The following is a 144,179-nucleotide window of genomic DNA, read 5'->3' as shown; positions in this document are numbered from 1 at the left end:
CTGGTTAAACACTGGGATGATCTCATCATAATCAATTGTCTCTGTTATTGTGCATTGTGGGAATTACATGGTTTCATTGCTTGGTTTCTTGCAGTAGTACATGTCCATATCAACTGATTGATATTTGCTCCACAGTTTTCAAATTCAACTCCACATTCCACAAACATGCAAATATACCATTGCATCCAGGGCGGGACTAACAGACACTGACAAATAAAACTTTCCATTTTGACAAGCATGTGAAATGCACCTATAGGGTGAGGGGAACTACGAAACCGCCTGCAACTGACCATGGAAAACTACATTTAATCATTCTTTTAACTAAATAAATAAAGTTATAGTGTAATAAGACATTTCTTATCATTATTATCGCTTATTAAATTATTTCATACATCTTTTTGGAAAATGACCAACTATTTATTGGGTGGGCCACAATTCAAAGTGGGTGGGCCCAGGCCCACCCGGGCCTACTTGTAGCTTCGCCACTGGTTCACGGTAGTCATGAATGTTGCACATGAAGGCATTCCCTAGGCATTTGAGACCACCTCTGAGACCCCCAGGCTTGATACTACCACAGAGATGCCAGCTGCTCGCACCGAAATTAGCTGTGTGTTCTCCAGACTCGAAGCAGCTGTTGATTGCACTCCCTGTTACAGTGAAGGCCATTGTGAGTGTTTGGGCCGCATACTGCTCTCCAGCCTGCGAGCCCACTCCAGAACCTCACCTCAGAACCCATGCATCCACTCCAGAGTCTGTTTCAGTCCATGAGTCTGCTCTTGCCCCACTTTTGCCCCTTAGTTTCCTGTCTACCCTAATGCTACCTTAGAGGTCATCCATGAATTTCCTGTCTGCCTTGATGCGACCATAGAGGTCGTCCCTGGGTATCCTGTCTACCTCGATGCAATCGCAGAGGTTGTATCTGAACTTCTTGTCTGTATCGACACAATCGCAGAGGTCGTACGTGAACTTCCTGTCAACCTGAAACACCTTGCTGATCCAGTTATATCCATGGAGGACCCCCACAAGCTACCTGCCTGTTTTGACACTGCCCTTGTGGCCAGTGCTAACCTCTCTGTGCTTTGTGTTTCAGTCTTGCCTGATCAGACGTGTTGGCTTCTAGTTCTGCCAGATCTGCCCTGGGGGTCCTCGGCTCTACCGTGGTTGACATCAGCTCCACCTGCTCCACCTTGGTGGTCCTCAGTAACGCTTTGGTGGACTTCAGCCCCGTCTGCTCCGCCGTGTGGGTCTTCAAGCCTGTCTACTCTGCGGTGGTGGTCTTGGGTTCCTGCTCTGCCTTTTGTCTTCAGTTCCTCTTCTATTCCATGGAACTGGACCCCCACCCCACCCCACCCCACCCCACCCCCTGGTCCGCCTCCCTCCTGGACTTCTCTGACCATATTAGGAGTGCCTGGAAGCTGCTCCTTAGAAGGGGGCTATGTCACGTTCAGCTGGAGTGCCCTTGAGAGTCACCAGGGGGCACTCCATCACAGACTTTTGTCGTTCCATCAAAGACTACATTCCCCGTAATCCTCTGCCCTGTTTCATCATCACTGATTGTCTACAGCTGTTACTCATTAGCTCTGTCTATAAAAGCCTGATTCACTCTGTCTTTTTCTCGTGAGGTTTCCTTCATGTACCAGGTTTTTGGATTCTCTGCCTATCTCTTGGATTAACATTTTGCCTGTGTTTCCTGCCTTGTTGTTTATTTGGATTGTTTGCCTGTGTTTTTCGACCCAATGCCTGCTGTTTGATTACGATTCTGGAATAATAAATGCTGCATTTGGATCTTCACTCAAGTCTCAGAGCAGTTCGTAACAGCCATAATTGGTCAAAAACAGAAAATGCAACATGTAGGCTACTGTCATCATGTACCGTCACATACCAGGAAACAAAGCTATTATTTTGATACTGTTGTTTTTCAAGTTTTCTTCCTCAAACTCCCAACTGAACTCTCATTGGTCCATTCTTCAGAAGAAGAATGCCTTTAAATGCCAGCTCACCTGTTGACAAAGTATTTTATCTATCCTGAAGAAAACAGTTGTAGAATTTGTTTGCTTACTATAAAAACCAGAAGTGTTTTGAGGCCTCTTGGCCTGCAGTATAGTTAATGAAGTGACTGTGGTGAAAATGTTGGGGAGTACTCCAGGAAAAGAAAGGGAGGAGAGCACCTGTAAATGAGATCATGGAAAAGAACTGTAGGGGTGGATCTTATACTGTTTTAACAGATAAGAAAAATGTATAAAAACTGTGCCCTGGCTAGAGAGATGCAGATGTGGAGCTGGCATCTCACTTTGTTGCTTGTCAATAAAGTTAAACTCCTGGGACCTGGAGATTCGACTCTGAGAGTTTTGTTTGAGACCAGAACTGAAGGAACATCGAATTTGCCACAACACTGTCTGCTGTACTCTGTAAGAGGTGACCATTTAATGGATGACAGGAACTTTCTTTGAAAAGCTTGCTATATGGATTAACCTGGATTGCCTTTTTATGATGCAATAATTAAAGTATAGTAAGTAGAAACAATGTTTTCAGTTGTTCTCTGTATCCATGTGATTTAAAATTGCATAAAAATACAAAAAAAAATGTGTGTGTGCTTTTTTTGTAAATATTAATGCACCCTTGAAAGGTGTGTGATGATTTAATGTCTGTTTTAAAGGTGTGTTTGATTTAATAAAACATATATTATGTTTTATTAAATAAAAAAAAAAAAACGTGGTAAATATAACTGCATTGTTTGTTGCTTATGCAGCTCTTTGTTTTTTTTTTTTTTTGGTGATATCAAGATCACCAGCCCTGTGGGGGTTTTCTATCTATTTTATGTTGCATGAAGAAATGTGTTTAATTTTGAAGTTTGCTACATCATACTTGTATTCTTCTTCTTTTTTTTTTTTCTTTTTTTTTTTTTTAGGCATATTGCTAAAAGAAGATCACAACGGAGTGGAGGATTATTGTTCTGTGTCTAATTGGTAAGGACCTAGTAGTGATACTTGTTCTGCATCATTCTGTATCATTGCACTTGAATTACAAAAGACAGGGCCTATCAGAAACCATAATGTTAAATAAAATCATTATTACAAGAAAGGTTTGTGAAAAAGAAAGTGACATACATAATATAATATATTTACTCTCAAAATGGAATGTACTGCAGTCAAATATGCTTTGTTGGTGATGGATAGTGATCCAGCAGTTCATCATTTATATCCAAAATTAAAGTTATAACTTTGATTTTGGATATAAATGATGAACTGCTAGATCATCTTTTGTTTTGAAAGAGAGAGAAAAAAAAAATCATGTAGCCTATTTTTTATTTATTTTTTTATTTGTAATTTATTTTTTATTTTTATATTTTATATATGGATTACCTAACCAGGGGCACGTTCAAGCTCAAACCGGTGCGCAACGTTTTGCTACGGTTTCCAGGTTGGACATGTTTCCTGGAAACGGTGTGCAACAGGCTTTGAGATACGTTTTCTCTTGTTTGGTGGGTGTGTCAGAAATGTTAGCCCAATCAGCAGCAACATGTATATAAACCACGCGGTATTAAAGAAACAGCTTGCACAATGGGTCCAAGTAAAGTGATTAATGTAACATAAAAATACTATACATATTTATATATTTTGCTATTGTATTGGGGAGTGATACTTTCATAAACTTTTCTATACTCCTCTGATTATATAATGGTAAATATTGCAATGTCATAGCACAACAACAGTGATCAGCAATAATGATAAGCCTAATACTCACAATAAAAATAATAAGGTCATATCTCATAACACAGTGTCGGAGAAGTCTTTTCATCATGAAATGCAAGGCAAATGTTGGATCACAATAATTAGGAACCACAGTTTCCACAAATCCCTTCACTCGATTGGGATGTTTTTTCTCTTTTATTCTGGACGGCAAGGGCAGTGACTGTAACATCAAGCGAATTTTGCAGTATTATAAACACGTATTCCAATTTCAAAATTATATTTGTTTAGTTTAACATAACAATGAACTTTAATATTTAAAACTGTTTATTTAGACTTACATGATATCCTACCATGTATGTCATCTTTCATTTTAATGTGTAACATATCTGAGCGAGGGGATCAGCGCTGCGGTGCACTGATGGCATGAGATTAACCAGCAGCGCGCAGCTCAAGTTACTGCCAGAGGAATCATCAGACTGATTTCAGTTAGATGCTGAAGCTAGATGCCTTTTTTTTTTTTTTTTGGTAATAAAGGTACACACGTGCAATCTATGTATTTAATCTTTGGCCTGGTATCACAGACAGGGCTTAGCCTAAGCCAGGATTGGACCTTAGTTCATTTGGGGCATTTAAGTGGCTTTTATAAATGTACACTAGAAAAAAATATTACTGGTGTGCATCTTGAGACAAAACAATGGCATTGACATATTTTAAGATATGTCAGTCCAAGTTGCTTTTAGTAAAAACAGCTCAAACATGCATTTTAGTCTAGGAGCTTATGCCTTGTCTGTGAAACCGGGGGTTTGAGTAATAGAACTGAAAAAATGTTCTGATAAATTATATGTATTTTGTTTTATGAAGTACTTACGTTTAATAAAATTAGGGCAGAATCCTGTTACTATTTTGTAACATCAATGCTTCAATTATACTTCAAAGTACAAATACTCTAGGATATTCAGCTTAAATTTTGACTTGTGCCGATATAAGCTGGGATCCAGCCTGTTCTCATATCTTCTAAATTACTTTTAGAAAACATCAGATCACCAACAATATTGTATAACAAATACATATAAAAGACTTACAGGGCAGTAAATGTTGGGTTTTATTTATACACAAAGACTTAAATCTGATTACAAAGACTTAAATCTCCCCTATTTTAATTACTGCTGTAGCACAAGCCCTAATACAGTCCTGATCGGTTGTCCAAAGATAAAATACACAAAAACAGAAGACAAAACAAGATAGATGTCAGAATGGATTAACTTTACTAACAAAGAATATACAAATTCAGTACTCAAAATATCTGAAATATCAACAAAATAATGTTAACAAAACATAAGTATTCAAAAAGAATAAAGTGAAGCATCTTATTTTCCAAACCAACAAATAAATGTTTTATATGACAAACTATTGAATTGCACAAATCCCTGATGACTCCTTCTCAGATGAAGGACTGACCATAACTAATTACTTTTTTTTTTAGCTAATATGGTAACACTTTACAATAAGGTTTCATTTGTTAAAAGTGCAATAGGTAATAAAAGTGACATTCTAACCGGGGCTGTTCAATCACCCAGTCTTGGAATTAAGCATTTCCATGTCAACAGTATCAACACCGAAATGAATCTGCAGCAGTCAGGTACAAGCTCTCTAAGTTGTTTATGGTTGATTAGGGGTGGGGATAGGATTAGGCAATCAGGTAGCAACTTCAACGAGGGGGTTAATAATTTAGCAGGTAGTCGAAATTCGGCACAACACCATCTTGAGTGACGCTTTGCCGAGAGCAGCTGTGTGTATGCTTTTGAGTTTTGAAGGAGGCATGGATTTGGAGAGCACTCTGAAGTGAGGGTGGGATGTTATGAATTTGAAAGCTGGTTTGCTATTGCTAGCCTCTCCAAAAATGTCCTTGCACCTTTAACAGATAACTGTAACTATGATCCACTGAGGCAAGTTGCTTTGAACCCAAGTGCAGTTTATTTATTTTACATTAGTGGTTTCTCAAACTTTTTTGGTCCCCCCCCCCTAAAAAAACTAGATGTGACATTAACTATGTTAGTTAACATGAACTCACAATGAAAAATACTTCTACAGCATTAATTAGTCTAAGCGAATGATAATCTCAACATTTTTAAATAGATTTTGAAGATCAAAAGCTGCATCTGTTAACATTACTTAATGCATGAACAAGAACATTTTTATTATCTAACATTAATAAATGCTGTAAACAATATATTGCTTAATTTTAATGCAATAATTTCTACATTTGTCTATATTCACTAATCAAATCAGCATAAATATTATATTAAACATGGTGTCTTTCTATAGTGTTTTATCTCTTTTTTGAACTTTACTAGTGCACTATACAATTACAAAAACATCACAGTTTGAACTAATAAAACAGTGATGGATGGAGATATAGCCATTAGTGAACAGCAAACCATCCATGAAAAGGCACCAGAGGTGGAGTTTGTGTTCTCTGAAAAGATAAGAAGTACAGATATATATATAAAGAATATGGCAATCAGTTTTCAGGGGTCATCAATACACTTCACACTACTTAGTATATTCTAAATAGTGTATATTATGTATTTAAAAGTATTAAATAAAATACTATTTGAGAGTGAAACATAGTATTCAATACCATTTGTACTTGCTGTGGCAGTAATTTGTATGGTTCCAATTGTGACAGGCGCAGGTGTAGAAGTAACTGTTTCCCCTGTAATATACAACGAGCAGAGCGCATTAAACTTCATTTTAAAGGTTTCGTCATTATGCTAATTTGCGTATTGTACTTCACACACTCACCTGCTTTGATAGTATCCAGTATGATGTTAAGAGGTATGGTGCCATTCATAGTGTTTCTATTAAGAATAGCTTCTACCTCAACTGAGCTTGGAACAATAGAAGAATTGTCAAAGACAAGAGTCATTTCAACTTTAATGGAGCCACTCCTGTAAAACACACACACAGAATCATTATAACCCCCAATGTCCTATAACAATGTGCTCCCATTATTATAATCATCCTGGACATCTTTATGATGAATGTGAAAGACCACAGTGTCATGCTTACGAGAAGGATTCAACTCTGCATCGCCTGAATCCTTGGAGATTGCTTGCCATGTAAATTAAGTTTACCTGTATGCAATGAAAAATATTGTAATTTTATTATAAATAGAGTTCAGTATGGGATTTATCTTTTCCCATTTTTTTATATTAACAAACATTACACATTGAAATGTGAAATAAGGATATATACTGCAATCTTGGCCCATTCCTCGCTTGAAAAAGCTTCCAGATCTGATAGTCTTTGGTTTCCATGTTACCACTGCTTTCTACAAATTCCACCAAATATTTTCAATGAGATTTCAATCTGAAGACTGTATAGGCCACTCAAGAACATTCTATGACTGATCCCTGAACCAAGCATAAGTAGATTTGGATGTATAAAAAAGTCCATTGGCCATCAAGCTTCTGTTTCTTTCTCCGAAGGCATCAACATCTTTGCCAAAATGGCTTGATACTTCAAAGAATTCACGATGTACTTCATACAGTCAAGATTTCTACTGGGCCAAGATTGCAGTAGAAAGGTGACAGAAGCTTCTAAGCACTTACAGGCAGTGTTTATTGGAGGTTATAAAGAATAAATTATTCTGCACAAAATTTGACTTTTGGGGGTTGAATAATTTTGTGCACGTATGTTTAGAGCCAGTTTGATTTTTTAACTTCATTCTCAGAATCGCTCAAATGTGTATTAATAACCTTTGTATAATACTTCACTGATGCATTTGATGAATTGTTTTCATAAAATGTTGTTCTCAGCAGCAAAATGTCTTGCACAATTTTGATTGCAACTGTAAGTCATTTAAATTGCTTACTCTATATAACATTTGAAATATCTTTCCAACTTGGTTTGAGTAGGCTCAAACACTCACCACCATACTACAAACCCGATTCCAAAAAAGTTGGGACACTGTACAAATTGTGAATAAAAAAGGAATGCAATCATTTACAAATCTCATAAACTTATATTTTATTCACAATAGAATATAGATAACATATCAAATGTTGAAAGTGAGACATTTTGAAATGTCATGCCAAATATTGGCTCATTTTTGGATTTCATGAGAGCTACACATTCCAAAAAAGTTGGGACAGGTAGCAATAAGAGGCCGGAAAAGTTAAATGTACATATAAGGAACAGCTGGAGGACCAATTTGCAACTTATTAGGTCAATTGGCAACATGATTGGGTATAAAAAGAGCCTCTCAGAGTGGCAGTGTCTCTCAGAAGTCAAGATGGGCAGAGGATCACCAATTCCCCCAGTGCTGCGGCAAAAAATAGTGGAGCATTATCAGAAAGAAGTTTCTCAGAGAAAAATTGCAAAGAGTTTGAAGTTATCATCATCTACAGTGCATAATATCATCCAAAGATTCAGAGAATCTGGAACAATCTCTGTGCGTAAGGGTCTAGGCCGGAAAACCATACTGGATGCCCGTGATCTTCGGGCCCTTAGACGGCACTGCATCACATACAGGAATGCTACTGTAATGGAAATCACAACATGGGCTCAGGAATACTTCCAGAAAACATTGTCGGTGAACACAATCCACCGTGCCATTCGCCGTTGCCGGCTAAAACTCTATAGGTCAAAAAAGAAGCCATATCTAAACATGATCCAGAAGCGCAGGTGTTTTCTCTGGGCCAAGGCTCATTTAAAATGGACTGTGGCAAAGTGGAAAACTGTTCTGTGGTCAGACGAATCAAAATTTGAAGTTCTTTTTGGAAAACTGGGACGCCATGTCATCCGGACTAAAGAGGACAAGGACAACCCAAGTTGTTATCAGTGCTCAGTTTAGAAGCCTGCATCTCTGATGGTATGGGGTTGCATGAGTGCGTGTGGCATGGGCAGCTTACACATCTGGAAAGGCACCATCAATGCTGAAAGGTATATCCAAGTTCTAGAACAACATATGCTCCCATCCAGACGTCGTCTCTTTCAGGGAAGACCTTGCATTTTCCAACATGACAATGCCAGACCACATACTGCATCAATTACAACATCATGGCTGCGTAGAAGGATCCGGGTACTGAAATGGCCAGCCTGCAGTCCAGATCTTTCACCCATAGAAAACATTTGGCGCATCATAAAGAGAGGAAGATGTGACAAAGAAGACCTAAGACAGTTGAGCAACTAGAAGCCTGTATTAGACAAGAATGGGACAACATTCCTATTCCTAAACTTGAGCAACTTGTCTCCTCAGTCCCCAGACGTTTGCAGACTGTTATAAAAAGAAGAGGGGATGCCACACAGTGGTAAACATGGCCTTGTCTCAACTTTTTTGAGATGTGTTGATGCCATGAAATTTAAAATCAACTTATTTTTCCCTTAAAATGATACATTTTCTCAGTTTAAACATTTGATATGTCATCTATGTTGTATTCTGAATAAAATATTGAAATTTGAAACTTCCACATCATTGCATTCCTTTTTTATTCACAATTTGTACAGTGTCCCAACTTTTTTGGAATCGGGTTTGTACATAGGACAAGCATTTTGGAGAATTGATTGATGAGGAGTAGGCCTATGTAATTTTTCAAACTTAGTGGTGATATGACATTTTGTAGTCATGTGACATCAAGCAGGCTAGCAGCCATCATTACTCTTCTTCCGGATTGCAGTGTTGCCAATTTAGTGACTTTATCACTAGATTAGCAACTTTTCAGATATAGGCAGTGCAACTAGTATGCTTACATAAATCTCTAAGGTTGGTTCAATATTAGAACATTACATACATCCTGTAAATAAGCTGCTGCATCCATTTATTGTGCAGACTTGTTTCAGTTTCACTGTTTACACAGCATTTTAATTGGTGTCAATCTACTCTTTAGTTCACCCTTACTGTAAACTTCCTACTACTTGTTAAAATAATAAGTGATAAACATTTCAAACAGTAGCATGATACATTGTTGTCACATGACCTCATTATTTTGCTTGTTTTATTCTGCCTTTAGAATTAGAGTAAATGTGAGTAGCCATCTTGGAAATTTCAAATGAACCACTACTCAAAACGCTATGATTGGGAACTTCTGTTTGGGAACCAAGTTATCAGTTTGGGGAGACCCATAACCTTTATGGACAAGAGAACCATTTCAATAGTAAATGGTAGGCAATATTATTTATTTATTTATTTATTTATTTTATGCTACCACTTATTTTCTTATTTTTTATTTATTTATGGCCACACATGTTTTGTTTGTTCAAAATTTTAATTAGTTCTAATATTGCTATTGCTTGTTCTGGTGTTGTTATACAAACCTAAATTAATTGTGTGGGAAAAAAAATCTCAATTTAATTAAGTTCATTTAACAAATATTTTTTGAGTGCTCCCCTGTGGTCTCATCTAACTGACTAGTAAACTAGATTTCAAACCAGCTTGAAATTTATTGCGAATGATGGTTACGGCAGTGATCTCAGGCTCTTAGTTGCAGACTTTAATGTGAAAACTTGTGTAGTAGTGTGCACTAGTCTTAAGTAACTATGAATGATAAAAAGCTTTACATCAACAAGCTATTTTAACAAATGCCATCTTAAAAGTAAGCATTGATGTTCTTAACTGGATGTATGAAACAAGTTATACTTACCACAGATACCACTCTGGATGTCAATGTAAGGAAAGCAGGGGATGATCTGTTCCTATATGATTCTTGGAAAGTTTCATTTAGACTGAATCTTAACATTATGCTTCCCTCATCACGGGTAGGAGGATCAGTATTTGTGGTCATTGGTGCTGCTGTAGTTGGAGTAATTGTTGATTTTGTTGTACCAGATGCTCTTAACATAGTTTGTCCTGCTGATGAAGAACCCATATCAGCTTGTGTTGTACGCTCTTCTGTCACTTTTTTGACAGTGGTGAAGACCTCTGAGGACTCCTTTTTGGTGATGGTTTCTGTAGTTGAACCAGTTGTCACTGTCGTCTCTGTTGCTGGTTCCTGTGTTGTTTTTGTTTGTACTGTTCTGACAGTGTCTGTGGAGAAAAAAAATCAAGTTAGTCTAGTCTGATGTTGTATTTTTATGGTATTACAATGACTTTGGATTTTGGTATTAAGTAGTACAAAGCAAAAAGAAGCATTTTCACTAGTGGTCTATATTATGTAAGTCACACATTGTCATCATGTATGCCAAAATATAAATATGGTACCATATTATACATTTTCTTTCTGAAGTTTCAATGACTCACTATCTATTTATATGGATTTTAAACTATATAATGCTTTTATTGTATTTTTTACATTTCTGTAACTGTCTTATTAACTATTGATACAAATAGTTAATTGCTCTGGGAATTACAACTGGTTGAACTTTTTTTTAAAGATTTATTAATTTATTGGCGTTTTTGTCTTTAATTTAATAGTGCAGTTGGAGAGAGGACAAAAAGCATAGTTGAGGGGGATGGCGAGATCCGGAAAGATACATGAGCCTAGACTTGAACTCAGGTTGCCCAAAGCACAACCGCGTAACATGTTGCAATACTGCCCACGAGGCCATTGGCTCCAACACAGCTGTACTGGAAAAGAATATATTATGTATTATGTGTCTTACCTGTGGTTATATGCTGTATGTCAACTGATGTTGTTGGCATTATCATAGTAGTTTTAGACTCTTTGGATGTTACTGCAGCCACTGACTCCCCTGTAGCTACTGAAGTTTCAGATGTTGTAGCACTCATGGCTGTTACACTGATTGTGCTCTGTGCCACTGTTGGCATTAACAATGTTTGGGCTTCTGTAGTCGATTCTGTAGTAGTCTTGATTGTTTCTGGTTCATTTCTGATAGTTGATGCTGTGTTTGTCTCTGATGCAGTTGCTGGCAATGCTGATGTCACTTCTGCTGATGCTGGAGTAGTTGCACTTGTTGTTGACACTAACAATGTTGGGGCTTCTGCAGATGATTCTGAAGTTCTGGATGTTCTTGCAGCTGTTGTCTTTCCTTCAACTGCTTCAGTTAGAGGTGATGATTCCTCTGTTATTGGTGAACCAATTGTCACTGTCGTTGAACCAATTGTCACTGTCGTCTCTGCTGTTGGTTCCTGTGTTGTTGTTGTTGTTGTTTGTACTGTTCTGACAGTGTCTGTGGAGAAAAAAATTAAGATAGTCTAGTGTGATGTTGTATTTTTATGGTATTACAGTGACTTTGGATTTTGGTATTAAGTAGTACAAAGCAAAAAAAAACCGTTTTCATTAGTGGTCTATATTATGTAAGCCACACGTTGTCATCATGTATGCCAAAATATAAATATGGTACCATATTATACATTTTCTTTCTGAAGTTTCAATGACTCACGATCTATTTATATGGCTTTTAAACTATTTAATGCTTTTATGGCTCGTATGTAGCATATTATTTATTGTATTTTTTACATTTCTGTAACTGTCTTATTAACTATTGGTACAAATAGTTAATTGCTTTGAGAATTACAACTGGTTGAAGTTTTTTTTAAAGATTTATTTATTTATTGGCATTTTTGTCTTTAATTTAATAGTGCAGTTGGAGAGAGGGCAAGAAGCATAGTTGAGGGGGATGGTGAGATCCGGAAAGGTACATGAGCCTAGACTTGAACTCAGTTTGCCCAAAGCACAACCACGCAACATGTTGGAATACTGCCCACGAGGCCATGGCTCCAACACAGCTGTACTGAAAAAAAATGTATTAGCATTATGTGTCTTACCTGTGGCTATATGCTGTATGTCAACTGATGTTGTTGGCATTATCATAGTAGTTTTAGACTCTTTGGATGTTACTGCAGCCACTGACTCCCCTGTAGCTACTGAAGTTTCAGATGTTGTAGCACTCATGGCTGTTACACTGATTGTGCTCTGTGCCACTGTTGGCACTAACAATGTTTGGGCTTCTGTAGTCAATTCTGTAGTAGTCTTGATTGTTTCTGGTTCATTTCTGATAGTTGATGCTGTGTTTGTCTCTGATGCAGTTGCTGGCAATGCTGATGTCACTTCTGCTGATGCTGGAGTAGTTGCACTTGTTGACACTAACAATGTTGGGGCTTCTGCAGATGATTCTGAAGTTCTGGATGTTCTTGCAGCTGTTGTCTTTCCTTCAACTGCTTCAGTTAGAGGTGATGATTCCTCCGTTATTGGTGAAACAATTGTCACTGTCGTTGAACCAATTGTCACTGTCGTCTCTGTTGCTGGTTCCTGTGTTGTTGTTGTTTGTACTGTTCTGACAGTGTCTGTGGAGAAAAAAATTAAGTTAGTCTAGTCTGGTGTTGTATCTTTATTACAGTGACTTGGATTTTGGTATTAAGTAGTTTAAAGCAAAAAGAAGCATTTTCACTAGTGGTCTATATTATGTAAGTCACACATTGTCATCATGTATGCCAAAATATAAATATGGTACCATATTATACATTTTCTTTCTGAAGTTTCAATGACTCACTATCTATTTATATGGCTTTTAAACTATGCTTTTATGGCTCGTATGTAGCATATTATTTATTGTTTTTTTTTACATTTCTGTAACTGTTTTATTAACTATTTATACAAATAGTTAATTGCTCTGGGAATTACAATTTCTTGAACTTTTTTAAAAAGATTTATTTATTTATTGGCGTTTTTGTCTTTAATTTAATAGTGCAGTTTTAGAGAGGACAAGTAGCTGTCATGATCACCAGTTTGGAGTGCCCTGGTTAGCCACTAGAGGGCACTCCACCCAGGAGTATTGTATCACTCTTAGAACTTCATTTCCCATGATCTTTTGTCCTGGCCTCATCATCTCTTCATTGCACCCAGTTGTCATCACTTATGTTGTTAGTGTCTGTCTATTTATACCCAGTTTGTTTCTGTCTGTGTCATTGAGGTTTAGCTATTGTTACATGCATGTCTGAGCATTCGTTCTTGTTTTGGTTTCTTGCTTTTTCTGTGGACTGAATTATGGTTTTTGACTCTTGTCTGGCTATACAACAATTCTGGATAACAAAATAAAGCTGCACTTGGATCTTAACCTGCAAGTCTCAGAGCATCTGTGACATAAAACTCAATCATCTATAGTTCCAGCAGCATGGTTATCCAGATCGTTCCCCCAATTTCTAAGATGAAGCGGAGGGCACGACTTGAAAACTTGACGGCCCTATGCCAGCAGGGCATGGAGGTGGGTGGATTGGCTCAATCTTATTGGACCTTAGCGGTGGGGTTGAAGCTGAAGGACTCTAGGCTTATTGAGAAGTTTAATGACTGTTTGGACAACCCTTTGCCTTCATGGGAGATGAAGGAACTTAAGACTCTGGGATTTTGGGAGTTCATCGACATTCTCCAATACTGAACTCGGATTGTTCCTCCTGGTGAAGTGATACCTATTTACAGCATTGCCACCGCCCCAGTCCGTGAGTCCGCCCCAGCCGGTGAGTCTGCTCCACAGTCCATTCTAACTAAATCTGCTTCTGTCCAAGACTCTACTTCAGAGCCCATTCTAGCCATTGAGTCCGCTCCAGAACCCTCAGCCGAGATGGCTGCCACGCCTGGGCAACCCTCAGCCGAGAGATGGCTGCCATGCTTGGGCAACCATCAGCCGAGACAGCTGCCACGCCTAGGCAACCCTTAGCCGAGATGGCTGCCAGGCCTGGGCCCTCAGAGATTGCAGTACTGGCCATTATGGCCACAGCCATTTGGTGTGTGTGGGCTGCGCACACATCGGCTTCAGCCCATGAGCCCGCTCCAGAGCCTGCTCCAGTCCATGAGTCCCCTGTCAGCCCTGATATGACCATGAGGGTGGTTCCTGAGTTTCCTGTCTGTCTCGACATGACTGTAGAGGTCGTTCCTGAACTGTCTGCCTGCCTCAATATGACCAGGTCACTGGAGGTCACTCTGGGCAATGCCTTGGAGAGCGTTCCTGAGCTCCCTGCCTGTCCTGTTATGGCCTTCGTGGCCACCCCTAACTTCTCTGTGCCTTATGTTTCAGTTTTGCCTAGTCAGCTGTGTTGGCCTCTAGATCCACCTGATCCGCCATGGGGGTCTTCAAGTCTGTCTACACTGCTGTGGTGGTCATCTGCTCTGCCTTGGGGGTCTTCAAGCATGTCTACACTGCAGTGGTGGTTGCCTGCTCCACCGTGGAGGTCTACAAGACCATCTGCACGACTTTGGTGGTCATCTGCTCCACCGTGGGAATCTTCAAGCCCGTCTGCACTGCTGTGGTGGTCATCTGCTTCGCCGTGGGGGCCTTCAAGCCCGTTTGCGCTGCTGTGGTGGCAGCCTTCCCCGCACTGGCCACCTGATTGGCCTGTTCCGCCCTGGCCGCCTGCAAAACCTTCGTCCCTAGTTCCCCTGCCCCTCCACGGACCTGGCCCACCATCCCTCCCCCTGGTCCTCCTCCAGTCCCTCCTCCAGTCCACCTCCCTCCTGAAATTTTTTGTTTTGTGGTTTTGCCATGTTGGAGCGTCTGGTATCCGCTCCTTAGAGGGAGGGTAATGTCATGATCACCAGTTTGGAGTGCCCTGGTTAGCCACTTTGAGGGCACTCCACCCCGGACTATTTAAATCAAAATTTAAATTTAAATCATAATGAGCGCAGGTTTTGACCGTGACGGTCACTGCTGAGAATGAAGATGAAGATTGCCAGATAAAGGGCTGAATTTGGATCTGTTCCTTACAAACATATGGATTCTAAAGATCTGGAGTACAGCGAACAAATAAAATTGATGTGATTTGTGAAATTATGTTGTGTTTTGGTGTATCTTATGGTTGTATTGTCAGTTGCTGCATAGGAGAAGACACCTTTTGTGTCTCACAGCAAACAAACTAAATATTACAAAATGGTTAAACAATTACAGAAATGTTGTTCATTTTAAGTTTTTAAAGTGTAGTCTTGTTTTACATTGTGTAATCCTCCGAAACGAGTTTGCAGCACAAGCCATGAACAGAAATGTTATTTCATATTAAGTAGTTGAGTAAACTGCTTTTAATAAATGCGACATGAACATTAATGCCACGATTTTAATTTAATGCCACTGTTTAGTGCCACAATTAATGCCACAATACACATTCACACTTGGATACATAAATAATTTACGTTTTACTGCTGTCAAATCAATAAATACGTTAATATTGTACGTTTTTGTGTGTATGAAAACGTAAGAAAATGTACGTGTGGTAGAACCACACTTTACATAAAAATACACACGTATTCTCATGAGATCACGTTGCCTTGAACTCAGGTTGCCCAAAGCACAATCGCGTAACATGATGGAATACTGCCCAAAAGGCCATTTGCTCTAACACAGCTGTACTGGAAAAAAAAAAAAGTATTGGTATTATGTGTCTTACCTGTGGTTATATGCTGTATGTCAACTGATGTTGTTGGCATTATCATAGTAGTTTTAGACTCTTTGGATGTTACTGCAGCCACTGACTCCCCTGTAGCTACTGAAGTTTCAGATGTTGTAGCACTCATGGCTGTTACACTGATTGTGCTCTGTGCCACTGTTGGCATTAACAATGTTTGGGCTTCTGTAGTCGATTCTGTAGTAGTCTTGATTGTTTCTGGTTCATTTCTGATAGTTGATGCTGTGTTTGTCTCTGATGCAGTTGCTGGCAATGCTGATGTCACTTCTGCTGATGCTGGAGTAGTTGCACTTGTTGTTGACACTAACAATGTTGGGGCTTCTGCAGATGATTCTGAAGTTCTGGATGTTCTTGCAGCTGTTGTCTTTCCTTCAACTGCTTCAGTTAGAGGTGATGATTCCTCGGTTATTGTTGAACCAATTGTCACTGTCGTCTCTGTTGCTGGTTCCTGTGTTGTTGTTGTTTGTACTGTTCTGAAAGTGTCTGTGGAGAAAACAAAAAATTAAGTTAGTCTAGTCTGATGTTGTATTTTTATGGTATTACAATGACCTGGGATTTGGTATTAAGTAGTACAAAGCAAAAAGAAGCATTTTCACTAGTGGTCTATATTATGTAAGTCACACATTGTCATCATGTATGCCAAAATATAAATATGGTACCATATTATACATTTTCTTTCTTAAGTTTCAATGACTCACTATCTATTTATATGGCTTTTATATAATGCTTTTATGGCTCGTATGTAGCATATTATTTATTGTATTCTTTACATTTCTGTAACTGTCTAATCAACTATTGATACAAAATTACAAATAGTTTTGTTTTGTTTTTTTTACTTTTTTTTAAAAAGATTTATTTATTTATTTATTGCCATTTTTGTCTTTAATTTAATAGTGCAGTTGGAGAGAGGGCAAGAAGCATAATCGAGGGAGATGGTGAGATCTGGAAAGATACATGAGCCTAGACTTGAACTCAGGTTGCCCAAAGCACAACCACGCAACATGTTGGAATACTGCTCACGAGGCCATGGCTCCAACACAGCTGTACTGGAAAAATTTTTTATTAGTATTACGTGTCTTACCTGTGGTTATATGCTGTATGTCAACTGATGTTGTTGGCATTATCATAGTAGTTTTAGACTCTTTGGATGTTACTGCAGCCACTGACTCCCCTGTAGCTACTGAAGTTTCAGATGTTGTAGCACTCATGGCTGTTACACTGATTGTGCTCTGTGCCACTGTTGGCATTAACAATGTTTGGGCTTCTGTAGTCGATTCTGTAGTAGTCTTGATTGTTTCTGGTTCATTTCTGATAGTTGATGCTGTGTTTGTCTCTGATGCAGTTGCTGGCAATGCTGATGTCACTTCTGCTGATGCTGGAGTAGTTGCACTTGTTGTTGACACTAACAATGTTGGGGCTTCTGCAGATGATTCTGAAGTTCTGGATGTTCTTGCAGCTGTTGTCTTTCCTTCAACTGCTTCAGTTAGAGGTGATGATTCCTCTGTTATTGGTGAACCAATTGTCACTGTCGTTGAACCAATTGTCACTGTCGTCTCTGCTGTTGGTTCCTGTGTTGTTGTTGTTGTTGTTTGTACTGTTCTGACAGTGTCTGTGGAGAAAAAAATTAAGATAGTCTAGTGTGATGTTGTATTTTTATGGTATTACAGTGACTTTGGATTTTGGTATTAAGTAGTACAAAGCAAAAAAAAACCGTTTTCATTAGTGGTCTATATTATGTAAGCCACACGTTGTCATCATGTATGCCAAAATATAAATATGGTACCATATTATACATTTTCTTTCTGAAGTTTCAATGACTCACGATCTATTTATATGGCTTTTAAACTATTTAATGCTTTTATGGCTCGTATGTAGCATATTATTTATTGTATTTTTTACATTTCTGTAACTGTCTTATTAACTATTGGTACAAATAGTTAATTGCTTTGAGAATTACAACTGGTTGAAGTTTTTTTTAAAGATTTATTTATTTATTGGCATTTTTGTCTTTAATTTAATAGTGCAGTTGGAGAGAGGGCAAGAAGCATAGTTGAGGGGGATGGTGAGATCCGGAAAGGTACATGAGCCTAGACTTGAACTCAGTTTGCCCAAAGCACAACCACGCAACATGTTGGAATACTGCCCACGAGGCCATGGCTCCAACACAGCTGTACTGAAAAAAAATGTATTAGCATTATGTGTCTTACCTGTGGCTATATGCTGTATGTCAACTGATGTTGTTGGCATTATCATAGTAGTTTTAGACTCTTTGGATGTTACTGCAGCCACTGACTCCCCTGTAGCTACTGAAGTTTCAGATGTTGTAGCACTCATGGCTGTTACACTGATTGTGCTCTGTGCCACTGTTGGCACTAACAATGTTTGGGCTTCTGTAGTCAATTCTGTAGTAGTCTTGATTGTTTCTGGTTCATTTCTGATAGTTGATGCTGTGTTTGTCTCTGATGCAGTTGCTGGCAATGCTGATGTCACTTCTGCTGATGCTGGAGTAGTTGCACTTGTTGACACTAACAATGTTGGGGCTTCTGCAGATGATTCTGAAGTTCTGGATGTTCTTGCAGCTGTTGTCTTTCCTTCAACTGCTTTGGTTAGAGGTGATGATTCCTCGGTTATTGGTGAACCAATTGTCACTGTCGTCTCTGTTGCTGGTTCCTGTGTTGTTGTTGTTTGTACTGTTCTGACAGTGTCTGTGGAGAAAAAAATTAAGTTAGTCTAGTCTGATGTTGTATTTTTATGGTATTACAATGACTTTGGATTTTGGTATTAAGTAGTACAAAGCAAAAAGAAGCATTTTCACTAGTGGTCTATATTATGTAAGTCACACATTGTCATAATTTATGCCAAAATATAAATATGGTACCATATTATACATTTTCTTTCTGAAATGTCAGTGACTCACTATCTATTTATATGGCTTTTAAACTATATAATGCTTTTATGGCTCGTATGTAGCATATTATTTATTGTATTTTTTACAATTCTGTAACTGTCTTATTAACTATTAATACAAATAGTTAATTGCTCTGAGAATTACAACTGGTTGAACTTTTTTTTTTTTAACATTTATTTATTTATTTATTGGCATTTTTGTCTTTAATTTAATAGTGTAGTTGGAGAGAGGGCAAGAAGCATAGTTGAGGGGGATGGCGAGATCCAGAAAGGTACATGAGCCTAGACTTGAACTCAGGTTGCCCAAAGCACAACCGCGCAACATGTTGGAATACTGCCCACGAGGCCATTGGCTCCAACACAGCTGTACTGGAAAAAAAATTGTATTAGTATTATGTGTCTTACCTGTGGTTATATGCTGTATGTCAACTGATGTTGTTGGCATTATCATAGTAGTTTTAGACTCTTTGGATGTTACTGCAGCCACTGACTCCCCTGTAGCTACTGAAGTTTCAGATGTTGTAGCACTCATGGCTGTTATAATGATTGTGCTCTGTGCCACTGTTGGCACTAACAATGTTTGGGCTTCTGTAGTCGATTCTGTAGTAGTCTTGATTGTTTCTGGTTCATTTCTGATAGTTGATGCTGTGTTTGTCTCTGATGCAGTTGCTGGCAATGCTGATGTCACTTCTGCTGATGCTGGAGTAGTTGCACTTGTTGTTGACACTAACAATGTTGGGGCTTCTGCAGATGATTCTGAAGTTCTGGATGTTCTTGCAGCTGTTGTCTTTCCTTCAACTGCTTCAGTTAGAGGTGATGATTCCTCTGTTATTGTTGAACCAATTGTCACTGTCGTTGAACCAATTGTCACTGTCGTCTCTGTTGCTGGTTCCTGTGTTGTTGTTGTTTGTACTGTTCTGAAAGTGTCTGTGGAGAAAACAAAAAATTAAGTTAGTCTAGTCTGATGTTGTATTTTTATGGTATTACAATGACCTGGGATTTGGTATTAAGTAGTACAAAGCAAAAAGAAGCATTTTCACTAGTGGTCTATATTATGTAAGTCACACATTGTCATCATGTATGCCAAAATATAAATATGGTACCATATTATACATTTTCTTTCTTAAGTTTCAATGACTCACTATCTATTTATATGGCTTTTATATAATGCTTTTATGGCTCGTATGTAGCATATTATTTATTGTATTCTTTACATTTCTGTAACTGTCTAATCAACTATTGATACAAAATTACAAATAGTTTTTTTTTTTTTTTTACTTTTTTTTTAAAAGATTTATTTATTTATTTATTGCCATTTTTGTCTTTAATTTAATAGTGCAGTTGGAGAGAGGGCAAGAAGCATAGTTGAGGGGGATGGTGAGATCTGGAAAGATACATGAGCCTAGACTTGAACTCAGGTTGCCCAAAGCACAACCACGCAACATGTTGGAATACTGCTCACGAGGCCATGGCTCCAACACAGCTGTACTGAAATTTTTTTTTATTAGTATTATGTGTCTTACCTGTGGTTATATGCTGTATGTCAACTGATGTTGTTGGCATTATCATAGTAGTTTTAGACTCTTTGGATTTTACTGCAGCCACTGACTCCCCTGTAGCTACTGAAGTTTCAGATGTTGTAGCACTCATGGCTGTTACACTGATTGTGCTCTGTGCCACTGTTGGCACGAACAATGTTTGGGCATCTGTAGTCGATTCTGTAGTAGTCTTGATTGTTTCTGGTTCATTTCTGATAGTTGATGCTGTGTTTGTCTCTGATGCAGTTGCTGGCAATGCTGATGTCACTTCTGCTGATGCTGGAGTAGTTGCACTTGTTGACACTAACAATGTTGGGGCTTCTGCAGATGATTCTGAAGTTCTGGATGTTCTTGCAGCTGTTGTCTTTCCTTCAACTGCTTCAGTTAGAGGTGATGATTCCTCCGTTATTGGTGAAACAATTGTCACTGTCGTTGAACCAATTGTCACTGTCGTCTCTGTTGCTGGTTCCTGTGTTGTTGTTGTTTGTACTGTTCTGACAGTGTCTGTGGAGAAAAAAATTAAGTTAGTCTAGTCTGGTGTTGTATTTTTATGGTATTACAATGACTTTGGATTTTGGTATTAAGTAGTACAAAGCAAAAAGAAGCATTTTCACTAGTGGTCTATATTATGTAAGTCACACATTGTCATAATTTATGCCAAAATATAAATATGGTACCATATTATACATTTTCTTTCTGAAATGTCAGTGACTCACTATTTATATGGCTTTTAAACTATATAATGCTTTTATGGCTCGTATGTAGCATATTATTTATTGTATTTTTTACAATTCTGTAACTGTCTTATTAACTATTAATACAAATAGTTAATTGCTTTGAGAATTACAACTGGTTGAACTTTTTTTTTTTTTAAGATTTATTTATTTATTTATTGCCATTTTTGTCTTTAATTTAATAGTGTAGTTGGAGAGAGGGCAAGAAGCATAGTTGAGGGGGATGGTGAGATCCGGAAAGGTACATGAGCCTAGACTTGAACTCAGGTTGCCCAAAGCACAACCGCGCAACATGTTGCAATACTGCCCACGAGGCCATTGGCTCCAACACAGCTGTACTGGAAAAAAAATTGTATTAGTATTATGTGTCTTACCTGTGGTTATATGCTGTATGTCAACTGATGTTGTTGGCATTATCATAGTAGTTTTAGACTCTTTGGATGTTACTGCAGCCACTGACTCCCCTGTAGCTACTGAAGTTTCAGATGTTGTAGCACTCATGGCTGTTACACTGATTGTGCTCTGTGCCACTGTTGGCATTAACAATGTTTGGGCTTCTGTAGTCGATTCTGTAGTAGTCTTGATTGTTTCTGGTTCATTTCTGATAGTTGATGCTGTGTTTGTCTCTGATGCAGTTGCTGGCAATGCTGATGTCACTTCTGCTGATGCTGGAGTAGTTGCACTTGTTGACACTAACAATGTTGGGGCTTCTGCAGATGATTCTGAAGTTCTGGATGTTCTTGCAGCTGTTGTCTTTCCTTCAACTGCTTCAGTTAGAGGTGATGATTCCTCCGTTATTGGTGAACCAATTGTCACTGTCGTTGAACCAATTGTCACTGTCGTCTCTGTTGCTGGTTCCTGTGTTGTTGTTGTTGTTGTTTGTACTGTTCTGACAGTGTCTGTGGAGAAAAAAATTAAGATAGTCTAGTGTGATGTTGTATTTTTATGGTATTACAGTGACTTTGGATTTTGGTATTAAGTAGTACAAAGCAAAAAAAAACCGTTTTCATTAGTGGTCTATATTATGTAAGCCACACGTTGTCATCATAAATCATAAATATGGTACCATATTATACATTTTCTTTCTGAAGTTTCAATGACTCACGATCTATTTATATGGCTTTTAAACTATTTAATGCTTTTATGGCTCGTATGTAGCATATTATTTATTGTATTTTTTACATTTCTGTAACTGTCTTATTAACTATTGGTACAAATAGTTAATTACTCTGAGAATTACAACTGGTTGAAGTTTTTTTTAAAGATTTATTTATTTATTGGCATTTTTGTCTTTAATTTAATAGTGCAGTTGGAGAGAGGGCAAGAAGCATAGTTGAGGGGGATGGTGAGATCCGGAAAGGTACATGAGCCTAGACTTGAACTCAGTTTGCCCAAAGCACAACCGCGCAACATTTTGGAATACTGCCCACAAGGCCATGGCTCCAACACAGCTGTACTGGAAAAAAAATTGTATTAGTATTATGTGTCTTACCTGTGGCTATATGCTGTATGTCAACTGATGTTGTTGGCATTATCATAGTAGTTTTAGACTCTTTGGATGTTACTGCAGCCACTGACTCCCCTGTAGCTACTGAAGTTTCAGATGTTGTAGCACTCATGGCTGTTACACTGATTGTGCTCTGTGCCACTGTTGGCATTAACAATGTTTGGGCTTCTGTAGTCGATTCTGTAGTAGTCTTGATTGTTTCTGGTTCATTTCTGATAGTTGATGCTGTGTTTGTCTCTGATGCAGTTGCTGGCAATGCTGATGTCACTTCTGCTGATGCTGGAGTAGTTGCACTTGTTGTTGACACTAACAATGTTGGGGCTTCTGCAGATGATTCTGAAGTTCTGGATGTTCTTGCAGCTGTTGTCTTTCCTTCAACTGCTTCAGTTAGAGGTGATGATTCCTCGGTTATTGGTGAAACAATTGTCACTGTCGTTGAACCAGTTGTCACTGTCGTCTCTGTTGCTGGTTCCTGTGTTGTTGTTGTTTGTACTGTTCTGACAGTGTCTGTGGAGAAAAAATTTTAAGTTAGTCTAGTCTGGTGTTGTATTTTTATGGTATTACAATGACTTTGGATTTTGGTATTAAGTAGTACAAAGCAAAAAGAAGCATTTTCACTAGTGGTCTATATTATGTAAGTCACACATTGTCATAATTTATGCCAAAATATAAATATGGTACCATATTATACATTTTCTTTCTGAAATGTCAATGACTCTCTATCTATTTATATGGCTTTTATATAATGCTTTTATGGCTCGTATGTAGAATATTATTTATTGTATTTTTTACAATTCTGTAACTGTCTTATTAACTATTAATACAAATAGTTAATTGCTCTGAGAATTACAACTGGTTGAACTTTTTTTTTTTTAAAGATTTATTTATTTATTTATTTATTTATTGGCATTTTTGTCTTTAATTTAATAGTGCAGTTGGAGAGAGGGCAAGAAGCATAGTTGAGGGGGATGGCGAGATCCGGAAAGGTACATGACCCTAGATTTGAACTCAGGTTGCCCAAAGCACAACCGCGCAACATGTTGGAATACTGCTCATAAGGCCATTGGCTCCAACACAGCTGTACTGGGAGAAAAAAAAAAAAAAAAATTATTAGTATTATGTGTCTTACCTGTGGTTATATGCTGTATGTCAACTGATGTTGTTGGCATTATCATAGTAGTTTTAGACTCTTTGGATGTTACTGCAGCCACTGACTCCCCTGTAGCTACTGAAGTTTCAGATGTTGTAGCACTCATGGCTGTTACACTGATTGTGCTCTGTGCCACTGTTGGCATTAACAATGTTTGGGCTTCTGTAGTCGATTCTGTAGTAGTCTTGATTGTTTCTGGTTCATTTCTGATAGTTGATGCTGTGTTTGTCTCTGATGCAGTTGCTGGCAATGCTGATGTCACTTCTGCTGATGCTGGAGTAGTTGCACTTGTTGTTGACACTAACAATGTTGGGGCTTCTGCAGATGATTCTGAAGTTCTGGATGTTCTTGCAGCTGTTGTCTTTCCTTCACCTGCTTCAGTTAGAGGTGATGATTCCTCTGTTATTGGTGCTGCTGTAGTTGGAGTAATTGTTGATTCTGTTGTACCAGATGCTCTTAATGTAGTTTGTCCTGCTGATGAAGAACCCATATCAGCTTGTGTTGTACGCTCTTCTGTCACTTTTTTGACAGTGGTGAAGACCTCTGAGGTATGATCCACTGTTACTGGCTTCATTGACATTAACATTGTGGTTTTGTTTTGTATTGGTGTAGGTTCCATTGTGACTTGAGATGTTTCTGGTACCGATGTTGCAGCTTTGGCTGAAGTAGCAGACTCTGCTTGGCCTGTTGTTGTCACTGTGTCTACTGCCATTGAATGTAATCCAGTAGATGAAACCTCAGCTAGAGTAGTCTTGGTTGTTTCTGGTTCATTTCTAACAGTTTCTGCTGTGGTTGTGTCCAGTGTAGCTGCTGATGTCGCTCCTGTTAAGGTTGAAGCTGAAGCTGTAAAAATAGCACTAGAAGCTGGTATTTTTGTTGTTGGTGGTGCCGTTTCTGATGCAGACACTGTTGTTTCACTTGGTGTTATTGAATATGTTTTGGCTGGTAATGGTTCTGTTGTGACTTCAGACTGCGTTGTTGATTTTATTGCAAATTGTACTGTATTTGTCACTGCCTCTGTTGTAGCTACTGCTTGTGTAGGCTGAAGTGTTGCCATGACCTCTATAGGTAAATCAAATGAGCATCAGGTTAGAGTACAATAATAACATTCAAATCATTTAGTGTAACAATATTGGTAGTGAAGAGTGAAGATTTTTGTTTGTTAAAATATGTTCTTTTATCAATGTTCTTCTAAACATTACTTTGCTTCATCTCGCTTTTGTTTTCCAGCACCACATATATTCATGAATAACTTCCCCGTTACAAAAAAATAATGCAAAAATGGCAAACCCAAAACTTCATGTTATCTAAAACATTGTCTGCTCTTCCTGCAGCTCACTGTAATACATAATTATCTCACTGGCTTGACTAGTTCCTGAAGTCCAGACATTGTGTTCTTAATATGGCATGTCAAATTGGGGGGAAAAAAAAGTTATTTTAATGACCTGTCTTGCAGTTGCAGTTTTTCAACTCTGTTTGTTGCCGCTAGCGGTAATGGAATAACATGCTTAACCTTTTAAATCTGATTCAAAAACATATAGTCATTGTTACAAAAAAAAAAAAAAAAAAAAAAATCTATGTCAAATAAATGCTGTTGTTTTTTTGATCTTTCTATTCACAAGAGAATACTGGGGGGAAAATAAGAAAAGATAACCCATGTAGTCACCTGATATTGCCCAGTACTTTCTTAGGTAAGTACACTGTAAGTACATGTAAGTGCACGTACTGTAAAATAAAGTGCAACCGAAAAGTTTCTTGAGCAGTAAATCAGCATATTAGAATGATTTCTTAAGGATCATGTGACACTGGAGTAAGGATCATGTGACAATGGAGAAATGATGGTGAAAATTCAGCTTTAACGTCACAGGAATGAATGGCATTTAAAAATATATTACAATAAAAAAGTTATTTTAAATTGTAATAGTATTTCACAATATTACTGTTGCTGTATTTTTGAACAAATGTTGCCTTGGAGGCCATAAGAGACCATTTTTTCAAAAACATTTAAAAAAAAAAAAAAATCTTACAACCCCAAACTTTTGAACAGAAATGTATAGTCATAAAATATTTTGTCAAACCTGTTTTAGGTAGTAGAACTGTTGTTGCTGCCTTTGTTGTTCCAGGTGCCACTGTAGACCATAAAGCTGTAGTGGAAGCCAGTTCTGGTTCTGCAGTTCTGGTTGTTCTTTCAGCAATTGTAGTTTTAAAGCTTTCAACACTAACTCCTGCTTCTGATGTAGCTGGCAGATTTGCAGATGGATTGGCAGTTAGCGGTATTGAAGTAGTTGCTGGTGTTGTTGATGGAGTGATCGTTTCTGGAAATACAGACAGCTCTGATGTGATGGCTGTTAGTTGCCTTGAGGTGTCTAATGGTATATTGTTTGAAGTTGTAGTTTCTGGTAGCACTGATCTTGTAGAACTTGTGAAGGATGTTGATTGTCTTGAGTAGGCAGTTGGTAAGATTGTTGTTGTTGGATTGGTGATTGTTGTCGGTAGTTTTGAAATTTGTGACTCTGTTGTTTCTGATATTTGTCTTGAGGTTGTTGTCTGTTTGCTTGTATGTGCTTGAATGATGGTTGTTAGGGGCTCTATTGAAATTGTAGACTTTGTTGTTTTGGTTGTTGATGGCCCTAAAGTGGTTGTATGTGCGGTTGCTGGGAAAGATGAAGTAGGCAGCATACTTGAAGTTGGTGACGACACCGAGCTGAATAGCTGCGTTGTATATGATGGTGTTGTGGCCGAGGTGATCGCAGGGGATATGGGTTTTTTAATGACTGCAAAAAATGAAATGTATTTCATAAACATGCAGATGAAAACATATTGACATACCTTACAAGAACAGAGAACTTTCATTGTATGAATTTAGAAAATATAGAGAATATCTGTCATCCTGCTTTACTCAGGGTTTAATAAAGTACTGATTTTATTTTGAATACTGTTATCGATTCCTTACCTATTTCTAAAAAGGGGTACCAATATTGCCTGGAAATAACAAGTGATCCTTTCCTGAAACATTAAATTATTAGCATATATTATTTTGCATGAAGAAAACACATTTTGTTCAAAAGAAATACATTGAGTCTAGGCAAAAAATAAACTTAAATGTAAAATTCAAATCAGTCACTATATCAACTCCTGATTATCTGTTGTTCTGTCATACCATTTCAGACTAAACCAAATGTATTATTTTTCCTACTCCTGTATCCTGACATTGTAAGATCTAAGGGCAAATGTTTTGCTATGATCATGACCACAGAGCTGCTCAAGGAAATTTGAGATGAAGCTGGAAAAAAGCTAGAGAAGACTATGCATTTGTATTTTTAAGATTTTGTTACCTATTTGGCCTCTGTTACATGTGTATATATAAGGCATTTTCTCACTTACCTAAAAATTTTAACATCTGTACGTGTGGCCACAGGCCAATATTCCAGTGCACTGTTCTATAGAAATATAGAAACATGCCGCTGTTAAAATGTGTTAAATGAATATTGAAAAACTGTGACTGTGCAATGACCTTACATTTGATTGGTTCCTGTCGTTAACACTTTGGTCTGATGAGGCTGTATGATGTGAAACTGCTGATGATGTGAGAGAGAAAAAAAGAATATGTATATGTATGTATGTATGTGTGTGTGTGTGTGCGTTGTTTATTTGCTGGTGTTATTTCCCCACTGTAGACAAGGACAGATCATTTGTTTTTACCTGAATCAGACACATTATTTACATTTTCGCACACTGGCCCCAACAATCCTGATGGAAGAGATATTTGCCATTAGTTTAACACTTTTTGCAGTGTTTCTGAATGTAAACATATGTCCGAAAGCTATGTTTCCATATGTATGCTATATTTTGCACACACATTAAAATCTTGAATAGATATTTACCTATAAAAATCAATAGAACCACTAAGGGGGACACTGTCCTTGGGGACATTGTCCTTTTTATTTGACCCCGTGTTCCTGCAAATACATTAAAAGTTATTGCACCAATTCATCAACAAAACAAAGCATCGCTTTTAGCAAGGGGACTTTGGGACACTGGATAGACCGTAGTATTACATTAGTCAGTATTACATTACATTACATACTGATGCTGGTTACGTTATCAGATTTCTTTTCCAGAATTTGAGCTCAGATGTATTTCATGTTACCAATCATAAAAATGTCTGATGAAAATAATGTTAATAAAATACTTATTGTTTTCTCTCTGCTTGCAAACATTTTTTCATGTCATTTTAATCAGAAGCCAACATTATAGATGTATTAATAAAATCAGTGTTAGGTTCTTTCAATTTTCGATGTCCATATTCTCATTGCGCTTTTGTTCTGAAGAGAGTTTAAAGGAGTAATGAACTGCGTTGTTTTATTGTTTTATAATGTTTCCTGAGGTGTACTTATAATGTAAGTATGCTTTTTTACATTAAAAATTTTAATAATTTAGAAATAAAAGGCATTTTTCCTACCTTGATTTTAGCCCTCTTATTTGAACGTTCTGTTTTAAGGGGCGTGTCTGCTGTGAGACTTCAGTGTAAACGCCCACTGCTGTGATTGGCTAACATCTTTGCATAAGAAATAGCTAAGTATTACATGTGGAACAGTGAAACTCTCTTGAAAACTTTTAGCACGTTTTTACTATTACAGCTCTCAAGGTTAACTAATCGTGAAAAGTTTTGATTATAGCATTGCATTTAGATCTATGATTATTGAGATTGTAGCATGAAAGGTTACAGTGATTAACATTGTAGCTGATCACAGACATATTGTTGCTAATTTGACACACAATCTTTTGTGTCGAATCAGCGGTTCGGAGTGCCAAAGTCACGTGATTTCAGCAGTTTGGCGGTTTGACACGCGATCCGAATCATGATTCGACACAAAAGATTCATAATGCTCCGAAGCTTAATGAAGCAGTGTTTTGAAATTGGTCATTACTATATAAGTCGTTATTTTGTTTTTTTGGTGCACCAAAAATATTCTAATCGCTTTATAGTAGTAATATTGAACCACTGTGCTCACATGAACCGATTTAAATATGTTTTTAGTACATTAATGGATCTTGAGAGAGGAAATGTCATTGCTGGCTATGCAGGCCTCACTGAGCCATCGGATTTCAACAAAAATATCTTAATTTGTGTTCTGAAGATGAACGAAGGTCTTGAGGGTGAGTAATTAATGACATTATTTTCATTTTTGGGTGAACTAACCCTTTAAGTCAGTTGCTTACATATTTGCAATTTTTTTTTTTATAGTACATCATACATCATGCTGCTATAAACAGATATTTGCTGGTCCAGTAATTTTCCAAAAAAATAAATAAATAAATATATATATATATATATATATATATATATATATATATATATATATATATTTATAGAATATATTTGAATTTAGAATATATTTGATCTATCCAACAAAATAGTGCTGGGCTTAACCAGAGGGGGAAAAAAAATAATTAATATAAAAATGTCAGTGGAGGTTTATGATTTTCAGGTCTAGAAAATTACATTTTTAAAATTAAGCTACCTCATATATTCAGGTTTTTAACGACCCTGGTTTTTCAAAAAAAGAAAAAAGTTGAGAGGTTAAATTAAATTTTTTAGTTGTTTTAGCTTTAGCTTTTAGCTTTTTTTTTTTTTTTTTGCCGTTTTGTCTTATTTTAATTCATTTATTTCGATATAAAACAATTATCTTGAGGCACCTGAGATGTTTGCTGCTCCAAGATAATGTTGCAGGACATTCACTCTCAAAAAGACAATGCAACATCATGTAATGAGTCCTTACAGAGTTCTCAGTATAAAATAGTTTTGAAAAAACACAGTTTTCAACTTAAAAACAGAAAGCTTTTTATGCATTTTGGGCATTCATTTACCCTACAACAGCATTTTGGGGGCCTGAAAACCAAACTTTTGAAAAGGGGTTTCAATTCGTTCTGTTTATTGTTCGGTGTCGCCAATGTTAAGCGGACTCGATTTGCCTGCATCAAGCATCTTGGATTTATTGAATTGTATTGTGTGTTACACAAGCAAGTGGCAACATTCTTAACATTTCTGTGTCAATTTGAGGGAGATTGGAATGTTTCTTGACTTTGCCAGAAATAATAGTCTGGTTTCAGAGACTGGCTACACCCTAAGGGAGGAACTGTCACAGCTGGGTTTGCACGCAAACACACATGAACAAGACGTCGGAGTAAATTTAGTCTTTATTTAGAATCCATAACACTCAGGGGAACTCAAGAGAAGCTTAAATGAAAAACAAAACCCCTATACCGACAAAGTACTGAACTGATCAGGGAGTAATGAGCATAAAAACAAACAGACATAATCACTAACCAATGAAACTGAGGGTGCGTCTCAATCAGCTCTGTCACAAATCCATATATTGTGTACATGAATTCCGGACTTGGTAAAGACCTGGCTCACTGCATTGGTACACTGATGATGACTCTATTTCCGGTGACATGACAACGTCCTCACTGTACAACATCACTACTGGTATTTATGAACAACAGCAGAACAGCATTAATGGTATTTAAAGTACATTATGATAAATACTTTGCTTGTTACATATGTGCAATGTTTCAGCTGTTAATCAATTATAAATGTTAGCTAGATTATGTTCATTACCTTTCTAGTGATGTATGTTTATGCTGAAATATAATTAAATAATGGTTTGTATTTTCATTATGAGTGAGTTGGCTCACGTGATTTATGTTTTGTGCTTCAGAACTTCTGTTAAGTGAACATAATGAGCATCAAAGCTCCCTGGTTTTGACAAGGATTGTGTAATACAAGGATTTCAAATAAACTGACAATCCCAAGATATTGAGCTGAGAGATACCGGAGATCACCCATTCCCTATATGTGCAGACTTCTAAATGATTGTGGATTTTAGAAAACACCTTTGTAATATGGGATGTTTGATGTTAAGATTTGTAATCTACAACCCCAATTCCAGAAAAGTTGTAAAATGTAATAAAGAATCTGTGATTTAATTCTCTTGAACCTTTATTTAACTGACAAAAAAACTAAGAAAAAAATTCCAATGTTTTCGCTAGCCAAATGAATTATATTTTCTAAATATAAACAAATTTATATTTTGATGATTTCAACACGCTCCAAAAAAGTAGGGACAGAGGCAAAATAAAAGTGAAAAGATTACAGAATATCCAAGTTAAACTGTTTTGAAACAGTCCTCAATTAGCAGGTGAATTGGTAAAAGGTGAGGGTATCGTGTTTGGGTAAAGGAGCATCCACCAAAGACTCAGTCTTTGCAAGCCAAATTTCATGAGAGAATCATCATACAATTCAAAAATTACATTTCTCAATCCAAGATTGCAAAGTATTTAGATCTTTCAGCATTTGGTTTACATACATACACTAAGATTTTTAAAAGTTTTTAAAGAAGTCACCAAGGCTTTATTTATTTGATCCAAAATACAGCAAAAACAGTAATATTGTGAAAAGTTTTTACAATTTAAAATAACTGTTTTCTATTTGAATATATTTTAAAATGCAATTTATTTATGTGTTGGCAAAGCTGAATTTTCAGCATCATTACTCCAGTCTTCAGTGTCACATGATCCTTCAGAAATCATTCTAATATGCCGATTTGCTGCTCAAGAAACATTTCTTATTATCAATGTTGAAAACAGTTGTGTACAATTTTTTTCAAGATTATTTGATGAATCGAAAGCTCAAAAGAACAGCATTTATCTGAAATAGAAAGTTTTGTAACATTATCACTATGGTTCAAAAGTTTGGGGTCAGGTTTTTTTTTTTTTTTTTTTTGGAAAGAAATTAAAGAAATTAATACTTTTATTCAGCAAGGATGCATTAAGTTGATCAAAAGTGACAGTATAGACATTTATAATGTTGCAAAAGCTTTATATTTATATATGAAAAGATTCAAGGAATACAGAGAAATCTTAGTCTGTGTAGGGTAAGACAGGAAACTTCTGCTGAATGTGCTTGACCTTAGAGTTTTCAGACCACATTACATGAGAAACTGTTATGCTACTGTGTTAAATATAGCCACATGTGCTCAGGAATACTTTGGAAAACCGTCTGCCTTAACATAGTCTGCCGCTGCGTCAAGAAATTCAGCTCGAATCTCTGTTACGCAAGGAGGAAGCTATACATCAATTCTATGCAGAGATGCCGCTGAGTTCTCTGAGCCCGAGCTCATCTCAGATGGTCCAAAAGAAAGTCGAAATGTGTGCTGTGGTCAGTGCACATTTCAGCTTGTTTTTGGGAAAAACTTACTTCAAGGTCTCAGTCCCAAAGACGACCAACCAGACTTTTATCAGCGACAGGTGCAGAAGCATCATGGTATGGAAATGAATCTTCCCTGGAAAGCGAGACAATGCCAAGCCTCATTCTGCACATTCTACAACAGAGTGATTTCGGAAACACTTTACACTGTAGAAGGGATGTTATTGACTGGCTTGCCTGCAGTCCTGATCTGTCTCTTACTGAAAATGTATGGCCATCATGAAAAGGAGAATCAGACAATGACGACCACAGACTGTTGAGCAGTTGTCTTGTATCAGGGAAGATTAGGCAAAAATTCCATATGCAAAACTGCAACGAGTATCCTCAATTCGCAAACATTTAAGTGAAAAGTGACATGACATGTAGCTAAGTATGGTATCCCATAATCAGAATTTTCACCCATACAAGTGCACACACACAGCAGTGAGTATTGAACACACACACACACCATGGACACACACCCGAAGCAGCTGTGGCGCCCGGGGAGCGATTGGGGGTTAGGTGCCTTGCTCAAGGGCACCTCAGTTGTGGGTAATGAGTGTGGAAGAGAGCGCTATTCATTCACTCCCCCACCCACATTTCTGCTGGTACTGAGACTCAGACCCGTGACCTTTGGGTTACAAGTCCGACTCTCTAACCATCTCAACTCTCTAACTAGACTGCTCTTTAAAAAGTGTAATTAAAAGGAAAGGTGATGTGACACCGTGGGAAATATGCCTCCGACTTTTTTGGAGTATGTTGCAGCCATCAAAATTAATGTTTGTTTATATTTACAAAATACAATTAATTTTGTAAGTGAAAACCTTTGAAAATCTTTTCTTTGTACTTTTGACAGTTAAATAAAGGTTAAAGAGAATTAGCAAATCACAGATTCTTTATTTTATTACATTTTACAAAATGTTCCAAATTTTCTGGAATTGGGGTTGTATTTTAATACTGTAATTTTTTTAAAAAATCTTGTTTATCCTAAATTGTGGTTAATTAACAGCAAAACAATTCAGAGTTATTCAATGACAAACGTCTTTAAGAACCTGCAATAATGCTGAAAAAGTCGGTAAACAATAATAGTGTTTGCAGTTTTGAGACTACACTAATGGTTCTGTTTGGAGATTTGATTCTGCAGTCAAACTCTGAATCCACTTTTAGAAATGTCTACATTTAACCAAAAAATTTTTAAAGCATTCCCCTATTTTTTCAGTTGTTCATATTAATGAGTTGCTGCTTGTGTTTTATTCAGCAGTGGAAATGGCCAAGATTCACTTGGGGGACCCCAGATGGGAACATATTTTATATTTTTTAAACCATACATGCAGAAAACCCCACTTTAATTCTGTATGAAATTTGCATAGTGTTTTGAGGCTATGTCGTGGATAAAATATGGAAATCCATTTCATCTGGCAATTGATAAAACAGCAGTATTTGAAAAATCAGAAGAAATTGGACCTTAAAATTAAACTTATTCTACAGTGTCTCAATTCTAAGTTGTCCACAATTAACAAATACATGTTGTGATCATTTATAAGCTTTAGATCCTTACCTATTATTAGTGTCTTGTCCAGTTCTCTTGGTTACCCTAAAGGTAATAAAATCCAGATCATATTTTGAAAAACAAGTGTTACAGACAAAGCTTGTCCTCCTCTTTCATTTCTGAATGAAGACTAAACCAGTCAGGTTTTTCTTTCACAATTAATGCTTTTTCTTGGTTGCACTTTACTGCTGTCCCAGGTGGAGCAGAACATAGCAAATACTTTTGAAATGTCAAGCACGTTCCTGAATTCAAACATATACCTGAATTTCAGCATTGCATCTTATTATAGCATTCTTGATTGTTGCCTTAAGGCAACTAAGCTGATGTTATCTGTGCCTGTTTTATTTTTCAGACTTTTTTCTATCTTAGTCTGCTTTTGAGGATTTAATATTGTGTCTAACAAAGAATAATACTGTTTGAAGAAAACCTTCAGATATTTTCATTTCAGTCAATATTTTGTTTCTCATTGTTAGTTTATATCAGATAAATCATTATCTATCAGTGAATGAGATCTTATTGTAAACAAAAAAAAAAAAAAAAAGTGTCACATTTCTTTTATATAGACTACTTCCTTTTCAAATAAAAAATCCTGACACCAGACAGAATTACTTTAAAAATTATTAAAATATATCAAATGTCTTGAGACTTATGAACATGATATTGTTATTTGTATTAAATAAACAAAAACAGCTCAACTCAACAGTTCCTGTTAAATAGCTTGACTTGAAGTGTAGGAATTTGCTTTTTAAATATTGTTATTTCCTTCAGAGAAAAATTGCAATGTCCTTTTTGCAGAGCTGTGACACTGTCAGCTGCAAAACATGCAAAACCTGTTTTTGAAGACTAAGCTGATTGAGTGTGGGAAGAAGGCTGTGACTATGTCTTTTAACAGTCTAGTCATTCAAACAATAACATATCAACACAACCCACTAAAAGGATTAGTTCACTTCAGATTTAAATTTTCCTGATAATTTACTGAGCCTCATGTCATCCAAGATGATTGTCTTTCTTTCTTCAGCCGAAAAGAAATTAAAGATCTTGAGGAATACATTCCAGGATTTTTCTCCATATAGTGGACTTCAATGGCTACCAATGGGTTGAAGGTCCAAATTGCAGTTTAAATGCAGCTTCAAAGGACACTACACAGTCCCAGCTGAGGAATAAGGGTCTTGTATAGCGAAATGATCGGTCATTTTCTAAAAAAAAATAAAAAAATTAAATACTTTTTAACCACAAATGCTCGTCTTGCACTAGTTCTGTGATGCACCACGCATTATGTAATCACGTTGGAAAGGTCACGCGTGACGTAGGCGGAAGTACACTATATGAAAAATCCTGGAATGTTTTCCTCAAAAACCATAATATCTCTTTGCGACTGAAGAAAGAAAGACATAAACGTCTTGGATGACATGGGGGAATTATCAGTAAATTTTAATTCTGGAGTGAACTAATCCTTTAATATAATCAGATCAGTTGTATATTTTGCTCTGAGGTGCAAATAGCTATGATAATTTGCTTATATTAGCTTGAGTTCATTAGAATGAATGCGTTTGTGTTTTGAATGAGAACATAGTTAAATCTGTTTTTGTATAGCCATTTGCGGAAACCTTTAACCAAAGTAACAGAAGTGATGTTTGGACTGACAGAATCAGTCGTGTAAGCATATTAGTGCACTTTATATAGTACTCTTGCTATGTGGAAAGAACATTCTTGATAAGAAAGTATGTAATATATCATTCATAGGTCCATTTAAAATAAAGACTGGCAAAGTGAAAACAGTCTGCTGAACTACTTTTCTAATGTGCAGGTCTGCAGCTTTAACTCTCTTGCTTAACCTTTACTGAAGCAACAGGCAAGCTGGTTTATTTACATAGTACATTTTTAGTCAATAGACTTTATTTTGTGAAGACAGACGTCTTTGCATTTTATGTAATGTAATCTTCAAGATTCACACCCTCTGTATAACATTGCGCAACTGAACCACTGCTGTCACCTTTTCCTCTTCACTTACTGGATTTAGTGAGTAGGCGGTTGCTCAAGTTTTTTGACAAGTCAGAATGCTTGTCAAAAACTAAGGTAAAAAATCAAGTTTAACTAAAAACTGGTCTGATTGGTTTGTCTGTAGAGTCTACAGAGATCGAAATTAAAAGTTAGAAAAACCCCTGTGAAGAAAATCAAGTTTATAATGTTGATGTCTGTGTGGTGTTTAACCCTAAAAAGGTTTTTGTATCCTGGGGGATACAAACATTTGAGAGGCTGTGGGAAGAGGCAGTGAAAGTGTAGGTCTCAATGATCTCCTGTTGAAAGGGTGTTTGTTGTGAATATTTAGATTTTCTTTGTTCATACATTCTTTGTTTAACTTACAGGCAGCATTTAAAAACAACATGGCCACCTGTAGTGGGAAATCTACTCGCCTTTAGCTAAAAGTATTTTTCACATATTTACAATATTTGGAGGGAACTTGCATGTTTAAAAAGTTGTTGTTAAGCATTAGCTTATTAAGTTTATGTTGAAATATTATGAATTTAATTTTGACATTTTTCATAATCTGCCTGTAAATGTTTATCTCAGGGGATAAGTTGCCCTTTTACTCTGTGGTCTATGGACTCTGTGGTCCATAGACTTTATACTTTGTGGTCAGTTCAAAACGTAATACTCTTAAAATGAAAAAAATATTTAATCATTTAGTCATTAATCATTTAGTTATCTATATTGAATTCGGTTTTAGGTCAAGAATACATAGATATTTTTTCAGGCATTTCCTGTCAACACTTTCTATGGCAGAAGGAAGGGACAGTGTCAGGGAGTAGTTTTTCCACCTTGGGCTTTGGGCCCCCTCCAATGAAGCTACGAGCCATCCAACTTAAAAAAAACAACAACAAATATGATGTGTGTGTATATATATATATATATATATATATATATATATATATATATATATATATATACGTGTGTGTGTGTGTGTGTGTGTGTGTGTGTGTGTGTGTGTGTGTGTGTATGTTTTTGTGACATATCAGGACACAAATTTGTATAATGACATGGTATGACATAGGTATTACAAGGAGACGGTGACTTATGAGGACATTACCCCATGTCCCCATTTTTCAAAAGGCTTATAAATCATACAGAATGAGTTTTTTTGATAAAGTAAAAATGCAGACAGTTTTCTGTGATGTGTAGGTTTAGGGGTAGGGGTAGTGTAGGGCGATAGAAAATACGGTTTGTACAGTATAAAAACAATTACGCCTATGGAATGTCCCCACAATTCACAAAAAACAAACGTGTGTGTGTGTGTGTGTGTGTGTGTGTGTGTGTGTGTGTGTGTGTGTGTGTGTGTGTGTATCATATTTCATACATAAGCTTTTATGGCTCATATATGAAATTCAATGATAATGGAGAGATGGACAAATAAATGTTCATATTTGACATTAACATGAAAAAAATGTAAATAATAATAATAGTATGAACTATAGTATGAACATTCAATCAGAGGGCAGAAGACATAGATGGTGTAGAACAACTTTTTCAGCAAAATTTTGATAATTTATAGGCCCTAGAAATGTGCGTATTAAATATGATACAGTAGGCTAATACATTTATAAATAGGCATTATACTTATTGTTGAACAATTTTACAAAGAATGTTTATTTTAAGTTATTAGAGAATAAATGTTTTAAAAATGTGGCTAAAATGTCGATTAACACGCATTGCCAAACAAGCATTTTTTTCAGTGAATTTAAATCCCCAAAAAGGGCAACGTATGGGGGATTCAAACATTTAAATAAAAAATAAAAGTCATGAAATTGTATTACTTGTGTCCTAATAAGATGGAAAATAGCAATGAATTAATTTTCTGATGTCTCTTTATGGTCTTGCCCTCTTTAGGGTTAATGTTTTAAATTCAAATTCTTCAGTCAACGCCATTGCTGAGTATTTTCCCCTTAAAATTGCAGTGTACTCAAAAAAGCATTTTGAAACTGACCCTCTCTCCTACATCACAAACTTGTAACCAAAGGTGCATTCATGCCGTGTTGTAATTAGGGATGCAACGATATGAAAATTTCATGTCACGATTATAGTGACCAAAATTAGCACGATTATCAATACTATCATGGTTTTGCTAAAATGAGATGAACTTATGCACTTTTTTTTAAGCATAAACATTAAATTAAATGACCGTCGCCAATAGCAATGCATTATAACACGGAACACGTCTATCATGTCTCTTGTATCACAGCGAACGCACTCTCATTTCATTCAAATGCAACTTGTCTTCTTGAGTGTCAGTTTGTGGTTGTATTGAAAATGAAATCAGGGAACTTTAGCTCTTTGGCTCCGAGCTCAGAATTTTGGCCCCGAACCCAGAATACTCCCCCCAGTTGTGGTAAGAATAGTTAGAACTAGAAGTGAGGAGATGGGGTGGTGGATGGATGCTGATAAACTGTCAAATGAACAGAGGTAAGTCTGCTGTATATATACCTCTTGTCGTTAATTGAGTTGATTAACTGAATTCTCTCTACTTGTGTTAATTAGGTTAATTATCTGAACATGCTCCTCCTGAACATTGTTAATAAAACATAATTTAAGTGGAAAAAAGAGCACTTCTCATAATTATTTATTTAAAAATGTAATAAACAAAACATTAAATAAATCTAAAATCTAAATCTGACTTCCTTACCAATTTATTTTAATTCCCTCACACTCGCGCACTTGTTTCATACTCCACAGATTTCTACAAAATAATCAGTTCACACAGAGACCATGGTCTTCTTTAGTATTCACTAGGTTTATCACAAGAGCAAAGGAAACTATGCCTAAATGAGCATGTTTTCTACACTACTATTTTCAAGTAGCTATATACAGGTGCTGGTCATATAATTAGAATATCATCAAAAAGTTGATTTATTTCACTAATTCCATTCCAAAAGTGAAACTTGTATATTATATTCATTCATTACACACAGACTGATATATTTCAAATGTTTATTTCTTTTAATTTTGATGATTATAACTGACAACTAAGGAAAATCCCAAATACAGTATCTCAGAAAATTTGAATATTACTTAAGACCAATACAAAGAAAGGATTTTTAGAAATCTTGGCCAACTGAAAAGTATGAACATGAAAAGTATGAGCATGTACAGCACTCAATACTTAGTTGGGGCTCCTTTTGCCTGAATTACTGCAGCAATGCGGCGTGGCATGGAGTCGATCAGTCTGTGGCACTGCTCAGGTGTTATAAGAGCCCAGGTTGCTCTGATAGTGGCCTTCAGCTCTTCTGCATTGTTGGGTCTGGCATATCGCATCTTCCTCTTCACAATACCCCATAGATTTTCTATGCGGTTAAGGTCAGGCGAGTTTGCTGGCCAATTAAGAATAGGGATACCATGGTCCTTAAACCAGGTACTGGTAGCTTTGGCACTGTGTGCAGGTGCCAAGTCCTGTTGGAAAGTGAAATCTGCATCTCCATAAATTTGGTCAGCAGAAGGAAGCACGAAGTGCTCTAAAACTTCCTGGTATATGGCTGCATTGACCTTGGACCTCAGAAAACACAGTGGACCAACACCAGCAGATGACATGGCACCCCAAACCATCACTGACTGTGGAAACTTTACACTGGACCTCAAGCAACGTGGATTGTGTGCCTCTCCTCTCTTCCTCCAGACTCTGGGACCCTGATTTCCAAAGGAAATGCAAAATTTACTTTCATCAGAGAACATAACTTTGGACCACTCAGCAGCTGTCCAGTCCTTTTTGTCTTTAGCCCAGGCGAGGCGCTTCTGACGCTCTCTGTTGTTCAAGAGTGGCTTGACACAAGGAATGCGACAGCTGAAACCCATGTCTTGCATACGTCTGTGCGTAGTGGTTCTTGAAGCACTGACTCCAGCTGCAGTCCACTCTTTGTGAATCTCCCCCACATTTTTGAATGGGTTTTGTTTCACAATCCTCTCCAGGGTGTGGTTATCCCTATTGCTTGTACACTTTTTTCTACCACATCTTTTCCTTCCCTTCACCTCTCTATTAATGTGCTTGGACACAGAGCTCTGTGAACAGCCAGCCTCTTTTGCAATGACCTTTTGTGTCTTGCCCTCCTTGTGCAAGGTGTCAATGGTCGTCTTTTGGACAACTGTCAAGTCAGCAGTCTTCCCCATGATTGTGTAGCCTACAGAACTAGACTGAGAGACCATTTAAAGGCCTTTGCAGGTGTTTTGAGTTAATTAGCTGATTAGAGTGTGGCACCAGGTGTCTTCAATATTGAACCTTTTCACAATATTCTAATTTTCTGAGATACTGAATTTGGGATTTTCCTTAGTTGTCAGTTATAATCATCAAAATTAAAAGAAATAAACATTTGAAATATATCAGTCTGTGTGTAATGAATGAATATAATATACAAGTTTCACTTTTTGAATGGAATTATTGAAATAAATCAACTTTTTGATGATATTCTAATTATATGACCAGCACCTGTATTTAGAATAAATGACTGCACCAAGGAGAGGGACATAGTTTCACTAATAATTTGTTTATTTTGCACAAATCAATAAATCGTTTTAATTATTTTGGTGTTACTGGAATACTTCTAGTTCTTTCATGTAGTGGACAATTTTGTAATCTATTAAATACAATTAGAAAATCATCTAATACCATTAAATATGAAGTGTCTGTAGTGTTCTATATGGTGGTTGATTGTTCGGTTATCACTATGCATATCTAGAATATCAAAATCAACCTCAGGCGGTACATCCTTTTCCTTTTTAGCACCTAAACTTTGGAACAGTCTTCATGGCATTGTTTGGGAAGCAGACACACTCTGTCAGATAAAATCTGGACTAAATAATTCTGTATTATGTGGGCCAGACAAGTAATTTGGCAATGTCACTTTGTAAAAAAGACTAAGCATCTGCACACATACACATTCAAATGCGCATACCTATAGACTAAACATGTAAATGAACGGCAATAATGCATTAAATGTCTTCTGTTTTCAGTTAAAAAGGTGTCATTTAAGCAGCCCCTAAGTTAATAATTAACTATTTTTACAACGAAAGTGATTCAATCAAAAACTTACTTTAGCTTAACTTTTTCCTAGAGCTGCTGTAAAGCCAAAATAATCTCTGTCCATTCATTTTCCTATTATCACTTGTGAAGCTGCTTTGAAACAATCTGTATTGTAAAACGCACTATATAAATGAAGATGACTTGACTTGACTTGACTTGTTTTGATTGGTGAACTCAGGGGGGACTGCTATTCTGGCGGTGACTACAACGTGGCAGCAACATTGGCCAGCACTGTTCAAAGGACTGGGCTGCTTCACCACGTTTAACCACCAACCTCTCCTCAATCCCACCTTCACCCTCATTATTTAACCACTACGCTGCAATCTCCTGGCCTTTCGTGATAGGGTGACAGCTGAACTGCAGCGGCTGCAGGATGCAGGTATCATTGAGCCTGTGGACTCTTCACACTGGGTTTCAAATCTGGTGGTGGCTACTAAAAAATCTGGTGCCTTATGTACCTGCGTGGATTTGCGGCAAGTGAACAAGGCAATAATCCCTGACAAGTACCCTTTGCTGACTGCAGAGAAACTCACAGCCCAAATTCTATGGCTTTACAGTGTTCTCCAAATTGGACCTTAGAGATAGGTATCTGGAGGTGACCTTACACCCAAGCAGCAGGAACCTGACAGCTGTTGTGACACTCAAGGGGGTCTTTCATTATACCAGGATGCCTTTTGGCCTTAGCTCTTAGCTCCGCTTACAGAAGATAATGACTTCGGTGCTTGCTGGGATACTGTGCTTGGTCATTTATTTGGTTGTGCATGGGGCGACTAGGCAGATCCATGGCGAGTGCCTAAGTAAGGTGTTCGATGCACTAGCCAAGCAGCACTTGAATCTCAATGGTGACAAATGTCTCTTTGCTGTGCCCAAAATTTGTGGGATTCAGCTTGTCGGCGAGAGGCATTTCTTCACTTCATTCCAATGTGGAGGCTATTCACAAGTAGCTTCCTTTTTAGGAATGATTGGCTATTACTTGTAGTTCCTTCCCCAGTATTTGGCCACTACAGCCCCTCTGCGGCAATTATTGTGGAAAGATAAACCCTGGGTATGGACTCAAGCATGTACGGAGGCTGTGCGCACTCTCAAGGCCCAGCTTACATCGGCACGAGTGCTTGCACATTTCAGCACCTCTGGTCACTTGCGATGCATCTGCCACAGCCATCGGTGCCGTGCTGTCACAAGTAGAGAGTGGTGTCGAAAGGCCCATAGACTTTGCCTCCTGTGCCCTTAACCCAACGATGCAACAGTACTCAGTGGGGGAGCAGGAAGCGCCTAGCGTGGTCTGGGCATGTGAAAGATGGCACCTGAGGATGGACAGTCACGCCCTGGTGACATTGCTTGCGACATTAGAAACAAGCCACAAACCACTGAGACTGCATTGCTGGTACAGTCGTCTTCACCGGTCGTTTGCAATTTACCCTGGGCCATGACAATGTAGTAGCTGACCTTTTGTCCTGATCCATCCCTGTTGAAAACACATCCACAGTAGTGATGTTAAAACTGATTATCCAGATGCTACATACATCCCTGCAGGATATAGTGTCACTACAGGAGCTCAAGACAGCCTCTGACCAGGACCCTATCCTCTCACAGCTACATCCAGGGTGGCTGGCCATCAATTATATCTGGGGTACAAGCTGCTTTTCCTAATGTCAAAGTTGAGCTGTCCTGCTGGAGTGATGTTTGCATGGCTCGTGGGCTTTGCACTGTGGTCCTAGGGCCTCTTTGTGCGTGTGTGTTAGCATTGGCACATGAGGGCCACCTGGGCATAGTGAAGCTCAAACAGCACTGCCAAGACCTGGTATGGTGTTCAGGAATAGATAGGGAGATTAAAGCACTGGTTAAGGACTGTTCAGCCAGCCTTGTGAGCGGTAAGACAGGCCACTCACCTCCTCCACCTCTCTGGCCCTTAGCCTGGCCTTCTCGACCCTGGCAGCACCAATTGGATATTTGCAGTGAGATTCACAGGGTTTCCCACAACCAGAGCTACCTCGTGGTAGTTTACGACTTGCACTCCAAATGGCCTGAACTGACTACTACTGGTTCTGTCACCTCCCAGGTCATTGTGGATTTTTTGGAATCTTTTTTCTCATGCTGGGGCCTTCCGCAAATAATCACAACAGACAATGGCCCTCAGCTTGTCTCAGGCGACTTCACGTTCTACCTGGAGAGCAAGTGTATTCAACACAGTCCTTTATCACCCCCAGGCCAATGGTGGCATGGAGCAGTTTTATCGGTCCCTTAAAAAATGTTTATGAGAGCACATCTGTCCCAAGGGTAAAGTCATTGCGTCACTGCAGCAGCCGTTAGAAGCTCCGGTTCCTGTAGAAACAGTCAGACGCGCGCCTCCGAAATGAGGCACAAGAGAAGCGCAGTTAGGACTTCGCATGCGCATTAGCTTGATTCAGCCTGAAAAAGACTTTTTTTTTTTTTTGGCATGATTCGAGCGTTTCAAGCTTTGGAGAATTTGATGTTTCCCCATTCAAAGAGATAGGAGTTGCACTTGAATTCCCAAGAGACGTTTTAAAGATGGCCGCCGAGTGAAATGACTTGTCTTAAAGGGACTTTGTAGAAATGGGAAGAGAAGACTCAGGTGGTGCTCCGGCGAAAAAATATACATGTCAATTTAACAACAACTACACGGAAGAATTTCATTTCATATCTCGAAGCCATATCAACAATGTCCATACCTTTTGCAAAGTTTGTCACACTGATTTTAATATCGGACACGGTGGGAAAAAATGACATTACTCAGCACAACGGACTAATCACACAGCATAGGCACAGAAGGGCATTTCGACCTTCATGTAACTAACACTAAGCCATACTTATACAACACATACTGTAAACACACCATGTTAATGTAATGTACAATGTAATGTTAATGTACAGTGCAGCCGCGGCTCATCTGTATGGGCTGCAAAATATTCATCCACAACGTTAAATAGGTCTACATGAAATAGCCTACATGTTCTACAGTGCTACATACACAACAGTGTTTCTGTTTATGTAATCAAATTTGTTATAATAATAAAAACAAATAAAACATGAGTAATGTTATTATCACATATCATCACATATTACCCCTCCCCCTCCAATTTGGTTTCCAAATGTTGACAGGTATGGTCTGAACAATCAACGGAATGCCAATAATGGGAGGCATTTTGTGTGCGTGTACCTGTTCAAGCATATTTTGAACAGAAGTGAGCTACCAAAACCTCCTTTTGGGATATATAAATAGTTTTTTTTTTTTTTTTTTTTTTTTAAACTGTTAAGGGTTGTGTATATAATTTTATAGCTGTAGCCAATATAAAACAACAACAACAGAAGAGTATGGAATGTCCCCATTTAAGTGCGTGTATGTGTGTGCGTTCGTTCTTGTTTATCCTACACTGTGTGGACCAAATGTGACCCTGGACCACAAAACCAGTCATAAGGGTCTTTTTTTTTTTTTTTTATTGAAATTGAGATCTGAAAGCTGAATTAATAAGCTTTTCATTAATGTATGGTTTGTTAGTATAGGACAATATTTGGCAGAGATACTGATATTGAAAATCTGGAATCTGTAAGTGCAAACAAAATCTAAAATTTTGATATATGTACTGTAGAAAATGTACAAAATATCTTCATGGAACATGATCTTTACTCAATATCCTAATGATTTTTGGCATAAAAGCCAAAAATTTTGACCCATTCAATGTATTGTTGGCTATTGCTACAAATATACCCGTGCGACTTATGACTGGTTTTGTGGGTCACAAATGTCCCCACAAAGAAACTGAAATCTATGTCTATGGAAAGTCCCCATAAAACATAAAAAACCAAACGTGTGGTGTGTGTGTGCTTAAAAGAAGAGAAATTAAAATGGTTGATGAATGATTTGCAAGCTGCAGCTCGATGTTTTCTTATCAGTCATGTTTATCAGCTACCTTTTACGTAATATGCATTGGAAATACCAATGAGCATGTAGTGCGAGCATGAACAGCAGCAGCACAGCCAATGAGAGTGATCCTCTATAGTTCATGCATTCTTTCCAGTAAAGAAAAACAAAAAAACAAAACACCAGAACAGGTTCATCAAGGAAGTCTTAATGCCGATCAAAAAAGTGACTCACAAACAATAGATTATATATTATATATTATTATAAAAAAATATTATGCACAATAAGGATACCCAAATATGTGGTCACACTTAACTAAGTGACATTTGAGTGGAAGAATGATAATACAAGCACACAAAGGTTTGCAAATGCCACTTGTCACTGTATTCCCAATACATTGAAGTACTGAATACTTTATTTAAAATAAATAAAATTATTATTTTTAATACATTTAGAGTAATTAATAAAATTATACATCTAAAGTAATTACTTCATCAATGTAATACTTATATGCTTTAAAATTCATAAGTCAGACTAAGATTGAAGCTGATATATTTTGTAAAAAAAAAAAAAAAAAAAAACCTTCCTTTATGAGTTTTCTAACATGCTGCCCTGAAGCTCTCTGGCATGAATCATACCACTCCTAGACTTACAGAATGGGGATTTAGTAGTGACGCAGGACTTTAAAAATATTTACCTTCATAGAAGATGTACAATACAGTGCTCAAATAACTTTACTGGCAAATAGAGAAAGAGGAAGCTGAGAGTACATTAAACTGTTAAACTAGACTGGACCTTAGTCACAAAGAAGTAGCTCCTAAAAACTGTACATTTACAATTTGAAGACATGTGATTTTAAATTAGCAAGGGCATTTTGTTATTACTAAGACAAGCTAGAATACTGTAAAGTTTGGGAATTTTCTTTTATTTGGTTTGGCAAGATATATAATTCATGAATGGCTTTTATTGGTCAATTAAAACCATTTTAAGTGATTTTCACATATGTATATACAGAACACACACCATAATACAAACACCTTCTATTAGTATTCCAAACCCCTGATTTTCCCTGTTGTGTGAACACAGGCAGCAACACCATCTAGTGTTTCTAGAAGGTGCTACTTCCCTGGCCCAAGCCAAGATTAGTTGAGAATATAGTTTTGCACAAGACATTTCTTGTTACTGCCCTCAACAAAAACTATATAGAGCAATCACCCTATTAAAATATACATAAAATATTTTGGAAGCTTATTAGTCAAATTAAAATACCAGATCTCTCAAATATAAAAGCTGAGAATTTGCAATATTACATCTCGACTGGCATTTAAAAAGTGTTGCCTCACTTCATATTTGTCAACTTCATAGTCAAATTTGCAATTTTAAGCTGCAGCGTCAGAGAAAATGTCACTAATACTCATAAATACACTGTGACTTTTGTGTGTCTTGGTCCAAAGAGCATCTATGTCTGCAAAAAAATTAGCAGTAAGTGTTTTCTACAGAAGTTAAAGTGGACCTATATGCTTTATTACATTGTCAATTTTCTTTTGTGTGTAATGTTGCTGTTTGAGCATGAAAAATGTCTGCAGTTTAAAGAGCACAATGTCCACTCCAAAGGGAGTTATTCTCTATATCAGTAAGCATTGTTTGTAGTCTTGATTAGTTTTCTTTCGGGAGCGTACACATCACTATATCTCTCATTTAAATAACTCCCACCCAAGACATATGCAAAATAATAGGGCCAGGTCTGGTTGAGTTACATTAGTAGTTGTTGAAAGGGGCGTGGCATTTCCGAAACACACTCAAAGCGGTTGACCAATCACAACGCACTGGTCCAGCCAATCAGAGCACACTGAGCTTTTCGGAAGAAGAAACTAAACAGGGGTGTTTTCCCAAAAGCATCGTTAGCCAACTAACATTGCAAGTTCTGTCGTTACTAACATATTTCAATGATTTTGTGTTTCCCGAAACCATAGTTTAAACAAACATTCACAAACTGCATCGCAAACTTCTCTCGAGCTGTGGTTGCAAGCATTGTTTCTTGTTTTTATGACATGTGGACTTAATAAATCCTTATCTTGAGCAAAATAAGCAAGCTGACATTAAGTACAATGTATATCTTTTATTTTGAATATATACAAATATCATTTACATATTTTAGTTTGTCAGGAGATTTTAAGCACCGTTTTTGAAGAGCACGCATGTGCGTATGTGCTCTAGAACGAGCCTATGATTGAATCTGGAAATAAAGCAAAATAACTGAGAAAAATGAGAAATAGTCATCAGATGCCATGTATGTAATTTATAGTAAAAAAAAATCTAGCATTGATTCGATCTCCAATAAGTTATTACTCCACCACCTGCGTGACATCATTCACCAACGTAGCTGAACGACAGGTTTGCGACAATACGGTTTCAGGAAACAGCCGTGATTAGCTAGTTGATTTGCTCAACGATGCATCGTACTATGGTAGCGAAGCATCGAGTTACGTCATTGTAAAACGCGGGAAACGCACTCCATAGCGTTACTGACAGACTGAGAAGAGAGGTGCTGCAACAATATCAAATATGTGAAAAATAGTGCTTTTTTTTTTTTTTTTTGAAAACCTAAAGCATGAAAACCAATTTTAACAGACTCCAAAAACAAAATCAAGACTTTGTAAAAGAGCATAATAGGTCCTCTTTAAAATTACCTCCTGTGGGAGTCCAGTGTCTTGGTCTAATATATTTCCATATATGTGACAAGAAGATAAAAAATAATGACTTTTTCTAGAATAAAAATATGATTATATATAATTATTAATTATGTATACACACTGTATATGATGCACATGATTATGCATACATTCTTTTCTTCAGGCAATACTATGATGAGGTTCAGTTAGCACTTGCAAAATAACTAGAGCAGGTTGAGTGTTCTTGAATCACACTTTAAATTCAATACAGTAACAAGCTGAACCAAATTAGAAGCTTCATGTAAAATTCTAGCGTGAATGTTAGTGAATTAATAACTACTCATACTCAGGCTACCAAACAGCACATAGCTGAACTAAGTTGAACTTCTGACATATGTTATCCTTGACCAGGTGCATTGGTATTGCTTTTCTCTTTAAATTGCTTTTTAATTAAATTCTGCTGTAATAAAAACCCATGACTTTTACAACTCTCTTAAAAACTTAAGTCAAATTTGTGATTCCATTAGCATACGTGATAAGCAGCCTCTAAAATAGAGGCTCTATTTTTGCGTTATTGCAGAAACAAATCAGCTGAACCTGTGATCTTCCAGGATAGGGGTGACATGGTTTGTTCACATTCTCATGTGCATTCTTTTCAGTTTATTACCATCATTTACACAAACTGGTTTAGCCACATCTTTGTGTCATTATTTTGTGTGTTTTTCTTCACCAACACACCGCACTCCATCAAGTAACATTGGTGTCCCGTGGTGGCGCTCTGTGAAAGACAATAGGTAGATTCTTATTTTAGTGATTCTAATTTAAAGGGTTAGTTCACCCAAAAATGACTACAGTGGTTCAACCTTAATGTTATGAAGCGACGAGAATACTTTTTGTATTCCAAAAAAACATATTAACGACTTTATGACTATATCTAATGATGGGATTTTCAAAACACTGCTTTCATGAAGCTTTACGAATCTTTTGTTTCAAATCAGTGGTTCGGAGCGCCAAAGTCACATGATTTCAGTAAACAAGGCTTCGTTATGTTATAAGTGTTTTGAAATTTCAATAGTTCACGTGACTTTGGCAGTTTGATACGTGCTCCGAACCACTGATTCGAAACAAAAGATTCATAAAGCTTTGAAACTTCATGAAACGCCCATCACTAGATATTGTCATAAAGTCGTTATTTTTTTAAATTTTTTTGGAGCACAAAAAGTATTCTCGTCGCTTCATAACATTAAGGTTGAACCACTGTAGTCACATAAACTGTATTAAATATGTCTTTAGTAGCTTTCTGGGCATTGAAAGTGTTCATTATTTTGCTGGCAATGCAGGCCTCACTGAGCCATCAGATTTTATGAAAAATATCTTAATTTGTGTTTTGAAGATGAACGAAAGTCTTACGGGTGTGGAACGACATGAGGGTGAGTAATTAATGACAGAATTTTCATTTTTGGGTGAACTAACCCTTCAATGTTTCTTAACAATTCTAAGCATCAAACTGAGAACATTTTGGCATTTTTATATATATATAAAAATCTAATTCAGTATCCTTACTACAAAATATTACCAAAAATAGTAATATTACAAATTCTGGTATTGTTTCCCAGGCAGATTAGAAAGTTTAGAGTTGTGGATTACTATTGTGACAAAATTAATTATGTGTTATGTGTATAATAATTTGGTAACAATTTATAACAAGGTTTCATTTGTTAACAAGCTAAATATAATAGTTTAAATAAACTAACAATGAACAATACTCCTACAGCATTATTAATCTTATTTATTAAAAAATTGCTCGTTATTAGGTCATGTTAATTAAACTGCTTTTTCGGATATCACCTTTCATGTAGTGTAATATAGCTGTTTGTGAATGTAAAAGGTCTGCAGAGTTTTAAAGTTTGTGACAATCAGCCTGAAAGGATTAGTCAGTAATTCCAGTCTTACTTCCTGCAACCTATATAGGTTTGTAACAAATTTGCATAATGCCAGCCTATGGTCTTCATTGGCTGCCCGCAAACAACGTCTACTTTGACCTGCCCTCAAACACTAGTTGTAGCTTTACGGACTGGAAGAGTTTGGTTCGTGTTGTCAAAATGTCGACAAGACGCTGTTTTCTCTACTGTAAAAGCAAATCCACTTTGCAGGTAGACCAATCACAAATGTCTGGGCCATCTAACCAATCAGAGCAAAGTAGGCTGATGGAAAGGAGGGGTTTAGAGAGTTTATTATTTACAATAATAAACCTTATTGTAAAGTGTTACCAACTTTATTTTCATTTAATTTATTTTTTAAATAATGTCTGCTATCCCAGCTTAATATTCAGAGACAACTACTGGCCCAAAAACAACACACTTCACCTCACACTTCACGCTCCGTTATGAATGTCTAGAGATCTGTTGGCAGTGCGTGTGTAGAGAGTGTATCTCACCCATAACTCTGGCCTGTAATCTAACTTTAATGCTGCTGTCCCTTCTGCTTCTGTTGACCAGGGTGAGTTCCTCCTGTACCACTCCCTCCTGATGAGCGATATACTCACAAACCACCTTCACTCCCCCTTAAAAAGACAGGTAAAAGTAAAAGCATCAGTGACCAGCATAAGATTGAAGATCAAAATCATCATAGAGAAACAATCATCTAACTGAGTGCAGAGTGCTAGCATCTTCTTTTAGAATGTAAATTGTATTCTCGGATACGGCAAACCTACTTAGATTTCCCAAGAGATTCAACTGTGGGAAAAATGACACCACTATAAATGCACTAAATGTGTTTCAGCTAATGGAGAGATCGATGACGGATTGAAATAGGAGTGTGACTATTGATCGTAACATGACGTCTAGCATTTGGCTTGATGTTTTATTAGCCATCAGGGGTACAGACAATCTTATATCCACATTAACTGCTCTGATAGTGCTTACACTACTGGTCAAAAGTTTGGAATAATTATTTTTCTTTAAGTCTCTTATGCTCACCAAAGTAGTAATAAATGATAATAATTAAGCACCAAATCATCATATTAAAATGATTTCTGAAGGATCATGTGACACTGAGGACTGGAGTAATGATGCTGAAAATTCAGTTTGCCATCACAGGAAAACATTTTAAAATATATTCAAATAGAAAACAACTTTTAAATTGTAGTACTATTATTGTTTTTACTGTATTTTGAGCAAATAAATGCAGCCTTGGTGAAAATTAGTCTTTCAAAACCATGAAAAGTAATGTTAATTATTCCAAACTTTTGACTGGTAATGTATGTTTTATAACCTTTTCAAATTATTTACAGTATGTTATTGCTTAGTTTTAGCTATCTAGTGGCGCATGTGCATGAGGCAAGACGAGATGTTTTCTGTAATTTCACATCCTTCATTGAGTCAAGGAAGCCTGAAGTTGTGGTCACATTTACTGCTGCTCTGCGAAATTTCGCAGGCAACTTCCAATTTATTTCAATAGCAATCCAAGCAAAGGCGAAAACGTTCCCCGTGCAGATTTTTTGCTATTGACAATGGAAAATTGACCTTTTTTTGCTGAATGTGAACGAACCTAAAAGTCAGCAGGAAACGGAAGTTGTGATCGTTTTTCTTCCCTATAATTGTGACATATATCCAAGTGAAATGGCTTCTTGAACAACCAAAATGTAGGGCGGTACTTGATTTTGTCCACCAGGAATGGATTGACGCACGTGAAATGTGAATTGTTGTCCATCATTTTGCAAGCAATTGTTGATAAAGAAAAATGTCACATTGAGCCAGTAAAAGTGAAAGTAAAAAGATCTGAATTTACTTCAACATGTTCTGATAACTGTATATAACGGTCTTCTTAATATTTTTCTTGTGGCCCATACATAGTAAAAAAAAGGGAAGAGAAGTATTTTGTGTTAATCGAAAGTTGTTTTTTAATGGGGAGTAAGCTAATCTAACATCTTTTATTATCATCGCAGCGCGTCGGATATGTGATGCGCTATGAAATTATTGCGGGGCAAATTAATTGTATTGCTAATTTAATAATACAAGTATCAGCCCCCCTTGACGCTGGGCCTGTGTGACTGACAGGTTGTCCTGCGCCGGGAAAACAATTCATCAGAGAACAGAAGTGTGGCAAGCAGGGCAGGGCCAAGAGCCATGGGAATGGAGCGAGGCCAGTGGAGCCAGTGCTAATAAGCGTCACTTGCATGCCACGCCGGACTCGAGTCCCACGGAGGAGCTCCGGAAGGATAAAAGGACAGTGTAGGACAAGAGCGGACCAGGCCTGGACTTTGTTGTGTTTTATTATGTTTATATGCGGCAGTCGTCCATGAGGGGCTACCGCTTTACTTTCGTTTTGTTTGTTTATTTTTGAGATTAAAGTTTATGTTGAACGTTCGGTGGTTTCCACCTCTTTCTTCCCTGAACACAAACCTTGCTACAATAAGAGATGTCGCTGCAAGAGGAAGGGGAAGTTACTTTGATTAAAGATTATGAGGGCACATGACAAATCACAAATAAATCATTTACGGCAATATTCCATAAATAAATAAGAATTGTCAATTTTGATTGCATTGTGAATGGTTAGGAATAACAAATGTTGCTTGTTCAATCCCAAGCAAGACTGAAGCACTTTCAAAATCACAAGTATTGTTCATTACTCCTAAGTAGGGCACTTGACCCAGGTTGCTCCAGTGGGACTCTGTCTGTAATAAGTCTTCTGTAAGTAGCTTCAGGTGAGAAGCCCCTGTTTAACAGCTCAACACCTCTCAATAGTGTTTATACGAATATATAAACATTCAAGGGTGGTAAGACTATCTGTATAGTAAAAGCTGGTTTAAGACCACCACAAAAACGCATACCCTCAGGGCGTGGAGTGATGCGTGTTGCACGTAGCCGTGGTTTTGCCGTAGTACGAAGCGCAGGGGAAAGGGTGACATCTTTGCCCATTGTTGGGACTTGGGGCAAAGAAAAGATGATTTCATATTTGTGATGGCTCCTTAAAAATCCCACCTGAATAAAGAGTTAAGCAGACAGTGATTTCAGCATGCAACACATCTTATACTGGAAATGGTTTTTTTAGACTATTAAATGTTTTTTTTTTCTCTTTTTCTTTTTTGCTTATTTTTTAAGGTTTTTTAACTCAAGACAGGAGAAAACGCTTTCTTTCACCTTAACAAGATATGCACCATCAGGCTCTGGTAGAGCAGTAATGAGTTTATCCTGAAGCTTTTCATCACAGCTATTGTTAATGGGAGCATCTTCGTCATCATCAGGGAAACGTACTCCACCTTTTGAAGTGGAGCCTGGTGAAGAGAAAGCGTGGAGTTAATATCACAGAGATGGATACTGGACCAGAAGATACATGCTGAGATGATTAATGCAGGCTGCACCCAGTGTGGGAGAGCTGCTAGAACAAACACACTCTGAAAGTGTTAAGAGACATCAGGATCTATAAATATATAGGCCTAAAGTACATTTAGATTTAATCATAATGTCAATGCATTTTTTTTACTATTATGTAAAAAATGTATACACACACATACACATTCTGACAGACATTAGGAACACAGAAAAGACACTGACTTTTCCTTCCTGTTGCCATGTCGACATAAGGCCAGGAAAATCAAGGGATGATTATTGCCGTCAATGTGATTTCATCTCCAAATAACAGATATTGAGTCACAGAGAATAAACCCTGCAGAGCACAGAAGAGGCCTGTGAATTGTGATCTATGATCATTTTGTCCTATAATGTCCTATATATATATATATATATATATATATATATATATATACAAATACATATACAGTGCTTTGCATATACATATACAGTAATGACTACAGAAATTGTAGTCATTACTGATTTGAAATTACATGACAAAAATTGTAGTCGGTAATGTAATCAATTTCAATGCACATTTAAGGTAATATAATCAGACTACTTTTTGATTATTTTTAGATTACTTTTGACCCAACTTGTTTATTGTATTTTCTTGACTCATTAATTTGAATAGGATAATATTGTACATATTGTCATATTGATATAAAAATACAAAGAGACAGAAAATATATTCTATTCTTTGTTATCAACAACATGAAGTGCATTACATATTACATTACTTCAGGGTTTCCCAGAATAGGGTTCGTGTTGGAACTGCAGTGGTTTGTGAATTTAATGAAAAGCTATTAATTAAAAAAAATAAAATAAATAAATAAATAAATATTTATATGTATTATTATTATTATTGTTATTATTATTGACTTCATTTTATATTGACCTAACTTATTGAAGAATACGGAAAGCAGAAGCATGTGCAAGGCGATCATTTGTGTTTATAAAGCATATACAGTTGTATTTTTTTAGAAAATGACCAATCGTTTCGCTAGATAAGACCCTTATTCCTTGTCTGGTATCATTTAAAGCCCTTTGAAGCTGCACTGAAACTGTAATTTTGATCTTCAACTGTTTGGAGAGACCGTTGAAGTCCACTATAAGGAGAATAATCCTGGAATCCTTTTCAACCAAAGAAAGAAAGACATGAACATCTTGGATAACATGGGGGTGAGTAAATTATCAGGAAAATTTTATTTGAAAGTGGACTAATCCTTTAAACTACGCCAGAGCACGTACACACCTCACGCACCGGATGCCATGCGTGCGCTCAAGGCAGTTGGACATAGTGGTGTATTAGAGGTAAAAAAATGATATAAATACTGTTCGGCTTACCGATCGTTTAGTGTCTTAGGACATCAATGTGTCGTCACGAGCCGCAGGGTTTAATTCGGATTTGTCTGTGCATGTTTTTTTGACTCTTATAGATGGTGTTCCCATTGACATGCATCATACAACTGACAGACCGCAACGGTTGGAGTTAAAATTCATCATTTGTGTTCTACTGAAGAAACAAAGTCACCTACATCTTGGATTCCCTGGGGGTAAGCAGATAAACATCAAATTTTCATTTTTGGGTGAACTATCCCTTTAACTTAAAATCTCTTGGGGTGCTTCAAGCTAATATATTAGGTCAAAGAGGATCAGCTGACAAAAAAGTTGGGAAACCCTGCATTGCATGTAAATATAAAATGACGTGAATTTGTTCATATTAATGTGTTTAAAAAACAAAAGCCTTCCAGAGACAGTAATACATGGTTAAATGACTTGCTGAGTGATAATTTAAATAATAATGAATGCGTTCATCAGGAGTTGATTAGATATGCAATGTTGAGAAATGATTCCTGTAAGTGATCATGCTGTGGGTCTCAGTTTTCAGTGGCTGGTCTGTGTGTGCAATTCACAAACCTGGAAGAGCTTCTGAACGTATATAAGTAGTAGACTTTTTTTAGAAAGGAAAATGTACAAAATAAAGTAGTAGTAGGGAGAATCAATGGATTATGAATAATTTACTGCCATTGTGAGAATAACATGTAATCATGTAATCAATAAAAATGTAACTGTAGTCTGATTACGAGTATTTTAATACGTAACATTATCTAATTACAAGCACTTAATTTTTAGAATCTTATTTCCTTGCAGTTTTATTTTCATGTTTGGCTCGATTTTGACATTCCAGGAAACAAATTGGTTCTATATTCTGAATTGGAGGATAAGGATAATAATTGGCATGCCTAATAACAGGTCTCATGAAAGATTACTCAGATGATTCGCCATATTAACCTCAGTTGCTACTGAGAACTAATGATGATGATAAAGCATTACAGTTGTGGGGGACCTCCATCCTGTGGTGTTTAACCCAGTGGGACTTTGCTGCAAAGTCAATGAAATGCAAATCTTGTGGGACACGCAATTAATAATTAATAGGTTGGGGAAATAACCTGCATGTATGTTAAAGACCATAAAATTTGCATTGCACCTAATGGAGGGAGTATGTTAAAAATACCATATATATATACACACACAAACCAACCAGGCATAACATTATGACCACTGACGGGTGAAGCGAATAACACTGATTATCTCGTGATGCTTTGGGCAGTGTTCTCCTGGGAAACCTTGGGTCCTGCCATCAATGTGAATCTTACTTAGACACGTACAATCTACCTAAGCATTGTTGCAGACCATGTACACCCTTTCATGGAAACGGTATTCCCTGGTGGCTGTGGCCTCTTTCAGCAGGATAATGCGCCCTGCCACAAAGCACAAATGGTTCAGGAATGGTTTAAGGAGCACAACGAGTTTGAGGTGTTGACTCTTAATCCAATGGAGCATCCGTGGGATGTGCTGAACAAACAAGTCCGATCCATGGAGGCCCCACCCCGCAACTTACAGGACTTAAAGGATCTGCTGCTAACATCTTCGTGCCAGATACCACAGCACACCTTCAGGGGTCTAGTGGAGTCCATGCCTCAACGGGTCAGGGCTGTTTTGGTAGCAAAAGGGGGACCAACACAACATTAGGAAGGTGGTCATAATGTTATGCCTGATCGGTGCATATGGCATGGCCACGCCCATGATTAATATAAAAAAACATAAAACATACATTATTTTACAAAACTGCTGTTCGTATGTTTAAGTGTAAAACTTTTAATAGTGTGTGCACCCTCACAAAAATGTTTTGGCAAATTTATTCAATCAATCCTAATTGCTAATTTGAAGCTGTTGTAATCACATCATTGCACACTGTAATCTTTGTTTTGTGCCATAAATGATGTACTTGGGTGTAGAACTCTGTGTACAAACCTGCAGAGAGGTAAAGCTGTCCCTGATTGTTTCCCTGCAGATCATGCACGCAGATGGGATTCCAGACCCATCCTGATTAGTAGTGACCCAAACGGCAATTTCACATGAAAATCTTAGGCTTAATCGGGGTCATTACACCAGTTCAGTCAAGGTTATTTCAGAGAATGACACTCACATTCAAACTAAAGAGGCTTATAAAACCGCTCTCATCCCGACTGACCTATACCCAGCCATTCTTCCAAACCACCCCTGCAAAATCACGTCAAATATGACGGTAAGAAAAAAGCGGCTTATGCAATAATAATCGCTCTGAAATCGGTGAGATGGGCGACGCAAGTTATAGAGATGTCGATTTTTAATATGGGGCGTCCCCGAGGAACCCGGCTTTAGTGGATAAACAAAACCTGCGATAGCAGCGCCTGACGACAATGCATCTCTCGTTCATAATTTATTAAAGTACAGCATTCTGTGTAAAAATGGGACAACACTGGGCGTCGCGTGCCAGTGTCCCGTACGGCACCACTGACAGTATAAAAAACAACTTGACGTTAAAAGAGTAACTGGTTTAGCGAAAATGTTTTGTCTACTAATCATATCAGCTTATGTTAGGTTTGAACAGAATTATAAATACACCCGGGGAAACGTCTTCTAAAGATTGCAAGGCAGTTTATTGCAGAATTATTCAATAACAGACCGACTTTGGGATGGAATTTTGAGTCTTCTATTAATAGATCCCACTTTAAAAAAAAAAAAAAAAAAAAAAAAAAAACCTTAAATTCTGCAATGAGGCTTTAAACTGTGTGCGCGTGCACGTGGACTATACACACACAGCCTAGTTTAATATCAAAATACTAAGAGGAAATACAATGGAAATCAAACTTACCTATCTTGAATGTACTGTACAGTAGGTGCAGGTTTGTGGCGTTGCCTGAAGCGCTGTGCCATCAGTCTCCTCGAACGCAGCGTGCAGCAGGTCTGACGCTGCGCGCGGTCACAAGAAAGGAGCTGCAGCTATTGGTTACTGATGGTTACTTAACGTCTATCTCTTTTTCTTCCTCTCTCATTATATATACACTAAATGTGCCAACAAGAAGAGCGGAACAACGATGGATTTAAGTCCAGACCAGTGCCCCAGAGCCCCTGGCTATCAGTGTCCTGATACCCAGCACTGCAAATTCAATATGTATATAAATGAAGTGCTTGAATATCTGGCAATAATAGAATGAAATACATCACCCAAAATCAAAGATGCAATACATAAAAAAAATCATGCCTGTTGCTGCTTTAAAGGGGGTTAGTTCACCCCAAAATGAAAATTCTTCAATAATTACTCATCCTCATGTCGTAAGACTTTCATTCATCTTCGGAACACAAATGAAGATCTTTTTAATGTGCTTCCATCGACAGCCTATGCAAACTACCACTTTCGAACTCCATAAAGGTAGTAAAGACATCATTAAAGTAATCCATGTGACTCCAGTGGTTTAACCCCAGTTTTATTAAGCGACGCGAGTGCTTTCGGAAGAATATGAAAAGAATTGTGAATTATTGATGAAAGGCAAAATTATTATTATTTTTTATTATTATTAGACTATTGTGTAACATAGAAAAAAATCCTGTACTGTACATTCTTTTCTTTTGGTTTGTCATACAGGACCATACATAATCCCTCCATAGACTGCAGAGATTCAAAGAGTAAAGACAACCCAGAAATAGGAGATGCAGTCACATACTGTATACAGATTTAACTTTTATTATTATTCACATTTATTGTTGTTTTACTGTAACATACCAAACACATATTTGAACATTATACATTTTTAATGCATGGTTAAGCTAAATACAAATTAAATGGGAGGTTATTTTACAATTATAACTACATATAACATCAGCACCCAATGTTGTATTCAGTGTCAAATTAAATTTCAATTTCAAACCTTTCATAAATCTATAAAGATGAACTGTTTAATGTTTTGTTGAATATATATATAAAGCAATGAAATCAATGAAATGATCACATGAATTGTAAATTAAAACCATAAAAAAAATATCATTTGGATTGGAATTAAATATAACTAAAGAAAATAAAACCTGTGAGCTATATTTCTTTTTTTCATACCACTATTCTGTCATTTTTCAGTCAGCCAGCTTGGATCAGCTGAATAGGCAGGGCATATGATAAGGGGTGCCTCATTTTTGCCAGATTTGTTGGTGCATGGGCTGAAGAAAGGATATAAAGTCTCTGTAAAGGTGTCTATGAATGTAAATATCAGTGACTTTGTCTCCGCATTATAAAAGGACAATTGACCTTTTTCATAGTCCACATACACACCGACGCTCTGCGGTTTTGGGGTTATGTTTATAGGCGTTGATGGTTCTGTGCGAAAGACATATTCATTCTTGTCACGCAAACTTAGGAACCAAAATCCATTAGCTGGGTTTGCAGCTATTTTTCCTTTCCTGTTGATAGAGCGGCTGGCAATGCCCAAATCCCAATCCGTCTTCTCACCCACCAAGACCTCCCAGTAATGGCAGCCAGAGCTGATACTTTGGCGGCCAAGTACACACACCACACGGTCAAACCGTTCGAGTGTGTCTGGCACCATCTGGTAGCGGTCACTGCAGCGCACCTGCTTACCATCCTCAGAGATGATCAGACGTGGATGGGCTGAGTCTCGATCTAGGGTCACGTCCACTGAGGAGAGAAACAGAAGAGTTGAAAACACAATGATTGCAGGCATACAAATGAAAGTGGGGACATAAATATTTAGAGTATCTTATGATGTGCAGAGTATAAAAAATTATCTCATACTTGCATATTCCGGCGCTCTCCACACCTCTACAGTTAAAGAAAAGCAGAAGAAAAATATTACTTTTAAAATAAAAAATTGCAGAATTAAGTGGCTTTGTACAAGACTTAGTACAGCACAGAGCCACCCTAATCATACACTACTAAAGTTTGGAACAATACGGATTTTTAATATTTTTGAAAGAAATCATTTATACTCACCAAGGCTTCATTTATTTGATGAAAAATACAGTAAAAACAGTAATATTGTGAAATATTATTACAGTTTAAAACAAGTGTTTTCTATTTGAATATATTTTAAAATGTAATTGTGATGGCAAAGCTGAATTTTCAGCATCATACTCCAGTCTTCAGTGTCACATGATCCTTCAGAAATCATCCTAATATGCTGATTTGGTGCTCAAGAAACATTTATTATTATTATTATCAATGTGCTGCTTAATATTTTTGTGGAAACCATGATACACTGCCATTCAAAAGTTCAGGTTAAGTTTTTTTTTTTTTAAAAAAATCACTTATTTATTTTATTCAGCAAAGATGCATAAAAGACATTAATAATGCTACAAAAAAATTATTTCAAATAAATGTGGTTCTTTTGAACTTTCTATTTATCAAAGAATCCTGTAAAAAATATATCACATTTTTACAAAAATATTACGCAGCAATAACATTTCAACACTGATAATATTAAGAAGATTTCCTCTGATACTGACAAAAGCAAAAGCGTGAGATGATTATGTGAAGCCATGAGAAGTTAAAACCTTCAAAATTTTATGATACTCTTGGGGAGGGTGTAGTGCATTTACACTTACATTTATTCATTTAACAGACACTTTTATCTGCAAATAATTTGTCATAAGTACCCACAGTATTCATAGTATTTAATGCTTTTAAAGTTTAAAGTATAAGCTAGTTTAGTAGTAGACATTAACCCTGGCTTTGAAAAATGGACTATAACAGAGGAAAAACCTGTTCTCTGTAGTTATGTCATGATCACCAGCTGGTGCGCCCTGGATCTCCACCAGAGGGCACTTCCTTGTTCATAGCTATTCTGTACTGGAATACACTCTCCATAATTCTCTGTCTGGTCTCATGCTTGATTGTTCCCAGCTGGTTCTCATTGCCTTGTCAGTCCCTGCCTATATAAGCCTGGATCATTCTGTCATTCATTGCAAAGTCTTGTATGTGTTTTTACTGCATTTCTAAGCCTTGTATCCTGGGTTGCCTGTGTCTTGGATTGATCTTTTGCCTGTTGCCCAATATTTCTCTGTTTGCCTGTGCCTTAGACTCTGTCATTGTTTGGACTGTTTACCCTGTGCTTTTGACCTCTTGCCTGTTTTGGACTACGATTGTGGATTATCCTTTCAAAAAACTACAGCGTTTGGATCCTCAGCCTTGAGTCTTGGAGCAGTTCATGACAAGTGACATTAAAAATTTTTATGATTTTGCTGAAATTGGAGTAGATGAGGAAGAACTACCAAAAAAAGTAAAAAAAAAAAAAAAAAAAAAAAAACTTACTTTGTTGATGTAATTCCTGTGAGTTTTCCGTGGAAGTGTACAAACCTGACAATACAACAATACATACCATGAACATGATTGAAAACAGTGATGTGTACATGTAGAATTAAAAAAAAAAAAACTGCTCTTAAAATCTCTTTGGTTTTAAACAAATAATATGTTTGGTGAGGTGAAGCATCGGAAGTGCTATTGAGTCAAAGATGTCCTCGTTTTGTTCACCATGTGCAATGTGAAATACAGTACATGAGTGTGCATACAGTATGATGTATATGTTAAAGAGCATTTCAGGAAGGAACTTTCTCTTACAGATCGCTGACAGTCTCCTCAGCCTTTCCTGAACCTCCTCTACCATCTGAGTGACATTTCTCAGCACTGCCCCTGCAGTGGGGTCAGGGGTCAAGGCCACTTCTGCCCAGCTCTTTGTCACAGGTAAACTACTATAGGCTGGATATGTCTGAGAAGAAACAGCAATAAATAAAATATTGTTACATAGTGGGGTATAAAATACAAAACGATCAATACAATTGACTTTGACATGTCAAGCCCGGAACACACCAAGCCGACGATCATAATAACATGAGTGGAGTGGAAAAAATAACGTGATCAGCATGATTGATATACAAAACGGTAAGCAAGCGCTGCTGTGTATATGGTTTGTATACATACAGTCTTAGTTTCGCTTTTCATTTTTGAATGATGAATATAGACAAATATATCCGCTTACATAGACAGCTATCTCCTTTATACGCAGGCACAGAACACGCGTGTTAGTTTACAGTCGGCTGAAGTTCTTTTGGTGTGTTCAAGCACATATTTTTTCCCCACCGCAGCCGACGTGAGGAGACAACACCGTCGGCTTTCGTTGCCGCTAGTCGGGTTGGTGTGTTCCGGCCTTTAAATTATTTAAGCTTTAAAGAAGGGGTGAATATATGCAACAATTTCTCAACTATCAATAACTAAAAAAGTTTAAGTCTGGATTCAAATGAGACCTTGAAGAAGGTAAGATGATCTTGGGATTGGGTCAGCTGGTTAAGGTTGCTGCATCTTTGTTTAAGTTCTGAGATCTCTGTTTGCAGCTCACGTATAAAGGCCTGAGAGCGCAGTTCGGCAGCCCGCTGTCCCATCTCCACCACCTCCAGAAGTTCAGCCTGGGACTTCTCAACAGCTTTCATCAACTCAGCAAACATACTCATTGTTCCTGCTTTCTCTCGCTCTGCATTCACCTTGTAGCAAGGAAATGAGATGAGAAAATATTGTAGCAGAAAACCAGTAGGTAAGAATGTAAATAAAGAAAATTATGAGGGTGAGGAAATGCTTAAGTATAGATAAAATATTTAAAGGCATAGTTCACCCAAACATGAAAAATTCTATCATCATTTACTCACCCTCTTGTCCTTTAAACCTATATGACTTTCTTCCGTGGAACAAAAATTGGATATTTTGGAGAATATTCACAAGCATCTTTTCCACACAGCAACAGTTAATGGTGACCATGACAGTTAAAGGGATAGATCACCCAAAAATGAAAACTGTCATCATTTACTCACCCTCATGTTGTTACAAACCTGCATGAATTTCTTCCTTCTGTTGAACACAAAAGAAGATATTTTAAAGAATGTTGGTAATCAGAAAGTTGACCGTAGCCATTTTTTTCCTACTACGGAAGTCAACGGTTACTGTTAACTGTTGGATTACCAATATTCTTTAAAATACCTTCTTTTGTGTTCAACAGAAGAAAGAAACTCATACAGGTTTGAAACAACATGAGGGTGAGTAAATGATGACAGAATTTTCATTTTTGGGTGAACTACCCCTTTTAGCCCATATGGATTTTGGTCTGTGAAGATTTGGTTTGTGCAAAAAATAGCTGAGGTCATTACTCACTGAAAAATAAGTGAATAAACAACCTAAATTTTGGTCTGTTCCTGTCACAAAGCTTGCATGACTTCAGAAGACTATAGGATCACATTTACTGTTGTTCAGCAAATTTTTGTGGGCGAAATCTATTTAAAAAAAAAAAAGATTGACAGGGCTTTTGAAAGGGCACCGCCCCAATGACTTTTGTGCTATTTTTTTTTCTTTTTTCTGCGTGTAGAGTTTAAAATCATCATGAAATCAAAATTGACAATTTTTTTTTTTTTATGGAATATTGAGTTATTTATTATAAATGATTTATTTGTGCACATCATTACTCTTTTAAAATTAATGTGCCCTTGTAATAGGTAACTTCCCCTCCCTCGACATCTCTTCTCTGATGACATGTTTACTGGCGCGTGGGACAACGCGTCTTCACATGACATCACTGCCAATCAATTCAAAATGGACAAAATTAAGTCCCGTCCTACATTTTTTTTTGCCCGAGAAGCCGCTTCATTCGGATATATACGTCACAATAGGGAAGAGAAGGCTATTGCAAGCTTCTGTTTCATGCGGACTTTATATATGGTCATGTGAAGATTCTTCAAAAAATCCCCTTTTGTGTTTCATAGGATAAAAACAGCATATGGGTTTGGAACAAAATGAAGATGAGTAAATGACACATTTTCATTTTTGGATGAACAACTCCTTTAAAACATTATATGACATAGATGCACACACTTGAATTTCTGCAAGTGATGTTTGGATCTCTTCTATCTTCTTCTCTCTGACTGTGATCAATCCTTGTAGCTCCACCTCCAAGATACGCAACTGGGACTGCAGAGATACGAAATGTTAAAATGGACGCATAGTCGCATACATAAATAAACACTGACACTGAGCCCTACCTCAATATTACGTTCTCACACTAACCTTCTTAATATTCATCTCTCTCTTGGCCTCCATCACAGAATGCCCGTAATGTTCCCTTTCTGCACATATTGTGCAAATACATGTTTGATCAGACTTGCAGAACAGCTCCAAACTATACCCATGCCTGGGACACTGTGGCCCATTGGAACCTGCTCCACTCACTCCATGCACGCTAAAGTTTCGTTTAGGTGTCTTGGCTGGAGGCAGAGAAGAAGCATCATGGGATGCCAAAAGCTCACTGGATGATGTTCTTTGGAAGCGGCTCTTCATCTCTGGCAATAGCCCACTGGGTAGCGCTACCGGTCTGTGCTGCCCTCCAGGCTTCGCTGCAGAGAAAGGATTGGAGGGTAAATCAGCAGGTGCACTTCTGGGTGCGCTCATCGTGGTCTCTGCCATCCGTTTAAACTGCTCTGTGATCTCCTTGAGCGTGTGATTGATGTGGAGCTCAGGGCGCTTGCGGAAGCTTTCCTTGCACAGAGGACAGAAGCAGCTTTTTCCCTGGCCCTCCCAGTAGGAAGTGATGCATGATGAACAGAAGCTGTGGCCGCAGGGTGTGGACACAGGATTGGTGAAGACGTCTAGGCAAATGGAACAGGTAAACTGCTCCTCTGACAGGAATTCACCAGGAAATGACATAGTAAACCTGAAAGCATTCAGACTGATTGTAAAACAAAAATATGCAGATACACTCAAACACGTCAACCATTGTTGCATAAATAACTGCTATACAGATGTTTGTTTTACAAGTTTATCATTTATACATAGAAAAATCACATGATCCTTCAGAAATCATCTTTTGATCGGTAGTGTATATGAATTCTCAAAACTTGAATGGATTCCCTTAACATGAATGTTTACTTACCTGTCAAAAGCAAAACACACAAAATGGCATAAAAAAAAGAAACATTTTCAGTTATTCTAAACTATTGCTAACTGAAATGTTGGAATGAAGTCAGACCAGCTACACAGATACAACAAAGCTAGGAGCAGCCAACTCACCATTGCATAACGTAAAAACGATCGAAAAAACATACTGTCACAAAACCCAAGAGCGAGAAAATACTCTGACATGCTCTTAGAACACCATCACAAATTGGTTCATCTTAAATACAAATTCGCAGCCAATCACATAGTTCATGAAACTTTCTGTGCACTATAATTACACTGTAGGGCTGCTTCTGACAAATGTACTTTAGTAAGAGCATGTAAACAAAAATAATAACAGTAATAATATAAATATGATGTGTTTACAAAGTAATTGGAATCACATGATGTCAGTCAATTACATCTTGTCATTTTTACAAGGTATATAAAGTAGAACCCAACCTTACAAAAACTTTACATACAAACACAGTTGAGTATATGGAAATATAATCTAAAAGACAAATTTACATACATAGATACTCCTTTAAAAACGAACCTCTCGTCTGTCCTTTTCTTTTCCCCGATGTTTTTTGTCTCAGTTCTCTTCCGCAGAGAATGTGGCGTATTGCACACTATGAAGTGGAGACCTCCTGGAAACAGGTGTGTCCACATACCAACAGGCAAACACACAGTTAAGTTATTCAAAGCGCACACTTGGCTGCTGATCCAACCAGTCAGACAAGTGCAGATTTTTAGTTTTAGAGATTTTAAGACTCTGTTTTTCATCTACGTTTTAAACATTTTTAACATTATTAGGATTGACAAATACTGTCTCATAAGAACGGGGTGACAGTACTCTGACAATGGGCAAACTGTTTGAGTTCATTGTGTGATTTTACTGAAGATAAATAGAATGAAGGTAATTTTAGTTATAAGTCAAAATCTGCTAAGCGATAATTTAATGTCACAAATCATGTTAAAATTAATAATCTTTTATTGGAAAATTAAACATTTTATCAAACTTGGATAATTGCCTTCTTCTAAATCTTTTAAACAACTGAGAAGATCAAACTACATTTTATAAAAATCACCTGTCAAGTTTATAATAAATCAAATTGAATGCATACAGGGTCTAATCTTAAGATCTCTCATTTAACAGTTCATCTATTTCAAAAATTATGAAGAAAAAAAAAAAGATGTCAAGAATAGTAAATTATTGAAAATATTAAAGGGGCCATGAATTGAGAAATCAACTTTTCTTTGAGTTTTTGATATATAAGAGGTCATCGTACTATAAGAATATCCTGTAAGTTTCAGAACTGAAAACTTCCTTGTTAGTCCAATAAAAGCTTTTACTGATACCAGGCTCATTGAATGATGGATCCTGGAATGTGCCTATCTATAGGTAAAACGCCGCCTCTGCAGAAGAAATCAATGGCTACTTCATCATTGCAACGTTAGCCCCGCCCACTGGCGTGTTAGTGAGATGACGAGGAGAGAAGAGCGATACAGGACTATAACATTACCTTTTAAAGGATCCTCATTCTAGGAATATGGTTATTTATTTTCAACAATGTGAACGTTTCAGTTGAGCTTTATTTATTAGTATTCAGTATTTCACTGTGGATTCTTTGGTAAATCAATCGCATTTCAGCGCAGGCTTTGTAAACTGACTTTTATGATATGGACTCGACAGTAATGCAACAACATGTAAGTAACTGTGTTAATTCTAATGCCTGATCTGATATGTAATTATTTATGTACAGTCAGATGTTCTTTGTCTATGTGTCAGTAAATCAAACCAGTGACTTAACAGTCAACTTCACATTGTTTCTCTTAGTAGGATGAAAATAATCTGTTATTTAAACAGTGTTTAAATTATATAAAGAAAGCGATCAAAGAACTCTCCCTTTGCAATCACTGCAGCTGTCAATCAAACAGCGCAAGTTTATCTGTGACTGCATTCTGGACACGCGACAAAACTCCCATTTTTTTTTTTCAACAAATCTCTTACTTTTATCGCGTTTGCACTGTTAGTTACAATGAAAGCATTCATTAGAGTGCAGATATTGAGTTGTAATGACGAGATCACTGCTTTCATGCGCTCAACAACATGTCTGTGATCAGCTGTTCATCACTGCAACCTTACATGCCACGATCTAAATATAATGGCATAGATCAGATGTAATGCATCACTTTTTACGATTGGTTAACCTTGAGAGCTGTAATAGTAAAAACGTGCTAAAAGAGAGAGAGAGTAATACTTGGCTATTTCAAATGGAAAAATGTTAGCCAATCACAGCAGTGGGCGTTTACACTGAAGTCTCACAGCAGACACGCCCCTTAAAACAGAGTGTTCAAATAAGAGGGCTAAAATCAGGGTAGCAAAACTGCCTTTTATTTCTAAATTATGACAATTTATGATGTAAAACGCATTAACATTATAAGTGCACCCAGGAAACATTATAAAACAACGCAGTTCATGACCCCTTTAAAATCAGTAATGTCACATTCAGAATCAGAATGTGTAGCTTGTGTATAAAAAATGTCTGTCAAAACCAACACACGTTGAACAATGTACACCAACCCGGCGAAGTTTTTCAATTAGATTGTTTTTATTCTCTTTAGCATGCAGTGTTAAGTATTTTCCCCTGATTCAATTCTGATTCAATTTCAGCGAGTGGAGAACAAATTTATACTCGAGTGCGTTATGTATTATGCATGTTATCATCTCTGACAGACAGCATGTTAAAGCTGCTCAGGCCGCCATTTTCTCCCTCTTCCTGGAAAGTAATGATGCATTCAAAACATCCAGTAGTGTGGGTTTTCTAGGAAATGTGTGTACTCGCTGGACCTCTGCTACTACATTGTATTGTGCACAATATTATTTGACAGACGTCAAGGTTGTGATATTGAAATGATGTGGTTTTGAAAACAGATGGATCGTAAGGTAATAATTATATATTTTTAGCCACCAAGTATTCAGTGAAGTGTTTGATGCCCATGAGTGTGTCGATGTTTGTTTTTAGTTCTAATATTTCAACTGTTTTTGACAGACATGATAACACAGGTGAGGGGTGAACTATGTTTGGTTTTTGGGTAATTATAAAATGTACTGGAGACGAAGCATTTTGTGTAGTTCATTATTCTTATTTTATGAAATGAAGTTTATTTTGTGGCTTAAATAAATTACGTTACTCAGAGACTGATGTTTGGCTAATCAAAAATGTTAAATTCAGTGTCGCAAATATGTTGACTTTTGAAAATCAAGTTCATACCAGAAAATAAGTGGTTTTGATGCACAAAGTTGTTTTTATTGTCTCTTATAACAAACATATTTTATGTAAAACCATGAAATAGCAAATCCTGTTGTAAATAATAGTGAAAAATAACTCTTGTTCCATTATTACCAAATCATTAAAGTCATCATGAAATCAAAATGGACAATTCTTGTTTTTTATGGAATATTACAGTATTTAATGTAAATGATTGATCTGTGCACACCATTTTTTTTATTCATGTGCCCTTGTAATCTTCAATCAAAAATCTTCCTTTTTTACTTGAGGTGACATCTCTTCTCTTCTCTGATGACGCTTGCATGAGGGCAGGACAAGCTGTCACTTGCATGACATCAGCAATAGCAAACCACAACCATCCAATCAATTTCAGATGGACAAAATAAAGTCCCGTCCTACTTTTTTCTCATTTAAGAAGCTGGATCACTCAGATATACATCACAATAGGGAAGAAAGGACTTTCGTTTCATGCCGACTGTAACATGGGAAAAAATAAAAAACACTTTTATATATATATATATATATATATTGATGACTTGAATACATTTTTAAAGACTTAATTTAAAAAAAAATAATAATAATTATGTGTGTAACATCAAATTTCTGTTACCAGCCCTGATGTGGAGTATTAGTAGAGGAGATCTGACAGTATTAGTTACAGGCCCTGATGACTTAAAGTCTGGGAAGGGTTGATTTTCATCTTTGATAAACAGGGACTTTGTACTTTGAACACACAATGTCAATTCAATTAGAATTTTTTTCAATCTTCTGTATACTTCAGTCTACATAATAATGTGGATAGGTGTGCCTGTCATTGTTCTGTAATTTTAAAATGATCTTTTGATCTCTTTAGCGATGTTGTGACAGACTAGAGAGCTTTCATGAGTCTGTGACCACCTTACTTTTACACTTTAAAGAGGGAGATTTTTGATGCTAAAATAATGAATACTATTTTTAAGTGTGATTAAAACCACATAAGCCACCCTTTTTTGGCTGATTACAAAGAATCAGATTCATTTTATAATTAAATTAATCACTATAATGCACAACTGCCATGCATATTTGTGCTGAAATTAATGCTCACAATAATATTTTTCAAATTATACTTCATAAAAGACCTGAATATGTAAGAGCATCATATTATGGAGCATTTATTTATTTTATTAGATTAGCATTTCATTTTTTTATTTGAAACTATATGTTGCCATTACTTTTATTTATGTCACTGTTTGTGCTTAATGCTTTGGTTATATTTTGCAAAACAAGCATGTCAATAAAGTAGGCTACTTTAAAAGAAAAAAGAAAGAGTAATATAACACAATATGTCTACATTGTAGGTCTTGCGTCTTTGATCTTTACGCACTGTCTGCAAAGGTGTCTATAACATTTGGTTTCACACCTGATAAAGCAAACGCCGCTTGCGCTGACCTTGCATTTGTTCTGCGACCCTCCGTATTGAGAACATGCGTTCCGCTCACTTCATTTTATTTTTTACCTTACAAATGCAGGTATTCGGAATTTTCTTTCAGTCACGTTTGGCTAAAAAGTTTGTCTCACATCGCACAAGTGCATCTCGTGAAATTTCGCTTGCCGATCCAAAAGAGGGCAGCAGGATTGAGCATCTGAGAAGGGTAGTGAGGTTGGGAAATGTAACTCAAGAAAATTCAAACCAACCTTTGAGTATGAGCTTGCAGGACAGTTCTAAGATCTCCAACCCAGCTGTGAACTTAGCTCACAGGTCATCCTCTACAAACGCGAAAGGATTCTGGAATCAGTTCATGTTTCGAGGAAAATCAGACTTCAGATACGTTCTGCCAATTAGGAACATCGAGGTCCGTCAAGAAAAGTGTCGAGCGCTCAGTTTCTCTCAGGTACGGGTTGTTGTGGATTTCCAATATTAGTTTAAGGATTTTGTAATGTGTGGTTTTGTAAATGTCAATTTTTAAGGAATTTGCAAAAACGGTGTTTTCTATTTCACAGAGGATCTTCCATGAAAACTGTGAAACGTTGGAGCTTCAAAACAACGTCTGTTTCGGAAAATGTGACACGTCGCCCTCTAGTGGGGAAGACGGAGGTTCCTTTCATTGCGCTGTCTGCTCACCCGTTATCGTCGCTTTCAAGACTCTGAAACTTCAATGCATTGACAACACAGAAATTATAAAAGTTGTAAAAATAATAGAGGATTGTCAATGCAAAACAAAACCAGGACAGCATTCACATCACAACGGCCCTGTTCTGGTTGATCCAAGCGTTCATCAATAGGCTATCATATATGATGAATATACGATAACAGTTCCGATGTTGGTCATGGTGTTATAGTTGTTATAAGAGATCTGTTTCTAGAAACATACACACAAGTTTTCCTACCCCAGTTATGTGACAACTGACTTTTAACTGATTCTTAAAATATAGGCTAGCCTACTCCTTTTTTCTTTTCTTTTTTTTAAAGATATTTTTACTACTAGTACTAGCCTACATAGTTTACTCTTAAAACCTTTATAGCCTATTATTTTTTTACTGGAGGCAGTTCATACCAGTGGGTGAATACATGGAGAAAACAACTTTCACAACTAGAACAAACACATGTAAATAAAATAAAAACTAATAAAAATAAAACGAACTGTTTGTACTGTGTGAATGGTCTTGTCTCTTTCCATTTTTGTTTCTGTCTGCTGTTTAATAGGCTAGTAAATTGTATTTGATGTAGGCTACACATATAAACATCGATCAGCTCTGCATGTCATAACCATATTTGAACACTAAGAGTTCAGAAAACACAATTTTATTAACTTTTTTTTCTTATGACGGGTTCTGGCAGACGCCTAAAACTTGACTAAATTATTAGAACATGAGTTTACAAGAGGACATGCTTTAGTTTACTTCATGAAAATTAGCATAAATAAATTACCAATTGACTCATAACTGTTACGTTTTAACATCTTCTATCTTTAATGTTTTTTATGTTTAAATATGTTTGTCGTGTAATGTATATATTTCACTAGAAGAGAGTGTATGTACTATATTTTGCTCTCAAATTGTACTTTGCGCCTCCTGTTTCAAACGACACAATGAATTCTCGCGATAACCTGGAAGTCTATGTGAGACTACGAGTCGGATATCCGGTCTCTTTTCCGTGGTGGACTCCAAGCGAGAAAGTCCTCCATAATGAAGGTAGGAGGACTGAAATTGTTATTTTATAAGTTTTGTTATTCACAATGTAGTCGAAATATCGAATGGGTTGTATTTTACAGTCTCAAAACTACCCGATGAACTTTAGTTAATCGAGTTAGGCTCAAACAATACGAGGGATGGACGTTGATTCTGTTAGATTAGGAGGACAGCCGTGGAAGTGCGGCAACATGGCAGCGCCCGGGATAGACATGCAATGAATAAATGACGAAACTTTAAAGTTGTTGCGGGTAATTAGCCAGCATTGTCGCCAAGGTTGTTACATTAAATTCAACGTTAGGACGCTTGTAATGAGTGTCAAACTAACACCCGTTGTTCAGTAGCATTAGCGGTTAGCTAGCAGAGACGTGTCAGATGAAGACCTCAGAATTTTGGCCATTTTGTATAAGAACGTGTAATTATCCCTGCATTGACAGTAATAACTACAGCACACGGCGTAATTCTCTCTCTGTTCTTGTCCAACTAGCTCAATATCTCGTTCCCCGCCACTGGCTGCCAAAAGCTGATAGAAGTTGACGATGAGCGCAAACTGAGGATCTTCTATGAGAAGCGCATGGCCACAGAGGTGGCTGCAGACTCTCTGGGTGATGAGTGGAAGGTAAGGAATCAAAGTCTCATTACATTGTTTGTCTTTGTGTATTTCCAGCATTTGAATGCTTCACGCGTTGACAGTTGACACTGCAGGCCGGTAAAGTCTCGATTACTTGGGACTTGATTAGTCTTTTCAGATTAAAGGGTTAGTTCACCCAAAAATTAAAATTGTCATTTTTGCACCCTTGTCATTCAAAACTCATAAGAATTTTCTTCCTCTTTGGAACACAAATTAAGATATTTTAAATGAGTCTTGCTTGAGCTTCTATTTATCATAATTGGGTGCTTTATGCATGTTCGCTGATCAATGCTTATATATGGAAAAAAAAGCCTAAGTTAAATCTGTTTATCATATAATGCAGTTGTGTCTATTCAAGACTTGTTTTACGCTAACTTTATGGATGTTTTGAATAGTCAGATATTTTGGATAAATATTTTTTAAGTGAGGGACAGGAAGCTCTTAGAGTTAATTAAAAATACTTTGTGTTCTGAAGATGAAGGAAAGTATTATGGGTTTGGAACAACATGACATGAGTAATTGACCAAATTTTCATTTTTGGGTGAACCTAACCCTTTAAGAGTAGATTTGACTGAACTGACTAAAATCTCAACTCATTTTAAAACACTTGGCGTCATACTCTCGCCGACTTCGACAATGGTTACAGAGGGAAAAACTTGGCATTATACAAAATTAATTCAAAATATCAAACATGCTTGATCCTCTGACTTTATGGAATCGTAGTCTGAAGTTAAAAAAATATGGTAGTGATGATAAATTTTTTTTTGTGGCATCTGCAGACCCTTTTGGCTGGTCAGTAGCTGAAAAGGGGGGACAGTGTGGTGCCAACAGCAACAGTGGAGCTGCTAAACGGATAACAATCTGTTCATATTATTGGCTGGTTGTACTGAAAAGCTCTGTCAAACTTTGTACAGTGCATTGTTTAATGAATCTGGAAAGGTTGTCTATACAAATGTGCAGACTCGTTTGCCTGTTTACATGCATTAAAGGGATAGTTCACCCAAAAATGAAAATTGTCATTTACTCACCCTCAATTTGTTCCAAACCTGTATACATGTCTGTCTTCTGCTGAACATAAAGGAAGATATTTTGAAGAATATGGGAAACTAAACAGTTCTGGGGCACCATTGACTTCCATAGTATTTTTTTTTTTTTTCCTACTATGGAAGTCAGTGGTGCCCCAAAGCAGCCTGGTTACAAACTTTCTTAAATATCTTCCTTTATGTTCGGCAACAGAAAGAAACATACAGGTTTGGAACAACTTGAGAGTGAGTAAATGACAGAAATTTCATTTTTGGGTGAACTATCCCTTTAAAAGGTGTCCAAGTTCATTTAAGTGAGATGATGTACATAAATAGTTGTGTCCCTAGCATGCTTTCCACCCAGATCTTTAATATGGTGGTTATTGTGTTGTTTGTACTGTCACAAGTGACTTCTTGCCTTATATTCAATGAGTTACTTCAGTTAGATTAATTCTGCCTGCATCTAGTTTATTATGGAAGCTATGGCTCAGGAGGATTTAAAATATGCAATCATAGTCTGAAAAACTATGAGTCCGTGCACAAACTGTGATTCCCCCCCGTTAATGCTGTACTGCCCAAAATCTGCAGACTGGCTCTAATCTTGGGCAGCTACTATCAACTCGTCCAGACTTCAAATCTGGGAAAAAGTTGTAGTGTATTCCAACCTTAAAATCTGCTCAATATCAAACATGATTAATGTCATCTGATTGCATGGAACCATAGTCTGAAGCTGTGCCCATCATACACTGCAATTTCTGTGGAATTCAAATCTGATTTTTCTTCTGCTGAAAACAAGATATTTTCAAGAGTATGGTTAACCAAACAGTTGATGGACCCCATTGACTTCCATAGTATGGGGGGTTGACTTCAAGTTGACTTTATGGTTGGCTTATCCTGAATGTGTAAGTTGCATTTATGTAAAACTGTGATGTTTAACCTGCTGCACTTGTGACTGCAAAATCATCTTCAAACTGGCATTAACCATGTTTATTTGTGTTATAGGGCTATGTTGTGCGCATCAGCGGAGGCAATGACAAACAGGGCTTCCCCATGAAGCAGGGTGTGCTGACCCATGGACGTGTGCGTCTCCTCCTCAGCAAGGGTCACTCCTGTTACCGCCCTCGCCGTACTGGTGAGCGTAAACGCAAGTCTGTCCGGGGCTGCATCGTCGACGCCAACCTTAGCGTTCTCAACTTGGTCATTGTCAGGAAGGGTGAGTATAGCTAAAAATATAAGTTACAATATAATATGGGATGTTATCCAGTTTTTATGCAGCTGTGGATCCACTTTGTCTTGAGAGCCATTCCATTAATAGTGCAAATGGACTCTACTAGAATAATTAATCTTAATGAAATGTATTGCACTCCAGTAGACCTTTCCTGTTTCACTAAAGAAGGTATGACTTCTTATGAGTGAACATTTAGCCTAGTGTTTTAAATCACAAAAGGCATGTTATTTGTTGCATAAAGAGCCTTGTTTATTTATTTTTTTTAAAAAACAATATATGGTATGCATGATTTAAATTTGTGGCACCAGCAGACCCTTTTTGCCTGTTCAGTAGCTTAAAAGGGGGGACAGTGTGATGCCTACAGCAACAGTGGAGCTGCTAAACGGATAACAACCTGATCGTGTTTCTAGTGGCTGGTTGTACTGAATTGCTCTGCCAAAATTATTGCAATTGCATTGAATACATTAGATGACTATAAAATTGTTGCAAGATGGGTATATTTAGTCAGCTTTATCTCCAAATGCATAGCCTATTTGTGAATGGGAGCTTGGATTTGGTATACATGTTCATAGCATCTAATTGATGGATTTTTCTCTTTTCTTCAGGTGAGAAGGACATTCCTGGGCTGACTGATAGCACTGTCCCTCGCCGTCTGGGACCCAAGAGGGCTAGCAGAATCCGCAAGCTCTTTAACCTGTCCAAAGAGGATGATGTCAGGCAGTATGTGGTCAGGAGACCCCTCACTAAAGAAGGTACGACTACTAATGCTCAGTATTTGTCATGTGTTGAGTGAACATTTCATCATGAATGATCATTTAGCCTATTACCTTGATTATTAGGTCATAATAGGCATGTTATTGATTGTCTAAAGCCATTTATAAAAAAAAAAAAAAAAAAAAAAAAAAAAAATGGTACGACCGATTTAAATGTGCGGCACCAGCAGACCCTTTTTGCCTCTTCAGTAGCTTACAAGGGGGGACAGTGTGGTGCCAACAGCAAAAGTGGAGCTGCTAAACGGATAACAATCTGTTCATATTAGTGGCTGGTTGTACTGAAAAGCTCTGTCAAACTTTGTGCAGTGTATTGTTTAGTGAATCTTGAAAGGTTCTCAATGCAAATGTGCAGACTTGTTTGCCTGTTAACATGCATTAAAAGATGTCCAAATTCATTTAAGTTGTTTTCATTGGGACTTTCAGTCAGTTTTCTTATGAAATTGCCTGCACTTTTTATTTATAAATGGCACAAGCAAGAGGGAAAAGTTCTAAAGAGTGATATGTGTTTGGAAGCACATGCTTTTTAGCGTACTGTCAAAAGTGACTTCTTGCCTTACTTATAAAGAGTCACTTAGTTAGCTTAGGCTGTCTGTATCTAGTTTATTACTGGAACCTATGGCCCAAAAGGATTTAAAATGTCCAGAGACTCATGGGTGATCATGCTCCTTCTGATAGGCAAGAAGCCCAGGACAAAGGCACCTAAGATTCAGCGTCTGGTTACGCCCCGTGTGCTGCAGCACAAGCGCAGACGCATTGCTCTCAAGAAGCAGCGTACACTGAAGAACAAGGAGGAGGCCGCAGAATACACCAAACTGCTGGCCAAGAGGATGAAGGTATGCAACTGTGGTTTAATTTTGAGCAATAAGTTTAATTGATGGTGTTTTCCTGCAATTTAACCTGTGTATGGATTAAGCCACCCATATGTCTGAAAACGAAATGCATGGATTGAATCTTTTACTGAAAAGCTGCAGAAGTGTTAAGCACAAGCGGTGTAATTGAAAGGTATGTTGTGAAAAACTAAATGTTTTTTTTTTTTTTTTTTGTAGGAAGCCAAGGAGAAACGTCAAGAACAGATTGCTAAGAGACGCCGTCTCTCTTCACTGAGAGCCTCCACATCCAAGTCAGAGTCTAGCCAGAAGTGAGACATGTGCCTCACAAATAAAACATTTTGTTGAAAGTTCTATATTTTGTCTTGTCTCTTCATTGCCCCTTAAGGTGGTATGTTTCTAAGTTTAATTTTATGATTGGTCTGTTTATCTTGGCCTTTCTACACTTTATTTAGCAGCACTAATTTGTAAAAAATGCAATTAAGGTTTAGCGATCAGGATGACTTAAGTGAAGTATTTACACATTTTAACCACTGTAATTTTACATTAAGCATAAGTCTCAAACCATGTCTTGTGAAGATTGTGTTAAAGTTTAGATCTATAGATAAAACCTAGAGGACCAAAATAAATGGAAAACCAAAAAGCTGATGTTTTCAAACAAGTAAAAACTTATTAAACGGTCATTCCAATATTGGTGTTTTCATGTATGTAACATATTATGGTGTTTTATACTCATCTCTGATTCATGTTTTAGTTATAATGATCTAGCTATAAATGTTCTTAAAGAATTGATCTTTGAGCCATTATGCTTAACCCCAAATTAGAAACCTTTTTTTTTTTTTTTCTCTCTCAGGGTATCCCATGTTAAATGTTCATTTCACGTAGAGCCTAATATTAGGGCTATAACCATGAAAGTATGATAGCTAGCCCTGCTCTACCCTATATGTCAAAGAACTAAAGTAAATGTAAAAATATCTTGTACCTTTTCTGTTCTTTTCGTTACCATGTCTGACAGAGATAATTTATGCTCAGTGCGGCCAGTGGGGGGCAGCAAATTCATACTAATAAATGTGGGCTCTAGAGACATGGCAAGCCAATTAATCTGGTACACTATCAGTATCTATGGTGCTATTGCCTGCCTTTATTATATACTTTTTTTTTTTTTTTTAAACCACCGAATGCCCTGTAGTTCAGATATCAACTGTTCGTTTCTCACTAGTGTGTATTCCAGTTGTTGGTGCCTATTGCAATTTTACTAGCAAATATTTCAATAGATACTAGTGTTTCAGTTTTGTACTTTTTTTGAAAACAGAAATTGTCTCTTAGTTGAAAGCACGTGGTTGTGGTGTTTTCACACCTGGCTCATTTAGTTTGGTTGAATCGCAGTAGAGTTCGTTGTCCCCCTTGGTGCGGTTCTTTTGGGCATGTATGAATGCAGCAATCGCACTCGGGTGCGCGCCAAAAGCGGACCAAACGCGCTTGAGATGTGACAGCAATCCAACCCAATGGATCAACGAACCAAACGTTACCATAGTTCATAACGGGAAGTGTTATATAAAAAGCAGTAGTGTCTGATTCTGTGAGTGAGCACATTAGTTACTGTAGTTAGCCTACTAGCGCGTTTGAATTTGCCGCAGTATTAATAGAAATGTATATAATTTAATAGTGGGAATAACGGCTACATTCATATAGTGTTTGCGTGTATCTCGACAATCACAAATAAAGCCACAATATGCTCATGGAGCTAAGTTGTCAAACATTTTTGGATGATGCTGAGAAAACTGACCAAAAAGATGACAGTTGTACTCGAATGTGACTTGCATAAACACATTTTGGTACGCTTTGAAATGTTGCCTTTTGAAAGTGAACCGAACCGAGAAGAAAATGCAACATTGTAACAAATTTAGTCCCTGTTTCGGAACAAAACCAGCGATCCATAGGTGTGAAAACGCCCCACAGTTCCCTAGTGAATTCAATGGCAAGCAAATAAATTAGTACTAGTATGTAATGAACAAGTGCCAATTAATAACCAAATAGACAATAGATGCAGTTGGATTGTATCAAGTAATATCTAATAAATAGTAACAACAGATACTAGTTCGTTTTACAGAATAAATGTTAATAGCGCTTGCCATAACAGACCAATACTGGGGTGCGACACCTGTGATGCGTTCTGTATTCTAAATAGATTCTTGTGTATTGCAAGATTGGACAATGGCAATCACTGTCGATTGCTAATAGACCAATACTTTATATTCTATATAAGATTATAGCGTCAATACAGTTAAGTATTAGTTCTCTATAAATGATGATTGATTGATTGATTTAACTATAGTAATTGTGCTTCTTATAATACATCAGCTTTATGGCTTTGGTGCACCATCCGCCTGCACGATCTCTCGGCACCTGATGGCAACCTTGCGGGGGTTTTTTTCCCATTAATTCCTCCACACGCGTCATTAATCCGCCCTCCCAAAAATCCGCAACAATTTGTGAGAGGTTTCTGTGATTTCAGACGCGTGAGCAATAAATACAACAGCACGTGTAATGGGCGGTCACGGCCACACGGTGTTCACGTGGCTGAGGACCAACACAACACAGCAGCGCTGGCGAATATTGGCACATTCTATCCAGACGGCGACTTCATCAACAACCTCGCAATCATGGACCTTGAAGTGGAATCCGCAGAGTAAGTAAACCATTCACTTCTAATTGAATGAATAGGATTTCAACTATTTAATGATTCCAGATAAAGAAACAAAATACAGTAGGCTATAAATGACAAACTTAACGAAGCGTTTGGTTTTTATTGTTATAGCACAAAATAGATTATATCGGCAAAAAATGCAATGTCAGTATTTTTCTCTACGTATGTCATGTGTGTGTGTTAATTTTCACGTAGCGATAAACTGTTTTCTGCAGTCATCAGTCGCTGCGCTAGGCAAAAGTTTCGAGGAGAATTTATTCATTATAATCGCTACCAGTCTACGTCAGTGTGCTTAGGACTGTTTTTCTTACAACCCAACAGCTATAGAAGTAATGTCAATTAAACGCTGCATTTCACATATAAAATAGAGACCGTTTATTTTGTTATACAAGTTCGGGTATATGTGACACCTCGTATTAACGTCAATTTTTGCAGCGTGATTCGCTTGATCATGCAATATCTGAAGGAAAATAATTTGCACCGCACTCTGGCGACGCTTCAAGAGGAGACGACCGTCTCGCTCCACACGGTCGACAGCATCGACAGCTTCATCTCCGATATCAACAACGGCCACTGGGATATAGTGTTGCTCGCAATCCAGTATCTGAAACTTCCTGACAAGCTGCTCATTGACTTGTACGAACAGGTAAATAAGTCACTTTTCACTTTCAAGGAAAACCTAGAGCCCCCTCAGAAATGACAAACTTTACAAACAATTATTGTTCATTATAAGAATGTTAAATGGAGCAACTAAATAATGTTCAGTGTCCATATGTCATTAAGTGTAGAAATTCTTTATGCCTACTCTACAGTTTGTTTGCTGTTATACAATAGCCCATTAAAGCTTGCTCAAAGTAATTTCTTCACATTTAAAGTAAGAAGTTCAACTATAGTTGATACATTGGTGTCAGGTGTCTGGTGGTTGCTCTTCATACCTCTGTTTTAACTGAGCAAGGACTGGATAGGTTCTGTTGTTGTACGTGTAGATTGTGCTGGAGTTGATTGAGTTGGGGGAGCTGGGAGCAGCCCGGTGTTTACTGAAGCAGACTGATCCCATGATCATGCTTAGCCACACTCAACCTGAGCGCTACTCGCACATGGAGAACCTTCTCACCCAGCCATACTTTGACTCACAAGTGGTAAGTGTTTATGGCTGATTTTGTGAATTGTATCATTCAGTAATTGAATTAATGGTTCAGATGAGATTTAATATATTATAAATGGCTCAAAAAATAATATTGTTCCCAAACTTTTTTGTCAGCCGAACCCCTTAGATGTAAAATATTTCCTTAAAGTACCCTGTGAGATTTTAAGTTAATTTAACATCACTCTCACATGTTCTATTTTGATACAAATAGGTTTGCTAGTATAGGCTTATTGTTGTTGTTGTTGTTGTAATTATAAAAATAAAGACATAAATATATTACTGGTGTAAATTACAGTTGTCCTGTAAAATAAAAAAATGTATATTTGATAATTATATATAATTGATAATTATATGCCTAAAATTATTTTATTTCACACTGTAAGTTAAAAAGAACCCTGTTTGAGTGCATGCTTAACTTGTTAGTCAGTGGCATGAATGGAATTTATTGCATAGAACATAATATTTGATATATCCACCATATTTTTTTTTTTAACATGGAAATAAGCTATTTTCTGTGAATGTGCGAGACTTTCGATTCATTAGCCGCTATAGGGAAATAACTAGAAGAAACTTCAGTAAAACTATTTGCGCTACAAACCAGTGTTTATAATAATTTAAAATGATAACAAATACCAGTTAAATACCAACATCAAGCAGTATATCAGGCTGTTTTTTTTTACAGCTAAAATAACTGAAAATTGATAACACCGGAAGCCTCACACATTCAAGTTACAAATGGCTGCACCCACTCTTACGTTAAAAATAAGGTGGGTATTAATATTTTTGCGAAACAATGATTCACTTTTTTTTTTTTGTCTCGCCTACAGGCATATCCAGTGGGCAGCAGTAAAGAGAAGCGCAGACTGGCTATTGCTCAAGCTTTTGCAGGAGAGGTCTGTTTGGTGCCACCTTCTCGTCTCATGGCTCTTCTGGGCCAGGTTTGCTACCTTTTATGTATGTTTTACCTAACCTTTTGCATTCTATTTATCCGTTGTCCCTGTTGTATTGCATGTACCACATGTCTTTTGTTTTTATAGGGCCGTATATGTGAAGGGGCTCTGTACAGGTTACAGGAGACCAAAGCACTAAGGCAGTTTGGCTCATTAGCAATGCTGGTAAGTAAAAAAACTATAGTTTTCATGCGATAAGCATATATACAAGTCAAGTCAACTTTATTTATATAGCACTTTATACAATGTGGATAGTTTCAAAGCAGCTTCCCAGCTAACGGGGAACATTCTCAGAACTTTAGCTAACGTTCTGGCAAGGTTTGCTCAAAGTTATGAACAAACATTCTTCCAGTAATGTTAATAGAACATTTGTTCAAAGTTATCTGGTCTTTGATAATGTTAAAGGGGACCTATAACGCCCCTTTTACAAGATGTGGTATAAGTCTCTGGTGTCCCCAGAATGTGTCTGTGAAGTTTCAGTTAAAAATACCCCACAGATCATTTATTATAGCTTGTCAAATTTGCCCCTATTTGGGTATGAGCAAAAACACACCATTTTTGTGTGTGTCCCTTTAAATGCAAAAGAGCTGCTGCTCCCGGCCGCTTTCCAGAAGAGGGCGGAGCTTTAACAGCTCCCGCGTTGGTTGCTCAACAACAACAAAGCTGGAGAATCTCACACAGCCAAAATGATGATTGTCAGTAACAGTGTTCAGCCTTACATTGTTCAAGCTGGAGTCGGACACTGATGGAGAGACTCAGGAAGAAGTTACAATTATAGAATGCATTTGGATGTTTCTGAACAGTTAGTGGATAAATTAATGTATTGCTGTGGAGTTGATTCAACTCATCGACTAGCATGTGCCGTCATGTTAATCATTTGCGCAAATCCAGCGTTGAATTGACCCTTGTTTGTGAAGCAGTCCGGTGTAAAATGACGGCATTGTAACAACACTCTACTACAACAACTCTTCCTCTTCTCTAAAGCAGCCCAACATGGCCTCACCCCCTTTGTTGCATGTTCCTTGGGGCAGGGTTTATGTAAATTTTAGGTTTATTAATGTCATTAACCCGGGAAGAAGCTTGTTGTAGTCCCTACTAACTGATTGTTGTAGTCCTTAAACAGAGAATTCTTTAAAAGAAAATATCTCCCTTTGCATTGAACTTTGAGCATCGTAACTTTGCAGACGTTTATGCTCTAATAGCAACATTACACACTAACTAAAGTTAAAAAATTTAAATCATAATCAACCACCCCTTTAACATAGAAAGTAAGTTATTTATACATCGTTCATGGAACGTTTTTAACAAAATGTTTTAGTCTGACATTTGACTTTTTTTAATGTTACTACTTGTTTCAGTATGTTCAGAGTAACGTTCTCATAGTGTTTGCAAAATTGATAAAATGGAGTCTTCCCCTAACGTTGGCATAACCAAGAAAAACGTTAAAACATTTCAGTTTCAGTGCAGTCGAATCACTAATATTACTGTGTGTGTATATATATATATTCACACTGTTCAAGAATAGTGTAAATTCCTCTATATTCCTCTATTATTGGAGCTGTATTCCCTGTTTTTTTTTTTGTTTTTTTTTTCAACTTTATGACCTCTGCTCTTTTTCTCTGTTTCCTACACTTTGTCTTTTCTAAGTCTCTGAAGTGGCAGCAGCACCAAGGTCTCTTACCTCCAGGTATGTCATTGGAACTGTTCCGGGGCAAAGGTGCATTGAAGGACATGGAGGAGGAGCGCTTTCCTACTCAGCTCAGTCGCCTCATAAAGGTGCTGTAAACACAGAAGTGTGATATCATTATATAATTTCTTTCTAGCCTCATAGCCAAGAGAAGCTTGTGAGAGAGGTTGTGAGGTAAAAAAATATAGATGCATATGCAGAAATATTTCATTATGTAAATCTAATAATAAAGAATATAGAAAAAGCTTGTAAAATCAATAATAGACATCAATAAATATTATTTGACTTACCAATTATGGTGAGCCTGTATTAAACTGATCAGTTTAACTGTTAGAAAAAATATAAATGATTTCTATGACTGTTTGAAAGAGGTCAATTTAAGATAAAAACAAGTAATGGATGTTATGCCCATCTCCATTAAAAGGCATCTTATCAAAATATCCTGCATGCTACAGGGCTCAGCATATGCGCAATTAATTGCTTTTGTGACCTGAGGCTTTCATTTGTATGCTGCACTCTTTGTGTTCTATCTTGCTCGCTTTGATACAGGACTTTTGGAATAACATTAACACACAATTTTTGGGGGGTTGATAGTGTTTCAAAGCATCAGGTCAGGGTTTTTTAAATTTGGGGTCCAGGGAACCCAAGGGGGTCACAAAGGGGTGCTGGGATGACCTCAGAAAATTGAGAGAAAATATTAAAATATTACAAAATGCATTTTTATGGCTGTCAAAGTCAACGTTAACTTAAATCTACTTTGGAACAATGTTGTGAAAAGCGCATAGATATATTTTTTTATTTTAATGTTTTCCATTTTCTGTTTGTGCATGTGTGTACATGTATGATACAGTTTGGGCCAAAATCCCATGTAGAGTGTGCTCGATTCTCTCCTGATGGACAGTATTTGATTACTGGATCTGTTGATGGTTTCATTGAAGTCTGGAACTTCACCACTGGTAAAATTCGGAAGGTGAGTATATACTGGCCATGAAATAAGGTATATTTCCCATAAATTAAGAAAAATATGTATTTATCACTTTTGTCTTACAGTTATTTTATATATTACTATATATAAAAATTACAGTAACACACACACACACACATATATATATATATATATATATATATATATATATACACTATATTGACAAAAGTTATGGGACCTTGCGGACATTGGGACCTGCCTTTACATGCACATGAACTTTAATGACATCCCATTCTTAATCCATAGAGTTTAATATGGAGTTGGCCCACCCTTGCAGCTATAACAGCCTCAACTCTTCTGGGAAGGCTTTCCACAAGGTTTAGGAGTGTGTTTATGGGAATTTTTGACCATTCTTCTAGAAGCGCATTTGTGAGGTCAGGCAGTGATGTTGGCGAGAAGGCCTGGCTCGCAGTCTCCGCTCTAATTCATCCCAAATGTGTTCTGTCGGGTTGAGGTCAGGACTCTGTGCAGGCCAGTCAAGTTCCTCCACACCAAACTCGCTCATCCATGTCTTTATGGACCGTGCTTTGTGCACTGGTGCACAGTCATGTTGGAACAGGAAGGGGCCATCCCCAAACTGTTGCCACAAAGTTGGGAGCATGAAATTGTCCAAAATGTCTTTGGTATGCTGAAGCATTAAGAGTTCCTTTCACTGGAACTAAGGGGCCAAGCCCAACCACTGAAAAACAACCCCACACCATAATCCCCCCTCCACCAAACTTTACACTTGGCATAATGCAGTCAGGCAAGTACCGTTCTCCTGGCAACCGCCAAACCCAGACTCGTCCATCGGATTGCCAGACAGAGAAGCGTGGTTCGTCACTCCAGAGAACACGTCTCCACTGCTCTAGAGTCCAGTGGCGGCGTGCTTTACACCACTGCATCCGACACTTTGCATTGCACTTGGTGATGTAAGGCTTGGATGCAGCTGCTCGACCATGGAAACCCATTCCATGAAGCTCTCTACGCACTGTTCTTGAGCTAATCTGAAGGCCACATGAAGTTTGGAGGTCTGTAGCTATTGACGCACTGTGCGCCTCAGCATGCGCTGACCCCGCTCTGTGATTTTACGTGGCCTACCACTTCATGGCTGAGTTGCTGTTGTTCCCAATTGCTTCCACTTTTTTATGATACCACTAACAGTTGACCGTGGAATGTTTAGTAGTGAGGAAATTTCACGAATGGACTTATTGTACAGGTGGTAACCTATCACGGTACCACACTTGAATTCACTGAGCTCCTGAGAGTGACCCATTCTTTCACAAATGTTTGTAGAAGCAGTCTGCACACCTAGGTGCTTGATTTTATACACCTGTGGCCATGGAAGTGATTGGAACACCTGAATTCAATGATTTGGAGGGGTGTCCCAATACTTTTGGCAATATAGTGTATATATATTTATATATCGATTTAACTGCACTTACACTATTGGATGAGAACAAAATTTAAACAGGTAATGACACTATTGTCTGCTTTAGAGCTGCTTATAACTGAATTAAACTCATTTCATAATTGATTAACTGCAACGTTTACATAGTTATTGAACTAAATTGAAACAACATTGAACTAAATTGAGCTGAATAATGACACAATTGTCAGCTTTACAGCTGAAACTGATGAATTTTACATGTTATTTTCCTTTTTATTAATGTGAAGCTGCTAACAATCTATATCTGTAATGTGAAATGTGACAGTAGACGTTCGATTAAATGTGCTGTGAGGTCAGTCAGGAGTGAGTCGCCACAGTCAGGACAAGAGCATACGAGGGCCTCTACCAGAATCTCAATAGCTTCTCTGGTGAGAAATGTACAACTCTGCAAATGTTCTGCAGGAGGAATCATGTTTTGACTGTGGTTAGTCTTTGTCCAGTGTGGCACCAAGGTTTTTGGCATTCTGTGTGAATGAGATCATTGAGTTGTGTATTGAAATGACAAGGCATTGGCAAGGGTAGTTCTTGGCGGGGATGAACAGCAGCACAGCAGTTTTCAATATATTCAGCTTCAGATGATGGGCATTCATCCAGGCAGAAATGCTTGCCAGACAAATGATTCATGAGGCCACTGTAACTGGTCGTCAGAGGGTGGGAAGAGAGAACTAAATTGGTTATCATCGGCATACGAATAATAAAAGCTATGAAAGTTGTTAACTTTACTAAGTGATTTGTTGTAAATGGTCAATAAAATGCTTTGAGTTCTGTAACAAAACCTTGAAGTTGACTTTCATTTGCCTTTTAATGATTGACTTCATTTAATCGCTGTACCATACTTGATTTATGAAGTGTAGCAGAGATGGTCGTCTTTCCAGCAGGTTCATCCAAGGTTCTCTGACAACTATGCAGTATGTCCACTAGATTGTTTTGTAAACTTAAAGTAATTATATACTCTTAAAAGCAAATTGCCATCGATGTTTCCATAAAGAACCTCTTCCATTATAACCTTTCAAATGCACAGAAGGTTCTTTACACACTTAAAAATAAAGGTTCCAAAAGGTGTTTTTTGCAGTGATCTATTTTAGGTTCCTCAAAGAACATTTCAGTAAATAGTTCTTAAAAGAACCTTTTTTTTCCTTAGAGTTAAGCACATTTTAATGATCTAAAGAACCTTTTTTTCCACTATAAGAACCTTTTTCCACTTCAAGAACCTTTTTTACACTATAAAGAACTTATTGTGCAATAAAAAGGTTCCATAGATGTTAAAGGTTCTTCAAGGAACTATTAATGCCATTGAAGAACCTTTATTTTTAAGAGAGTATATTGGGGGAAAAAAGTTAGATGATCTTCAAACTAAGAAAAATGGTTCTTTTAAGAATGTTTCACTAAAAGGTTCTTTTGGGAACCAAAAATGGTTCTTCTATGGCATCATTGCAAAAACCCCTTTTATGGAACCTTTACTTTTAAGAACCTTTACTTTACTGTAAGTTATATTAACAAAAAATAAATGTCACACTTCAGATTACGGTCCAATTCACTATTAACTAACCATTAAAGGGTTAGTTCACCCAAAAATGAAAATTCTGTCATTTATTACTCAACCACATGCCGTTCCACACCCGTAAGACCTTCGTTAAAGTACCTTTATGGATCTTGAGAGAGGAAACGTCATTGCTCCCTATGCAGGCCTCACGGAGCCACCGGATTTCAACAAAAATATCTTAATTTGTGTTCCGAAGATTAACAAAGGTCTTATGGGTGTGGAACGGCATGAGGGTGAGTAATAAATGACATTATTTTCATTTTTGGGTGAACTAACCAATTAATTATATGACTTTTGCCTCAATAAACTCCTGACTACTGCTTATTCATAGTTAGTAAGGTAGTTAAGTTGAGATATTAGTAGGATTAAGGGATGTAGAATATGGTCATGCAGAATAAGGCATTAATATGTGCTTTATAAGTACTAATAAACAGCCAATTTCCTAGTAATATGCATAGTAATAAGCAACTAGTTAATAGTGAGAATTGAACCCTAAACTAAAGTGTTACCAAAATAAACTTTCAGTCTATATTCATCTCTATATTCTCAGAGCCTGATCTTCCCAACCACATAGCTCAAGAACATCATCTCCTTGATGAATAGAAGAGGCAACACACATGTGCTGACCTAGGCCCATTTTGTGGGAGCAAAAAACAAGTTCTCACATTTAGTGTGGCTTAATTTTTCTGTCTGGAGAACCTTGGTTTCTACTAAAGCCTCAGAGGTGTAGAATATGGGTCAGCCCAACACTCTATGACGTCTATCAGGTTGAGTTGAGGAAGGACCAAAAATAAATCCTGCCCTGCTCACAGACATGGACTTCCACCACTACTGGGGAATTTGAGTATACAGTATGAGACTCAGAAGTATGTGGTTTTCTGGCTGTTTGTAACAGTGTGTTGTGATGGTAGTTCTTTCTAGTAGACATAAGAAAGTATCCTTATTATCTCAAGAAACCCATCATGTGGATGTATTTTCCCTTAGACTGTGGGCAGAAACCTCCAGTTTATTTTATGTGTTTATGTGTGGTTGCATTTTGTGTGTAATAGTTAGCTTATCTGTATTTGTTTCTTGTGTGACTAGGATCTGAAGTACCAAGCTCAAGACAATTTCATGATGATGGATGAGGCTGTGCTGTGCTTGGCAGTAAGTCATGACTCCGACATGATCGCCTCTGGAGCTCAGGATGGAAAGATACAGGTATGGACCTCACTCACTCATCAATCAATCAATCAATCATCTATCTATCTATCTATCTATCTATCTATCTATCTATCTATCTATCTATCACAATGGGTAGAGAAGTGAAAGACCTACATTCTTGGTTTCTAGCAGATCAAAGAAACATGGTCTTCCTTATTAAATGATTACTTTCACAAATTAATGATTTCTTTCATGTGACTCTGAAGACTGGAGTAATGATGCTGAAAATTCAGCTTTTCTGTCACAGGAATAAATGTAAAATTTTAAACTGTAATATTATTTCATAATATTACTGTTTTTACTGTATTTTAGGTCAAACAAAAGCAGCCTTGGTGAGCATAAGAGTCTTACCAATCTTACCAATCCCAAACTTTTGAATGGTAGTGTATCTTGAGGCTTTTCAGAAGTATTGTAAGAGACCTCAAACTCAGGGGGCAGTAGGTCTGAAGGCAAATGTTAATTAAGCCCTCTAACCACTTATATGTTAAGTCTTTTAATCACACTTCATCTGATTATAATTGCGACTGCCGTTCTTTATTAAAGGGATGGTTCACCTAAAAATGAAAATTTTGTCATCATTTACTCACCCTCAAACCTGTATGAATTTATTTCTTCTGTTGAACACAAAAGAAGATATTTTGAATAATGTTGGTAACCAAACAGTTGATGGACACCTTTGACTTCCATAGTAGAAAAATAATACTATGGAAGTCATCGGCTACTGTCACCTATTTGGTTACTGACATTCTTCAAAATATCTTTTGTGTTAGCAGAAGAATGAAATTCATACAGGTTTGGAACTACTTGAGGATGAGTAAATGATTACAAAAAAATAATTTTAGGGTGAACTATCCCTTTAACATACTTCAAAAAATGTATGGTCTTTCATTATTGTTTTAAAATCCCTGTTTGGATGTAATTTTAATTCAATATTTCATGGAGCACATTCAGCTTCATTGAATGATTATGTTCCCAATTAGACCTCATTGCACACCATTAGTTCATGGAATTTACTTATCTCCATTATCCTCATTCAGTCCATTATGTGACAAGATGTATCATTTTGTTATTCCAGGTTTGGAGAATTCTGAATGGAACATGCCTGAATAGATTAGAACGAGCCCACAGCAAAGCAGTCACCTGTGTCTGCTTCAACAAGGACAGCAGTCAACTATTAAGTGCCTCCTTTGACCAGATTATCAGGTTTAACATGCTATTATATATATGAATATCAAAAATTTTGCAAGTCTGACGTTTTGCATTGTTTCACTCCTTCATAATTGGTGCAATAATTGGTGCAATAACAAGTGCCAGTAGGAACAGTAGGCTACCTTAGTAAAATGTTATAACCGTGAATACTTTGTAGACAGAGAAGGCGGGGGAGAAGGAGGAAATTTGAAGTCGTGGTCTGGGTTTTAAACATCATTAGGAATATTCCGTCACATGCTCAGACTCAGTATCTCTCCCTCTCTCGCAGAACAGACTGCAGTACTTTCTACGGCTGGGTGTCAGTTCTAGGCTCTCATGGTGCATGTGGGTGGAAAGAACCATGATTGGCCACGTGCATGAGAGAGGGAGCACACACAGATAATGTGTTTCTGTTCCTTGCTCAGCTGCCCAAACAGCGGCTGACTGAGGCAGACGTTTTGTCATTCCAGCTCCTTAGCTGGCAAGGGAACGGGAGAGGGGGGTGAAATGGCGAGCTGCTCTGCTATTGGCCCCTTATTGATAAATACTAGCTCCTCCCCCTTTGCAATGGATTGGATTTATGCTCTCGGTAGTGTGTGTGAGGGAGACACGTGAATGCCTGGCGTTAAAGATGATGAATAAAAGTTGACCTTTTTTGGTTATGTCATTGGTCATTTTTGGTTCAGTTATTATTAGCTTTTGGAAATATTTGTAGGAAAGTAGTAGGTACATTTTAGGTAAGTGCACATGACAAACGACAGTAAAGAGGTATTTCATGCTGCATCTTTGTTTTATTCTCTATTGATGACAGTAAGAGATGAGGTGGAAGAAATTTAAATGAATCAAGGTCTAGGTGTTTAGAGTCATCAGGAATATTCCATCACATGCCTAGAGCGAAAGTCTCTCCCTCTCTTTCTCCATCTCTCTCAGTCCTGACTGCAGTAGTTCTGCGGCTGGGCGTCAGTGCTAGACTCTCATGGTGCATGTGGGTGGAATTTCATGTGCATGAGAGGAAAGAATTTAAGTAAAGATAATAAAATCACGTTGTAAGCTGCGGACAAAGGTTGTGCTCTTTTTTCGGTCTTCAAGTATGACCTTGATGTATGCTTTTAAAATTAAATGATCTTTGATCTTGAAAAGTCTCTGATGATAATTGTTAATTGATGACATCACAACATTTTGTTTTGTTAGTGCTTTGTTCTAGCTTCACTTTTTAAAGAAATAAGTTGATAAAATCACATTGTAGGTTGCAGACAAAAGTTGTGTTGTTTTTCTGTCTTATATCATGACCTTGATGTATGATTTTAAAATTCTCTTTGATGATAACGATTGATTCATTACATCACAACGTGTTTTGTTTTTATGTTTTGTTGTATTTTGCTTTTATGTTTGTTGTGTAGCTCCTTTGCTCAAGCTTTTTAAAGAAATCTCTTTGATGATAATGATTGATTCATTACATCACAACATGTTTTGTTTTTATGTTTTGTTGTATTTTGCTTTTATGTTTTTTGTGTCACTCCTTTGCTCAAGCTTTTTGAAGAAATCTCTTTGATGGTAATGATTTATTCATGATTCATAACTTTATAACATGTTTGTTTTATGTTTTGTTGTATTTTCCTTTTATTTATTTTTTTTGGTGTCACTTGTTTGCTTAAGCTTTTTAAAGAGATAAGTTGAATTTGTGAATTGTGGTTTCATTTCTAACTCCTGGATTTGTTTAATCAGGCTTCATGGTTTGAAATCAGGAAAGACGCTGAAGGAGTTTAAAGGCCATACGTCTCATGTAAATGAGGTCATCTTCTCACATGATGGCCATCATGTCATTAGCGCGTCGGCAGATGGCACGGTAAAGGTAAGTGTTCATACTGTAGTGAACCACACCTAATAGCTTATGCGTTTTTGATTTATACATTCATATATATTTGTGTGGATTTTTTTTTCAGGTCTGGAACATGAAGACAATGGATTGCACCCACACAATAAAAACCCCTGACATTCCTGAGGGTACAGACATCACTGTTAACAATGTTGTGCTTGTCCCAAAGACTCCTGAGCACTTTGTGGTGTGTAATAGGACCAACACAGTGGTTGTTACGAATATTCATGGCCAGGTGAGAACAAAAATTTACCTGCATATGATACATCACAGACATAAAGTAAGATACTCTGCATCTTGCTAAATATATTCCAAGATTAATTTAAAATACTTACACTGGAGTGAAAATTATAGTAACTGGTTTCTATATTTTCCCAGCAGTATTAAAGGGTTAGTTCACCCAAAAATGAAAATTCTATCATCATTTACTCATCCTTGTGTTGTTCCAAACCCGTAAGACTTTAGTTCATATTCAGAACACAAATAAAGATATTTTTAATAAAATCTGAGCCAGTTCTGTACTCTCCATTGACAGCTACACAACTTTGACGCTTCAAAAAATTCATAAAGAGATCGTAAAACTAATCCATATGAATTGAGCGGTTTAGTCCAAATTATCTGAAGAGACACAATATATATTTATATGATGAACTGATTAAATTAAGCCTTTTATTCACATATAAACATTGATCAGCGAACATAAACAGAAGCTCAACTGAACCTGCTTGATGCGTGAGAAGAAACCTCTTCCGGAAGCTCAAACATGCTGCGTAACACGACAATGAACCTCATTTGTTCTCGCATGTCATGCTTGAGCTTCCGTTTAACATAACTGATGTGTAAATAAAAACCTAAAATAAATCTGTTCATCATATAAAGCGATCGTGTCTCTTCAGACAATTTGGACTAAACCGCTCAATTCATATGGATTAGTTTTACGATCTCTTTATGAACTTTTTGTGGTGGCTAGTGGTAGCTGCGTAGCTGTCAATGGAGGGACAGAAATCTCTCAGATTCCATTGAATATCTTTATTTGTATTTCGAAGATGAACAAAGTCTTACAGGTTTGGAACGACATGAGGGCGAGTAATTAATGACTTTTTGGGTGAACTAACCCGTTTAAGGCAGCACAAATTTATACCATTTATGAATTAGAAACCTTTACTAAAGGCTGGATGTTGAGCAGAAGTTTAAAAAAAAAGCAGCAAATCTCTATTGCTGGATGTGAGGTTTGCTAAAAATAGCTAAGCACTTAATATTCAGACTGTGATGGCGTATAAGGCTTACCCTTATTCAGCCGCCTCACCCACTCTTCTCTTGATGTGCTTGATGACTCAGTCTTGCATGCTTTTTGTTGTTCTCTAAAGCATGCCTTTAACTTTTTCGTCTGCGTTGCACTTGCGTTCTCACTCTGTTGCCCCCGTCCCCTTTCTTTCTCAGGTGATGAGGAGTTTCTGTTCAGGCGTAAGAAGGGGAGGAGACTTTGTTTGCTGCACGTTGTCTCCACGTGGAGAGTGGATTTATTGCGTGGGAGAGGACTATGTGCTGTACTGCTTCAGCACCATCACTGGCAAACTAGAGAGAACCCTCACGGTACCGTCCGCCCTCACAGCACATGCTGCATATCCACGAGATCTCTTTTAGTTTGGTAAAGTGTGATATATATTAGACCAGTTGGAGATATATATTAAATCTGAATGAGGAATTAAAATTCTCTTTGATGATCTTTAAAGTCTCTTTGATGATAATGTTTTGTTTTATTTGTTTGTTTTTTTTGGGGGGGATTTTTTTTTCCCATTGTGGTTTAATTTCTAACTCCTTGATTTCTTTGATATGTTTTTGATGAACGTCTCTTTGATGATAATGTTTTGTTTTGTCACTCCTTTGATCAAGCTACACTTTTGAAAGAAATCAATCATTATTTCTTTGATGATGATTGATTGATGACATCATACCATGTTTTTTGAAATCAGGAAAGCAGCTGAACTTAAAATTGAAACATTTGATTAATGCTGTACCTCTAATTAGGACCAGTTGGATATATTATAGTAAATCTGAATGGATATAAAAATTAAATCAAATTAAATTAAACAGGTGCTTCTACGTACATCCTCTACAGGTACATGAAAAAGACGTGATTGGCATAACTCACCACCCCCATCAGAATCTCATCGCCACATACAGCGAAGATGGCCTACTCAAACTCTGGAAGCCGTGAGTCTCGTCCTTCAGAATATGAATTCTGTATACGCGTCCTGTGTTTCTATGTTCTGGATTTGTGGCATCCCCGAAAACACACATCTCTGCCTTTATATGCCTGCTATGAAATTGTTTTCCATTCAAGGAATTCAATTCTTCATTTTTCCACATCATGCTTCGAGAGGCTCACGCACCAACCAACTGGGTCCACAGCTTCATAAGATTCAGGACCTCTTCAACATCTGAAACTAACTACATCTCACTTCATAATGCTAATGTTCCTCTCAAGTCTCTAGTGGTAAACATGAAAAACTGCACGAATGTACTGGTCTTTTACTATTATTAAGGGCTTTATAGTATTGTCTGTGATAATATCTGCATGCAAGATTTAGCCCGAACAAAATTAATGTGGTAAATGTACTGGTTTTCTTTGCAAAGACCATTCTTGAAGTTTGACATCTTTTATGTGAATGTATGTATTATCTTTGATCATTTTGGCCAAAGACAAATAATCAGTATGTACTTGCTCATAATGTGACATTGCACTAGCCTTGGACACATTGAGGACATTTTCACATATTTGTACTTGTGTACATTTAGAATTCTGATATGTTTAGAATTCACATGGTACAATATTGTGTTGATTATAATGGTTTAGTGTGTTTTAACACTCAACCAAGCACATCTACTTGTACTGCATGCAGGTGAACATATTATGCAGTTACTGCAATACTGTATGGGAGTAATCAGTGTGGTTTATATTCTGATAATTACAGATTATTTTTTAATCAAGGATATTCACTTTTGTTTGAATATTGGTATAACACTGCTTTACAGTGTAAGTCTCTGAGTATCTTACAGTGTTGGTAAATAATGTGCTGATATTGCTGCAGTTTAATTAAAATTCAAGCATGAATAATCCATGACAATCTTTTCAAAGATTTGTCATTAAGATGCATCATTAACTGGTTAGATGTGGATTGCTTGATATTTGCAGTAGATCTCCAATAAAGATGTAGAGACATCTTAATATGCAAGATGTTCATCATGATTTTTTTTTTTTTTTTTAATCAAACAGGAAGAAGGTGGATCTTCAGGAGCTCAAAGTTGGTCATAATTAACCCAACATTCAATTCCACCCAAAACAAAAAATACAAGTGACTAAATGAGTAACATTGTGACATTTTATAAATAGAACTACAAATGGCAAAGTTATTGGTCGTAATGAAAATTCCACATTTTTCAGTTATTTTTCAGTCAGCACATAATAAAATCATCAAATAAGACATATCTGCCTGCAAAAATGAAAATATTAATAACAAAACAGATAAAAGTGCATTTACAATATCCAAAAATGTCATTGAAATGTAGGCAGAGTTAACAGATAATCAAGTTATAAAAGTTTCACTATTCTTTCCAGGTAATCTTAAGACTGGATCATACATTTTCTGCAGAGGTATTAAAACACCTTCAAAACCAAATTGGCATATTTAGTATTTTGTTGTGCCATTCAATTCATGTTTTTTTGTTTTGTTTTGTTTTTTTAGATAAGCTTCTAAATAGGATTTGAATGAACAAATGCAACATGACTTATTTTTGTTAAAATCATTGGCAATTATTTCTAAATTATGATAAAAATGTAAGTGTAATAAAGATTTAAAATGTATTTTTAACTTGGATGTTACACCCCTCTTATTAGTTCAAAATGTTCTAGAAAAACATTTAGCAATAAACTGGCACATAGCAAATGTCCAACAACATCAAGATCAAATGTTCTTACATGTAACCCACAATTAATTGGCAATAAACAAAACACCACAATGATTGTAATGTTTTCTCAAACTGATGACGAAAATTTGATTTTCAAGGTAAATAAATTTTAGAGATGGAATTTACTGGGCTTATGGCACAACCAACTTCACACCTGAATGACCCTTCCATTTCCATTGTAATTGCTACACGAATTTCCATTGCCTCTGCCCTCAATTGAACCTCCATGTTATCAGTCTCACTACTCATTTTACACATCCCCTAAATTTATTTCACAAAATATTTGATTTTGGATGAGGAGATTCTTTCAAACAATGACACAAGAGGTCGGCACTAAGAGGTCTTATTTTAGGCACAGAACTAGTTGAGAGGTAATGAACTTTTCCTCTTGGTCCATTTTTCTTGTTTTCCAGCAGAGGTGGCATTTGTTGTGGAAGGGAAGGGATTCAGGGAACAGGAATCTCTATGAGGTTTGGCACTGCACCCCTCCAGAAGGGTAAAAGTCTTCCTCCTCTATATAGTGGTAATGATGACGTTCATGGGTTGGATCACAGTCTTCAAGGTCAGCATAGATATAGAGGTCATCATCCATGCCATCAGGCTCAATATTTGCCTGTTTTTCAGGTAGGTACCTTTCTAACTCCCTCAGTTTGTTTAATGGGAGGAAGTTCTCATCAGGGAAGACAACCTTAAGAAGAAAGGTAGCACAAATTAGTTTATGTAAATCATCACTGTAAGTGAGAACAACAGCAACAAAAGCTGTGGACTACACCTGGAAAATTTAGTAAACACACACACACACACACAAATGAAATTCATGTATTTGCTCTGAAACGTATTAAAAGTTTTTTTCCCCCACATTTCAAATCAAACAGGCATTGTTATCAATTGAGTTCAGAATGTTTAAAAGGAAGAAATAAAATACAGCAAATAGTTAAAAATAATCTAAGTTTTCCACTTTTGTTTATAAATTATACAATATTTAATGTGTTGATTAGTAATAAACAGCATAGCAATATTTATCTAATTTTTTTACTTCCTTAGTCAACTTAATTAAGTTAAAAATGTTTAAAGCAAAAAATACAGTAAATAGAAAAATCAAAGTTTTCCAAAGTTTTATCAATTAACATATTCAATAATTAGTACTCACATTGAAAAGGATGATGAGTTTCCCTTTCTCAAACGGCCGACGATGCAGAGGCATCCCCTCATTCAGAACACATTTCTTATCTCCAGGTCTAATCAGCTCCCCTATTAATGCAACAAAGAATGGCAATATATTTGCTTTACACATCTATAGTTTATATAACAGTTACATCTGCTCTGCTATTAAGATTCCTATAGCTAGCCGAGCTTCCAATTGGTAGTTTTTAATCTCCAAACGGCTCAGGGGTGAACTGGGAAAGATATCAGAACCAATTACTCCAAAACAAGGTAGACCAATTTGAGCACAAGTTAGATGTATGGTAATATACAAGGTCAACAAGACACTAAGGATGCCTATTAGGAACCCCGGAGAAAGCAATAGCAAAAATGACCATATGGTACACCATCTGCCAAGGTGACGTACTATCACCCCTGCCGTTCTCCTCCACCCAGAGCATCACTAAAAGTGGATATGGTTACAGGTTCTAAACTTGACAGAAACTTCCATCAGCCATTACCTGTACATCATGCTACAGTATGCCATCATTCACTGATCCACCAGCACTGACTCACAATAGTGCTGATGTTATGGGAAACTGCATGTAATGCTGGAATATGTATGCAGGATGGTTTACCTGGATGGGATGTGATGAGTAGAGTTCTGTTGTCCAGTGTCTTGATGGGTTTTTGAAAACCGCATAATGACTCTACCAACTGTACCTCCATGTTCATGATGAGGTCTTCTCCTTGTCTGAGAAGAGAAATGTTAAGAATATTATTTTTTTGTTTCATACATAATATCTACATATTCCGTCCCTCATTTACCTTCTCTAAATGATCAAGTACTGTAAAAGGCTGCCCCACATACAGAACACAGGAAGCAGGACATATTGAAATAAATAAATGAGACTGTACTGCCCTCTACAGGACACTACAATCAATGACATACCTCTGAAAATAATTGCCCAAGGCCCATATATATATTTTTTTATCTAGTCATTTTAATTCATCCCTACTTCTTGCTGACTTTTACAGATTGGTTTTACCTGGTGAAAACGGAGTGTGCTCTTTGATCTAAAACGATGATGATGTCTCCAGGTTCAAGGCCAGGCTCCTGGTCCCCCTCTCCATGGAACACTATTTTCTGTCCATCTTTCATACCTGCAATAACACAATCAAGAATAAACAAATGCAACAGGCTGCAGAAAACAAGTGTTTATTTTCAATTTAGGCCATTAATTACAGCCATTCTACATTACAATATAATTGAAAGCTATCAATTGCAACATTTAATAGGCTTATACTTTTTTATAATATATATTTTTTAAATAATTTTTAATTTAGGTGAACTTAAAACAATCTTCGCATAAACCCACTGTAATAAGTGTCACATTAAGCTGTGCCTTTAATACATCAGGACTCAACACAAAGGTTTTTCTATTATTGGTCCGTGTGAGCTGATTCAGATATTTACCTGCCCTGCTAAAATGCACAAAAAAGTTATTGTTTTCATTGTTTTTAACTCATGTAACCTTGTAAACATTGCTTTAAGATTTTTAGGTAGGTCCAACAGGTAAATATACAGAAACTGAATATTCAAACACTGCACAGCATAAATTATAAATTAAATACATTAAATTAATCCTTATAAAAGCTACAAGGGTGATTCAGTCAAAGAGCAGTGAGTGATTTTCTTTTTTGTCTTTAGTTCTTTGATTAACATTAAGGACAGACAACAGCAGGTTTATTAGGCTGCTGTCACTTTAACACTTTTTTCACACTGGACACGCAAGCAGAGCGGAGGCAGTGCAGAAGTTGTGTTTATGCAATGAGGGAGCAAGCATGTGCCCATTGTGCTTTCACACTGGCAGCATTTGTCGTGTGCAGCTGAAACGCGATTTGGTACTGCAAATACATATGAGTAGCGTACATTCTGTCACGTTTTTCAGGTGTTCTCCTCCTTCACATATATAGTAATCTTAGAGTTAAGATATAGGCTACCTCAATTAAAACAGGCCTTGGGCAAAATCTCCTGGCAATGATGTGTTTTTGTGTATTTTATTTTACTACTTTTTTTCTTTTTTTTTTCTTTTCACAGCGCTAAATGTCATATGGTGATTGTAAAACACAGAACACCTCATTTATATGATTTTATGGTGAAATGTTATTTTTCTTGTTAACGCAGGTGTATTTTGAACAAGAACAATGCACTGTGGCTTTAATTCAGTGTAAGCAGCACAGCAAAAATAGACTCAGCACCGAAACAAAATCTTGGTACTGCCGTTTCTGCTCTGTGTTAATTGTGTAACACGTTAATTTTGACATCCTTCATTATTACCTTTATCAATGTGCACCTCCAAAATCTTCTTCTGTCGTAGTATCTTGCGACCAGCACATGTTTTGCAGCGGTCGCGGTGACCAAGTCGCTGACCTTGCCCCTGGCAGCCGGTGCAGACTGTTGATATCTGCTGTACCATGCCAGGTGCCAAGTGATGTAGTCTGACCTGGACACCGACCCCACGGCACAATGGACACACTTCTATCACACCTTTACGGCCTCCACGACCTGTAGTAAAATATCCAGTAAAAAAACTATGCAAAAAAAAAAAAAATAATCCAACTATTAAAAATACTACCAGAACTACCATACAAGGCAGTATAATTATAATACAATGCTTATAAACACACTGCCATTCAAAAGTTTTGAGTCAGATAATTGAAAAAAAAAGAAGAAGAAATTAATACTTTTATTTAGCAAGGATGCATTAAATTGATCAAGTGACAAACACTTTTACATTGTAAAAATTCTTTATCAAATAAATGCTGCTCTCTCGAACTTTCTATTCATCAAAGAATCGTGAAAAAAGTATCACAGTTTCCTTAAAAATATTAAGCAGCATAACCGTCTTCACCTGTGATGATAACACCATGTGACGCTGAAGACTGGTATAATAACATTATAATAAAGTAAAAAAAAAAAAAAAAGAAAAAAATCCCTTATTCAAATAAATTTCAGTCATTTATTACCTTCACACTTGTCACAGATTATGTTTTTCTGGACGGCAAGTTTCCTGGTGGCTCCATTATAAAGGTCCTCCAAAGATACCGTCAACTGGTGCACCACATTCTTTCCTGTGACAGGAACAACAAAATATCTCTAAGACTATCTCTGAAACTTCGGCTGGTTAATTTGTGGGTTACTCCAAGTGCAAAGGATTAATGTGAACCTACATTTTGATCTCCTCTAAAGTGTGAACCAAATTTGAACTTGTGAAAAAAAAAATTGAACTTAATCTGGATGTTTTATGATTTTTAAAAATGTAAACAAAAACAACAGCAACAAAAAACAATACAAGAAATAATCTGTACTATTTTAGGTTATTAATAACTATGGTTGGAAATCAAATCGATTCCAATTCTGAATTCCAAATCAGATACTTAAAGTCAAGAATCAGAAAATGTAAATTGACTCAACTTTTCGATTCCTGTGTGCGCATTTTAATGTGATTTTAAACCATTCAAGCGAAAAATGGGAAAGAGAACTTAATTCGGCTTGCGAATACTGAATTGAGTTCCCTTTCACGTCTGCTTGCGCTTGAAAGGAGAAATACATAAAATTATGTAAAAATATCCTGAAAACACAGTCACTTGTCTTAAGTGAACATAAACCATAAAATCACCTTAAGATTCGGAATCGATAAATTCAAACGATATCCAACTCTGCTAACAACTAGGCAAATTTGTGACATTAACCATGTGACTGAAAAAGATTTTTGTTCTCTTAAAAAGAAAATGTTCTTTGGAACATTCAGAAATCTTGAAAGAATAACATGGATGATCAGGTTTTGCACAAATTGTGGAGTCTGTAGCTTAGAGAGAGAAACATGACTTACCTCTCCTCTCCCTGTGCATGTGTCCCCCTCCCCCAAAGAACATGTCAAAAATGTCCATGGGGGAGCCAAAACTTGGCCCTCCACTTCCTCCCTCCTTAATCGCCTTCTCACCCCCTCTGTCATACACTTCTCTCTTCTTGGCATCTGACAAAACCTCATACGCCTGGGAGATCTGTTTGAACTGAAACCAGAGAATAGTGAAAATCCCAAACGCACGGGTCAAACATTGAGACCACCCAAAGATCTCTCAACTGCTATATATAATTCCAAGTGATAAAATCACTCACAGATAAGCGAACTGACCATCTTAGGCCCCCACACCACCCAATTATTTTCCACGTACATATATATTATAGATCATATACATAGATCATAATTACATTTTTAACTGTATATCAATAAAATATTTTTTTAGATCATATTTTGAAGGGCACCTATAATGCAAAATGCAAGTTTTAAATAGGAAAAATATCGAAACTCTTTGGTCATTTTTAAGCGAGATGCTAATGGTCTAATCAGATTCAATGAACTATGCTAAGCTATGCTAAAAGTGGTACCGCCAGACCCGGAGATCGGCTGAATGGATTCGAAAATGGTAAAACTCAACTGTTTAACTCTAGGGGAGTTGGAAAATAAGCCTATTTTCAAAAAAAGTGGAGTGTTCCTTTAAAGCGCAATAACACATGAAAGAGAACTTAGTTTAAAGGTACAGTTACGGTATGTAAGAATAACAGCTAGTGGTTGAAATGGGTACTGCCCCCTCCTCCTCACACTCAACGCTCACGCGGGTTGCCGGTTTGAGGATACGCAACAGGAGCGAGCTCAATTGACATTGGAAGGCGAGGAGACTTACACATTGTAAGTTGATTAGTTGATTTATGATGAGTTAATATCGCGTTTTAATATGCCCCCATTCATAGAGATTTTTAGATGGATGCTGAGTCTTTTTAGGTCGGGTAGAATCTGCGATCTCTGAGCCAGTTTGTTCGCTGGCTTTCATGGCTGCAATTCGCTACATTTCTGCCAACTGGCAACCCGGGGTGGCGAAATACTATTGGATAAATTGGCAACAGACATTCCGACACGAAGCGCACATTTCAAAGTAAAATAACTGGCTGTAGCACTGGTTTTCAGAGAAACGAGTATGTGAACTCAGCATGTTTCCTAAATATCTACAATTATGGTATTTTTATGCTTTAGTACATTCAAAACCGTAACTCCAGCACCTTTAAATACTCAAGAGACGAGCCATCTGACATCCAGCTTTCTGTGCGCATGCACTCAGATAACCATGAATCAGAAGTTTAGACTGATATGGCTTTAAAACGCAGATAAAAAAAACTTTCATGATTATGAAGAACTGCAATGTCACGGAAGAGATGATAATCAAAACCAAACAGATGATTTATTAGTTTTTGCCAGAGTATCCAAGGCACACTGGTGATTTGCAATTAAAGTTACATGCATGAAAACAGCATGATTTTACTTCCATTTAAAAATGAGCATTTAAAACATGGTATAGTAAATGATCTGTGGGGTATTTTGAGCTGAAACTCCACAGGCACATTCTGGGGACACCTGAGACTTATATTACATCTTGTAAAAAAGGGGAAAATAGGTCCCCTTTAAATATGATCTATAAAATATTTTCATTTTACAGTTTCAAAATAAAAATGTGGCCTTATAAGGTACACAGTTTATTTGGGTCACTTTCTATATGACAACAATGAAGAATCTGCAAAGCTGTCTTCTCAAGTATTCTGGAATAATGTAGACAGTGATGATAAATAAAAAGAGTGACAGTCTTACCCTTTCCCCTTCTGTTGGATTTTTATCTGGGTGATATTTCAATGCCAGTTTACGATAGGCCTTCTTCAGCTCTTCAGGGCTGGCATTAGGCTTTACACCCAGCATATCATAAAAACCAGTCTCTTTCACCATAGTTGCCTTCAAACAGGTTGATCTAGTCAGAAGAAACATTTCAAAAACACACTGAAGAAAATGACACTTGTGACCGTTCAAAAATTAATTAATGACTATTATTAGTGTTAGATTTTATCTAAACCTTGCCCATATTTTCAGTCTCTTGATAGCAACAGCACTGGTTATTAGAAAGCAATTAAACTCAGTTAATATCACCATAACATTCACGACAATTTAAACTGACGAAGCGCTTTAAAACAATTGATTTTAGACCTTTGCTGTGTTCGTAGAATTTTAACTCCTGATTTCAAAATAATGCGAAATGAAATGTCAAGCCATGAGCTGAATGTTACTAAAAGCCAGGATTTTATTAAAAAAAAAAAAAAACAAGCAACGACGAAAACCACGCGAGTCATGACATAATATTGTTTTAATAAATCGTCCTATACCGTGAAATATGGTGAAATCTTCTCTTCTCGTCTTATGACTCCGTGTACCAAACAAGAGACTTCCAGAATCTTCCAGCAGCGCTCTATATCTTCTTCTTGTGGAGCGTTATTGAACTTTGATTGCAGTGCGACCTATTTCTGCCACCTACTGTACATAGTGACATATGACAGGCAATGACGAGCAGCTGTTTCATTATCAACATGTCGCAGTCATTCAACAGCATCTAATTTCTGGAGACAATCGTGACACAGTACAGCATCAGTATTTTAATTAGCCCTCCCTAGGCGACTATATTGTTTACATTGGATTCCCTTTCATCTGTCTTATTTATATAATCCATTAGCGTTTAGTTCACAATTTAAGTTTTGTAATCCTGATCTACGGTAAAAAAAAAAAAAAATGCTTCATCAGTGTTCCTATGTTATAATTCCATATCAATAACGTATTTGTTTACTCATTTGCTTAGCTGTATGTAGTTTAAAAATGAAAAATTATGCTGTGAAATCCAACCATTGTTTTAGTTATTTATCTTGCACTTTTCCATCGCCTTTTTCCTAGTATCAAATAATTGAATTGTGTGTCTCTTGAGTTTTCTCTTCACATTAAGCATTCAAACTCAGCAGCAAGACTCAAAACTTCGTTAAAAACAGTACCGCCCGAACAGGGACTTGAACCCTGGACCCTCAGATTAAAAGTCTGATGCTCTACCGACTGAGCTATCCGGGCTTCGAAAAGTTGTTACGATATAGTGACAAAAAACCCGAATATTCAGTTGATTTGAAGGTGTTAGGAAGTGAAGTAATTTCGATTACGAGCGCTTAGAAATTTCAGACTCATTTCCGCATTCTTTTAGATTTTTAAACATGGAGGATTCTTAACGGTCGCGAAAACATAATGGAATGTTTAAACAACTGTTTTTCAAAATATTGATTTGCGATGTGAAATTATATCTCTCATCTTATATAAATACAGGAAATGCTATTTGTAAATTCCAATTCAGTTAAAATCAGTATATTCGGCAGGCTCCATAGCTCAGGGGTTAGAGCACTGGTCTTGTAAACCAGGGGTCGCGAGTTCAAATCTCGCTGGGGCCTCACTTCCGTTTTGTGCTGCCGATTCTATTTAGAGAATATAAAATAATGTAATTATAAAATTACACACCTGATTCGTATTAATCAATTTGCTGTTATTTGCATTAAGGATACCGTCAACGCTTCTGGAATTTTATTTACTTCAGACAAGGTCTGTAGCCTACATCACCGCATTGTGTTATTTATTTATATTTTATAATTTCAACTTGGATTCAACAGGATTCAACAGGATTCAACTTGATAACTAGCTGTGCGGCTGTCTCCACCTTTACTGAGCTAATGGCGTTCTCGGGCTTCAACTTTGTCAAAGTTCCTCGGCGAATCGCGCGTCGTATCTTCATCTTTGCTTAGCGAATGACGTTCTCTGGCTTCATTGAGAGGAATCCTTGGCCAATCACGCGCCGGATCTTCATTTTGCAGTCGCCGTGGAGGCGGGCTCTTTACCCGCCGATGTACTAATACATATTTATTTTTTCTCGTATTTTATGATCTATTTATGATCTCAAGAAATATGTATTATTATTATTATCTATGTTGAAAACAGTTGTGTACAATTTTATTTCAGGATTCTTTGATTAATAGAAAGTTCAAAACAACATCATTTATTTGAAATAAGAATCATTTGTAACATTATAAATGTCTTTACTGTAAATTTTGATCAATTTAAAGCATCCTTGCTTAATAAAAGTATTAATTTCTTAAAAAAAAAAAAAAAAACACACATTCTTACTGGCCCCAAACCTTTGAACGGGAGTGTATAATGTTACAAAAGCTTTCTATTTCAGATAAATGCTTTTCTTTTGAACTTTCTATTCATCAAATAATCCTAAAAAAAATTGTACAAAACTGTTTTCAACATTGACAATAATAATAAATATTTCTTGAGCAGAAAATCAGCATATTAAAATGATTTCTGAAAGATCATGTGACTCTTAAGACTGGAGTAATGATGCTGAAAATTCAGATTTGGCAACAAAGGAATAAATTACATTTTAAAATATATTCAAATAGAAAACAATTATTTTAAATTGTAATAATATTTCACAATACTGTTTTTACTGTATTTTTCATCAAATAAATGCTGCCTTGAGCATAACTTAGGCATAACTTAGCTTAAAAACATTTACTGATCCCACACTTTTGAACGGCAGTATATATATATATATATATATATATATATATATATATATATATATATGGTTCTTTTTTGGCATTTTCCATGTTTTATATACACACACTTTATTCATATGTGCATAGTTTTACAATATTTCTATCTTTGTGTGTTTACTGCAATTATAATTTATCATCAGACATTTTTATCGTAGGCTATAGGCACTTGTTAATTCTGAATTGAAACAGTGAAATTCTCGAGTGAAACAGATGTAAATGTGAGATTTTACTAGCAAATGTTTAGTCATCCACTAGAGGGGGCGATTTGACTATTCTCCCAGCTAATCGTTGGCTATGGTTATAGCAGGTTTGGGGCAGCCGCGCAACTGGATTTGAGAAAAAACAACTACCAGTAAAAACAAAATGGACAGGTGGCTTGTAAAAATCAAGAATACCAGAGATGATAAAAACTAAGGTTAAACTGAATGAAAAACAAGCCCAGCCGTCACTCTAAAATCGGTAAGCTATTTATATTTTTAATGTTTCAGTTAAAAAGAGTAAACTGATGCCTCGGCTCGTTCTAGTATTTCTGACATACTTCAAAACTCCTGCATTACGATTGACACAACAAAATGATCCGCAATGGTCACTTTGTTGCGTCCAGTGTGCATCCTCAAGCAATTGCGGCAAGGCGGTCGCGTCCGGTGTAGAAATGGGTTTTGCTAACTATATGCAGCATATTAAGCAATATAGCATATTTGAACGTATCAAGTAGTATATGAATGATGTTCGCGTTGGCGGCGGGGGTGGGTGGGGTGGGTGGGGAGGTTGGCTTATGTTAAAATAAGTGTTAAGGCGTAAAAGCATATTTACACATGTAGATGTTCATACATTAAGAAAAGAATGCTTACATTTTATGCAGTTTAGTGAAATATCAGTATTTTGATTGATTTTCATTCACAATCAGCATTCTTTGTAGACTATTGGGTGATTTCATCCTTGTCTGAGGTGGGACTCGAACCGACATCATTCACATCAGTGATTTTCCCAGAAAGAGAGATTAAAGGGATAGTTCAACCAAAAAAATAAAATTCTGTCATCATTTACTCCCCCTCAACACTGAAAAAAAAGTTTGTTGAGTTTTTATGACTTAATTTTGTACATTGTTCCCACATGAATCAATTAAGTTAAACAAACATAATTTATGTACAGTGGGTACGGAAAGTATTCAGACCCCCTTAAATTTTTCACTCTTTGTTATATTGCAGCCATTTGCTAAAATCATTTAAGTTCATTTTTTTTCCCTCATTAATGTACACACAGCACCCCATATTGACAGAAAAACACAGAATTGTTGACATTTTTGCAGATTTATTAAAAAAGAAAAACTGAAATATCACATGGTCCTAAGTATTCAGACCCTTTGCTGTGACACTCATATATTTAACTCAGGTGCTGTCCATTTCTTCTGATCATCCTTGAGATGGTTCTACATCTTCATTTGAGTCCAGCTGTGTTTGATTATACTGATTGGACTTGATTAGGAAAGCCACACACCTGTCTATATAAGACCTTACAGCTCACAGTGCATGTCAGAGCAAATGAGAATCATGAGGTCAAAGGAACTGCCTGAAGAGCTCAGAGACAGAATTGTGGCAAGGCACAGATCTGGCCAAGGTTACAAAAAAATTTCTGCTGCGCTTAAGGTTCCTAAGAGCACAGTGGCCTCCATAATCCTTAAATGGAAGACGATTGGGACGACCAGAACCCTTCCTAGAGCTGGCCGTCCGGCCAAACTGAGCTATCGGGGGAGAAGAGCCTTGGTGAGAGGGGTAAAGAAGAACCCAAAGATCACTGTGGCTGAGCTCCAGAGATGCAGTCGGGAGATGGGAGAAAGTTGTAGAAAGTCAACGATCACTGCAGCCCTCCACCAGTCGGGGCTTTATGGCAGAGTGGCCTGACGGAAGCCTCTCCTCAGTGCAAGACACATGAAAAAACACCTGAAGGACTCCAAGATGGTAAGAAATAAGATTCTCTGGTCTGATGAGACCAAGATAGAACTTTTTGGCCTTAATTCTAAGCGGTATGTGTGGAGAAAACCAGGCACTGCTCATCACCTGTCCAATACAGTCCCAACAGTGAAGCATGGTGGTGGCAGCATCATGCTGTGGGGGTGTTTTTCAGCTGCAGGGACAGGACGACTGGTTGCAATCGAGGGAAAGATGAATGCGGCCAAGTACAGAGATATCCTGGACGAAAACCTTCTCCAGAGTGCTCAGGACCTCAGACTGGGCCGAAAGTTTACCTTCCAACAAGACAATGACCCTAAGCACACAGCTAAAATAACGAAGGAGTGGCTTCACAACAACTCCGTGACTGTTCTTGAATGGCCCAGCCAGAGCCCTGACTTAAACCCAATTGAGCATCTCTGGAGAGACCTAAAAATGGCTGTCCACCAACGTTTACCATCCAACCTGACAGAACTGGAGAGGATCTGCAAGGAGGAATGGCAGAGGATCCCCAAATCCAGGTGTGAAAAACTTGTTGCATCTTTCCCAAAAAGACTCATGGCTGTATTAGATCAAAAGGGTGCTTCTACTAAATACTGAGCAAAGGGTCTGAATACTTAGGACCATGTGATATTTCAGTTTTTCTTTTTTAATAAATCTGCAAAAATGTCAACAATTCTGTGTTTTTCTGTCAATATGGGGTGCTGTGTGTACATTAATGAGGAAAAAAAATGAACTTAAATGAATTTAGCAAATGGCTGCAATATAACAAAGAGTGAAAAATTTAAGGGGATCTGAATACTTTCCGTACCCACTGTAACTTCAACATCATGTAATGAAGTCATTTTAAGTGACCTAATTAAGTAGACTCAAAATGAATTTTATATGGCTTCCTGACATGATTCAGGCATTCAATTTCATATATTCATTCACCCAATTAATTGTCACATTTTTTAGTGTCACATAACTAAATTATAAGACTGATTTTTTGTTTTTTTTCTTCACTGAAGTTGTTCCCCATTGACTACCATAGTAGGGGAAAAATACTATGGCAGTCAATGGGGGACGAGATCTGCTTGGTTACAAACATTCTTCCAAATACCTTCCTTTTGTGTACAGCAGAACAAAGAAATGTATACAGGTTTGGAACAACTTGAGGGGGAGTAAAGGATGACAGAATTTTCATTTTTGGGTGAACTATCCCTTTAAGCTTACATATTAACATTACCAGAGTGTGTGTGTCTCTCAGCAGTATTCGGCAGCAGCGTCTCTACTAATACGGAAACTGTAAGTTTATCTGCTCCAAGAACAGCGCCAAAAAATTGGAAATAATTTGTTTTTATCCTATTGTTTACTATACTTGTTTGGTCAGTGTCGTTGTGGGTTTTAATTCTTTTGTTGTTCTTTTGGTTGTAAGGACTTTTGAACTAACTGAAATCATTTGGCGAAGTGATATTGAACGGTAATGCGGTCAAGACCTGCCTGGAACTACTTTAGCCATACATTAAAACTTTAGTCAACTAATCAGATTCAAGCATTTAACAGCGTAGAATAACGTGATTTAGTTATTATGCACATATAAAAAAAGTTTTAATATTTTATCATGTTTAGAAGGAAACATAGTAGTTGTCCAGCAGATTACAACTTGACTGTTTATTTAGGAAAACAGGCTAAAAGGTAATTTATCTTTTATGCAGTTGGATTATTGCTTGTTTCGTTCTGTTGCAACACAAAACCATCATATCACTGCTTTACTCGCCGGCAAAGTACATGAAAAGACATGACCAACCAAACAGGTTTCATCTTCTGTGGTGCGTTAAAGTTTGATGTCTGATTCGTGAATGAATCGTTTCTTTGAGTCATATAGCCTAATTGTAATGGATCAAATGAATCATTTCACAATACCGGTCTGACAGATTTATTTCACGAATCGAACTGAATCGGTTGACTGAGAACTGTTTTCTGATTTCGGCAGAATAGCACACTAGTCTCATACTGTATAAAGATATGGAATACGATTAAGATCAATATAGCTACCTACTATTATTATATTAGAGATTCAGCACTGCTCTTACGGACTCGTACATTTTAGAGCATGTAATATATCGCGCTGGGATGACGCTCATTTTTAAGCGGGCCAATAAAACGAACTGTTCGAAAGAACCGATTCGCGGATATGAGTCGGACTTTCCAGCACTAGTTCCAGCATTACTCACGCTCATGTGTGATGATAGGAGGTGTTGGGTGTCACTTTGTCAACTCAGTGCGCTGAACACAAAACCACGAGCGTTTTGCCAGAGATCATTTACTTGAAGTCTACATGATTTTCGATAAATCGCACCTCGTGCCACAAGAAACTATTAGAAAGGAGGAGAAGCACCAACTGAGCGACAGTCAACGCCGAATGTGTAAAAGAAGAAAGAGGAATATTGGTCCGTTGACTGTTTGTTGACACTCGTAAGGAGTTGTTGCGATCAGCCATGGAAATTATACGGAGATTTATTTCCTGATGCTGCGATAAGCATTTTCTACATAAATGTGAGTGCACCTGAGATTTTATGCTTATATACAGAGAACCGGACTATAAACGCTCAAAACAAATCCTCGTGTGTCTATCGACGTTTTACAAACCAGTCATTACAACATTACCGTGCTTTACATTACCAAATCTGTCCTCATGCGTTCACAAAACCGGTTATTGAAATCAAGAGATGCGTACTAAGTTTTTCTATTCTGCTTGTAGGGACACGATGTTACTGGCTTCTGCCGTGGTCGTCTGGGAATGGCTCAGCGAGCACGGGCGCTGGCGGCCGTACAGCCCAGCCGTGTCTCACCACATAGAGGAGGTGATAAGAAGCGATCCCCGCGGCGGCAGCGTCGTTCTAGGCCAAGCTGACAGCCGCCTGTCGCCCTATATCATCGATCTACACTCCATGCATCAGTTCAGACAGGATACCGGTAAGATGAAAATCAGAAGCGCATCATTCTACATGTGGCAAGCCATTTTAACATTTATTCTTTACAACGAACTAGTTTCTATTTTATGGACTTGTCTATTATATTACTTAAAAGTAATCTAATAGTGACTAGTATCTTGGAATGCCTTCATCTTGCATTCATTAAGTTACTTATTACATTACTTATTATTTTGCTGATAGTCACATTGACACATAAAAATACCACTGTTATTAGTAACATTTTAAAACTTACCAGCAATATTTTTAATTGAACTATAAAGTAAGTAGTCTTTGTATGTTGATTCAATAAGCAATTGCAATTAGTGAGGTTAGAAATGTTACCAATACACTTTGGGAATGAATACTAGTGTCTCATAAACTGGTGCTAGTAAAACTGGAATAGATACTAGTAACTATTGAAATTACTAATAAGCAGTGCTAGTACCTAATGAACGAAACTGGAATAGAATCCAGCGACAATTATAATACATAACAGTCAAAACTAAACCACAGTTCCCCATGTAAATGTTGAAATTGGTTATTATGACTAACAATGGGATAGTTAGTTGCCACTATTGGGATTATGAGTAGTCGCTAAGGAATGAGTGCTAGTATGTTTTGGCGAAACTAAAGAAGATATTAGTCATTATTGGTTACTTGCTAGTAATTAAAAAACAAGTACTTGTAAAAGAAAATTTGTTAATGTAATGGAGAGATTGTTAAAAAGGTCTTGACACAGTTAAGTGCCTCTCAGGTATGGTTAAAGCAAATGTACTGATAAAAAGTAAGTGGTGAATATATAATTTTAACATACAATGTAAATCTAAGCACATCTATGCTTATAGTTAACATTCTCTTTCAGTCTGCATTCAACGGTTTTGATGAAGTGTTGTTGTTCGCGGCTTCAGCAAAATTTTAACACCCATCTACTTAGATGTATGCACTCATGAGTTTAAACCATCAAAGTGTTACTTTGAATTATGTCTACTTTCCACCCAGGCAGCTGTTTTTTTTTTTTTTTTGAATGGTTTTACATTGGCGGCAAAAAGTATTTGGATATATAAGCCACAAATATAATGTCTTTTCATTAAATAGCGAAATATGAGACCAAGTGACATTTTAACAAACATAGGATGTATGTTATACAATTTAATATAAAAAAGTAGTTTTATTTCTCAAAATTAAGACAAAAAGATTGCAAAACATCTAATGCAATGAAATTCATACATTTTTTTTATGTGTCCAAATACTTTTTTGAGGCCACTGTATGACTGGACTACACAAATGGAGGGAGTGAGACTATAAAGGTACAGAAAAAAGACACGTCATGCTCTAGTAAGCACAGCTTGTTACAAAACTCCACCCTTGTGTTCTTATAAAATTTACAAGGAAATGAGCTACAAGCACATTATCTAGGTCTGTTAGTCTGGCCTTGCAAAAATCACGCAATTTTAGCACTATTTAAAGTATTTGAAGTCTGGTATGTAAGAGAACACTGATTAAAGTGACTCATAGCAAATTCTTAGGGCAAAGCTGCCTATTTATCCCCATGGATAAAGTGCATTGGCGTGAATAATGGTTTAGAGATACACACCCAGGCAGCTCCCCAAAATGATCTTTTTTCTAACACCCAAATCATTTTGAGACTCAGGAAATGTTTTGCAACCAGACATCCCTGATATGAGGTTAGTGACAGTCACAACCCTTATCGCTCTGTCAAGGCTTGCCCTAAAAAACCTCCAAATCGCTTGCTCAGATGCACTTACACGGAGAGTGAGTTCCACAAAGCACTGCCCAGGAAAATGAGCACACTTCCAAGTGAAAGAACGAAACTATAAAGATTGATTGAGGAGAAAAGGGGAGCGGTTGTTATTGTGCAACAGGCTAGTATGTAGTTTCATCAACTCTGGGCCCCTGGGGTGCTGTCAGTTACTCTGTTTTCCATTGCAGACTGAAGATTAGTATAACACACACACACACACACACACACACACACACACATAGGACAGGATTGTGTTTCTCCTCATCCAATGACTCTCACATGGTTAGGCTGAAGAGCTGAGGGAATGTTATAATTTCTTTCAGGCTGACCATTTTGTGAATCATTTCTGTTGCTATCACTCCCTCCTTCCCATAAACACACACACAAGTCAAAAGTTTGGAATAATTTAGATTTTTAAATGCTTTTGTAAGAAGTTTCTTATGCTCACCAAAGATACATTTATTTGCTCAAAAATACAGTAAAAGCAGTAATAGTGTGTAATATTATTACAATTATAAATAACTGCTTTCTATTTTAATATTTTTAAAATGTAATCTATTTCTGTGTTGGCAAAGCTGAATTTTCAGCATCATTACTCATCTTTAGTGTCACATGATCCTTCAGAAATCATTCTAATATGCTGATTTTGATGCTCTTTACTGTCATGTTTCAATGTGTCCTTTCTTCTTTTTTTTTTAATCTTACTTACCCCAAACTTTTGAATGGTGCATTATGGTTTCCAGAAAAATACAAAGCAGCAAAAACTGTTGACAGCGTTGATAATAATAAGAAATGCATCTTAAGCAGCAAATCAGCGTATTAGAATGGTTTCTGAAGGATCATGTGACACTGAAGTCTGGAGTAATGATGCTGAAAATACAGCTTTGAATCACAGGAATAAATTACATTTTGAAGTAGTGATTCTTGAAATAGAAAATGTTTCTATTAAATTATAGTAATACCACAGATGTTTACGTTTTTATTGTATTTTTAACTGCAGCCTTGGTAAGCTTAAGAGACTTCTTTCAAAAACATTAAAAAAAAATCTTAATTAGTCCAAAATTGTTTGTGGTCCATCTTCACTGATTTTCAGTTCTGAAACACACTTAATAAATTGTTTATGGTCCCTTCTCTTTATTTACAACACTTTCCCCCTTAGATTCATGCTTTAAGAAGCCTTTGTGTGCCTCATTTTTACTTAAGCCCAATGGGGTACGCATGGGACACCCACCCGTGGTGCGAGGTGACCCTGATCCTATCTGGGGGGGCCCTCAAGGCATTATGAATGTAGTTCTTTTTTGGTTAAATTTGTCTAGAGCACACTTTTTTACAGAGACTGTAAATGTGTTTACACTGAAATCATAGTCACAATTAACAATGTATATCCTATTTAATCAAATACTACAGAGGCGGTATAATCCACTAGATAAGACACGTGTCAGAGGTTTTAATGGAATAATTTTGCATTTATAATTCATTGCATTTATTGTATCTTATAAATTCCTTTTTTTTTTTTTCTTCTTTTTTTTTGTAAAGAAAGGGGAATAAAGTTAGTTTGAAAGAGGGAAGGGAAATGAAAATCAGGGCAATGATGGAGGCACAGAGCCAACAACAATGGAACAGATGGACAGTCTCTGTACACCTGCTGTATAGGGCTTTGTGACGCTGCAAAGGTCCTGGGATCCTTAACCCAATGTCACAGTTTATGATCTGCTGAAGCACAGCCTTTTACTCCCACTCACATACTAGCACAAGCTTGCAAACTTAAGTGCAGGCAGTATGATTGGCATGTGAAAGTGGACATGGCCATCTGTTGCTGTGGCCATAATGCTGAGAGGAGGCACAGTATTATCTAGTTTTATCTAGATTGAACTGAGACTGTAGTATTAAATAACAATTTCAGTGCATCACGATCAATACTGACAGATCCTGATGGAATCATTTACTTTACTTATGACCAGGGCTTGATGTTAACTTGTTTGCTCACCACCCACTGTGGCTAGGGGTTTTCCAAAGTTACTAGCCACTCAGCATTTTCATTGGCCACAATTTTGACATCGATACCATGGGGCAAAAACTGCCATATAGATGTTTTAACTTACGTGAACTAACCATGAGCAATACATTTGTTACTGTATTTACTAATCTTCGTTAATGTTAGTTAATGAAAATACAGTTGTTCATTGTTTGTTCATGTTAGTTCACAGGGCATTAACTAATGTTAACAAGATTTTAATAATGTATTAGTAAATGTTGAAATTAACATTAACAAAGATTAACAAATGCTGTATAAGTGCAGTTCATTATTAGTTTATGTTAACTAATGTAGTTAACTAATGTTAACTAATGAACCTTATTGTAAAGTGTTACCGATATTTTTAATATCATCTCATAATTTGTCAGCAGGTATATATTAGGCTGCTGTCACTTTAAGACCTGACACACGGATCCATTATACTGTTAACTTACACTTTGTATGTATTTTACTGTTTAAGCACAATATATAAACAGCGAAAAATAACTCAATTTAGTATAAGGCGGCTTATGTGCGTGTACTTCAGGTGTGAGCACAAAATCTGCGGTAATGAGTAAAATTATGCGCAATACGTGCAATCCCATGCTGAAATTCAAGCCCTGTAACACCAACAATATTCATCCAGAGCAAATGAAACAAGTGAGTGAGGGGAGGTGGGTTTGTGTGTGTATCTAATCTGTGGAAAATAAGTATTGGAACTGTTGTTTCAGTATCAATATGTATTAATGAAAAATCAATATTTTTGACAACACTACATTGCACATACTTTATTATTTCAGATGCCTTTTTAAAAGACTACAATTGAAAATTGTATATCCTATATTATATATAAAATTCAACCCGCCAAAGTGGCTAGTAGGAGTGACTGCGTTACACGCCACTCCTGAAATCCACCCGCATTTGGTGGGTGTTAATGTCAAGTCCTGCTATTACGATATCATGAGAGGGTTTTTTTGTGATAGATTGTCCATAAATGAAGTGCATACAGCCTTGTTGGGAGACTTATGGGAGCGTCACACCATGTTGCTTGCAGTGCAGGCGGGGTCGAAAAACTTAAAATACATTAATTGCTAGAATAATCAAATTTAGTCACAAAATGTATCACAATTCATGAAGTAATTAATTATTATTATTATTATTATTATTTATTTATGTTTTTCAAAATCGTGATGCAAACAATCAGCACATGCAAGTACACTACCATTCAAATGGGGTCAGTAGCCTAACATTTTTTTAAAGAAATTTATATTTTTATTCAGCAAAGATGTATTGAATTGATCAGAAGGGCAGCAAGTCAGCATATTAGAATGATTTCTGAATGATCATGTGACACTGAAGACTGGAGTAATGATGTTGAAAATCACAGGAATAAAAAACACTCAAGATCCTGATCTATTCCCAGCCAATTCAGTCTCACTGGACAGAGTGTAAACTTATTTCTGCTTTGATAAACAGGTTTAAATTCAAAGGATTTGCAAAGCCTAACAATAGGCATTCAGTCGGTATAATGGAAGATTGATTGTAGTACTTACATTAGAGCCAGGGGCCCTCATTTATCAAACGAACGTAGAAACCAGCGTACATCCGAATGGAAAAATCAGCTTACGACAACGCTCACGTGTGATTCATTAAACTTTCGTATGCGGCCATTTCCTTCGCACGTATGAATGGGTGTTGATAAATGTGGCGGCTGAAAACAATCGTCATTTAAATATCACGCCCCAAATTTTAGAAGCCTCGCCCTATAGTTTACGACACAGAGAAACGTAACCCAGCCATGAAGATGAAGTAATCGCATGAAAAAGAAACTTATCTTACTCTAAAAACACCCCTCGACCATGTAATTGCAAATAATAAAATTAATTTAAATAAAAATATTGGTAAATAAAACTAAATACTTACAAACATTAATATAGGCCTATATAAACTTCGTTATTTTAGTACCTCACTCCACAGAAAATCCTTTAAATTTATTTTATTCAAAACAGAACAAGAACGAAAAATAAGTAGCTATATATTATAAATTGAAACACAAATTAGGCTACAGTGGCATTCAATTTAAAGCAGAAATTAATTTATTTAAAGCAAAACTGAACTGGGCTCACATAGCCTACCTCTCTCATTCGGGAAGAAGACAAACGTTTCCATATTCGCGATGTAACATTTATTGCTTGCTGAACTACTGTTCCTTATGTAAACAAGGCTTTCTATTTCACTCTTGTTTCAATATCCACTTCACGAGTTCACACTTAGAAATAATCAGATAGTAAATAGTATGCATAATAGTATGCGTATTTGGCGTGCTGTCTGAGGAGAGGGCTCCGAGCTCGGTATTTGGCCCGAACCCAGAGTACTCCCACCGTATTCTGGTTAGGAAAGTAACCAGGCAAGTGTGAGGAGACGGGGTGGTGGAGGGATGCTGTAAAACTGTCGAGGAATATGGGTGAGTCGACTGTGACTATATATGTTTCACTCATGCTGACTGGGTAGATATGTTGATTACTGTTTGCTAACAGCTGGCTGAAATGACGTGACGATTAGTCAGATTATTTAAACGTTGCTCCTCCCGAATTTTGTTAATAAAACATCATGTAAAACATCATCTTTCTCATGTGCAAAAACGTGTTTGGTTGGGCGTTGCGTGCACCGACTGGTACAGATGGATAGCGGACCATTTAAACTGAGCAGTGTTAACTTTGTCTTCATTTTAGTTTGCTGATAAATGGCTAAAATGTAAATTAAGCAATGCTAGAACTGATATGTTGGGTCTGCATGTGTGAGCGAGGCGCCTGCACGATCAATAATTAAAAAAAACAAATACAATGCGAGCGTAGCCTGTACTAGCCCTACTTGATTCAGTTTTTCTCTTTTGTTTTGTTAATCTGTTAATTATTTCAGTGAAATATATTTTGTGTAGTCCTATTTTTTTATTCCTTTTAGGCTATATTATTGTTTTTCTCTGCGTTGCAGGTGCATGATGTGTGAATCCTAATGACTGTTGATGTTGCCATTTGCGCATCCAAAGCGAAGTCCCTGGAAATAAAAACAAAAAAAAACCATTTGTGGTATTTTAAGACGCATCTATTCTAATTTAATTTTAATTTGACATTTTAATCGTGTCGTTTAATGGTTAATGATCGGTTAGTGAGTGATTGTCGGTCAGGAAAATAATCTAAATGTTCTCGTAACAGTTCTCCACCAGATTTACTATGCTGCACTCAAGTTTCCGCTAACTCAAAAACTTTCGTACACAAGCTGAGACCTGGCGTGAGATTTGATCGTAGCCACTGCTCACGCTCATATTGATAAATGCCACATTTTGCGTGGAAAAAAACGTACGCAGTTTTCTGGCATACGATCATTTGATAAATGAGGGCCATTGTGACATGCCTCCTATAATACCAGTTGGGTGTCTTTGATTTACAGTATTGCTCTGATATTTATATTATGAAAGAACAAAGTAGAAGGCTACTGATGTTCAAATGAAAGTTAAGGCTCTTATGAGTTAAATTAAATAACGAACTGGTGTGACATCATTTTGAACAAAATCAGGCCAAAATGAAGGTCATTTTGGGAGTTTTGAAACAGCTTGCCAAAGAAAACTTTCTGTAAAAGTTTGCTTCGACTGGTAAACCCCTTCAAATTACTATTGGTCCATGGTGATTACTCCATAAGTAGATGTGCTCTGGGGCTCTGCCTTCTTTGACATGAGAATTTCTTCTGTTCAGTCTGTCGGTCAGACGTCCGCAAGTAAAAACATGAACACAGTAATGGTTGTTGAAATGGTTGATGAAAATTCAGCTTTGCCATTACAGGAATAAATTACATTTGAAATATTTTTTTTAATATATTTTAATTTCTAATAAAATTATTATATTCACTTGCCCCTGAACACACCACATTTTCTAAAAGCAGCCCCTGAGATACATAATTTCAGTGTGCCTGCCTTAAGACATATATGCTATTCGCATATGGTTAAATACCACATAATCCCATAATACAGTTTATCATTAGCTTGACTGTATAATTCAGTGAAATGACTTCTCACAAGCAGCAAAAGGAAAAAAAGCATAGGCAAATAGTTATCTATATATCTGTTAACAAAAGACATTACAATAGAGCTGAGAGGGCATGACTGTGATTGAGGCTCAGAGCTGGTAAAGTGAGTTCAGACACAATAAAGGATGATCAAAGCTGATGTCTTGCTTTACTCCACCTCATTTCTGGAACGTGCTTTATAAAGTTCCATAATGTCTGCAGAATCGTGCACACATGAAGTGTTTTGTACTATTTGAAGATCTAGTAGGTGTGTATGGGTGTTAAAAAGAGAATATGTCCTTTCACTCGTTTTATGGCTTCTAGAACTCCCAGTTCTCTTCTTGTGCTAAAGTTCATGCCTCAGTGGGTCTTTTGTGCTCAGTGGTCAGTGCTCTTTGCTTAATGCTCAAATCTATTTATTCACATGCGTTTTTTCTTTCTGTTTGTGTGTCCCAGCACTGTCATGACTTCCTAAATGTATTTTGTGCATTAGCTAAATGAATGTTGCATGTTTGTCCCAGTTACTGCTTTAAATGGAAGAATTCTTGCTCTAAACACTCAAGATCCTGATCTGATCAGTCTTACTGGAAAGAGTGTAAACCTATTTCTGCTCTGATGAATGGGTTTAAATTCAAAGGATTCTCAAAGCACAACAATAGGCATTCAGTCGTTATAATGGAGGATTTAATGCTTACATTGGAGACATTGTGCCATTATCAATCCTGCTGTTCTCTCTTATAATACCAGTTGGGTGTCGTTGATTTACAGTATTGTTCTGTTACTTATATTATGAAAGAAGAAAGTGGAAGGCTGATGGTCAAATGAAAGTTAAGGCCCTGATGTACTTCAAGTGAAATCGAATAACAAACTGGTGTGATGTAATTTTGAACAAATGAAGTTCATTTTGAGAGTTTGAAACTGCTTTATTATGGTAAACACCTTCGAACTACCATTGGTCCATGGCTATTACTCAATAAGTAGGTGTGCTCTGGGGCTCTGCTTTCTTTGACATGGAAATTTCCTCTATTCAGTCCATCGAGGTCAGACGTCTGAGTAAAAACATGAACACGCTGGAGAGCTGTTTTATAGTAGAAATTGAAGCTGTTATTCTAGCTGAAAGAGACACTCACACTGTTTTTTCATGTTACTGTAATGCTGCTTGCTGTAAGCAATCTGTAAGTGCTATATAAATAAACGTGACGTGACTTGACTGGAGTGCCAAATTACAGAGCTAGTGCAAATGTATCCAAGTTGCTATGGTCAGTTTCTTTCATAACTGTATTTTGTTATTGAGAGAAAAGGTGTGCATTCCATATTTGTATGTTCACCTAAACGCTGCTCCCAGGTGACATTGATTTGTTCGTTAACTGTATACCGCTGCTCATTTATTTTAAACATATTTTTACTTCGAGAGATGAACAAAAAGAACTTTGCCGTGAGTAAATCAGGGCCTTTACATGCGTAACATGTTGACTGGCTGCCTTTCTTGTAGGAAAACACTTTATTTAACATGTTAATTATATCTTGTTTTTTAATATTTGATTTATAACCCTTTCGTTTACCTCCTCAGGTACGTTAAGACCAGTGCGACGGAGTTTCTATGACCCCACCTCAGCACCAGGCCAAGGTTGGATATGGGAGTGGGAAAATGACACAGGTTCCTGGACAGCCTATGACATGGAGGTGAGCATTGCCTTGCAAGCGGCACGGGACCGACAGCAACCCTGGCTGGACCTGACATCGTTGGGCTTTTGCTACTTTGTGGACTTCCAGACCATGACCCAGATTAACAGGCAAACGCAGCGGCAGAGGCGCATCCAGAGACGCTCAGACATGGTTTACCCTCTAGTTACTGGGCCTCTGCCTAAAACTTCACAGGCTTGGGGTACTGGCTCAGGGGCTGGAGGCATGGCTAGAGGAGTTACATCAGGTGGAGGGTCAAACGGGGCACTGCTTGGGGTAGGCGTTTCTGGTTCTACCCTAAGTAGAAAAGGAAGTGCAGTTTACCCAAGCGGGATGCTTTCTGTATCATCTCTTGCTCCTCTTGGACAGCCCTGTGCCTGCCAGCAGTGCATGCTGGTGTTGAGTGTAAAGGCAAATGGCACTGCATCACAGACACTAGGACGTGCAACAAAGCCAAACAGTCCTAAATCCAACTTTGGGACACTTCCATCCTCCTCTGCATCCATGTCTGTTTTAAACTCGTATTCTCATACACTACCACATGGCGCATCTTTAAAATGCTCGCCCTCGGAAGAAGCCAAGAATTCTGCTGTTTTTGATCAGTCTTTGTCCCTTCTCACTTCAGGCACTGCCAATCTCTCAGTCTCCTCTAGTCGCCCAACGCCTTCATCTTTGCCCCCACCTCCAACTCTGCCATCATCGAATCAGCAGCCTCCATCCGCCCCAAACACATCGTCTTCAGCAACATTTGTGCCAACTGCCATACTTGTTAACACGTCAACCAGTCCTACACCATCCACAGTTAAGATGTCATCTGCAACAATGTTGGCCTCTCAGCGCTCCGCTGCCTGTGCTGCCCCAATACCACCTCGTGCCAGTCTGGCAGGGCTTAGTCGGCCTGCTTTGCAGAGAATTGCCATGGCACAATCACGGGCCCTTATTGCCTCTGGGTAAGAAAAGGCATTTTTATTCATATACAATACCATTACAGTACCATCGGTATGATTTTTTTTGAAAGAAATTAATACTTTTATTAAGCAAGGATAAATGTTAAATTGATTAAATTGAATTTGGTTTCCACAAAAATGTTAAGCAGCACAACGGTTTCAAACATGGATTATAAGAAATGTTACATATTAAGCATATTAGAATTTAATTCACAATGATTTCTGAAGGATCATGTGACACTGAAGACTGGAGTAATGATGCAAAAATTAAATTAAAGTAATAATGTTTTTTCAAAAACATTAAAAAATCTTCCAGACCCCAAACTTTTTAACAATAGTGTGTTTTTATGATATTATAATGTCTTATAATATTAATATACTAATATTATATTTAGATTTATACGGCATGTTCCACTGACAGCCAGAAAGTGGCCAGAGAGTAACCTGTGATTACTCTGGTAGAAAACCTTTGTGAATTTTTATGTGCATTTTGGGATATAACATAAAAAACACTGGAAGGAAACGCCAAGATGCGTATAAATTCTAAAAATGCGCATAAAAAAACGTACGCTGAGTCGGAATATTTTTTTATCCAATAAGAAAACATGCTTATAAACTATGATTAAAACACATTTACTAAATAAATTCCTCAATGCGGATTAAAAAAGACATGTGACTTTCAATGGGACAGCATAACTGGACCAACCAGCGGACCAATCTCGTTGCACAGTATCTGAAATGGTGTTTTGGTTCGGTACAATTACTTCCCAGGACTATCTTAAATGACTGCATTCCCAAACAGCAGGCATCCTCCTCAGAAAGCAAGTTAACATGATGGCGTTTATTGTGTTTCATCTGCGCGCTCCGTAATTCGTATTATATATACGAATTATGAATGTTATTGTTCAGAGACTTCTCCTACTTCATCAACTCCATTTTTCTTAGTGATATTTATCGCCAGTTTATCATGAAGTGACTATTTTTTTCTCTTCAGCTCACTGGATAAGAACAGTGCTTTATCTGCTAATTTTGCGCATAAGTTAAATTTGCAACTTTGGACAGAAACATAGCGAGTGTGTTCATATTTTTCCCCCTCTTCTGTGTAGGAGTGTGTTTCTCACGTTTCTCACACTGCTAAATCATCCATGTCTGCTCTGTTTGATGACCATCTGGGGACAGAATGGTCTTGTTCGTTCCATCCCCACCCCCTTTATGTCTATAGCTGTTTCTGTGGCTTTTCCCGCAGCTCTCAGTGGTGATTTCGTGTTCACGCTGGGTTTCTGCAGCAACCTTTGTTGACATGACATGGGCTGGTCTGCATTAGCAACACAATGCTGTCTCACTAAAGCGTTTGACATCGTAGAGTGTGTGTGCATGTCTATGTTAGGAAGGAGTTGGGGTAACGAGCAAAAGGTTTTGACATTGAATGTTGTAACAATTGTGTCCCAGTGTTTCCTGAAGCATTAGATGTGACTTTTGGTGATGGGGGTTTTGGATGTAGCTAGGGTGGATTGAAGTTCTGGACGTCTTTAAGAATAACCTGTATGTTTAGATACAGCCACAGGTAGAATTGGAGTCTTTACTCTCTTGCATCTTATTTTGATGATATCAATATATTGATCAATACAAACTGGACCTAGGCTATATTACAAAGCAAATACAAATAAATAAATAACCTATCATCTTACACATGTGTGCTTTCTAATGCAGGAGAACATTATGAATCTGGTGCTCTTTCTAATGGAATGTTCTGTTTCAGACGTAAAGCCATCTGGAGTCATAGAGCAGCAGTTGTTGAGCATGTGTGTGTGTGTGTGAGAGAGAGAGAAAACAAAGAGACAAGTCTGTTGTATAGGCAAGATCAAGGGTTCAGTGGAGGTCAAAAGCTTCCCTGTTGGCCTTACCCAAACAGCCATCTACCCTCGCATGTCTGACACTTCTGTTTTTCAATGGAAAACAAAACCGGCATATAAATTAAAACTACTGCTGCAGTGTTGATGATTGTCTAAAATGCATTAGTAACCTGTCATGTCATCATTTTAAGCAAACACTCAACAAGTACTTCTTTTACCACTTAACCACTTCAGCATATTTGGTTCAGTTTTCACTTTCATGTGAAAAACATATGTTGCAAATAAAGTGTGCCTTAAACAGAACCTCCGTTCAAGAGAAAAAAATCGTGGCAGTATATAGTAGTTTTTTATTTTTCATTATTATTGTGGTGTTGTTTATTACAGATTCACCTGTCCCTAAATGTCACACTGCAGCTTTTTTTTTTTTTTTTTGTCAACTGACTTGTCATATCCTTTGCTGGTATCAGAACATTATTGTTATTTGAGTTTCGGAAGGAAGGGATCATGACAATAAGGATATGTAACCGTAAACGGAGGCATTGCTATTTAGGTCAGCTATGTACTTGTTACACTTGAAATTACGCTATTCAAAAATTATTCCAAATCACTATGCACAGACAAACAGGAAGAATCTAGAACAGTCGTTTTCAACCAGGGGGCCTCAACAAACTCCCTAGGGGGACTCGAGATGACTTGAGTCATCTTTTCACCACCCCCTGTGGTAAAAATCAAGTTTTTAATGTTGTTTATATGTCTATGTGGTGTTTTTAATATGCTTTAAAGGGTTAGTTCACCCAAAAATGAAAATAATGTCATTTATTACTCACCCTCATGCCGTTCCACACCCGTAAGACCTTCGTTAATCTTCGGAACACAAATTAAGATATTTTTGTTGAAATCCGATGGCTCAGTGAGGCCTGCATAGCCAGCAATGACATTTCCTCTCTCAAGATCCATTAATGTACTAAAAACATATTTAAATCAGTTCATGTGAGTACAGTGGTTTAATATTAATATTATAAAGCGACGAGAATATTTTTGGTGCGCCAAAAAAACAAAATAACGACTTATATAGTGATGGCCGATTTCAAAACACTGCTTCATTAAGCTTCAGACCATTTTGAATCTTTTGTGTCGAATCATGATTCGGATCGCGTGTCAAACCGCCAAACTGCTGAAATCACGTGATTTTGGCGCTCCGAACCGCTGATTCGACGCGCTGATTCATAACGCTCCGAAGCTTCATGAAGCAGTGTTTTGAAATCGGCCATCACTATATAAGTCGTTATTTTGTTTTTTGGGTTTTTTTGGAGTTACATTCAAGCTATTTTAAGGCATGAATAATTTTTTTTCTCACAGGAAAAACTTTACATATTTAATTTTGGTGATCAAAGATGAGTTTTAAGGGATAAAATTATTGACTATAGGGGGACTTTAAAATTGTTTAAAATAAGACAAAACAAGTGTTAAAATTGGTCAGAACAACTAAAAATCAAGATATTTCTCAGGCTAGCTGTTAGTTAGTTCGCTGTTAGTTCGTTTTCACAGATGTTGCTCCATGTTGTAATGATTCAGTTTTCTTGCAGCTAAAAACAAACATTTTGGAAGGAAAAGACTAAATATAAATGGAATCCGTACGTAAAATGCTTAGTATTAAAGATGATTGAGAAACAGCGAGTGTTCTTTGCCATCGCAGCTATTTATCTGCGACAAAAGCATTCAGCCATTCATGTTCAGAGTCAGCACAGCGAGTACCACAGAGACATATCATAAATTATAGGAAAGTTGCTGACCGCTAAAATTAACTTCTCCATCTTGCCTCAACACTTCACTACAGGATGTAGTGATGGATGACATGGCTCCACTGACTTCACTCCTATTGGTTGTCGCTCCCAAATGTAGAGCGACTTTTGCATAAAGTTAATCGTATCTCAACTTTATCGTGTCGCTGGACATGCCTACATCCTGTCGCCAACAGACGCGTCGCTTGTGTCACCGGAAATCACCAGCTCTCTATTAAAATGAATGAGGGATCGTGCCACTTTGTCGCTGGTAGTGTGAACGCAGCTTTAGGCTTAGAAACAGATGAGGAAGATCAAGACATGCATACAGACAGACCCATCAACAGCTGTGACCAAAACTAACACACTTTGCTATATTCATGCACTTTTTTTTTTTTATTTATTTACATACAGACACAACCTTTTTTTTTTTTTCTTTTTTTTTTCAATAAAAGGCTGGCGGCCAACATACCATCTAGTAAATAAGAAAACAAGTGTGGGAAAACACTACAGACAAGAGGGAAGTAAAAGGGCTTTATATTACAGTTGCTTTTTGTTTTGTTTTTTTGCCTTTTGGTATTTTGTTTCCCATTTTTCACTCTGATTTGACCAAAAATGTGCTTATATAAGAGTAAAATAGTAATTTGATGCTTAAATTGCACTAAGTATCATATAACTGTTGATGTTAGAAGAAGAACAATGGTTTATGTGCATGCTAGTCGTTGAACAAGTACTTCACGTTGAACTTTTGAAATTTAATAGGTTGCCAAAAGATACTTGGTAATGATGAAATTGGTAGCATCTGTGCCCTAGTTTTACACAATATTTACAGAAGTAAATTCAGAGGAATCAAACACTGAATTAGGGCTGTCACTACACTAACTCTTTATTTTGTGGGTTTTTTTTGTTTTTTGTTTTTTTATACTGGTGCTGTATATTATCACATGGGTAGTATTAACATGATATCAGTATTTAATTTTTAATTCTACACTGAATAAAATCTTCAAGTTCAAGAGGTAAAAATGCTGCAGTTTTGAAGTTTGTAGGTTCATTGTGTCCATTGCTTTTATGAAACAAATTGTTGTCTCTTAAAGTCTGCATGAAACAGAAGTTGCGATAATCTTTTCTTCCCTGTTGTGATGTAAATCAGTGAGATGGCTTTTCAATGTGTAGTAGGGAGGGACTTGATGTTGTCCATTAGGAATTGATTGGATTGTTGTCGTTTGCTCTCATGTGAGTGATGTTAAATAATTTGTCTGTCAAATTACTTAATCTGTTGGTTTGACTCTTTGAGAAGAGTTGCATTTTGGAGATATAGGAGAACATTCTGTAAGGCAGCAGTCAGTGTGTTCATTGTCCTTTCATTGTCCATTGTCATTGTGTTTTTTCTTTTTCTTTTTCTTTTTTTCTCCTAGGGTACCGACAGTACCAGTGAAGAATCTTAATGGCTCCAGCCCTGTCCATCCTGCTTTAGCCGGTAGGAAAACAAGACACATTCTTAATACACTATCAGAAATTGTTTAAAATAAAACTGATAAATGACAAGTTGTAATTTAATAAAACATATGCATTATGATGCATTGCAGGTATTACTGGTATTCTGATGAGTGCAGCAGGACTACCTGTATGTTTGACCCGTCCACCAAAACTAATTCTGCATCCTCCACCTGTCAGCAAGAGCGACATCAGACCAATTCCTGGCATCGGGCACTGTTGCCGCAAGACCACCAAAAAACAAGCCCGCAAAGGTGAGAATCCATGTACTTATAGACATTTTTCACAGATGAATCATTGTACTGCACTACTGCATAAGCTTGTTTCTGAAAGTTGCTGTTAAGGAAGCAAGGACCAAAATCCCTAAGGAAGTTTTCGTGCATCTTTTTAATCCATGCCACAAAACGTTCAGGCTGTTCTGGTGGCAAAAGGGGTCTCACTTGTTATGACAGATTTAGGCTTGTGGCAACCACTGAAATGCAACGACCACCAGTCACTACAAGCTGTTCCCATCGATTGTCATTCAGCAGATTTATACACACAACAAATTTGAAATCTCATATTGCATACTAAACATAAAGTGATTTGTTTTCCAGGTAAAACACCGGAGGAAGTGGTAAAAAGGTATTTACAGAAGGTCAGGAATCCACCAGAAGAAGTAAGACATCCTTATTAATTTGTCTTTAATCTCTACGTGATCTAAACCTCTTCTGTAACTCTGTTTTTGGCTTCAGCCTAGATGATATCTGAGTTGGCAGCAAAGGTTGCATACAGGGCATGTATTACCGTAGATCTGTGGTTTTACGGATCCTCTGGAAAACATGTAGAGACAGGAAAAGTTAGTGTCTTTTCCAAAGGCGCATCAGTTTATTTTAGAATGAATTTTACTTTAAAAATTTCTCTCAAATCGTACAAAATAAACATGAAATTCTGCGCACACACACATATAAGTGCATATAATAAGATGGAACTAACCATGCAATTGTGCCTAATTAAAACTGTAACAATATGTGTTTTTTCTTTAAATGAAGGATTTTATTGTGCAGTATTTTGGTGCAAATTCATTAGTCATACTTTGATTAATAAAAATGTATAACACCAAATTGTAATAAATTGAACAAAACCTCATAGGTTTAATTTTTCTAAATATCACCAGATAACAAATTAATAATACTAATAAAAAAAAATGTATATGCAGCCTTACCCAGATACATACAGTACGTTAAGCAGTGTGTGCTTTATAGCTAAAGTCAACTTCTTGATTGTTATATTGTCGAAATATGTAAACTATATTATCACCCAACAATCTATTAAAAAGTTGGATATATAGTACATCATACTTATTCTGCATAGTCATGTAAAGCAATATATACTATATCATTGCAAATCTCAGCTGCATGATTGCTTGTATCGTCACAAAATGTAAACTATATTAGCTCTAATCTAAATGTGACTATAACGTATGAACTATGCAAGTTTAAAAAAAAAAAAAAAAAAAAAACATGACCCAGACTACATTAGATACCAGGATAAACATTTTTTGTTCTGATTACAATGCCTTTTGTGTGACGATTTGTTGGTTGCCAAAATCATAAAACCATTGAAATTCAAGAGACATTTAGAAACCAAACACTCCATCTAAAAAGACTGGCTGGATATAAAATGCCGCATCTTATTGGCTAAAGGAGGATGTAAAAAAAAAAAAAAAAAAAAAAAACATTGATGTAAACCAGGGGTGTCTAATCCTGCTCCTGGAGGGCCACTGTCCTGCAGACTTTAGCTCCGACCCCAATTAAACACACCTGAACAAGCTAATCAAGGTTTTTAGGCATACAGGAAACTTCCAGGCAGGTGTGTTGAGGTAAGTTGGAGCTAAACTCTGCAGGACAGTGGCCCTCCAGGACTGAGTTTGGACACCCCTGATGTAAACTAATAAAATCCATTTCTTAACCTTTTATATCTACGTGTTGGCTAATGGCATGCTATTTCAGCTTTGTGTATTTCCTTTCAGGATTGCACCATCTGTATGGAGGCTCTGGGGGGGCCCTCGGGGTATAAGGGTCCAGGTGTAGCGAGTGTTTCACGTGCAGAGTCGGTCGGACGACTGGCGCAATGTGGGCATCTTTATCACCTGCAGTGCCTAGTGGCCATGTACAACAATGGCAACAAAGATGGCAGTCTGCAGTGTCCAACATGCAAGACAATATATGGAGTAAAAACAGGCAACCAGCCGCCTGGTAAGATGGAGTACCATGTCATCCCGCACTCACTTCCAGGACACCCAGACTGCAAAACCATTCGCATCATCTACAACATACCGGCTGGGATACAGGTATAACTAAACTCCTCTATATATATATATATATATATATATAATATATATATAATATATTCAGGAAATAAGTTATTAAAATTATAATTTATATATAAGAAATTATATTCATATATGTTATATTTGAGAAAGTTAGATTGTAGTCCATTTTCAGAGCATCTTGGTTGCATTTACATTTGGCCTACATGCCATCATTATCATATTAATAAAATATCTTCTCTCTTGTCTCTCTCAAGGGTCCTGAGCATCCAAATCCACGGAAGCCTTTCACTGCAAGAGGATTTCCCCGACATTGTTATCTCCCAGACAATGAAAAAGGACGCAAGGTAAGTCCTACCAACCATACAGTGCAATATGAAAAAAAATGTAACCTCTGTAACCTTTTTTTTTGTTTTTTTATGAACTCATTTAAATGAAATCTTTTTTTTACGTCACTGCAGCATATGGAATTGTTTTTCAGTTACTGGTCAACAGAAATAAACTGGAAACATATCTCTATATAAATATATCGTCCCCTTGGAGTTATAAGGTTCTTTCTGCATTCTGAGCAGTTTTGAGATATTGAGCTTCAAAGTTTTTGCATTCCGTTCAACTTTGTAGATAGAACCTTTTTGTTTTCTAAATAATAAGTCCCAAAATGTACACAACATTAAAAAAAAAAACACACCATATAATGTAAATAAGTTGTCATAAAATAAGAATATGCGAATAACTTAATTTTGACAAAAATGTCAGATAGAACCTTATAATTTCAAGGGGACGATATTGTAAAATATTACGGAATGGACGAATGGACCTCAACTCTGTGCTGTCAAGGAGTTTCAGTTGACAAAATTATAAATACACCTATTTCTCTAAGGACAAACTTAAGTCTAATGCATTCGGGTCCGTTTTGACCCAGATGAGATAAAATTTCTAAAAAAGTAGTTTTTAGTATGAAAATGAAACTTTAGATATCCGTTAAGACTGTCAAAATACACATCATTTATTTATTTATTTTTTACAGATTTTTTTATTATTTTAAATGTAAGAGATATAACCATTTAAACTAAATTGTTACTCCTTTTGTGGGTCCGTTTCGACCTGGAAATGAACTGTGGCTTTACACATGAAATTATGACAAATTAAATGACATTAAATTAATATCTGTTTGTAGATTAGAAATTCATAGACCAAATAGTCTAAATTTAAAAAAGGAAAGAGGGTTTAAAAAAAAGAAGAGGTCCACATTTTATTCTGCTGCCACCTATTGTTGAACCACTGCAGCATGAAAAGAAGATTAAGACTGTATGTCATCTTTTTTTTTTTTTTTTTTATGTAAGTAAAATTAATATATTTTTGTTTGAAAACATTTCATAGTAATATTGATGTTGTTTTGTTAGAACAAGAATGTGTAATTTTCATAAATTAAAGACCGTTTTGAGCAACTCATATTATATGTCCTTATAAATTTAATATATTGATATATTCAAATAAGATTTCTCATAAATATTGATAAAATATATGTTCTTGCATCACACTGGTTTTTGCTGTAGTTCTTGTAAAAGTTTATATTTCAAAAAAATGTATAATTTTTTTTAATGAATAAAAAGGGGGTAAATGTAGTAATAGCATGGTAAAAACATGGTAACATTCAGAACCTTTAAAGAAATTGTGCATTCACTCATTAATGAGAAGTTACTGCTCAGAAACATGGTTTTAGTAGGAAAAAATGAAGTTGTTAAGACTGTTTTATAAGCTGGCGTTCCAATGGGTCCAAACGGACTCGGGAATGCAAAGGGGTATTTTTTTTTTTTTTTTTTTTTTTTTAAATGCATTACAAGGGTAAGGTTACTTTTATTAGAGTTTTGCAAAAATTAGCATTGCAACATTTTATTGCTGTTAAACTAAATGCACCAAAAAGGGCCTTAGAACACTTTAATATTTAATGTAGTTTTAATTATTATTGAAGGTTTCCAATTATATCAATATGTTGTCCGGTTCTTAGGTCTTAAGGCTTTTGTTGGTGGCGTGGGACCGACGGCTGATCTTCTCAGTGGGAACCTCCAGCACCACAGGAGAATCAGACACTGTCATCTGGAATGAGGTCCACCACAAGACAGAATTTGGCTCCAATCTTACTGGACATGGCTTTCCAGATTCTGGCTATCTCGACAATGTGCTAGAGGAGCTCAAAGCCCAGGGCATCACTGAAGACGAGGAACAGCAGCTGTGAGAGGATGTGCTCGATGGCAATGGAAGAAAAATGATGGTACTAGATGTGCATTTGAAATAGGGAGCACAGAAATATGTGTGATTTAAATATGAAAATAACTAATGTGACCAACTGGTACAAATAACTGTGTGAATTAAAACAGAGGCACAACTTAGTGTGTATTCTATAATCTCAATACGAAGTACATGAAGTAACACAACTAAGATGATATTTGGTTAAAGGTGAATGGTTTGAAGGAAAAAGGAAAGAAAGGAATGTGTGAAAAGCAAGAATGGGAGGTGGAGGGGACTCATGATGTAGAAAAACGAGGGAATTGAAAGACTAAGAAAATGCTGGTTAATGAAGCAGCAGAGATGTTTTATATGCTTAAGTTATGTTGCAGTGTGAGTTTGTGTAAGTTGTGTAAAACAGTCAACTCTTGTACCTCTAACTGGAAGCTGTTCACTAAAACTGAGAAGTATAGTTTGCATAGGAATGCTTTTATTATAATTTGTATTTTCATAGATCATTCCATGTATTCAAAATTTACTGAGAACTTGTAATATTTTTGTACGGATGATGGTGTGTGCATAAGATTCAGAGTTTTGAAGGGTCAAAATAGAGCAGAAATTTTAATATCAAATTGATTTCAAAATGAGTTTTATGGAAACATTGAATTAATTCATTCATGCTGGTTTATATGAACCCCGACTAATTATTGTTCTTCAGATAATATAACAGTACTTGATATGATCATTGAGAAAAAAAATGTCTAATGCATCTAAATAGTTATACATTATGAAATATCACCCTTTCACGGTACAGAAAACCAATTTGGTGCTGCTTCACTATGAGTACAGCATTAAATATGTTCATCCTTAATACAGAAGAATAAATGAATTAAGATTGAGCTGGATACAGTGAAATGACAGAAGAATAGCAAGCACTTCATAGATAGATAGATGGGTAGAGAGATAGTTAAAACTTTACTGATCCCCAAGGGTCAGTTTAGTAATCGTTTGCCAAAATGAATTTTGCAAACTCAAGGATTTTGTATAAAATATGATTTAGCTCTTTTTAACTGTTCTTTACTGTCCTTGTACTGTTTTTGGGCCAGTCTGTATGTTAGGTCATTTATTGACCTGTTTTATAATGATTAACTTCTAATGACCTAAAGAACGTGCCATTGTTTGGCATGAATGTATCTGTGCATGTGGATCCTTGCGTGTGTGAGCCGATGCATCATGTGTATGCTTGCATTTGTGCTTGATTAAACATAAGAGTGTATGCTATGCATTCACCACCCAAAGGTACAGAGTGTTACTCATCTGTTTAATTTTCTTCATGTATTTCTCTTTTATATTGATGTTTTCTTCTATTTTCCTAGTTTACTATATTTTAAGAATGTTTCATATTGAGAATTTTTATACTTAAAGATGAGCCTCAACTGTTTTTGGTTTCTTTTTTTGCCTGCCTACAACAATAAATGCCATTTTTGTTCACATGAATTGTAGTTTTCTGAAGTTGTGAAAAAAATAATGTGAAGTGTTTGTAATCTGATAAAACCCAGCAACCTCCTCTTGCATTAAAGGGTTAGTTCACCCACAAATGAAATTCTGTCATCATTTACTCTACTTCATGTCATTCCAAACCATGCGAGAATGAACCTCATTGGTTCTTGCACGTCAAGCAAGCATGCTTATTGTTTGAGCTTCCATTTACAACAACTGGTGTGAGTTAATGAATGTTGACGCTTGAATAAAATCCTAAATTAAAACTGTTTAGCATATAAAATGATTGTGTCTCTTCAGATAATTTGGACTAAACTCAATTCATATGTATTAGTTTAACAATCTCTTTATGAACTTTTTGAAGCGTCGAAGTGTTAGCTGTGTAATCTCTCGGATTTCATCAAAAAGATCTTCATTTGTGTTCTGAAGATCTTACAGGTTTGGAACAACTTGAGGGTCAGTAAATGATGACAGTTTCATTTTTGGGTGAACTAACCCTTTGATGATCAAATTTTTTTTTTTTGAAAGAGGAAATAAAATGTTTGGACAGTATCAAACATCTGCACATGAAAAATTATATACACACACACACACACCGATTAGGCATAACATTTTGACCACTGACAGGTGAAGTGAATAACACTAATTCTCTTCATCACGGCACCTGTTAGTAGGTGGGATATATTAGGCAGCAAGTGAACATTTTGTCCTCAAAGTTGGTGTGTTAGAAACAGGAAAAATGGGCAAGTGTAAGGATTTGAGCGAGTTTGACAAGAGCCAAATTGTGATGGCTAGACGACTGGGTCAGAGCATCTCAAAAACTGCAGCTCTTGTGGGGTGTTCCCGGTCTGCAGTGGTCAGTATCTATCAAAAGTGGTCCAAGGAAGGAACAGTGGTGAACCGGCGACAGGGTCATGGGCGGCCAAGGCACATTGCTGCATGTGGGGAGCAAAGGCTGGCCCGTGTGGTCCGATCCAACAGATGAGGTACTGTAGCTCAAATTGCTCAAGAAGTTAATGCTTTGTGACGAGGCGTGATGATAAAATGGTTCCGCACAAGAAAACTGATAGCAAGGCCGTAATAGCACTTTTGTACAAGGTGTTTTAATGATAGTGTTCTTATTTACAGTTCACCAAAAGTGCAAAAATATATACATTGACATGAAGACCAAACCAAAAAAGTAAAATAAAAAATAGGAAAAATAGGGGGAAATATACAAAATATTTACACCGAAGCACTTGGCTGATAAATCCTTCCACAAAAAGGTAAACACACGAAATACTCACAAGCAAACTCCAAACTACAACCCACACTAAACAAACAAACAAACCTGGCTTTTAAATTGGAAGCTCCACCCACATGGACTCCTCCACATTCTTCCAAATTTGAGTATTAAAACAATAACTTTTCATAAATAACAATATACATAACATATAACCCAGATAGCAGAACAACCTTGAATCAACGTTGAATCAATGTTAATGCATTAACCAAATTATCATTGAATCAACGTTGAACGACGTTGAATTTTAAGTTGATTTTTCATCAGGTTTGCACCCTGAAATAATGTTATTTCAATGATGAAAAATAGATCAACATGGTTGTAAAATCAATGTTTTTTCAACCTTAATTAAATCACCTATTTAACATTGAATTGACGTGGAAACAATATCAAATCAATCTTGCTTTATGTACAGCAAGATTCTAAGCCAGTTAAATGTCTATTTCTACTCATTTCAATCAGAGACAATGTAAGGCCTGTAGTTAATATGGGCTTAGGCTAAGCCAGGATCAGACCTTAGTTCAATTATTTCAGTAGCTTTTATAGACATGCCTTAGAAAAAAACAATCATTACTGGTGTTTATCTTGAGACAAAACAATGGCAGTGACATATTTTAAGATATGTTTTCAGTTAAAACAGCTCAGACATACATTTTAGTCTGGGACTAGATTTAAGCCTTGTCTGTGAAAGGGGATAAGTAGTAAAAAAAAAAAAAAAAAAAGCATTATTGGCATTCATCTTGAGACAAAACAACAGCACAGACAAATTGTAAGATGTCAGTGCAAGTTACTTTCAGTTAAAACAGCTCAAACATGCATTTTAGTCATTAGAAAAAGAGCCTGGAAAACTGTGACAACATAAATGCAAACTGCATCTGTAAAATGGTAAAAAAGTAAATAGTAAATACACATGGAAACGAAGACAGATACACAGTACTACAGACTGAAACACTACCACAGTTCACTGTTCAGGACTTGAAGCTTTTCAAGGATTGAAGCTACTCTTCTAATGCAAAAAGTATGTCCTTATTCATTAAATTGATACTCTGATGAACTCAGGGATTTCCACCACGAGCAATGCCCGAAGCTGATCAGGAGCATAACAGAGCCAGTTTTGCAGAAACAGCAAATACAAACTTTGAGGCCTCCTTTTTTTCAGCCCTCACTTGTTGTAAGGCATCTAAAGAAAACAAAAACAAACAGGAAGTTAGAACTGCACAATGTTCTTAAACATTTGATCGGTAGTAGTGTATGACTGAGAGAAGGTGGGTCATAAATATTTGGAAATGTGACTGTTACAATGTACTACAAAATTAAGTGAAACTTAAAATATGATAAATAAATAAAAAAATAAAAAAGGTTTAAGTTAAAACACGCTGAATTCAAATTTATGACTATTTAATATAAACCATTATAGGTTGATGTATATCATATCCAGAAGCAGGGCACAAGCTGATGTGACTGAAGTGAGTTGATTCAAAACTTTAACTCCCTCAATCACAATGTCAATGTCAGCAGGTGGTTCATGAAGTTCTCCCCCTCCTTCAGAATAATGAACACCACCACAAAGAGCTGCTCAAGGTCACCCTCACAATTACCTGTCTGGTTAAAGTTGTGTACATAAAACAAACCAGTTTCATTGCCTTTTGCTAGAATGACTACAAAATAAACAAATTTATACTTTTTCTGAAAAAATAACACATGGGAATACAGGCAAAATAAAATTATTACAAAACAGATATTTTCCAGAAAAAAAACAACAACACAAAAGTCACATGCATTTGGGATGGCATAAAGGTGAGTTAATGAACATCTGGTTTGGACAATAGTAATTCATTATCTATTAACAACTATATTAGTTTTTATAGAAATTAGTTGTTGAAAGAGTGTAACGTTATTATAATAATAATGTCCAGCTGGTTCATCTCACTGACTTCCAACTGGTTGGAGTTTATCTACACACTTCAGTTGGCAGGATTATTATTTTATTTATTTATTTTATTTTTTTTATTATTTTTATTTTATTTTTGTGGGACTAGAGGGAAGGGTCATGAGGAGCATGAATGCTAATGTGAATAAAGTGTTGAATGAGGGGACAGATGGATTGACATAGTCTAAGTTCCACCAGTGATGAAGCTGACCAAAAATCAACATTGATTCAATGTTGTCTTTTTCAACACTGAAAAGCATTGAAATTTCAACGTTGATTCAATATTATTTAGCATTGAATTTTCAATCTCAACCAAAATGATGATTCTGATGGAATTTCAACATTGAATCAATGTCACCTTGCTATCTGGGAATCTTCAGTATTACACACAATCTTTAATATTCATCATAACGATATATATATATATATATATATATATATATATATGTATATATATATATATATATATATATATATATATATATATATAATATTCATTTTCATACATATGGTAACTTGGGTTTTGTATTCCCACCTCTCTCCAAACAAACAACATTGAAGACGGCACAGTTACCGGAGTGATTGCGGGGGTTTGCCACTTGCTTCCGGTTACCTGGACTAAACGCAACACAGACAGACAACAACTGAAGACGAGACATAATGTGCAAATAAGTACAATAAACATTTATTGGTGAACTTATCTGGTGTCTGTGTGTGTTTATTGTGGGATATGGCGAAAAGGTGCAGTAATGGAATGAATATGTGTGTGCGTTATGTATGCAACTGGATCGTCAACCTGACCCTAGTGTGCACCCAAGGGCAGGGAAAACAGGATGACAAAGCCCAGAGAACAGAAAACAGAGCCCTCTGTTACATTACCTCCCTCCTCTCCTAGATTGACGAACTCGGCAATCTGGATAGGTAATCAGCAGTCAAGTTCTCTTTCCCGGTGTCTGATCTTAAAGTGGTAAGGCTGCAGTGACAAGTACCATTTTGTTATCCTTGCGTTTTGATCCTTCATTGAGTTTATCCAGATCAATGTTCGATAGTCCGTTTCGAGATCAAACTCTCTTCCCAGCAAGTAATATTGGAGACTTTCCAATCCCTACTTGATGGCATGTCCCTCTTTCTCAACAGTGGAAAATCTCTCGGGGTAGCAGCTTACAGCTTAAGTAAAGGATTGGGTGTTCCTGGCCCTTCTCTCCTTGTACCAGTACGGCTCCCAGTCCATTGGCAGAAGCATCCACTTGAACTAGAAATCTCTGGGAGAAATCAGGACTTCGAAGCAAGGGACTTTTACATAAGCTCTCCTTCAGCTGTTGAAACGCCCGCTCAGCTTCCTCTGTCCAGGGTATTGGGTTTCGAACCAACTTTGTGGTGAGATTGGTCAGGGGTACTGCGACACTGGAGAACTCTGGTATAAACCTTTGATACCATCCAACCAGTCCAAAGAAGGTCTTGAACAGCTTCGTACCGCCTCCACCTTGTCCACCTGTGGTCGAACCTCACCGTTACCCAGCAGGAATCCCAGGTATTGCATCTCTTGTTTTGCCCATTCACATTTCGTCACATTTAAGATCAAGCCGGTCTCACTGATTTTCTGTAAGACTCTGCTCAGGTGCTGTAGATGCTCTTCCCAGCTGCCACTGTAGATGACCACGTTCTCGACAGTCCCCTTCCCCTCATAGAACCTGATCCATCAGCCATTGGAAGGTAGCTGGAGCTCCATGTAACCCGAATAGCATGGTTGTAAAATTGAATAGTCCTAAGGGTGTTCTAAAGGCTGTGTACTCTCTGGATTGTTGGGCTAAGGGCACCTGCCAGTATCCTTTGCAAAGGTCTAAGGTGGTGATGTATTTGGCTTGGCTGATTCGTTCCACCAGCTCATCAATCCAAGGCATTGGGTATGCATCCAACCTGGAGACAGCATTGAGCTTCCGAAAGTCGAGACAGATCCTCAGTGATCCATCTTTTTTTAGTACCAGGACAATTGGGCTGCTCCATGCACTGTTCGATCACCCCCATAGGCTTTATCAGTCGTTCAGGCACTCAATAGGGCTGTCGAATAGGAGTTGAATTAGTGAGCTGGATGGTGTGTTCAATCAGGTCGGTTCTTCCTGGCTCTGTCCTGAAGAGATTTGAGTGCTTGTCTACAATCTGTAGCAACTGTTTCCTCTGTTCCTCTTCCAGGTGTTCCAGGGTTATCTTTGCCGGAGTTCTCTGTACAGCCACATCTTCCATCTCGTCCTCACCCTCCTCTTCTTCTGGGGCTCCTTTGCAGGCAAACAGTACTTTCTCTTCATCTGCTGCCTTCTCTCACTACTCTTTCAGGAGGTTGACGTGGTACACTTGGCTGGACTTTCCCTTCTACGGGTGCAATACTTCATAAGTTCTGATAGAAAGGTGTTAGAATACACAGTGCATCACAGTTTGTTGCAAATGACATAGTCAGGGTGCCCATGCTGACCCCTGTCCACCACCGAAAGCGCCAACAGTGGGCATGTGAGCATCAGAACTGGACCACAGAGCAATAAAAGAAGGTGGCCTGGTCTGATGAATCACGTTTTCTTTTACATCATGTGGATAGCTGGGTGCGTGTGCGCCGCTTACCTGGGGAACACATGGCACCAGGATGCAGTATGGGAAGAAGGCAATCCGGCAGAGGCAGTGTGATGCTTTGGGCAATGTTCTGCTGGGAAACCTTGGGTCCTGCCATCCATGTGGATGTTACTTTGTTGCAGACTATGTACAGCCTTTCATGGAAATGGTATTCCCTGGTGGCTGTGGCCGTGTTCAGCAGGATAATGTGCCCTGCCACAAAGCAAAAATGGTTCAGGAATGGTTTGAAGAGCACAGCAAGTTTGAGGTGTTGATCTGTAAATGTAAATGTAAATTTTGTTGCTTTATTTTTTATTTTTTAAAGTACATCTAAATTAACCTGAAGCATGAGGCATTTCTATGTAGAGTTTACATGTTCTCCCTGTCTGTGTGCTCTGGTTTCTCCCACAATCCAAAAACATGCATTATAGGTGAATTGGAGATGCTAAATTGTCCATAGGTGTGGCACAGTGATTCAGTGAACTCAGAAACCTAAAAATGGCACTTCATGAGGAAAAGGTTGCCGACCCCAATTCGACTGAAATGGTTAATGAATTAATGATTTAATGAACATTATTTCTTATGGGATCGCTAATAACAGTGCTTTATGTTGCTTATGTTCATTGTTTTCATGACAGGTTACTCTCAAAATCACATATCACCTGTAATGTAATTTTATTTGAAAAGGAAAAGTACAAGAGGAATAATAATTTCAGAAAATCTTTTATGTCAGTAACCATGTTTTATCACTTTTTGTCCACCAGAAGGAGCTGTTCACTCGGTTCTGAAACTGTGACAGGTGTATGTTCAGACTTTGATTACCATTGACATACTAAAGCCCTATTCGGACGGGACTAGTTTTACACGGGGAGGTGGGGTAAAGTAATTATTACCAAAGCTTCTCAGTGATTTTAGTCCCGTCCGAATGTGCCATCTCAGTAATAGTTACGGACAATGTCAGTAAAGATTACGGCGACTTTTACCTTCTGTAAAAAGGTCAGGAAAAATTACCTCAGGTAATCCGTTTGAATAGACCCGCTGTAAATATCTACGTTAAAATTCCGTAATTTCCTGTTTAAAAGTAGTTTTCCGCGCGTTTTCAAGCATGGAAGCGCTGTGTTGTAGGTGGTGGGACAACTCTGTGGCAAACCTCAAGTATTTTCCACATACCATTCAGATCAAAAAGAAGGTCGAAAGCACTTGTCAGAGGCACATAACTAATTTTAGCTTTAGTTAAGTGCCTATTACCAACTGAATCCAATCAGAATTTAATTAATAAATCGTTTGACAGGACCTAACTGTTATATATACTTTATATATTTAGATTATATGTGTTTGCGCACATGGTATCAGGAAGCAGCGTATACCCACATGACGACAGGGAGGTGACGGCGGTGCATAAATCGAGTTACCCCTCCCACTTCTGCTAGTTTTACTGAGATTTCTTATCCCGTGCGAATTGGCCATTAATATTACAGACATCCTGTGGTAAAATTACATTACTCCACCTCCCCATGTAAAACTAAACCCGTCCGAATAGGGCTTTAGCCAATGAATCAAAGAAATACTTCCTTATATTCCTTTCTGGTTCATTTCTATGAAGCTAATGTATCAGCTGGGGTGAGGTGTATGAGTGGCTCATGACCTGAAGGAGAGCAAGGGCCAAAATTACGTTGACATATAGGTCACAACATACATTCTGTTTCCTAGATTCTTGCAGCCACTTAGGGCTTAAAGGGTTAGTTCACCCAAAAATGAAAATTCTGTCATTAATCACTCACCCTCATGTCGTTTCAAACCTGTAAGACTTTCGTTCATCCTCGGAACAAAAAATTAAGATCTTTTGGTTACACTTTACTTTTAAGGTGACAGTTATATTGTACTTACTGAAATAAGTACTGAGTAATATTAATTAACTACATAGAGTTATGGTTAGGTTTAGGGTCAGTTACTTGTAATTATGCATAATTTACTGTTACTATAATAAGCACATGTAGTAAAGGGTAACTGTCACCTTAAAATAAAGTGTTACCAATCTTTTTAATGAAATCTGACAGCTTTCTGTCTCTTCTTTGACAGCCTATGCAACTACCACTTTTAAGGCCCAGAAAGGTAGTAAAGACATCATTAAAGTAATCCATGTGACATCAGTGGTTTAACCCCAATTAAGCAACGTGAGTGCTTTATCCAAAAAAACAAAACAAAATTTACCACTTTATTTACAAACTATTTATCTCCAATGCCCATGAAAATGAGAATGTTTTTTAAATACATTTTATTTTATTTGAGTTAACATTTATTTCAAGTGACAATTTTTTTTTTTATGATTTTAGTTTTAGTTAACTATACCCTTGGTATAATATGGATTAGCGTTTGATTAAATTTAATCAAATTTAGTTTGATTAAGAGTGTAAATTATGCATGAAATCATGGCAGTCATTAGTGACATTATTCCTACTGTATGCATTATAAACTTAATCACCAAGTTGTTTATAAGTGTATATTCATGAACTGTTCTCAAACGCTGAATTTTAGTAGTAATAAATTAGTATTTAATTACATTTAGTTATTTATAAATTACATTAGTTGTAAATTGTGTTCATTGATAAAATTTTCAGCTGTTGCACTTTAATGGACATGTAGTAATAATAATAATAAGGATTGTCTTAATTTTATTAAGGATGTTAATCTGCATCAAGATCAATTCTGCATTAAAAAATACAAGAAGATATCAAGATATCTGAACAGCTGCTCAGATCACACTTGAAAGTCCAGCTGTCAAGACAGGTGGAGACAAGAACTGCCATACAAGAAATATTTTCTCAATGAGTGTCTTTCGGAACAAAAGTATGAGCATAACGAAGATGATTCATGCTTATTGTCAGTAAATGTCACTTTGCAAATGCATTGTGAATAAAAGAATAATGCAAATATGCTGACGACAAGCTCATCTATAATGGAGGTCCCATATCCACTCCCTAAAGTTCTAAATGAAGGTTTAGGTGGAGCTTGTTTATCTAGTACTTTCAAGTGAGTATACTTACCTCAATGCCGTGACACTTCTTAGTCCCACCGTCCACCCATCATTTTTTATGAAAATGAAGTCTTAGAAGTCTCTTACTTGAGCCCATCCTTAAAAGAACAAGTCAAGTGTCCTTTATTTATATAGCTCTATACAATACAGATTGTTTAAAAGCAGCTTTACAGTAAGAAACACAAAAAAAATTAAAATAAAATAAATAATGATCAGTGATGTCCGATGTTTAATTCTGCGGTAAAGCAGCTCTAAAGAAAGACAATAGTGTCATTATTCAGATGAAGTCACACTATAACTGATTCATTTGGCCCAGTTTCCCAAACCATTTATCCAGTTCTTAATATAACACCACATTTCTCAAAACTATAAACACATTTGACCTGTTTTCACACACATTCCAATTTTCTCAATGTTTTCCACAAAACTTTATACAAAAATGCCCTAATTTTTCACAGATTTAAACATGTTATCATTCAGAATCCATGTGTAAACATTATGTAGCGAAACTGATGACACTCTAATCAGAACCTCAGGATTATAAAAATAGGGCCACAGGTGATTATGTGCTTTGGGAAATACATCCTAACACTGGTGCAAGACCTGAAAAAGGTGACAGAGGAAAAGGAGTGGAAAAGAAAAATAAAGGGTAGGGGACTCAAAGAACATTTGATCCTGATGAAATATGAATCACTGTAGTTGGTCACGTTCTTCTGATCATTTTACAGCAGTGTAATGAAAATAAACTCTTCTTAAAGCTCATTGTTGTATTTTACTGTATCTGCACCCTTCCATATATGTTGCATACTGTAATAGACAATGAACTGCATGATTCCTGGTTCCCAATTAGAGGTTTTTGTAATAGTGTTTTAAATTGATTTCACTGGTGTTTCCTTTAACTCCACGGACCCTTATGAGGGTCCGAAAATTCAAGTTACAATGTTTACACATCCATTTTAAAGGCTTCCCTATGGTATCACCCCATATTTGATATCATTTGAAAGCTTAGAATCTAAACTTTAAAGAGAATGCCAATACTTTTGTTTGTTATGATACATAAAGCAATCAAATTGAGCTTACGTGCGTTGGTCACAGACACGAATTTCCGCTTGATGATGGCCAAGAAAATTTTCTACGAATATGTATTTTTTATACATATTCATTTTTTCTAAGGAATTTGCCCACAATATTTCATTGTGTGACAATCATAGATCGAATGATTTTCCAAAAAATCGAGCAGTGAAATATGATCACTCAAAGAAAACAAACACAAGCGTCACATTCCAACTGCGATGACTGCTTTAACCAGTCACAAACAGCTACAAAAAGATAATATTTATATTATAATATTTATCACTTTCAGCAGTGTTTTATGTAATGTCAAAGGATTTTCTGTAAAATGACACCGGGATATTGCATTTATACCACTGTATATGGTTATGGGAAGACTTTAAATTTTGGTAGGCGGATATTACATAAAAAAGCTAATATTCTTTCCTTCAGGTGCATTTGAATTACTCTTGCATACAACAAGATAGAGATAAAAATTATTTTTTTCCAGTGTTTGCTGAAATCTAGAGGAAACAACCAAAACTGTCTGCAGGTGCCAGATCACTCAGGGCCTGAGTTATACACTTTCAAAAAAGAACTTCAAAAAAAAAAATAAATCAAAAAGCGCCTTTTTGACGGAATAGAATGTTGCTGAATGAAATATTTGAGTTTGACGTGGAAGTTTGAGGTTTTTAAAAACTGGTATGCTAATTGTGTTTTTAGTTGTGAGAAAAGTGTGAATTGTTTCATGTGTGTTAGCAATTAAGAAAAACAGTAATAACTGTGTAATTTAATTAACTGTGAAGTGAGTTCAGTTCAGCTGTAAGCAGCTGTACAGAAGACAATTAGTCTCATTATTCACTATGAGTCAGATCAATGTTAACTCCATTCAGTTCAGTAACAATGTCAATGTTGCAAAATTAGTCAATTATGAAACAAAGTCGAATTAGCTAAAGAAGCTCTGCTGAAACAGTGATGTAATTTAGCTCAATTCAGTTCAAGTTTCCTTCTCAACAAAAAATTCTACTAAAATACTTCTACTAACCTGTTTACCCTGACAACTGTCAAGGATTAGATGAACATGTGAACTTGTGAAATACAACTGTGAACCAAGCTGTTCAATCAATGTTCAATTAGTCTATGTAGCTACTGCACCACCATGAGACACCTTACCACAAGCTTTTGCAACTAATCAATTCCATTTTTCGGAGTCAATAGAATGGAAACTGCATTAAATATGTTAACAGAGAAAGATACAAGTGTTATATAAATAAAATTTGGTCAAGAATGTAGAAAATTAGTATGACTCATGAAAGCAATGATTGGAAACAGGCTGAATGAATAGCATTACCAAAGGAAGATGTTAATGATGTTACATGTTTATCATGTTAATGATAGATTATAGTTGTGACAAATGATAGTTAATTAAGTTAACATGTTTGCCATGTTAATAATATTAACATGACAAAAGATGAATCACACATTTCTGGTGTGGCCTGCTTTTGCGCATCAGCTTTGTATGTTACTATAAAATCAATGCTCAGTAGGCTACTTTGCCACTAGGTCATTGACTGTCTCTAAGATGTAGTAGTCATGCCCAGACTGTTTTTTTTTGTTGTTGTTGTTGTGGGAATGACTATATGTTGAGAATAATATTAATGTTGGGAATAAACCCTAAAATGGCTTCTTTGTGTGCTCTTTTAATGTTCTGACAACTATTCTAGCTGTGTATTCACTATATTGATTGCAGCATCAAAATGGTGGTGAACAAAACTAATTAGCTGATTGAAATAATCATAAATTGACCAAGCAAGTTAGGATATTGGGAGCAGAAGAGCATGTCAAGCAGCATAAGCCATTTCATTAATGTGAAAGCATCTATGAAAGAAGCTAGATCTTTGTAATGAGTAAATTGTAGATCAAAAAGAGGACATATTTCAGTGAATTTAAGTGAACATATTTCAATAACATCGTTATTTTCTTTCCTCTTTATTTATTCAAATTTGTTATTCAAGCTTTGCTCCAATGCTCTTGATGTATTATTGATGAGTCACTGACAGTAAGTTGTCATAAAATATGTCAAGCATGTTACACCTCTTTACCTGCAATCTCCTTTTGGACATCAGTACAATTATTCAAGAATAACCCACCATCAGTAAAAAAAAAAATAAATAAATAAAAAAATAAAAAATATATATATTTTCAAAACAGCCATAAAATGTATTCACATCAGTGAGGTTTGACAAAAAACTGCTGTTAAACACCATACATACCACAATGGGTGTGCAAGCCAACTGGTTGAGGTGTGTCTAATGATTTATGCACTTGTGCAATTATGTTTGTGACTTGAAAGAAACAGTATGAGCAATTTCATAGCAATTATACCAGATGATATTTGATACATTTCAGAGCAGCTATAGTTATAACAGAATATTATTTATGGACCAAGACAAAAGATCATTTACAAAAACAAATTCCATGGCAACCATTGTTTGAGCCAAAATATTGTCACTACACTCCATCAAACTGCATGCAAAGAATCAGTCATTTTATGTATTGATTTATTTATATTTTATGCATCTACAGAAAATAAAAATGCATAGGGATTCTCCTTCTCATTGAATATTTTTTGGAGTGTGCAACTCCTACACCCCACTCCCCCCGAAAGCAATAGCAACACTGGGCATTCCTATTTATTGTTGAACCAGTTCTTACGCTGCCTTTTGTATTATTCTGTTGGCATATATCAACTGAAATTCAAATGTATTCATACACCCTATTTACAACAATCAATCAACAATTCAAAAAGAAGAAAAATCTTCTGTGTTCACATGACCCTCCCTGTACTTCTTAATGCTCATTGCAATGATGAACCTTTCTAATAGTATTACTATTAGTATGTTGTAGTACGTTTATGATAAATTTTCTTTCATGAAATCAATTAGTTTGAAATGTTAACAATCACTTAGAGGTCACATCTGAAATATAAATGGTCCTCCAAGAGTGTGTCTATGTACATTCTTTGGGATCAATTTTTGTTGGCACAGACAAATATGCAAGCTAAATGTCCAAATTTAGTCTAGAATATAAGCTGCTTATTAACTTTTTGTTTACAGAACTGTTGTATTAAAGCAATATCACACTCTTGATCATGCTGTTCCAGTGGATATTGGCACAGCTGTGATTACTTTGGTTTGTGATAATGCTTAGTTATTTCTTTATTTTACAGTGCACATCTAATTGTGCACAGTAAAATAAACTGTGAAGACCTTTCTGTCTTTTAACAATTTTGAGAGGGCAGTTCATGGTTTTATTACTTCAAGGCTTAACTGTTGCAATTCACACTATATAGGAATTGGTTCTAGGCTTCAGATGGTTCAAAATGCAGCTGCCAGGCTCTTGATGTCAGCAAACATGAACATATCACCCCATTTTAATCTCATTACACTGGTTGTCGGTCCTCTACGGAATTTAATTTGATGTTCTTTTAATAGTTTATAAATCTCTAAATGGCTTATAGCACCATCCTATCTCGCTGATCTCCTGTCTGAATATTGTTTGGGGAAGTATCTGAGATCCTCAAACCAGAGACTATTAGTTGTTCCAAGGACTAGACGAAACTTAGAGGTGACCGAGCGTTTGCAGAAGCAGCACTAGAACATCTCAGGTTACCCATGTAACCATGGTTCCCTGAGAAGGGGAACGAGACACTGCGTCAAAGACACTTTGGGGAATGCCTTGGCTCGACGATGTCTTTAGTAAGAATAGAAACGCAACAATGACATTGGCCTGCGACAGCCCATGACGTCACTCTAGTGCGACTGTGAGTATAAAAAGAGCACCTGGAGTACACGTCATCAGCATTTTGTCTGAAGGTGACCTGGCCAGGTAAACCGAAGCATGGCAGTGAGATGCAGTGTCTCGTTCCCCTTCTCAGGGGACCATGGTCACATGCATAACCTGAGAAGTTCCCACTCAAACTGCATCAAAGATACTTTGGGGAATGAATACCCATTCTGCCATGCTGAGGGAATAACCAACTAATTAGGGATGACGAGCAAAAGAAGGCTAAACAGAAAAAATACCGGAAGCCAATTCCCTCACCAGGTCAGTATGGCTGTCAGTGACACTCTTCCCTAAGGCGAAAAACCCTAGCTCATGCCCAAAAGCAGGGCAGAGCTCAGTTCTGGTAATACAAAAAAAAAAAAAAAAAAAAAAGATAAGTATTACCTTTAAGAGAATACAGGCAAGGAAAACTAGTTTCATCGCCTTGTCACTATATCAGGGGGATCTGGTTCAACCCCTAACGGCCCCAGGAGAGATAAGAGATAGAGAACTCCCACTGACTTAAAGTCAGTGTCCCTGCCTGAGATGGACAAAGGACAGTATCAAGGCTGCTAAGAGGGCAAACACCCGATGAACCATCCAAAGGTAACTAACAGTGAAAAACAGTTTATCAAGGTGGCCTAAACAGGGCCGAACGCATGATGTCACTGTTAAACTGT

At 36.9% G+C, this 144,179-nt stretch overlaps 7 protein-coding genes and 1 non-coding gene across 24 annotated transcripts; 4 read left to right on the top strand and 4 right to left on the bottom strand.

Annotated features, from left to right (window-relative positions):
* Positions 1–4,940: 4,940 nt before the first annotated feature.
* Positions 4,941–28,432, bottom strand: muc13a (mucin 13a, cell surface associated). 12 transcript variants are annotated; one of them, XM_051909122.1, is made up of 20 exons: positions 27,762–28,432; positions 27,580–27,627; positions 27,397–27,455; positions 27,262–27,317; positions 26,831–26,883; positions 23,857–26,651; positions 22,713–23,234; positions 21,595–22,119; positions 20,472–20,990; positions 19,354–19,875; positions 18,249–18,746; positions 17,123–17,650; positions 16,024–16,524; positions 12,421–12,939; positions 11,295–11,822; positions 10,337–10,719; positions 6,765–6,829; positions 6,498–6,643; positions 6,334–6,408; positions 4,941–6,168 (listed from the first exon to the last, which is right to left on the bottom strand). In XM_051909122.1, the coding sequence occupies exons 1-6, from the start codon at positions 27,808–27,810 to the stop codon at positions 25,882–25,884; spliced, it is 1,035 nt and encodes a 344-aa protein (XP_051765082.1). In that variant the 5' UTR covers positions 27,811–28,432; the 3' UTR covers positions 4,941–6,168; positions 6,334–6,408; positions 6,498–6,643; positions 6,765–6,829; positions 10,337–10,719; positions 11,295–11,822; positions 12,421–12,939; positions 16,024–16,524; positions 17,123–17,650; positions 18,249–18,746; positions 19,354–19,875; positions 20,472–20,990; positions 21,595–22,119; positions 22,713–23,234; positions 23,857–25,881. The 12 variants fall into 12 exon arrangements, with proteins under 12 accessions (XP_051765082.1, XP_051764993.1, XP_051764984.1 ...); XM_051909033.1 differs by having other exon boundaries at positions 27,762–28,417; XM_051909024.1 differs by lacking the exon at positions 22,713–23,234 and having other exon boundaries at positions 23,857–24,939; positions 25,956–26,651; positions 27,762–28,415.
* Positions 28,433–45,524: 17,092 nt separating this feature from the next.
* LOC127519977 (adipose secreted signaling protein) lies at positions 45,525–56,999 on the bottom strand. The gene is made up of 6 exons (XM_051907658.1): positions 56,845–56,999; positions 52,848–52,959; positions 52,434–52,567; positions 52,124–52,274; positions 49,730–49,855; positions 45,525–48,070 (listed from the first exon to the last, which is right to left on the bottom strand). Exons 2-6 carry the CDS (start codon positions 52,864–52,866, stop codon positions 48,000–48,002), a joined length of 501 nt encoding a protein of 166 aa, XP_051763618.1. The 5' UTR covers positions 52,867–52,959; positions 56,845–56,999; the 3' UTR covers positions 45,525–47,999.
* A 692-nt stretch (positions 57,000–57,691) lies between these two features.
* Positions 57,692–65,747, bottom strand: btr01 (bloodthirsty-related gene family, member 1). Of its 3 annotated transcripts, none has more exons than XM_051909518.1 (8): positions 64,499–65,747; positions 63,079–63,721; positions 62,887–62,982; positions 61,278–61,511; positions 60,595–60,742; positions 60,289–60,333; positions 58,774–58,800; positions 57,692–58,656 (listed from the first exon to the last, which is right to left on the bottom strand). In XM_051909518.1, exons 1-8 carry the CDS (start codon positions 64,726–64,728, stop codon positions 58,091–58,093), a joined length of 1,989 nt encoding a protein of 662 aa, XP_051765478.1. In that variant the 5' UTR covers positions 64,729–65,747; the 3' UTR covers positions 57,692–58,090. The 3 variants fall into 3 exon arrangements, with proteins under 3 accessions (XP_051765478.1, XP_051765469.1, XP_051765487.1); XM_051909509.1 differs by having other exon boundaries at positions 64,475–65,745; XM_051909527.1 differs by lacking the exons at positions 60,289–60,333; positions 60,595–60,742; positions 61,278–61,511; ... (1 more) ...; positions 63,079–63,721; positions 64,499–65,747 and having other exon boundaries at positions 58,774–60,232.
* A 4,540-nt stretch (positions 65,748–70,287) lies between these two features.
* rps6 (ribosomal protein S6) lies at positions 70,288–75,241 on the top strand. Its single transcript, XM_051898679.1, has 6 exons — positions 70,288–70,409; positions 70,894–71,025; positions 73,062–73,272; positions 73,893–74,039; positions 74,736–74,893; positions 75,107–75,241. Exons 1-6 carry the CDS (start codon positions 70,404–70,406, stop codon positions 75,200–75,202), a joined length of 750 nt encoding a protein of 249 aa, XP_051754639.1. The 5' UTR covers positions 70,288–70,403; the 3' UTR covers positions 75,203–75,241.
* Positions 75,242–77,076: 1,835 nt separating this feature from the next.
* Positions 77,077–93,027, top strand: smu1b (SMU1 DNA replication regulator and spliceosomal factor b). 3 transcript variants are annotated; one of them, XM_051900301.1, is made up of 14 exons: positions 77,077–77,576; positions 78,030–78,240; positions 78,581–78,733; positions 79,569–79,679; positions 79,779–79,856; positions 81,339–81,467; positions 82,229–82,348; positions 86,419–86,535; positions 87,614–87,741; positions 89,452–89,578; positions 89,670–89,837; positions 91,043–91,195; positions 91,722–91,816; positions 92,880–93,027. In XM_051900301.1, the coding sequence occupies exons 1-14, from the start codon at positions 77,551–77,553 to the stop codon at positions 92,920–92,922; spliced, it is 1,659 nt and encodes a 552-aa protein (XP_051756261.1). In that variant the 5' UTR covers positions 77,077–77,550; the 3' UTR covers positions 92,923–93,027. The 3 variants fall into 3 exon arrangements, with proteins under 3 accessions (XP_051756261.1, XP_051756265.1, XP_051756276.1); XM_051900305.1 differs by lacking the exon at positions 92,880–93,027 and having other exon boundaries at positions 77,078–77,576; positions 91,722–92,838; XM_051900316.1 differs by lacking the exon at positions 77,077–77,576 and having other exon boundaries at positions 78,104–78,240; positions 78,560–78,733.
* dnaja1 (DnaJ heat shock protein family (Hsp40) member A1) lies at positions 92,972–101,151 on the bottom strand. Of its 2 annotated transcripts, XM_051900329.1 has the most exons (9): positions 100,983–101,151; positions 100,420–100,573; positions 98,611–98,791; positions 97,745–97,849; positions 97,056–97,283; positions 95,764–95,878; positions 95,353–95,468; positions 94,722–94,822; positions 92,972–94,259 (listed from the first exon to the last, which is right to left on the bottom strand). In XM_051900329.1, the coding sequence occupies exons 2-9, from the start codon at positions 100,549–100,551 to the stop codon at positions 94,035–94,037; spliced, it is 1,203 nt and encodes a 400-aa protein (XP_051756289.1). In that variant the 5' UTR covers positions 100,552–100,573; positions 100,983–101,151; the 3' UTR covers positions 92,972–94,034. The 2 variants fall into 2 exon arrangements, with proteins under 2 accessions (XP_051756289.1, XP_051756297.1); XM_051900337.1 differs by lacking the exons at positions 92,972–94,259; positions 94,722–94,822; positions 95,353–95,468; positions 95,764–95,878 and having other exon boundaries at positions 97,162–97,309.
* Positions 101,152–102,004: 853 nt separating this feature from the next.
* Positions 102,005–102,077, top strand: trnat-ugu (transfer RNA threonine (anticodon UGU)). The gene has a single exon. It is a non-coding gene; the product is annotated as a tRNA-Thr (tRNA).
* A 5,307-nt stretch (positions 102,078–107,384) lies between these two features.
* On the top strand, positions 107,385–129,883 carry LOC127516217 (E3 ubiquitin-protein ligase DTX4-like). The gene is made up of 9 exons (XM_051900616.1): positions 107,385–107,731; positions 107,937–108,151; positions 117,556–118,618; positions 123,665–123,726; positions 123,836–123,997; positions 124,340–124,401; positions 125,755–126,075; positions 126,312–126,401; positions 128,063–129,883. Coding segments are annotated over exons 1-9 (2,205 nt in total). The 5' UTR covers positions 107,385–107,729; the 3' UTR covers positions 128,291–129,883.
* The last annotated feature ends 14,296 nt before the right edge of the window (positions 129,884–144,179 follow it).

The sequence above is a fragment of the Ctenopharyngodon idella genome, chromosome 1, assembly GCF_019924925.1.
Source record: "Ctenopharyngodon idella isolate HZGC_01 chromosome 1, HZGC01, whole genome shotgun sequence".
Classification (NCBI taxonomy): Eukaryota; Metazoa; Chordata; class Actinopteri; order Cypriniformes; family Xenocyprididae; genus Ctenopharyngodon; species Ctenopharyngodon idella.
This window is presented reverse-complemented; position numbering and strand designations above follow the sequence as displayed.

What these genes read in the sequence shown, in the direction of transcription:
- muc13a (XM_051909024.1), bottom strand. Translation starts at nt 27,810, where the DNA reads ATGTCCCCAAGGACAGTGTCCCCCTTAGTGGTTCTATTGATTTTTATA. An exon ending in CATACAGCATATAACCACAG is followed by an intron (nt 18,747 to 19,353) that starts GTAAGACACATA and finishes TTTTCTCCACAG; the next exon opens with ACACTGTCAGAACAGTACAA. An exon ending in CATACAGCATATAACCACAG is followed by an intron (nt 12,940 to 16,023) that starts GTAAGACACATA and finishes TTTTCTCCACAG; the next exon opens with ACACTGTCAGAACAGTACAA.
- LOC127519977 (XM_051907658.1), bottom strand. An exon ending in CATCACTCCACGCCCTGAGG is followed by an intron (nt 49,856 to 52,123) that starts GTATGCGTTTTT and finishes TGTCTTTTTAAG; the next exon opens with GGGGAGTGAAGGTGGTTTGT. An exon ending in ATTACAGGCCAGAGTTATGG is followed by an intron (nt 48,071 to 49,729) that starts GTGAGATACACT and finishes TGTCTTTCACAG; the next exon opens with AGCGCCACCACGGGACACCA.
- btr01 (XM_051909509.1), bottom strand. Translation starts at nt 64,728, where the DNA reads ATGAAAAACAGAGTCTTAAAATCTCTAAAACTAAAAATCTGCACTTGT. An exon ending in GTTTTTAAAGGAGTATCTAT is followed by an intron (nt 63,722 to 64,474) that starts GTATGTAAATTT and finishes GAATGCTTTCAG; the next exon opens with GTTTACTATGTCATTTCCTG. An exon ending in CATCACTTGCAGAAATTCAA is followed by an intron (nt 61,512 to 62,886) that starts GTGTGTGCATCT and finishes CCTTGCTACAAG; the next exon opens with GTGAATGCAGAGCGAGAGAA.
- rps6 (XM_051898679.1), top strand. An exon ending in CTCTGGGTGATGAGTGGAAG is followed by an intron (nt 71,026 to 73,061) that starts GTAAGGAATCAA and finishes TTTGTGTTATAG; the next exon opens with GGCTATGTTGTGCGCATCAG. An exon ending in GAGACCCCTCACTAAAGAAG is followed by an intron (nt 74,040 to 74,735) that starts GTACGACTACTA and finishes TCCTTCTGATAG; the next exon opens with GCAAGAAGCCCAGGACAAAG.
- smu1b (XM_051900301.1), top strand. Translation starts at nt 77,551, where the DNA reads ATGGACCTTGAAGTGGAATCCGCAGA. An exon ending in TCATTGACTTGTACGAACAG is followed by an intron (nt 78,241 to 78,580) that starts GTAAATAAGTCA and finishes TTGTACGTGTAG; the next exon opens with ATTGTGCTGGAGTTGATTGA. An exon ending in CGGCAGATGGCACGGTAAAG is followed by an intron (nt 89,579 to 89,669) that starts GTAAGTGTTCAT and finishes TTTTTTTTTCAG; the next exon opens with GTCTGGAACATGAAGACAAT.
- dnaja1 (XM_051900329.1), bottom strand. Translation starts at nt 100,551, where the DNA reads ATGGTGAAAGAGACTGGTTTTTATGATATGCTGGGTGTAAAGCCTAAT. An exon ending in ATCCAACAGAAGGGGAAAGG is followed by an intron (nt 98,792 to 100,419) that starts GTAAGACTGTCA and finishes CTCTGGTTTCAG; the next exon opens with TTCAAACAGATCTCCCAGGC. An exon ending in GGAGGTGCACATTGATAAAG is followed by an intron (nt 95,879 to 97,055) that starts GTAATAATGAAG and finishes GTGTTATTGCAG; the next exon opens with GTATGAAAGATGGACAGAAA.
- LOC127516217 (XM_051900616.1), top strand. An exon ending in TCAGTTCAGACAGGATACCG is followed by an intron (nt 108,152 to 117,555) that starts GTAAGATGAAAA and finishes TTACCTCCTCAG; the next exon opens with GTACGTTAAGACCAGTGCGA. An exon ending in TGTCCATCCTGCTTTAGCCG is followed by an intron (nt 123,727 to 123,835) that starts GTAGGAAAACAA and finishes GATGCATTGCAG; the next exon opens with GTATTACTGGTATTCTGATG.